Here is a 144,179-nt window from a genome sequence, read left to right on the forward strand (position 1 = left end):
CTAAGTATGGCTCTTATCACATTTCATTCAATAAATGTCTAGTTAATGAATCCATGACCTAATTGGTGTTATCACAAATATTGTGAGAAGGCATAAATCCTTCTTGTTAAACCTCAAATAAGTTTTCAAATCCTTATGTTTAGATATGCATTTAGGACCTGTAGGTTGCATGTTCATCATGTGTTTGACAAAATGTCAGTGCTGGTTGGTAGAAGTCAGGTCAAGTCCTAGTTTAAGTTTAAGTTTGGAAGCCTTGTTTCTATGTGATTCATCATTTCTAGAAGTTCCACTGAGTTTTGGGCAGGGGCTTGAGCCTTAGCCCTGAAAAAGTGGCTCGGAATTCAAGGTCATTAGCATAGAACTAACTAAAAAATTCCACAGCCACTGGGAAGTAATCCTATGGGAGTGACTGGAGGGTTACAATCACTTGAAGGCCTTGGAAAGGGAGCGACTAAGATTCTAGGTCAGTGAAACAAAGAGTTAACTCAGGGGTTGGGTTGCTCCTGTGGCACCTAAGTGAGGTCAGTAAAGTCTTAAGTTTTTTACTTCATTTCCTTAAGGTCATATAGGAGGTTAAGTCTTATCATAGTGACCCTTAGCTCATATTTACCTCGGGAAAACCAATGAAAAGTAGGTAAATGTGAGAGGAGGTGGTTAGAGGGTGGTATCAAAGTGGGTTGTGCTCTATTTGGGTAAAATTTGGTGTTGTCAAGGTTATGGTTGTCATGCATGGGGTCATGGCATGCATTGGTTGTCATGCATGATGTTGGAATATTGATATGATTATGATTATACATGTATCATGCTAATGTGGAATGATTTTGCAGATGAGATAAGCCTCCCTGAACATAAATGAGGTATGGTTTTGATTTCGATATCCATTTGTTTTATCCAACATGGCCTACTTGCAGGAAGAATAGAATCATAGATGATGAGAAAAATGGTAAACTATAATTCCCGTGACTGTTGGACATAATACTGAGTGGGGGGTGAATCAGTATTATCAGATCAATAATTTTATTTCCCAAACAGATTTATATACGCTACTTCAACTAAGTGAACCAGTGTATATGCAGAGAACTTTTGATTTAGACAGTTTATCATGTATTTTTCTTTAACTAGTATATCAGAGATTTATTAGACAGTGTAGTAAAAGCATAATAAAGCATCACACATAAGAAACACACATGAACACCAAGATATAAGGTGGAAACCCAATGTGGGTAAAAACCACCTGCTACTGTCGTCTCTGTCTTCTTTTAATAATAAGAAAATCTGTTTACAATCTTGTACTAGTGCATAATCATACCAGTACGTAGGCACCCACTTGGAGAAGGCTACAACCTTATCTCATTCTCCAACTACTACTGGAAGGGAGCTACAACCCCCTAGCTCTTGTACTAGCCAATATGTTTACTAATACGTAGGTGCCAGCCTACAAAAAACTTCACTCTTCTACCAGGGACCATGTTTCATGAATTTTTAGACTGGATACTCCTGGAACACAACACCACAATATGAAGGCCACGTTTCATCCAATTTTCATAATGGACCCATCAACAACATTAAAACTCAGAAAATAATAACTGCATCAAATAAATCTACTTCAACCAATCACTGAAACTCAATCATCACTTTCTGAATCAACCACATCTACATCAATCAATCACTGACAACCCATCATCACTGAAGAAAATCACAATCAATCAATCTGATCATTCAGAACACTGTTACCAGAATACCGTCATCAGAACAGAACCCATAACTCTGCAACAGTAAACAGAGACTACTGAAACTTTAAACAACATGCTTCATAAGGTATATTCTACTTCCCTTTGTCAAACCAGCGTGTATATGCACTGTTACCGAAGGGAACCAACATACAGATTTGCAAACTCCAATTCATGATGTATACACTACTTTGATATGCTGAACCAGTGTGTATACGCTATTTTACTAAAGCGAACCTGTGTACAGATCTGTAAATGATAACTTAAAACATCACAACTATTCCAAACTTCAGTCATACCTAGGTCATCACATTTACAGAATAAAACATGTGTTAGTATTCAGATCTAGACTGTTGAAGATCAAACCACATAATGAGAATACTTTTAAGCCTTTATGATCCCACGTGGATCGGGATTTTGTGTCACCAATGTTGCTCGAGAATGGCACCAAAATCATGGTAAGCTCAACTTACATTTTTCATAATCTTTTATTCAAATTAATAACAATTAATTATTTTAATGGTGTTAAAGAAGATAAACTTGAATCTATGGCAGTGTTTTATTTCAGGTATGAGATTAAGATCAGATGGAACTATAAAGCATATCATTTTATTAGAGGTGGTCTTAATGAAAATAATAAAGTATGATGATCATAGAGGATATTAAGTTTTTTATATATATTTTGGGATCATGATTATAGAGTAAGTTTTAAAACTAATTGACTAAGAGTTCATCATTTTCTAAAATAATAAATCTCATGACTCAAACGTATTTAGTAAGAGTAAAATTCTACATTCTTTTTCACAAGTGGCAAAATTTATCATAACGCAGTTGTCAAACCATCAGTGAGGACAACCATCTCTAGCTGCTAACCACTAATAAAGGTTGACTCATCACCATTATTCAAGGAAAACCACGCCACCTGGAATAACCCGTTGGTGGTCTATAAGAGGGCAGGCTTTCACTCCTATCAGATGCCTCTAGGTCTTGAGTCGTTAACCTGTTTCCTTAGGTCGAAAGAAGACAAGCTCTTAGCCAAGAAAAGACAATTTTAGGATATACTCCAAGCCCAAAAAATCCACCCTCTTACAAACCGAAAACATATAATTTCAAAATACAATATTTTCCTTCAATAATAATAATTAATTATTATAATTCATAAATCACAACCGAAAATAAAAATTGTGTTCACTACCAATTAATATAATATAAGCTTTCATCATTTTGCTTTAAAAGTAACCTCATCTTCAGGCTATGAAGGATGATATAGCCATTCTGGTTAATTTATAGTTCTGTGAGAATGATATAGGCCTTATGAATGAGCTCTTTTGCTTTGAGTTTTCTTCAATATTACATTAACAAATTACCAAGTTTTTGCAGGGCCAAAATGTGACCCCCTACAAACTATAGAACAAGTTCTATCCATTGGTGTTTGCTGTTGATGCAGTGCTTCCCACTATAAACAAAGCCAATATGTCTGCTAGGTATGTCTCCACCATCCCACCTAGTTGAGAATTACATCAAAATCTCAATGGTAACCTATGTTGTGCTTAAAAATGGATAGATAAATTGCAGATAACATTCATGAATTGACCAATGTATTAGGAATGCCTGTTCATATGCAGGAAATGCCTTCCAGGATCTTTGGACTCAAAGAAATAAAAGGGAAAATAGTATTCTGCCTTGGAGGATATGGTACCAGGTTGGGAAAAGCAAAGAGGTGAAAAGGGCAGGAGGGGCTGCAATAATTCTAGGAAATATTTTAATTAATGCAGCAGAAATATCAGTGGATGCACATGTTTTAGCTGGGAATGCAGTGGTCTCTGATGATGCAACGACCATCCTTGCTTACGTCAATTCTACTACTAAACCCCAAGCATAAATTATTCCAGCTTGTATTGTCCTAGGAACCCGGCCAACACCATTCATGGCTACCTTTTCTTCCAGGGGCCACAGTTTGGTCAATCCCGACATCCTTAAGGTAAAGAGATTCACTCTAGTACAAATTAATAAATTTTTCTTCAAACCTGTCATAATAATTTTTTCTTAAAAATTGTCATTTTTTTGTAGAATACAAGAGCTTCTCTTTAAAATCCCATATGTTACCACAACTATATAGTCAGTTTTCTTTCCAGATCTCACAGGGAACACAACCCTGCTCTTAATTGTATATCAAAATAAGAACTTCAGGTTTCCAGCCTAGCCTGTGTTGGTAGGTTTGAAGACAATTATTACAATATTCTTCATAGAATTTGTCACAAGATTTGTTAGGACACATAATATTCCTTGGACAAATTATCATGGTATTGTTCTCTTAATTTTATGTCACAAGATCTCTAAGGAGACATACAATATTGCCAAGGACAAACAACCATATTTTTCGTAAAATTCTGTGACACAGAATTCCTCAGGATAGATAAAATATTCTCTTCTCTGCAATACTTGCAACCATCTTCTCAGTGCTCTGACACTTTATCTTAAAATTTTAAATTGACTATCAAGCCAAACAAAAACCAACTTTAAAATCTATTTACAATAGGTGCAAGTTTGGAACCACCTTTTAAATTAATACTGTGTTCGCATTAGCCAAGAAGCATAGAGTTACATTTGTGATTTGAGCTTCCCAGCCTCAAAATCCTGTACTCTGTTGGTTTTTTAACAGCATAAACAACCTCAAAATCCTGTTCTATTTTGGATTGTTTAACAGCATAAATATCAATTCACTCTATGTCAAATGCAAATGGAAAAATGTTGTGTTTATTTCAGTGTTCCCTTGCTTAACATATTCTATTGCTTTTTGTAGCCAGATATCATAGCACCTAGTCTGAAACAATGGCAGCCTGGAGTGGAGCAATCTCTCCTACCAAGCTTTTAATGGATGATCGTCTTGTAAAGTACAATATTAACTCGGGGACATCAATGTCGTGCCTGTTATCACTCCAGGAAACTCTCCTAGGTTGCAACTCGGAGATGCCTTGTAACATATAATCTTCAATATTGTTCTCAGAACTATTGTAATGGATGATAGTTTGGATCAAGTCAGATAACCATTTCAGCTCTATTCTCACTCAAGACATGCATGAACACCCTCAACAACACAAGGCTTTAGACCAATAATTCTCAATAGTTTGTAGATTTAATGGATAGAGGGAGAATACTGACAGTACCAGCAAATTGCATACATTAACATATATGAATGGCTAGCTACAAGTAGCAAAGAAGTTGGAAAATCTAATATATCAAAGCAGAGATAAGATGACAGTTATCCGGCCTTTAACACAAAGAAAACTTGAAGTGCAAGCATAGAACAACAAAGAGCATGGACATTGAACATATAATGGCAAAAGAAGCTTATATTGCTAGAATGAAGATGAGAAGCTTGAATGAACAGAGGAGGAATAATATCCAAAAGTTGAACTCGTATTACATCTTACTAACAGCTATTTATAGCCTATTTACAATGCTCCTGAGCAAGGAAAATTTTAAGGATGGAAAATTTTCTTGAAGTTTAAAACATTGCCGAATCTCACTAATCCCTAATATGCAAATTATAAATGTTTATTGATATATTTGTAAAATTAATCAAATTTATAATTATTTTATATATAGTCTCTCTATAATGTTGGCGATTTTTAAGGTAAAATAATTTTATATTCTAAAATTTGGGCGAATCGTCTTTTATAAAATTGGAAATTGGCGAATCGTTTTTGTGGAAAAATCATGGAAAATTAGCCCACTGGGCGAACATTAGCCCCTAAAATTTTCCATGCTCCTGAGCTCTAAGAGGCTCGGAGCCTTAATGTGTCTGATCTGTCCCTTAACTGTTTGATTCCCTCTATGACCAAGCATGGCTTGGAGGTTTTCCTCTTCTAACATAGGAATAACCGCATTCAGATATTTTGGGTAGTTTCTGCGCTGTCTGGGAGTTTTTTGTGCCAGAGATGCTCCATAACGTTTACTGATGTGGCTATTGCGTTGTCTGAGCTCCCTGAACTTTCTGTTTCAGGCTGAAGCGTGTTGTGGCCCTTCTCTTTTCCCTTTCCGGGCTCTGTTTCTCGGCAAAATGTATCTTGGGCGTTGTTATATGGTGAAATAGGTCTTGGGGCCTTTGTGTTTCCCTTTAAACTGCAAACTGTGACGGTTTTGGTTATAAATAGTGAAACGTTGCAACACTACTAATTCTCGCCCATCATTGTGTATTTTGGACTTCAAAAAGTCCTAAAATATGGTTTAGTTATCCATCAAGTCCGCCCTCGTCGCCATCGCAAGTCGCAAGGCTCCAAGGCTCCCTTTGTATTTTCGTTTATCTAACGAAAATGTACCAAATACATTGAAAACGGCTTGGGCGCGGGCTTGAAATTTTATAAGAAATCATTTATAGCGCTGTCGGATCCAGCCCATCAGGTCGCATGCATATATATGTAAAGGCCCTGCCCCTTTGGTTTCCGCCAATAGCGAACTGACAATGTAACGTGGGCAGTCGATCTGTGCGCGCGATCGATGGTCCACATTTAATCGCTGATCGCAAGCGCTCCTTCCCCTTGGTCTGTGCCGATAACGTTGATTCTCCTCCACCAATTGCAACCCGCCAATTCGATCATTGGCGATCACTGATCGGCGGTGTCTAGCACCGGTTGCCACTGCCCAAAGTCCTTTCTACTTGCCAATTTGCGATTTTCCGCTTAGATCTAGGCCGTTAATCGGCCAGATTTAACAGCAATTGTGTGCTCTTGAGTTTTAAGCTGGCACTAAGGGTTTTTCATGGTTTTTGAAGTGTTTCAGCCTCCCAATAGTGCATTTTTTCCCTTACAAAGGCTCTTTGGCATGCGATGATTTCAATCTTTGAAAGACCCTTAAGCACACTTGGAGACTTTGGGGCATATTTGGATCCATTTTTGGGCCATTTGCCTCCAAGGCTAACATTGGCTCATTCTGGGGATGAAAGCCTCCCTGTGAGGTTTCAAGAACCACAGATTAATGCCTTTCATGTATACAACAAGATCAAATCTTCCTCCTAGTGTTGCATTAGGCATGGAGTCTATTAAGCATGAAATAAAAACTTTGAAAACAACCTATTTACAATACCAAGGCTTGAAAGCATTAACTGAAATAAAGTTTGAAGAACAGCCCATCGAATGCAACATCAAAAACATATCCTTCCTTTCATGCATCCCTTTTGAGAAAACAGTCACCAAACTGAAAAGTTACCCTTTTTACCTTTCCATGAAAGGATTCTTTCTCTTGCTCAATGTGTATATCAGTCAATTCATCAAAGACTTGCAAAAGCCTATTGATTTGGTCCTCTACTTCAAAAAATTTGGAACACTTGACATTATCAGGCAGAGATGGTCTATATTTCACCTCCTCTTTGTATGCTTTTAGCCTTGGATGTTTTGATTGGGAGGTTTTGTACACCTGCTGAATAATAAGGTCTGCTTCATACTTTGTTGTGTCATTTGTGACCTGAAAATTTAATATAAAAGGTGAATCAATGCAGTCTTGTGTGGGGGACACAAGGAATTCACTTGTTGTTGCAGCTTCCTTAGAACAAGCCCCATCAAAGAACATGTCCCGAATCTGGGGTTCTTCTTCCTCTGTGATCTGGAAAACTAGTTTTTTAAGCTGCGTAGAGGCCAACTGATAAGGCTTGGTAATGTCAAGGCCCAACTCATCCATGACAGCCTTGGGCATTGAATTATGGCTGACTCCAGTGTCTAGAGGGAAATTGTGAAGGATTTCATCATGAATAGACAGAGAAACATAAAATGATGGGGAGTTGTCTTTAAAATTTACAATCATTGGGCTGAGAATAACAGTTGGTTAGTCATCTTGCAGATTTACATAGTCAATGGAGGCTTGGATGGTTTTAGGCTCAAGAGCCTCTAGGATAGATTTCTTGAAGGACACATTCTTCACTAGTTCAATTAGAGGCATAAGTATTCTTGGCTTCTGGATTTCTGATTGAAAACTGAAAGAAGAAGGGGACTTGTCAAGGCCTCTTACCTCTATGGCTGGAGCTTTGAGTATGATAGGATCAACTACTGGTTGCTTCTGCTTATTAGCTTGTTGTTCTATAGGGACGACAACTTTATGAACAGGAGTTTCTTTGACATTATTCATCATAAACCTCAAATTATATTGGTGCTGATTTTCAGTGTGTAGAAAAGCTTCACCATCCCACTCTTGGATGATCTGGTCATTGAATAATGACTTATCATAGGCATCTTTGGTTAAAAAGGTTTCACTACCTTTGTCTTCCATACCATGGATCTCATCATCTTCCTCAAACTTCTCTTCTTCCATGACTGCATTCTGAAAAGGGACCTTTAGCCTTTGGTCTTCATTGGCCTCTTTGCTTCTTTGCAAAATCTGCAACTGCTCATGAGGTCTTCTAAATAGATTTGGATTTGGAGGAGCAAAGGTATTATTAACCCTTCCCTTCCCAGAATGTTTCTCAACCTTTAATTTGGAAACTTCAGAGGCTAATGAATCGATCATTTTGGTCATTTTATCTATCTTAGGATCAGAGGATGATGAAGACTTGTCCCTCTATCTCCTTCTGTCAACATTACCTTTGAGGTTTTCTGCAGCCATGATGTTCGATTCTACTTCCAAGGCTGCATCCTGCATATCAGCCAAAGTAGCACATCGTCTCTCCCTCAACAGTAAATAGAATTTAGAATCAAAGGCACTAGTATAGATGAATCTAGCAGAGGTAGTGGTGGGTTTTACTTTAGCAGGTATCGTGTTGTACATGCAGTTAAATCTCTTATTAAAATCAGACAGTAGCTCACCATTTTCCCTCTGTAAGTTCCCAAACTCAGTGTGGTAGTAGAGGAGATCCTTCTTATCCCCCCAATGCTTCAGGAATGCATCATCTAAAGCCTCAATATCAGCTATAGATCTTGGGCTCAGTTCTCTAAACCATTTTATAGCCTCTCCATCTAGGCTTTGAACAAAGATTTTCATCTAAACATCATCTTCACTAATGTCCAGGTTATCAGCATAGCTATAGAATGATTCAATATGTTCTTCAGCAGTAACACCTTCAGTCCCAGTGAACTCAGGCATATACTTCTGATATTCTTTAGTAGGCATGGCATTCAAAGGAGTGGGCAGTATTAGAGGTCCATACCTAGCAACTATGATTCTTTCCACTTTGGTGGGTGCTTGTGTTCCTGTCATAACTGTGGTGGCTATATGGGTACTGGAAGTCTGAATGACAGAGGGTTGAGGAGTGATTGATAGGACTAAAGGAGTATGAGTGGATAGGAGGTGAGGTTTTCTTTGGATTTACAAAAAAAGGAGAACCTAAAGAACAAGGAGCTTTATGAATCTCTAAGATATTTTCTTTGTTGCTAGTATTAGAAGCTATACTCTCAACATATATTTGTTCTATTGCAGGATTTTCTTGAAGAGATATAGGAGATTGTTTAGGTTTACCTAAACCTGATGCTCCTTTCTACAATACCTTTCTTTCTTTGATGATCTTTTCAGGGTCAGGCACTGGGTCAACTTGTGACTTCCATGGATTTCTCTGAGTATGCCTCACAAACTGAGCTAGAACTATGAAGTGGAGTCACCAAAAATGTTCGGCCTCCAGTAGAGTCACAAAATAGATGATTACAACCAGAAAAAGTGTCCATACTTTGTTTATCATCAAAGCTGGATCTGTGTCGTCTCCCAGGAAAGCTGAGCTCCAGTTTCCTCCTAGGTTGCAGCTCGGAGATGCTTGGTAACATATAATCTTCAATATTTTTCTCAAAACTATTGGAATGGATGATGGTTTCGATCAAGTCAGATAACCATTTCAGCTCTATTCTCACTTAAGACATGCATGAACAACCTCAACAACACAAGGCTTCAGACCACTAATGCTCAATAGTTTGTAGATTTAATGGATAGATGGAGAATACTGATAGTACCAACAAATTGCATACATGAACATATATGAATAGCTAGCTACAGGCAGCGAATGAGCTTACTGACTATACTGACAGATACACATATAATAACACATATAAATGGATAGCTACAGGCAGCAAAGAAGCTTGCAAATCTAATATATCAAATCAGAGATAAGATGACAGTTATCTGGCTTTTAACACAAAGAAAACCTGACCAAACTGTTCATGTGCAAGCATAGAACAACGAAGAGCATGGACATTGAACATATAATGGCAAAAGAAGCTTATATTGCTAGAATGAAGATGAGAAGCTTGAATGAACAGAGGAGGAATAATCTCCAAAAGTCGAACCCGCATTACATCTTACTAACAACTATTTATAGCCTATTTACAATGCTCCTGAGATCTAAGAGGCTCAGAGTCTTAATCTATTTGATTTGTCCCTTAACTGTTTGATTCCCCCTATGGGCAAGCATGGCTCGGAGGTTTTCCTCTTCTGGCAGAGGAATAATCTCATTCAGATATTTTGGGTAGTTGTTGCGTTGTCTGGGAGTTTTTTTTGTGCCAGAGATGCTCCATAACGTTTGTTGATGTGGCTGTTACGCTGTCTGAGCTCCCTAAACTTTCTGTTTTGTGTTGCAGCGTGCTGTGGCCCTTCTCTTTTCCCTTTCCAAGCTCTGTTTCCCGGCAAACTGTATCCTGAGCACTGTTATATGGCGAAATAGGTCTTGGGGCCTTTGTGTTTCCCTTTAAACTGCAAATCGTGACTATTTTGGTTATAAACATCGAAACGCTGCAACACTGCTAATCCCCGCCCATCACTGTGTATTTTGGACTTCAAAAAGTCCTAAAATATGGTTTAGTTATCCATCAAGTCCGCCCTCGTTGATATCGCAAGTCACAAGGATCCAATGCTCCCTTTGTATTTGCGTTTATCTAACAAAAATATACCAAATACATTGAAAATGGCTTGGGCGCAGACTTGAAACTTTATCAGAAATCATTTATAGCGTCGTCGTGTCCGGCCCATCGGGTCGCATGCATATATATGTAAAGGCCCTAACCCTTTGGTTTCTACCAATAGCGATCTGGTGATGTAACGTGGTTCATCGATCTGCGCGCGTGATCAACGGTCCACGATTAATCGTCGATCGCAATCGCCCCTTCCCCCCTGGTTTATGCCGATAATGTCGATTCGCCTCCGCCGATTGCGACCCGTCGATCCAATCATCAGCGATCGTTGATCGACGGTGTCCAGTGCCGATTGCCACTACTTGAAGTCCTTTCTACTTGTCGATTTGCGATTTGCCGCTTAGATTTTGGTCATTGATCGGCTAGATCTAACGACAGTTGTGTGTTCTTGAGTTTTAAGCCTGCGCTAAGGGTTTTTCATGGTTTGAAGTGTTTCAGCCTCTCAATAGTGCATTTTTTCCCTTCCAAGGGCTCTTTGGCATGCGATGATTTCAATCTTTGAAAGATCTTTAAGCACACTTGGAGACTTTGGGGCATATTTGGAGCCATTTTTGGGCCATTTGCCTCCAAGTCTAACAGTGCCCACATATTGCAGGAATAGCAGCCCTATTAAAGGCAATTCATCCAAATTGGAGCCCTGCCGCTATCAAATATGCCCTCATGACCACAGGTGATTAATCTCATTCATTTAAAAATTTAAAACTAGGGTTTCTGGCAGTGTAATCTAACATATTTTGAGTATTTCATTTTCTTTCCTGCAGCAAATGTTGCAAACAATGAAGGTCATCCAATTTCAGATGCATCTGGAAATCCACCACACCATTTAGTTATGGATCAAGTCAAGTGAACCCCAACCGGGCGTTAGATCCAAGCCTGTTGTGTGATGCCACAATAGAATATTACGTCCTCTTTCTTTGTGGCAGTGGAGCCAATGCTTCTACCATTTTACAAAATAGTAGTTTCAAATGCCCGAAAAATCCACCTAAAGATTATCAACGGAACTATCCATTAATTGCCATTGCAAACTTGAGAAACAAGGAGACTGTCACCAGCACTGTCACCAATGTGGGTGGCAAAAGTGAATACATTGTTTCAATCGTTGAACCACCAGGCGTATCTGTACATATCAATCCTAAGAAGTTGTCTTTCCAATCTACAGGAGAAAAATAGATTTTCACTATAGAATTCACCCTTCAAAAGCCTCTTAATAATAAGTATGTATTTGGGTCCTATACTTGGAGTGAGGGAAATCACCTAGTCAAGAGTCCTATAGCTATCTCATCGATGTAAATAGGCACTTAGCCATTCATGTCATGTATCACTATAATGGAAGAATTTGAGGAATAATAATCTGTATGCTTTAAGAATGTGAATGGCTTAGATTCGAGTCTGATCAGGCTCCATACAAATTGGCTTCAAATGAGCTGGAGTGCTTGTAATTTGTACCCATATGTTCAAGCATATTGCCATCCTCTGCTCAGGTTGCTTTTATGTGCATTTCTAAAAATTGACATAGAAAATCTCTTTCAACTCAAATCTCTGGTGTAGAGGCAAATGCATTCCATACAAAGCAAATTTCTTGCGTAATTTGAATGACCAAGAAAAGATAAAGATACAACGGGTTTAGCCTAGTTCAAGGATTAAGAAGCCAAGGGTCATGTTTTCTAACAGGGCCATATCTCTTTGAGATAGTCAGTAAGTCTAAGAAATTCAAAATAAATGAGGACCATGCAGAGTTTATCCAAAGATAATTGTAATGACCCTTTTTAATTAATTGTGTAGGAAATAGCCTATTGTACTCGTACCCAACAAGTTGATATACAAAGATCCTATGGTTTAGGGTGATGGGGAATTTGCTTCTAGAGCATCCACGACAGCAGGTCAGTGTATTCAATGAGATTTGAACTACGGTCTCCAAGCCTTCACCCAAATAGACTTACCATCAAACCACACATCACTGTACAATAAGAAAAAAAACCATTATCCAATGTTTTGAGGGCAATATTTGGGTTGGCTAGGGCCCAAAAAAATTCCGAACGGTCCTACACATTTAACCCCTCACAAAGAGAGAGTCCCATGATGAATCTATAATTAAAGCAGAGATGGAAGGATTTTCTCATCATCGATTTAGATGGAATGATTTTCTCATCATCGATGTGGATTAGAATATCTCTGTTACTTATAAACTGCAGCTTTGAGGGTGTTAAGACCCTTTCCCTCAATTAGGTTTGGTGGAGATGATCCCACCTTAGTTCCCATTCTCTTCCTTCTGTTACAACTTGAGGTACCTCTGATTTGTTTGACCAGCAAGAAACCTTTCTGTGGCTTATTTGGTCAACGAACTCTGTTCAAGGAGTAGCGAAGGTCATCTCTATAGATAGCAAAGAGTCCTCTATGTTTCTATGGAATTAAGGGGCTACTTAATTATTGGCTGAAGAAGAATACGGGAGTAGAAGGCCCTCCCGAGGCACCAAAGCTTAATCTGAAGACAGCGAGGCACCTGAAACCCCCTCCCCTGTACAAGACAGCGAAACCCTAACTCCGTCAGGAAACTTTTCGCTGGAGATTCAGGAATTCGTTCTGTGGCAATAAACACTAATCTGACTGACCACATCATCTAGCAGAAAACAGTCGTGGAATAGATCCCTGATCCGTATTGCGGAGGGGTAATTTGCCAGCGAGCTCATCCTGAGGCATCCGACCCGAGGCACCCGCTTTCGAGTTTTTCTATAGCCATAGACTACACTTGCGGAGGACTGTGTGGGGTCGCAGCCCACCCTCTGAATCTCGGTTGGGTAACAGTACCATGCTAGAGACAACAAGAGGAACGCAGGGTTCAGCAAGGGTTCAATTGATAACCAGGACTTTATTGCCTTGCACCCTGACGTGTAGGGTACTATTCTCCTCACTACAAAGCAATATTAATTGACATATCACTAGAAATTGTACAACTTGGTAAACGAGGAAACGATGCTTAGAAATGCGATGTGTAAGGTAGCATACGGATTAGGAGAAAACAAACAATTTACAGGCCAGTGTAGTCATATTCAATTGCACTGGCGGTTGTACAATGATGTTTCGATACTATAATGACTGCACCTTCTAATTATGCTTTTTCCTTAACTCTGATCATATTATGAAAAAATCTTTTAGGGATTTTTGTAAATCCAAGTAAAAATTGTTAAAATTCATAATTTTAGGTGCTTTAGAGGTTTTTGATGGTGTTGAATGTATTTCACCATCAAAAACATGATTCAAACACTGTATCTACAAGATTTCAAAAAAAAAAAAATTTGCCCATATTCAAAAAAAAATTATGATCTATTTTTTTAATTTTTTGTTTAAATGCATATGATTTATGAGATTGATTTTTTTGGTAATTTATTTCAAAATCTCAATACATTAGTGGGGTAGTAAGGAGACAATTAAATAACCCTTAACTTTAGCTATGCCAGTGAAATTTTACCTTATAATTTTAGCTATGCCACTAAAATTTTATGAAATTGAATTTATAACAAAGCCAACCTTCAACCAAAAAGAATTAATTATCAATGGTCCTAGGCCTTTCATTTTTCTTACTAACCACATTTGAACATATGGTTATAATATCAACAAGAACAACTCTCAAAGAAGACATATATATTGAGATGGGCTCCCCTACATTTTGGTAATCCTTCACAACTACCAAATTTTTTCCTTTACAGAGGTCTAACATTCCACAACTTGCATATTAGTTTATTACAAGTACGGTAAGACATATTGACTTGCATATTTTTTCTTGTTGACACCCTTCAATCAAAAAGATCTAATTAGATCTAATTATCAATGGCCCTATGCCTTAATCGGTGATTATTTTTCTTTTATTATTAATGTGTCCTGATGATTAACCACACTTGTTAGTTCTAAACGCGTCAGCCAAAAAATTCTCTTATATGATTTCTACGGAAAGACTTTGCTTGATTATTTCCATCTAATTTATCCATATTTAAACTAAGCCACAGGGACTAGCTACTATGTAGCACTTGTTTTCTTAGCATTTTGAAAATAAATATAATGAAAATTGGTGGGAGTATCAAATGTCAACAAAAAGGTAAAATGTTATATTAAACTATCTGGATTTTTTATTGAAATTGCATTTTTTAATTTAAGAATATATGTAATATTATGGGCAGTGCATTATCTAATATTATGCACTGTTTTATATCCAACCATAGGCCCATCTCCTTGCAGTGGCGCAAAAGGAAGGTCAGGAAGGGTGTCCCATTTAAATTTGATAAAGTATGGCTGGAAGATGCAGAATCCAACAACCTAGTCAAAAAATCATGGTCTTCATGCCTCCCTATGGAAAATTCTTCCCCATCCCAAGCCCTTCTAGATAATTTTCGTGCTCTAAAGGTTAAGGTAAAATCATGGCAGGAAAATAAGAAAATATCCAACAGGAAGGCCTTGAAAGAGATTCAAGAGGAATTGGATGTTGTTGCTGAGAAGCTGAAAGAAAGTAATATCTCCCTTCAGATCCGAAGCTGTATAAAGGATTTGGAAAATAAAAGATACATTTGCTAGCTATTGAAGAAGCATTATGGAGGCTGAAGAGTAGAGCTTTATGGCTTAAGGAAGGAGATAGAAATACAAAATTCTATCATAGATTTGCAAATAGTAGGAGGGAAATTAACTCAATTTGGGAAATTAAAAGTGAAGGGGGTAGATTGTTACACTCCCAGGAGGAAATTTCAAAGGAGGCTGAGGCACATTTTGAAAAGTCATATAAAAGGAATGAGAACTGCAGGATGGAGGACATCTTATGGGGAATTGATCTCTTTCCTACTATGTTTGATGAAGAAAAAAACAATGCTCTATTCCAGCCTGTTTCTGAAGAAGAACTTCTGACAGTTATGAAGACTTTCAAAAAATACAAAAGTCCAGGTCCAAATGGGTGGACTATTGAGTTTTTCATACATTTTTTTGATTTGATCAAGAAGGACCTTCTAGCAATGGTGGAGGAATCGAGACAGAAGGGTAGTATTCATCAACATATTTCGTCTACATTCATTGCTCTCATCCCTAAAAAGAAAAAAGCATCTGTTTTCTCAGATTTTAGACCAATTTCTCTCTGTAACGTGATTTACAAAATCATCTCAAAGATTATAGCAAATAGAATCCGAGGGACTTTGTCAAATTTCATATCCGAGGAACAACATGGTTTTCTTCGAAACAAGAATATCAACGAGGCAGTGGCTAACATGCAGGAGAGCTTACACTCATTACACACTAAAAAGTTGGATGCAGCAATCCTCCAATTAGATCTAAAGAAAGCCTATGATAGCCTTGATTGGGGATTTCTCAGATGTATTTTATGCAAAATAGGACTAAACAATGATTGCATAAGTTGGATTATGGCCTGTGTAGAAAATGTCAAATTTGTCGTCCTTATCAATGGTTTTCCATCAAACTTTTTCTTGGCAGCCAGAGGTCTCAGACAGGGATGCTCTCTATCCCCTCTTCTATTCATTCTTGCTATGGACTCATTGAGTTTACACATTAAAAGAGATGTAATGGAAAAACAATGCAGGCCCATGATGATCTGTAGGGGAAATCACATATCCCACAATTTATTCGTGGATGATATCATGATTTTTGGAATGCTCTGCAGGCTTACATGGAAATGCATTCATGACATACTAAAAAATTTCCAAAGAGCCTCTGGAATCCTAATAAACGAAGGAAAATCTTTTTTCTATTTTGATGAAGGAGATATGGATTCAATGGAATATCTGAAAGAATTGTTCAATATAGAAGTAAAGCCCATAAAGGAAGGTATGAAATATCTGGGTTTTCATCTTAAACCAGCAGGCTACACAAAAGTTGATTGGATGTGGATCACTAATCGCTTCTTTAGAAGAATAGCGGGGTGGGAGTTCAAGTGTCTCTTTATGGCACATAGAGTAGTTCTGGCACAGTCTGTGCTAGCACAGATGACAGTTTATTGGGCCCATCTATTTTATGTCCCCACGAGAATCATTTCTATGCTAAACAGATTGATGGCAAATTTTATGTGGGGAGGAGGTAAAGAAAAAAAGAAAATATCATTTGACTAATCTCAGGAACATTTATTTTCCAAAAGAACTAGGAAGCTAGGGAATCATGGACATAAGAAATTTTGAGAAGGCTCTTCTATGTAAGTCCCTCTGGAGAGGTATAAATGGGGACAGTTTATGGAGCACATCCATAAGGAAGAAGTACATGGGAAACAAAGACTTACTATACTGGCACAGGAAAGGGACTATTGGTTCCCCTCAAGGATCTACTATATGGCTGAGTTTCCGGAAAATTGAGTGCTTCTTCTTGCAAAACTTCTCTTGGAATCTTCAAAATGGCAGGAATGTTTATATCGGGTATGATCATATAATGGGTACAGGGGAGAATTTCATTCTACCACCAAATATCATAATGGCTCTTCATCGAATGGGAATTTTCACATATAGTCAAATCATAGCAGGGTGGCAGGGAGGCGCTCCTATTTGGAAGGATCCACAGGAGTTGGGTCTAAGAGGAGATTTATTACAACAATGAATCAATATAATGATGACTATGAGAAACTCAGGTATATGCAGAATGGAAGAAAATGATTCCCTTACCTGGAGGAGAAAAAGGGAGAGGGAAGAAGTTCAAGTAAAAAAAATCTACTGAATTTTAGCTAAGGGAATCCCTCCACCTTTTTTGAATATTTTCCCGATGTCTCTGTGGAAAACTGGGGCTCCTTATAAAATGATTCATTTCTCCTAGCTAGTTTTTCACAATAAAAACCTTACTTGGGAGAATCTTCAAAAAATAAACTAGACAGGTCCTGGTATATGCCTAATGTGCAAAGAGGAAGGAGAAAACAACTGTCACATGTTCCTAAATTGCAGTTTCACTCTTCAGTTATGGAAGGATCTTGCAACCTACTTTGGTTTCAGTTTGGTGTTTCACTCATCCATGCAAGATGCACTGTTCTGGTGGAGCACTCAGAAATCTACAATTAGATCCATTCCTCAACTTCTCCTTTGGTCAGTTTGGAAGTGGAGGAATAAGTTATTGTTCCAAGATGGGAAGGAAGATAAAAAGATTGTGTTTGAGAAGATAATTTCTCTTCATAACTCTCTTCCAACTAAGATGATTCTACAAAAAAACAAGAATACAAAGGTATAGAGGAGGGTCCAGATGAGTTTTCCGAGAGCTTTTTTTTATGGGGCTACACAACAAGGTAAATGTGCTTGCAGATTTCTCATATCAATGAATGAAGAACAACATTTTTCCATTTATTGGAACGGAGGAAATGGTACAAACAACAAGGCTGAAGCTATGGCCCTTGCTGGTCTCCTACATTTTAGCACCTTCCTTAATATACAGAATCTTCAAATCTACAGTGACTCTAAAATCGTGATTGAGCATGTCACAGGGAAATTATCTATAAATAACTCCATGATAACAGGTGGATGAATAGGATAAATGTATTATGGAATAGGAAAAATGATTATTTTATCAACCATGTGGACAAATCCTATAATACTCGTGCTGATGTCCTGTCAAAGAAAGGGCTATCAATCTAGCCTGGTGTTTGGAAAAAGGAGATACAAATGGGATCAAGCACATATCAGATTGAAGACTTTTCCTTGTCATGTACTTAATCCATTTTGTTTTTTGTCTCCCCCAAATTATATTTCTTTGCTCAAGCCTTTACCTCTTCACAAAATGTATGTTTTGTCTATTACTTTTTTTATTCTCTCAATTTGGTAGGGTTGTTTTATCTATATGGACCTGAATGGTCATCCTGTGTCTATGGGCAGATATTTTCTGTTTTGCTACATATTTCTACTTTCATCTCTCCATGTAAGTTCTTTCAATTTCAGTTGTGCTCTGATCAACATGGTCTTTTTATCTTTTGCTTCTAAGCATATCTCTTATTCTCTATGTAAATATGTTTTATATAAATATAAATACTGCTTTTTTTCGTACGACAAAAAAAAAAAAAACAATAATAATAATAATAATAATAAAATAAATAAATAAAAATAAATAATAAATAATAAAAAATGTTATAATGAATTCAGTTTTTCTTATCCACAGTTTAACATTGGGAATTCAAATTTTGTTATTTTGTTATTATTATTTAAATTTTTTATTTGTAAAATGATTGGTTGAGGTCTTATTGTGACTTGTTTATTAACTTCCATTTTTATTAGTTACTAACTACTTTTCTTCATTTTTCATTTTCTTATTATTTCTATTTTCATTAATTATAATTTTTTCATCATATTTATAATATAAGATGATTTTTTATTATATTAAACCTATTTTAATAAATTTAATTATAAACTATTATACATTAAAATAAATATTGTTTATACATATAAAATAATCATATTTTTTAAATTTTTGGTGATAACATTTAACAATATAATATTTTATTAATTGATTTATTTTTTGTGATAAAATTTTTGACTTTCTTATTTTTTATTTAATTGACTTATATCTAAACTAATCAATAAATATTAACTACTATATAATTTCTAATATTATAAAAAAATTCAAATATAAAATTAAAATCCCAAACTATTAAAATACAGCATTTAAAATTATTAAATTGCCGAGACATTGGCCCTTCCATTAAACTTTTGATATTATTATTATTATTATAAAAAAATCCAAATTATAAAATTAAAACCCAACCTATTAAAATGCAACATTTAAAATTATTAAATGGCGGAGACATTCGACTTCCCACTAAATTTCAATTTATGACTACAATAGTATAGTATTCATTTAAAAGTGAGTTAAAGGTGGAAAATTCAACATTTTGAAGTTCAAACATTTTTATTTTCATTTAATTCATTTTTCCCAGTTATAATTTTATTCCATTGATATGAATTTTGACGGTGTTTATGTTTGGTATAGTGGTTTTTGGATCACTTGAAAAGTAGTCAAATGTAGAATTTAGAATTTTTATGTTTTATTAATTTTAATTAATCTTTTAGAAATGTAACTTTATATAATGATATAAATTTTGACTAATTTTTTAATATATTTTAAATTATTTATTTTGACTAATTTTTTAATATATTTTAAATTATTTATGTAATTTACTAGATTTAAAAGTTGGAAAATAAATGTTTTTGTTATATATATATATATATATATATTAATTAGTTATAAAAAAATACAATTAAAAAAAGAAAATTAATATATAAGTTAAATATATATACATTTAAAAAATCTTTCACAAAATTTTTAATTATGGAGATTCAATTACACTTTGTCATGGAGATTTTTAATTTGTAAGTAGGATTTGTTATAATACCATGGCTTATCGATAACACATGCCCAAAAAATCATAACTCATTTCATATGACACTTATTTATATGATATTTGTTTTAATTAATCAATTTAATTAAAAAAACAAAAAGTCATTAGTACTTAGAGATAAATCTCAATCTTTGATTTGTGAACACTATTAAGAATATTTTAGAATATTCCATGAAGGTTGAATCTCTACCATCCAATAAATAATTATTAATAATTAAATTAAAGTTCTCAAAGCCCTATTCCAAAATAGACATGCCTATAGGCATAAAAATATTGATTTTTGCATACGACATTAAAAAAATTCCTATTTGAGACTCCTATTACGTCTACTTTATATGGATGTGAGGTTTGGAGATGAAGTATCTTCAGTGAGTAGTTGAGAAAGATAACATTGATCCAAAAGAAATTTATAAAGTATAATCTGAAAATTAAAAGGAATACACCTTATGTTATCTTCCCCATCCAAGCAAACATTTCCCCCATTGGGTGCATGACTCTGACTAGGTATTTAAGGTACAATAAGAGGTTAAATAACATGGAAGACAAGATGCTTCCTACGCTTGCTTCAACCTCTAAGAAAAACCACCTTGGGCTTAAGTGTAGATGGCATAAGGATACGAGATCTTGGCTAGACCATTAGGAGATCAAAAGAGAGGTCATAGTAAGATTGAGCATTTGTTAATCCCTAAAAGTTCTTAGGATGAAAGAGTCTCTCACCTTTATGACACTAAAAAGATAGAAAAATAAAATGCACTTTCTCTTAAATTGTCCATCAAAATATACTCACTTTAAGTCTAAATTTTATAATCTTTATCACACTATCAATCTCTTTACTCATTTAAAATACCAAAACTATAATAATAATAAAGCATTTCTTTTAATAATTTTCTATCATAAAAATAAACTTTGATACAAATCTAAACAATCTAAAATTTATAATATTTATCACACTAACCATCTCTTTGCTAATTTAAAATACCAAAACCATAATAATAATAAAACATTTCTTTTAATAATTTTCTATCATAAAAATAAACTTTAATACAAATCTAAACAATATGTACCATTCTCAAAATTCAATAAATCACTTTTTTTATAATACTCACCATATATTATTATTTTCATTTTTATTATAAGGATTGCCATTTATTGACGGCCAGATTAATACTTTCTGTGTGTTTGCGTAAAGGAAGTGAAGAAAAGAGAAGAGCTTCAGGGGCATTGTTTTATTTATTCAGAAACATCATGGATCTAGGACTGGGCCTATTATCACAAACTTGGATGAAATATTTCATGGTGGCTTTAACAGTATTGAAGCTTCTCATGGCATTATGCGTAGTTGGCATCTCTGCTAAGCAGGTGGGCATGCATTGAGATAGCTTATCCTTGACATATAATATTGATTTGTAGACGCTGAGATCTTTATCTGATATAATATATGGATTGGATATCTCTGATATACATAAGCAATGAGTATATAAACCATGGAAGGTTCTTAGAGTAGTTTTATGCAGTTGTGGCAATGGCGATTCTATTTCTTATAGCTTTGTATGTATTGTTGGCAGATTTACATTGTATATGCAGGCGACCATGGAGGGCTGCTGCCAGAGGAAGTGGTTGATATTCACCATTCCATGCATGGATACATGCTAAGCTCATTGTCTATCATGCAAGCTATTGTTAAATCTAACGATTGTTAAAGACCTTGGTTTGGTGTTTTGGAATGGAATTTTACACGTAATTATATTGATATTAATTCAGTGACCTTGATTTGGACAGTGCTGATGAAGCCAGGGAGTCTTTGCTTTATAATTACAAACATAGTTTCAATGGCTTTGCTGCCCATCTTTTTTCTGAAGAAGCTTCTGCCATCTCTAGTATATATGTAAAAGCCATGGACATATCTGTCATATTATTGTAGATATGTTGTTATAAGGTGTGAATATATTCAAATATCTTCTGTAAGATTCTGAGATCAGGCAACAGATACAACTTACAAATGTGATGTTAGTTGCTAATTATGCATGCAGTGATTCATGAGTTTTTGTTATGACTTATCTTTGATCAAACTGATTTTGCTCACAAAAATTTGATAGAATGTGCTATATTGGTTGCCAAAGGTATTTGGATTGATTATTGAAATGATGTGAACTGATGCAGAGATGGAAGGGGTGATCTCTGTATTTCCCAGCAAAAACAGAAAGATGCACGCTACAAGATCATGGGATTTTCTTCGCATGGAGGGTAGAAGCACACAAGGAAATGAAATGATTTCACCCTCAACCAAATAATGGAAGGAGGCAAACTATGGACAAGATACAATTATTGGCCTCCTAGACTCAGGTAGTTCCATTTCCATCTACTTCAAGGCTTTTTCCCAGGAAGCAAGTTATTGTTATTGGAATTTGGAATACAATACTAATGATGTGGGTGTCCTGTAGATAGAAACATGTCTATGATGTAAGCAGGGATTTGGCCAGAGGCTGAGAGTTTCAACGACGAAGGAATGCCTCCAGTTCCAAGCTCATGGAAAGGCATCTGTGACGAGGGCGAGGGCTTCAACATCTCACACTGTAACAAGTAAGTGGGCCCAAGCAATTTTCTGTGTATTTCCCATTTGTATAACCGTTGATATTCCCTTGGCAATGTTAGGATGTTTCAGATAAATTTCCCTGGTCAAGTTACCAATAGTTTTAGGGCTTTGAAAGTTTATGACAATCTAGGTTTTATTTGGAATAGTTTATTTAAAAGTGAAAAAGACATAAAATTCCACATTAATACTATGGGCCAAACCATAAATTCTTAAAACCTTGCACCAAATTCATCAGCAATCGACGGGTATTGTTTGGAATTGACTACCACAGTGCAGTGGAGAGTGATTCGGATAGGATTAAAAATGGCATGAAATATATTTTGTCGTGTATGAAAAAGAAACAAGAGACAAATGGCATGAAATGTATTGTTACTTTATGGCTTAAAGTAGCTACTTTTGGATTATTAAAATCTTTACCGTTGAATCGTTTGCCACAGTTTTTCATCCATTCTGCAGCCTGTCTCCACCTAAATGGCATTTTAACGTCAGCCTTATCCTTCATGATGTCGTCACAGAGCCAAGAAATTAGTGGTCACAGTGGGACTTTCTTTTCTTGCTAAAGAATCATTTTATGTAAAGTAAAATGATTTTGATATCTGTCACCTGTGGGTGTCTGTGCCTAAAAACCCTCTTCTACTTACATAAAATGATTTTGATATCTGTCACCTGTGGGTGTCTGTGCCTAAAAACCCTCTTCTACTACCCTATCTCCAACATATTTGGATCAGGGATCATTGCATCAGGGACCACTGATGCAGTAAGATAAGGGTACAGACTTTTTCTCCCTGGTTTCTCCACTGGGCCCTCATACTTCAATTTCTCTTCATTAATCATGTGAAAAGAGTGTGTCCTTGACCTAATGAATAGTGAAAAAAAAAACCATTTAGTTATTTTTTTCCCTTTTATGACTTTAACTTGCTGAATCTATCACACCCAACAATGAAAAGACGAGCTCACAATTGGTTGGGAGGCATAAAAATGTCAAGTTTTTCCAGATGGGTTGGATTTAAAAGTAGTAATTTCCTTTGCTGAGCACTGAGCATTAAAAACGCTCTGCATGTGGAGGTGGCAAAGCATTGAAAATGCTCCGCATATGGGGAGGCGTGTCTTATTAAATTCAAAGTTATTTTGAATCTGCACTTTGATTTACAGATTTAATATATGATATTCGACATCTCTTTTAACGAGATCTTCATTTTGATTCGCCTTTTCTTTTAACAGGATCTTAATCTTGATGACATGGTATATTGAACGTAACGTACCTAATTCGACCTTTTATAGTTGTAAAACAATCTGTCAGAATGTAAGCTCACAATGTCACATTTATAACATGGCTTTGTGAATTTGTTTTGAAATTTGCATTTATAACAAGGCTTAGTGAATTTTTATAACAAGGCTTAGTGAATTTGTTTAAATGTTGTAGAATAATTTGTAAGATAAATATTAAGTATTTTAAATTTATGTCATTTATCATGTTTTTGAAATATAAGTTTTTCTGATTAATCACAAAGATCAATTTAGTATAGATGTTTCTAACAAGTTAAAGTGGTTCATTATTAAGAAGAAGAATGGGTGATGAATTATATTTACTGGTTTCAAATGTCCACCATAAATTGATCTTTGTGATTAATCGGAAAACTTATTTCAAATATCAAGTACCTTGTAATAAAAGAATAATTGGTTCATTATTTTTATATCTTGTTCACTAAATAAAAATAAAATAAAATTTAATAGACAAGATAAAAAAGCAGTAAACAATGGTTAACATACTGCAAGATAATTAATATTCACTATAATTCAACTTTTACACATTGACAATTCTGGAATCTAAACTGTACTATACAAAAGCTGAAGGCAATAGTCTGCTACTCTTTATTATGAATTTGAATATATAATTATTATATGGCCAACACTTTGTGGTTAAAGTTGACTTTTTAACAATCTTCTTAGAGTAGATTGGTACATAATATGCATTTTAAGAGATAAGTAGAAATATTACTTATTTTATAGTATATTTTTTTTTGGCTCTTTGTAGATTCCCTATATATATATATATATATATATAAATGACTAATTAACGTATGAGGGTGATATGTAAGTATATCATGTCTATAATAAAATAATAATAAAAATAAAAATAATTAATATCTACCCCAAATAAAAATTACCTACAATTTTTTTACCACATTAAAATTCCAAATTAGATAATTTTATGAACATCATTTCTCTTTACTAAAGACTACCATTTCTTAAATAATAATAAAAAAAAGGATTAATTCAATACAAAAAATGGAAGATCCTACACAATCTTTTAATATTTGTTATGAGGAGTAAAAAACATCATTAAATCTAACACTCCAAAAAAGCTTTGCACCTCCAGAAATTTAATCTCTTTTAGGCATGATAAATCCGGAATTAAATGAATCTAGACTAGCATAAATTAAATAAAGAAAAAACCCAATACCACATCACACCATTACCTTGAAATTAAACTTCAACGGACCAGTCAAAAGAAATGCATTACTAAGTTTATTGCTCCATCCCATCTTATCATCTTGCATCATTATAATTCTCTTTAACTGTTACCCATAGACTTACTGGATTAGAACACGGATAAGACCACTGCAAATAAATTCCAAACACCAAAACTCCCATTTACAATATTTTTTAACTTAAAAGTTTTGTCATGTATGAATAGCAAGTTGATTGGCGTGGGCTACTACTTGAAGGGTTTTGAGGCCTCACATCGTCCTCTCAATGAAACAGTGAAAGGAGTCATTCACCTCGTGATCGTGAAGGCCATGGCACCCACACTTCCTCCACTGCCGTTGTTCGGGAAGTGGATGCTGCAGAGTTAGGCGGTTTCGCCGCTGGGAACGCCGCAGGCGGGGCTCCGATGGCCAGGTTGGAAATGTACAAGGCGTGTTGGGGTCAGCTTGACGTTGAGGGCACTGTTGTGGAGATGACGTGCTCTGATATTGACATGTTGGCAGCCCTGGATGATGTTATCCATGATGTCATCCACGTGTTGAGTATATCCATTGGGATTGTTGGCCTGCAACGTTTGTATACTGATGTGATCGCTATTGGAAACCTACATGACATCAAGCGAGGTGTCTTCGTGGCTTGCAGTGTTGGCAATGATGGGCCAAACCCTACCACGACAACAAATCTGGCTCTGTGGATCATTACCGTGGCGGCCAACAACGTGGATCAGGATTTTGTGTCACCAATGTTGCTCGAGAATGGCACCAAAATCATGGTAAGCTCAACTTACATTTTTCATAATGTTTTATTCAAATTAATAACAATTAATTATTTTGATGGTGTTAAAGAAGATAAACCTAAATCTATGGAAGTCTTTTATTTCAGGTACGAGATTAAGATCAGATGGAACTATAAAGAATATCATTTTATTAGAGGTAGTCTTAATGAAAATAATAAAGTATGATGATCATAGAGGATATTAAGTTTTTTATATATATTTTGGGATCATGATTATAGAGTAAGTTTTAAAACTAATTGACTAAGAGTTCATCATTTTCTAAAATAATAAATCTCATGACTCAAACGTATTTAGTAACAGTAAAATTCTACCTTCTTTTTCACAGGTGACAAAATTTGTCATAACTCAGTTGTCAAACCAGCAGTGAGGACAACCATCTCTAGCTACTGACCACTAATAAAGGTTGACTCATCACCGTTATTCAAGGAAAACCATGCCACTTGGAATAACCCGTTGGTGGTCTGTAAGAGGGCAGGCTTTCACTCCTATCAGATGCCTCTCGGTCTATTCAAGGAAAACCATGCCACTTGGAATAACCCGTTGGTGGTCTGTAAGAGGGCAGGCTTTCACTCCTATCAGATGCCTAGGCTTTCACTCCTATCAGATGCCTCTCGGTCTTGAGTTGTTAACCTGTTTCTTTAGGTCCAAAGAAGACGAGCTCTTAGCCAAGCAAAAACAATTTTAGGATATACTCCAAACGCCAAAAATCCACCCTCTTACAAACCAATAACATATAATTTCAAAATACAATATTTTCCTCCAATAATAATAATTAATTATTATAATTCATAAATCACAACCAAAAATAAAAATTATGTTCACTACCAATTAATATAATATAAGCTTTCGTCATTTACCAATTAATATAATATAAGCTTTCGTCATTTTGCTTTAAAAGTAGCCTCATATTCAAGCCCTGAAGGATGATATAGCCATTCTGGTTAATTTATAGTTCTGTGAAAATGATGTAGGCCTTATGAATGAGCTCTCGTGCTTTGAGTTTTCTTCGATATTACATTAACAAATTACCAAGTTTTTGCAGGGCCAAAATGTGACCCCCTACAAACTACAGAACAAGTTCTATCCACTGGTGTTTGCTGCTGATGCAGTGCTTCCCACTATAAACAAAGCCAATATGTCTGCTGGGTATGTCTCCACCATCCCACCTAGTTGAGAATTACATCAAAATCTCAATGTAACCTATGTTGTGCTTAAAAATGGATAGATAAATTGCAGATAAGATTCATGAATTGACCAATGTATTAGGAATGCCTGTTCATATGCAGGCAATGCCTTCCAGGATCTTTGGACTCAAAGAAATAAAAGGGAAAATAGTATTCTGCCTTGGAGGATATGGTACCAGGGTTGGGAAAGGCAAAGAGGTGAAAAGGGCAGGAGGGGCTGCAATAATTCTGGGAAATCTTTAAATTAATGCAGCAGAAATATCAGTGGATGCACATGTTTTAGCTGGGACTGCAGTGGTCTCTGATGATGCAGCGACCATCCATGCTTACATCAATTCTACTACTAAACCCCAAGCATAAATTATTCCAGCTTATACTGTCCTGGGAACCCGGCCAGCACCTTTCATGGCTGCCTTTTCTTCCAGGGGCCCCAATTTGGTCAATCCCGACATCCTTAAGGTAAAGAGATTCACTCTGGTACAAATTAATAACTTTTTCTTCAAACCTGTCGTAATAACTTTTTCTTAAAATATGTCATTTTTTAGTAGAATACAAGAGCTTCTGTTTAAAATCCCATATGTTACCGCAACTATATAGTCAGTTTTCTTTCCAGGTCTCACAGGGAACACAACCCTGCTCTTGATTGTATATCAAAATAAGAACTTCAAGTTTCCAGCCTAGCCTGTGTTAGTAGGTTTACTTAATCAAGTCACAGTCCAATAGGGTTCTGTATTAATAAAGAAATCTACATTATTTTGAAAGTTAAAAATAACTTAGTGTTTATTAGGCATTTACATTCGATTTTCATTTTCATTTTTTCATTTAGTGACCCTTTCCATTTTAGGTATTTATTCTAAGAGGATTGCAATGTTAGGTGTAAGTATACAAAGCGTATAAAGAGTCACAAGTGGAATTATCAAATTTTTTTTGTAGTAACCATTGTTACACTAATTTTCAAAAATCTCAAGTTTTGCTTATAACACAGAATATGACATATTATATGGTTGATTTAAAAGAGTAAAATATCATTTTAGCTTGAATTCAGCAAGCAGAAAACACAGAATTATTATATTATTACGACTTAAATTACACTGAATATATTGATTTTTGCAAAAATTTACCGAAAAGTGATTGAGTTATATAATATTTATGATATAATCTAAAACATTCCTTAAATAAAGTACAAAATTCTGGATAAGATTTTGTCATATCGATGTTCCTGAAGACAATTATTACAATATTCTTCATAGAATTTGTCACAAGATTTGTTAGGACACATAATATTCCTTGGACAAATTATCATGGTATTGTTCACTTAATTTTATGTCACAAGATCTCTAAGGAGACATACAATATGTCACAAGATCTCTAAGGAGACATACAATATTGCCAAGGATAAACTACCATATTTTTCGTAAAATTCTGTGACACAAAATTCCTCAGGATAGATAAAATATTCTCTTCTCTGCAATACTTGCAACCATCTTCTCAGTGCTCTAACACTTTATCTTAAAATTTTAAATTGACTATCAAGCCAAACAAAAACCAACTTTAAAATCTATTTACAATAGCTGCAAGTTTGGAACCACCTTTTAAATTAATATTGTGTTCGCATTAGCCAAGAAGCATAGAGTTACATTTGTGATTTGAGCTTCCCAGCCTCAAAATCTTGTACTCTGTTGGTTTTTTAACAGCATAAACAACCTCAAAACCCTGTTCTATTTTGGATTGTTTAACAGCATAAATATCAATTTCAATCTATGTCAAATGCAAATGGAAAAATGTTGTGTTTATTTCAATGTTCCCTTGCTTAACATATTCTATTGCTTTTTGTAGCCAGATATCACAACACCTGGTCTGAACACACTGGCAGCCTGGAGTGGAGCAGTCTCTCCTACCAAGCTTTTAATGGATGATTGTCATGTAAAGTACAATATTATCTCAGGGACGTCAATGTCGTGCCTGTTATCACTCCAGGAAACTCTCCTAGGTTGCAGCTCAGAGATGCCTGGTAACATATAATCTTCAATATTGTTCTCAGAACTATTGGAATGGATGATGGTTTGGATCAAGTCAGATAACCATTTCAGCTCTATTCTCACTCAAAACATGCATGAACACCCTCAACAACACAAGGTTTTAGACCACTAATGCTCAATAGTTTGTAGATTTAATGGATAGAGGGAGAATACTGACAGTACCAGCAGATTGCATACATGAACATATATGAATGGCTAGCTACAGGCAGCAAAGAAGCTTGCAAATCTAATATATCAAAGCAGAGATAAGATGACAGTTATCTGGCCTTTAACACTAAGAAAACTTGAAGTGCAAGCATAGAACAGCAAAGAGCATGGACATTGAACATATAATGGCAAAAGAAGCTTATATTTCTAGAATGAAGATGAGAAGTTTGAATGAACAGAGGAGGAATAATCTCCAAAAATTGAACCCGTATTACATCTTACTAACAGCTATTTATAGCCTATTTACAATGCTCCTGAGCTCTAAGAGGCTCGGAGTTTTAATGTGTCTGATCTGTCCCTTAACTATTTGATTCCCTCTATGAGCAAGCATAGCTCGGAGGTTTTCCTCTTCTAACAGAGGAATAACCGCATTCAGATATTTTGGGTAGTCGTTGCGTTGTCTGGGAGTTTTTTGTGCCAGAGATGCTCCATAACGTTTATTGATGTGGCTATTGCGCTGTCTGAGCTCCCTGAACTTTTTGTTTCAGGCTGCAGTGTGTTGTGGCCCTTCTCTTTTCCCTTTCCGGGCTTTGTTTCTCAGAAAAATGTATCCTAGGCGTTGTTATATGGCGAAATAGGTCTTGGGGCCTTTGTGTTTCCCTTTAAACTGCAAACCGTGACAGTTTTGGTTATAAACAGCGAAACGTTGCAACACTGCTAATTCCCGCCCATCACTGTGTATTTTGGACTTCAAAAAGTCCTAAAATATGGTTTAGTTATCCATCAGGTCCGCCCTCGTTGCCATCGCAAGTCTCAAGGCTCCAAGGCTCCCTTTGTATTTTCGTTTATCTACATTGAAAATGGCTTGGGTGCGGACTTGAAATTTTATAAGAAATCATTTATAGCGTCGTCGGGTTCGGCCCATCGGGTTGCATGCATATATATGTAAAGGCTTCGCCCCTTTGGTTTCCGCCGAAAGCGATCCGACGATGTAACGTGGGCCATCGATCTGCACGCGCAATCGACAGTCCACATTTAATCACCGATCGCAATCGCTCCTTCCCCCTAGTCTATGTCAATAACGTTGATTCTCCTCCGTCGATTGCGACCTGCCAATCCGATCATTGGCAATCGTTGATCGATGGTGTCCCGCGCCGGTTGCCACTGCACAAAGTCCTTTTTGCTTGCCAATTTGTGATTTTCCACTTAGATCTGGACCGTTAATCGGCCAGATCTAATGGCAGTTGTGTGCTCTTGAGTTTTAAGCCGGCACTAAGGGTTTTTCATGGTTTTTGAAGTGTTTCATCCTCCCGATAGTGCATTTTTTCCCTTCCAAAGGCTCTTTGGCATGAGATGATTTCAATATTTGAAAGACCCTTAAGCACACTTGGAGACTTTGGGGCATATTTGGATCCATTTTTGGGCCATTTGCCTCCAAGGCCAACATTGGCTCATTCTAGGGATGAAATCCTCCCTGTGAGGTTTCAAGAACCACAGTGCTGGATCCTTATAATACTAATGATTACCCCATTACTATTGTAGTTGTATCCCTTATTAATATTGTTGTGCCCCTATTGTACCCATATTGTTATTAATGTGTCCCATAGAATCCCTCTATTGTTATTTTTGTGGCTTTATATTATTATTGTTAGGTCGGCTAGGTTATACTGTGACTCCTTAGACTCCTATATATAGAAAGGAGGTTTTGTCATTTGAATCATCCAAGAATTGTTCATTTATGTAATGTAAAGGAGGTTTCCCCCTCGAAGAGGCTGAATTCTAAGGCGTTGATCTATCTTTTCTATCTTTTTCTTGAGCTGGTTTCATAACATTTGGTATCAAAGCTTTGGATTCTAGGGTTTCACTACTCCAAACAGGTCCTCGTGGCATTTTCACTATAACTTTTTTTCTGAAACGTTTCAGAAGCTAAAAAAAAAACAATTTGAGAAGAAATCGCGCTGAATCTTGGGTCCGAATTTCAGATATTTTCGCGTTATATTTGCGGAGATATGATCTGAGGAAGTTGGTCTTTTTGCAGACTCCTGAATTACGTTCCAAACAGGTGACCTGGGGAAAATCGTCATAACTTTCTCTCTGAGCATCGGATTGAAATTTTGTAAGAAGTTACAGAAAGAGGACGGATTGCAGTTTCTTGTATATCTTTTTTAGAGCCAAAGGTCGAAACAAGGACACATGGCACGTCGTACAAGTTTGCTCTAATGAACTAGTCTATAATCAGGTCACTGTGGTAGATTTGACATAACTCTTCCTTGGAGAATCCAATTGAGATCAGACTAGTGGCATTGGAAAGAGGACATAGAGGGCTACTATAGGTCGCAATTTCAGAAGTGGATTATTCAAAATTACAAAGATACATCAGAGGAAATATCGAGCTCCTGCAAAGTGAAAAAAGGTGTGTAGCTTTTTTTAAATTTGCTTAAGCTTGGTTTGAAAATTTATTTTGAAGGAATTCAAAGGGCATAGTAGAGCATTGTTATCGGTAACTGATGCCCCGAGGAAAGAAAATGCAAACACCTAGTAAGCAACCTGAAAGCTCTAGCATGACTCATGAAGAAGAGGAAGAAATGCTACATGATATATCAAAATTACAAGACCAAGTGAAACAAATTTCACTCTCACAAAAGCTAACAGAAGCTAAGATAAATGGCGTGGAATCTAAGATAAAGGGCGTGAAAGCTAAGATTGACGTTTTGAAGACAGATTTGAAGAGAGAATGGCAAATTTGAAGACAGATTTGACAAATTTTCTACAAGAAATACTTACTAATGGTGAAAAAGTAGTAAAGGAAACTCATGATGCGAACAAAAGAAATGTTAATCATGATTTCATATACTATAATGTGGGATTGAAGACCCACCATGTTCCAAAAATCGATATGAGGAAGTTTGATGGCAAGGATCCCGCAACATGGATATTACAGATGGAGCAATTTTTTAATCTCAATAATATGCAAAACGCACAAAGGTACGTATTGCAACTTTATATTTGGAACCAAATCAGTTTGTATGGTATCAATGGCTTTGCTCTCATAAACAAATTATCACTTGTGCAATTTTTATGGAAGAATTGATAGCACATTATGAGGATACAAAAAGCAACACTTTTTTTAGCAAATTGATAAGTCTTAAACAAAAGGGTTCAATAATGGAGCACATTGAGGAGTTCCAAAAATTGAACATAAGGGTGAAAAATATTCCAGAGGAGCATAGGATTGATGTGTTCATAGGGACTTTAAAGGATAATATCCAACATGATGTTCGCCTTTGGGAACCTGATTCATTAGAGAAGGCATTCAGGTTAGCAAGAAAAATGGAAAGCAAAATTATGGCAACCAGGAAGAATACCACTCACAACTATAAAGATGGAAGTGTTGTTGCCCCTAGTATTCCACAACCTATAAGGTTGACACCACAACAATTGGAAGAAAAAAGAGAAAAAGGGCTTTGTTACAGTTGTGATAGCAAATACACTAAAGCTCATAAGTGTGCTGAGAAGAAATTATTCTACATAGATTGTGAAGAGGAAAAAGAAAAGGAGCAAAAAAGGTCAAAAGAAGAGGATATACTCCAGGAACAAAACCTAGATAAATAAAAAATGAATCCGACCATATCTTGTAATGCATTGGCGGGAATTACCACTCCTCAAACCATCAAGATAGAAGGAAAAATCAAGAAGAAAAAGGTAATAGTGTTGATTGATTCAGGAAGTACCCACAATTTTATTCATTGTAAGGTAGCAAAAGAATTGAATTGCTTCTTATATCCAGCACCAGAGTGTCAAGTGATGGTTGTAAATGGAGGAATAATAAATTGCTCGGGAAAGTGCCATAATATCAAGCTATCCATGGGAGAATATGTATTGACTAGCCCAATGCTTTCCATTCCAATGGGAGGTGCTGATGTTGTACTAGGAGTCCAATGGCTACAATCCTTGGGTACAATAGCTTTTAATTTTCAAGAACTTTTCATGAAATTTTCTGTGGAAGGAAAGGAAGTTGAATTAAGGGGTATTGCAGGGAAACCGAGAAAGATAATCAGCTCTAACGGTATGACAAAGCTTCTAAAAAATGAACAAAGAGGTGTAATTGCACAATTATGTTCGCTAGATGTTTCCACATTGCAATCATCTATTTCTCCAGATCTCCAAAAAGTCTTAGACAATCATTCCATGGTATTTGAGACTCCCAAAGGTCTCCCACCTATTCGTGATCATGATCATGCTATTCATCTGATTCTAGGAAGTGTTCCTCCAAACATCAGGCTGTACAGATATCCCTATGCCCAAAAGAGTGAAATTAAACGTATGGTTGCAGAAATGCTAGAGGCTGGTATAATTCAACCGAGTCAAAGTTCTTTCTCTGCTCCAGTAGTATTGGTGCACAAGAAGGATGGATCATGGCACATGTGTCCAGATTATAGGGAGCTCAACAAGCTCACTTTTAAAGATAAGTTTCCCATTCCTGTCATTGATGAATTACTGGATGAATTGCATGGATCAATTTACTTCACCAATTTGGATCTTCATTCAGGATATCATCAAATCAGAATGAAGACTGAAGACATTCCGAAATCAGCATTTAGAACTCATGACGGTCATTATGAATTTTTGGTCATGCCTTTTGGCCTTACCAATGCACCTTCAACATTTCAAGGTTTGATGAATTCCATTTTCAAACCATTCCTTAGAAAATTTGTGTTAGTATTTTTTGATGATATACTAATCTACAGCGAGTCTTGGAAGGACCATGTTGAACATGTTGACAGGGTGCTACAACTAACAATTATATGCAAAAAGATCCAAATGTTTCTTTCGAGTACAAGAGGTGGGATATCTGGGTCATATTGTATCTCATGAAGGAGTTAAGGTAGACCCTAGCAAAATTAAAGCCATTAAGGAATGGAAAATACCCACATACATAAATCATCTATGAGGATTTCTCGGGTTGACAGGGTATTATCCAAGTTTGTTAAGAATTATGGGAGAATAACAGCACCTCTAACAACATTATTGAAGAAAGATGAATTTTCATGGACTCCAGCAGCAACAAAGGCCTTCGAACATCTTAAAGAGGCAATGTGCCAAGCACCAGTCTTAGCTACACCAGACTTCACAAAAACCTTTATTGTGGAATGTGATGCTTCAGGAAATGGAATTGGTGCTATTTTCATGCAAGATGAAAGACCCATTGCTTTTGAAAGTCGTCCAATCAAGGGAAAGTTTTTACACAAATCTATTTATGAGAAGGAAATGTTGGCGATACTTCATGCACTTAAGAAATGGCGACCCTACCTAATGGGAAGACACTTCAAGGTAAAAACGGATCATGATAGCCTTAAATACTTTTTAGAACAAAGATTATCCTCTGAAGAGCAACAAAAGTGGGTCACAAAGATGTTGGGTTATGACTTTAAAATCATCTACAAAAAAGGGAAGCAAAATGTGGTGGCAGATGCACTCTCAAGAATGTGGAAGCATTGTTGTGCGCCATTTCTATTATCCAACCAGATTGGATAAACGAAGCAAGGGAGGAATGGAAGAATGATGAAGAAGTGTGGGCACTTATTTGAAAGTTACAACAAGATTCCAATACGTCTTATACATTTAGCTAGAAAAATGATTCGTTATGGTACAAAGATCGCTTATACCTCTGTAAGAATTCCCAACTAAAACAAAAGATTCTTATGGAATTGCACACTTCTCCCTTAGGAGGGCACTCAGGATTTTTAAAAACTTACCATAGGGTTAAGAAGGAATTTTTTTGGGATGGTCTTAAATCAAATATTCAAAAGTTTGTGGTGGAATGTTTGGTTTGCCAACAAAATAAAGTTGAAACAATTAAGACACCAGGTCTATTACAACCTTTATCCATTCCAAGCCAACGTTGGGAGGAGGTTTCAATGGATTTGAAGTAAAAAAAAACTTCTGATACGCAAAAAATATGTATAAATATTTTATCAAAAGATGACATTACAGATGATGGTATTACAATTGCGGGTGCCTGGCTTATATATCGCCATGGACACCCTTTGGGGAAAGGGCATGATCTTATGATCGTGCCCTTTCATCTAATTTAACTGAAAATTAAATAATAACCTAATTTAACTAATTTTTTACATAACATTGCCTTCCTCTCGAAAGAATGCTTTGTCCTCAAAGCATACGCAACGACGGATGTTGTTGACAAAATGCTTCATCCTCCCAAGAAGCGTCTTCTTCGGTAATTCCTTCCACTTGATTATATATTCCAAGATGATCAAGGTCCCACACTTTAAAAGGTCTTGGATTAATCTCTCAATTTCCGTTTTTTGGTGATGAGAATATCGGTATGGCTTGATGTTGACGGGGTCTGATCTTGCCTTGAATTCTATTGTATGCTCAATTTCCCTATTAAGCGGCGTCTTCATAGGTAGGTCTTGAAATACTTTTTCATGCTTCCGAATCAGATCTTGTATCTCTGGTGACTCTTCTCGACTCAGCTTCATCATCTGAGATGATGATACAGCTTGATTTTCTGGTGCTTGGAATCCGTGTAGCTTGTACTTCTGAACTCCCCATTTGAATTTTATAAATTGTACTTGATGGTTGGCGACATAAGTACCTAAAGTTCGTAACCATTGGATACCTAAGACTACATCTACTCCTCCTAACGGTACTGTGAAGAATGGAGACTCTAGATTAAAGTCTTGAATCTGCAAATTGACCTTATGGCATTTCCCTACCTTTTCAATCTTTTTACCATTAGCTACCATCACTTTCATGTTTGGTAAGGGAAATGAAAAGATATTGAGTCTCTTTGCCATGGTTGCATCTAAAAAATTGTGTGTGCTTCCAGAGTCGATGAGAACCACTACGTTGTTCTTCTTTATGTGTCCTTTTAACTTTAAAGTCTGAGGTTGTGATATACCTGTCATAGCTGATAATGACACTTGTGGAATACTTCCGTCATCTAATTCTGGTGAGAATTTTGGGGTGTCTTCTGTGTCTTCTATGTCATAATCTTCACTGTTTGAATCATTGGTTGCTTCACAATTATATAGGTTCTTTGGTTCTTTTCCTTTAGCACATCTATGTTTGGGGTCCCATTTCTCACCACAACGTTTACATTTACCCTCTTTTATCCTTTGCATTTCCACATTAGATTTTTCATCTTCACGACGATGTGGTGGAACATATCTTGTATTATTTGAGTCCACATACTGGGGTATCCTTCGTCTTGCATAAGCTTTTTCCGCTTTTGACCAAAATATTGGTTCGGATTTCTTTTCGGCTATTTTTGCTTTTCGTCTTGCTACTTCTATAGATGTAATGTCATGCATCTCAAGTTTTGCTTGTAAATGGGTTTTGAGTCCCGAAATGTATGACTGAATTAGACGAGATTCTGATAACCCAAGTACTCGTGTTACTAAGGTCTCCCATTCTTGAGTGTATTCGTCCACACTTCCTTTTTGTCGTAGTTTGATGAGTTTTGAAAAGAACTCTTCTTCCTTTACACCTTGGAATCTTTTGAAGAATGCATCTTTAAATTTCCTCCAGCTAATGATATGTGTTGTCTTTTTCCACCACATATACCAGTTATATGCTTCTCCTTCCATTTTCATGGATGCATGTTTGAGCTTTTCGTCATCGTCAGTGATGTCATATATCTCAAAGTATTCTTCTGCTTTATTTATCCATGCAACATTGTTTTTTTCGTTTCCATCGAATTTAGGCATCTCAACCTTTTCCCTCTTCTGGTATGTGGCTAATGGTTGAGCAAAAAGAGGGTGTTGATTAGTAAGGGTATCCCAAAGTTGCTTGTTTGTAAAGGCCGTGTTACTTGCCTCTTCGTGGGGTGTCGCTGATTTTCTTGGGGATTCAACCTTTTCATGAGAATCTGTTGACTTTGTTGAATCTGATGAGAGGTGTTCTTGATTCTCTTCACTTTCTTTTAATATCTCTTCGGGTGTACAATTCGACCTTTTACACACAAGTATCAGCATTGTTAAGGCATCTCTGATGTTTACTTCTGTTTGGACATGTTGACTTTCCATCTTTATTTCTATTCGATTTGTCGTATCGTGAAGATTTTTGATTTCATCAGCTTGCTCCCCAAGCTTGATCTGGAATTCATTTAATCTTTTATTGACCTCATCGTGGTTGCTATTTATCTTATGCTCTGCATTCAAAAAAAAAAATTGGAAATCCGCCATTGTCATTGTCGACATTGAGCGGGTTTGCGGGGGCGTGTATTTATTTGCCAACGAAAATATTTTTCCTCTTTTTTTTTGTATTAGCTAAAATAAATTTTATACATATAAATTTTAATTAATTAAAATAAATTTAATTAATTAAATTAACTTTTATATGTATAACTTTTTAATTAATTAAATTAACTTTTTATATATATAAAACTTTTAATTAATTAAAATAAATTTAATTAATTAAATTATATATATTATATATAATATATATATATATATATATATATATATATATATATATTATATATAAATAAACGTTATATATATTTAACGTTATAATTATGTATAAAGCGGACAGTTACGTCCAACCGGAAATATCACCGTGACTATTCAAAAACCTTTTTCGAGGTGAGAAGGTCGATTGGATTGCTTGCTGGCCGAATGCCGCTAAGAGGTATTGACGCCCTGTAATAGAGACAGTGAGCTTTTGAGTCTGCGGAAGGTATTGCGGGAGTGCAGTGTGGAAGATAGCCGCCGGGTGCTGTTGCGGATGCGCTGGAATGGCAAAGGAAAAATGGACCTAACCAAAATATTCGTCAAAGCATAACTTCTTCTGTACCCGTTAATTACGACCTTAACAATTCAAATAATACCGACGTTCGAATCCACGATCCACCACCACTGACTATTTTGATTTTAGCTTCATAATAAGCGTACGTTCCAAAGGCTTTTCTCGAATTGAAGTGAAATCCAAAATGGAGGATCCCAACAGAATAGCCTTCAGGAATGCGAAGAGATCCCACAAAGAAATCAATCACAGAATCCCGACGACCAGCTCTAACTCGAGATATAGAAGAAGGCCTGTGGAAGAATGGAACAAAAATCTTCTGTGCAGCGTCTTGCCAGAGAACCGAACAGGCTCTGATACCAGATGAAGTAAAAAAACTTCTGATACGCAGAAAATATGTATAAATATTTTATTAAATATATGAAATTACAGATGATGGTATTACAATTGCGGTTGCCTGGCTTATATATCGCCATGGACACCCTTTGGGGAAAGGGCATGATCTTATGATCGTGCCCTTTCATCTAATTTAACTGAAAATTAAATAATAACCTAATTTAACTAATTTTTTACATAACAGGATTTTATCACAGGTTTACCCAAGTCTGAGGGAAAGAGTGTCATCATGCTGGTAGTTCACAGACTTACCAAGTATGCACACTTTTGTGCATTATCACATCCATTTAAAGCCAGTAAAGTTTCTTCTGCATTTATGGAAATAATTCAAAAGCTACATGGAAACCAAAAGATTATTTTAAATGACAGAGATCCCATTTTCACTGGAAATTTTTGGACAGAATTATTTTCTTGTCTTGGTACTCAGTTAGCTAATAGCTCATCTTATCATCCTCAATCTGATGGGCAAACTGAGATCATAGTAAACAAATGTTTGGAAGGATATCTTCGTTGCTTTGTATCTGATAAACAGACACAATTGATTAGATGGTTGCCTCTGGCTGAATTGTGGTATAACACTTCCTTCCATACAGCAACAAAAATGACCCCATTTATGGCACTTTATGGATATCAGCCACCATCCATCACATCATATTTAAGAGAAAATTCTAAGGTTCAAGCAGTGGAACATCACATCGAACATCAACAACAAGTCCTCCAACTCTTAAAGGATAACCTCATGTTGGCACAGAATAGAATGAAACAACAGGCAGATCAACATCATAGCGAAAGAAGTTTTGATGTAGGTGATTGGGTATTCCTACGGCTACAACCATATAAGAAAATGTCCCTCAGGAAAGCTAAGAAGGATAATAAATTATCACCAAAGTATTATGGTCCGTACAAGGTGTTGCAAAAGATTGGTACTATGGCATACAAATTGGAGCTTAATGCAGCTTCTCAATTGCACCCAGTTTTCCATGTTTCATGTTTAAAGAAGGTTATAGGCAACAAGCTCCCAGTTCAAACAATATTGTCAGAACTTGACGAGGAAGGGAAATATTGGAACCAGAAGTAGTCACAGAAACAAGAACTCGATAGCTACGAAATCAATCAATTTCGGAGTATCTTATCAAGTGGAAGAACTTATCCGCCGAAGATTCCACATGGGAGGATGAGAATTTTGTAAAAAAGCATCCAGAACTACTCAAGCGTTGAGGACAACACTTTTTTGAAGGAGAGGGGCATGTTGGGTCCCTATAATACTAGTGATTACCCCATTACTATTGTAGTTGTATCCCTTATTAATATTGGTGTGCCCCTATTGTCCCCATATTGTTATTATTGTGCCCCATAGAATCCCTCTATTGTTATTTTTGTGGCTTTATATTATTATTGTTAGGTCGGCTGGGTTATATTGTGACTCCTTAGACTCCTATATATAGAAAGGAGGTTTTGTCATTTGAATCATCCAAGAATTGTTCATTTATGTAATGTAAAGGAGGTTGCCCCCTCGAAGAGGCTGAATTATATGGCGTTGATCTATCTTTTCTATCTTTTTCTTGAGCTGGTTTCATAACACACAGATCAATGCCTTTCATGTATACAACAAGATCAAATCTTCCTCCTAGTTTTGCATTGGGCATGGAGTCTATTAAGCATGAAATAAAAACTTTGAAAACAACCTATTTACAATACCAAGGCTTGAAAGCCTTAACTGAAATAAAGTTCGAAGAACAGCCCATCGAATGGACCATCAAAAACATATCCTTCCTTTGATGCATCCCTTTTGAGAAAATAGACAACAAACTGAAAAGTTACCCTTTTTACCTTTCCATGAAAGGTTTCTTTCTCTTGCTCAATGTGTATATCAGTCAATTCATCAAAGACTTGCAAAAGCCTATTGATTTGATCCTCTACTTCAAAAATTTTGGAATACTTGACATTATCAGGCAGAGATGGTCTATATTTCACCTCCTCTCTGTATGCTCTCAGCCTTGGATGTTTTGAGTGGGAGGTTTTGTGTACACCTGCTGAATAATAAGGTCTGCTTCATACTTTGTTGTGTCATTTGTGACCTGAAAAGTTAATATAAAAGGTGAATCAATGCATTCTTGTGTGGGGGACACAAGGACTTCACATGTTGCTACACCTTCCTTAAAACAAGCCCCGTCAAAGAACATGTCCCAAATCTGGGGTTCTTCTTCCTCTGTGATCTGGCAAACTAGTTTTTTAAGTTGCGTAGAGGCTAACTGATAAAGGCTTGGTAATTTCAAGACCCAACTCATCCATGACAGCCTTGGGCATTGAATTATGGCTGACTCCAGTGTCTAGAGGGCAATTGTGAAGGATTTCATCATGAATAGACAGAGAAACATAGAATGATGGGGAGTTGTCTTTACAATTTACAATCATTGGGCTGAGAATAACAGGTGGTTAGTCATCTTGCAGATTTACGTAGTCAGTGGAGGCTTGGATGGTTTTAGGCTCAAGAGCCTCAAGGATATATTTCTTGAAGGACTCATTCTTCACTGGTTCAATTACAGGCATAGGTATTCTTGGCTTCTGGATTTCTGATTGAAAACTGAAAGAAGAAGGGGACTTGTTGTAGAAATTTTGAATAATATGAAACATATTCACAAATATTATCCCGATTATACACTATTGCGGAATACATGCACAATACATAACCTCCTCTACGTTGATCATCAAATTACAGAAGCAGAAACAATAACATGTGCACATAGAAGCATCAATCACACATATCAACACAGTGTTTTCCCGGGGAAAGCATCTCGCTAAAAACCCCAACTATCTGTATATTATATTGATTGAGAACATGTAACATTAAATAGTACAATACTCCTCACAAGTATCCAGCACTATCTCCACTTGTTACACACAAAACTAGCTCAGATTTGATCTCCAAATCTCCCCCGCTGCTTTGCCTGCCTTCACTACACAATCCTACAAGAGAATGAATGAGAATGGCTGAACCAAACTCGTTTTTACCTCAAGAGAATCACCCACACTGGGAATCACGTGAGCACAAGCTATATTTCTTGGTATTGGCCCCAACACTACGCAGTCTTCATTGGCATTACTCAATCCATGCATGTGCAAAATCTCATGCACAACTGATGGCAATCTCAACCTCTAACACCTGTCTCCACTGAACTGTACATGCACTGAGTTAACTGATGTATTCTTCAGTTGCATTATGAGTTAATAATTAGTGAATTAATTAAAACTAATTCACACAACTCATCACTTAGTCTATTGATCAGTTAGACTAAATACAACTAGTTCAACTAAGTCAAACTGAACACAACTCCATTAACTGCTCATCGAACTCCACAGAACTCAACCACATGAGTTCTAACTGATGGTGTTATGCTATTAACCTGCAAAATGATACCCAATACAGAATATGTGAAGAAAAGATACCCAGAACACAGAATAGCAATGATTTTATTATTCAAAGAGTAATGTTCACTTGCCTCTTCGAGGGGGCAACCTCCAATAGAGCAGAGCTCGATTACAAAATAAGACACGATACTCCTCGCAGGGAGTCTCTATCCTTTATATATGACCCATACATGCAATACCACGGGCCAATACCATGGGTTTTATTAATACCATCTATCTAATACTACGGCCCATTTGCAACTAACTGTGGTCCCGTCATTAATTGCAGGTTAACCACTTACAAATATTAATATGGGCTTTATTGACTCTTGACTATGACGTGATCCCATGACATAAATAAGGGGGTTAGGGTGGGACCCTAACATGCCTTCCCCCTTAAGACTAGCCTTGTCCTCAAGGCTGAAGCTGCGGAAACTGCTGAAGAATAGTGGCTGGTTCCCAAGTTGCATCTTCCGGAGAGGTGTCTTTCCATTCGACGAGGACTTCCTTAATCATGCGGCCACGCAGGTGTTTGTCTCTTGTGTCTAGAACCTCTTCGGGTTGAAGCCAGATTGACCCTTCTTCGTCCAATTCAGGTAGACTGGTTTGAACTCGGCAATTGTTCCCGATCACTTTCTTGAGGCACGATACATGGAAAACTGGATGGATTTTTGCAGTAGGTGGCAAAGCCAACTTGTAAGCCACTTCTCCAATGCGCTGAAGTACTTGGTATGGTCCGTAGAATTTTGGAGATAGTTTCTGACAACCCTTATCTTTGAGTGATGTTTGCTTATATGGTTGCAGCCTCAAAAAGACCTGATCCCCTTTTTGAAATTGGCGCTCTGAGCAATGCTGGTCTACCTATTGCTTCATGTGGTTCTGAGCTTGATGAAGATTCTCTCTAAGATGGGCGAGCATGGTTGCGCGGTGTTGTAAGAGTTGATCCACTGCTTGTACTTTGGAGCACCCCTTGAGATAAGAGGTAGGGGAAGGTAGAAGTTGACCATATACTGCTTCATAGGGAGTCATTTTGGTGGTGGCATGATAGTTGGTGTTATACCACCATTCAGCTAGAGGTAACCACTGTACCCAAAGGTGTTGCTTTTCTGAAGTGAAACACCTAAGGTAGGTTTCTAGACATTTGTTGACGGCTTCAGTTTGACCATCTGTTTGCGGATGATAGGAAGTATTGAGTTTTAGTTGAGTGCCTTGTATCCTGAAGAGTTCCTGCCAAAAATTACTGGTGAAGATCGGGTCGCGATCAGACACAATAGAAGTGGGCATGCCATGCAATTTGAAAATCTAATCCATGAAATATTGAGCGACCAAAGTTGGCGTAAATGGGTGGGGTAGGGCGCAGAAATGAGCATACTTCGATAGTCGGTCCACAACTACCATGATGACTGACTTGTTCCCGAATTTTGGAAGACCTGTAATGAAATCCATAGAAACTTCCGTCCAAATTGATGTCGGAATGGGAAATGGTTGTAATGTGCCTGGAGTGCTGACGGTTTCCCCTTTGTGGCGTTGACAGACATCGCATTCTGCTACAAAAGTAAGGATGTCCTTTTTCATGCCTGTCCAAAAAAATGATCTTCTGGTGCGAGCATACGTCTTCTGAAAGCTCGAATGTCCTGCAATGGGCGATGAGTGCAATTCTGCCAAAATGCGACCTTTGAGGGTGGATGTTGGGGATATTACGACTCTGTCCTTGTAGCGAAGAATATCATCCTGCCACGAGTAGCCCTTGGTGGAATTTGGATCTACCTGCAATTGAGAAATGAGCTGGGATAGCCCGGGGTGTGAAAACCATTCCTTGCGAGCCTCTTCAATCCATTTTGGAATGGGGAGGGAAATTGCTAGCAGAGTACTTTCTTCCTCAAATTGGCGAGATAAGGCATCTGCTACACTATTGTCTTTCCCTTTCTTGTAAATGATCTCATAATCATATCCCAGCATTTTGGCGAGCCATTTATTTTGTTGTGGGGAGGATAGGTGTTGCTCCAAAAAATATTTAAGACTGTGATGATCTGTGCGGATTTGGAAACGTCGCCCCAATAAGTAAGGTCGTCAGGTCTCGACTGCATGTAAGATGGCCATCATTTCTTTTTCGTAGGTAGATTGGCCCAGATTCCTCCCACATAGTTGTTGGCTTGTGAAGGCCAAAGGTCGCCCTTCCTACAATAAGACCGCCCCAATACCGGTCCCCGAAGCATCACATTCAATGACAAAGGATTTGGTGAAGTCAGGTAGTGCTAAGACTGGAGTGGAACACATTGCGTTTTTTAGAGCGGTAAATGCCTGTTGTGCTTCCTCATTCCAGAAGAAGGAATTTTTCTTTAGGAGTTGAGTGAGGGGCTTCGCTATGTGGCCATAGTTGCAGACAATTTTACGATAATAGCCTGTGAGACCCAAAAATCCTCTCAAGCTCTTGAAGGTCTTAGGTTGAGGCCATTCTTGCATTGCCTGGATCTTTTTGGGGTCCACCTTGACACCTTCACGCCCCACAATGTGGCCCAAATACTCAACTTCTTCCATGCCAAACGAACACTTGGACATCTTGACAAATAATTTATGCTTGCGGAGCAGGTGTAAAAGTAGATCTACATGCTGAAGATGTTCAGCCAAAGTGCCACTATAGATGAGAATGTCATCGAAGAAGACAAGGACAAATTTCCTGAGATATGGCTTGAGAATGTGATTCATAAGACTCTGAAAAGTAGAGGGGGCATTACAAAGACCAAATGGCATGACCAGGAACTCATAATGGCCTTCATGAGTTCGGAAAGCAGTCTTGGGAATGTCGACTTCCTTCATGCGAATTTGGTGGTAGCCTGAGCGAAGATCCAGCTTAGTGAAGAATTGAGCCCCATTGAGTTCGTCCAGCAAATCGTCAACCACCGGAATGGGAAATTTATCTTTTACTGTCAACTTATTGAGGGCCCTGAAGTCGGGACACATCCGCCACTCCCCATCTTTCTTGAGCACCATGACCACTAGGGATGAATAAGGACTAATGCTGGGACGAATAACACCTGCTTCCAAAAGTTCCTTGATTATTTTTTCTATTTCATTCTTTTGGGTGAACGGATATCTGTATGGCCGCACATTTGGGGGTTGGGCCCCTGGAACCAAGGTGATGCTATGATCATGTTCCCCTCGCGAGGGTGGAAGCTCATGAGGCTTGTCAAAGACCAGTAGATGGTTATTTAAAATCTGTTGCATCTCAAGATGAATTGGCAGAGACTTGGTTTCGACGACCTGGATGGCATTAAATTGAGCTACCACTCCATGATTGCCCTTTTTTAACAACTTTTACATCCGATGCGAGCTGATGATAGAGGGGGCTCCCGCCTGGAGTCCACGGAGGGTATGTGTGTAGTTGTTCTGCTTAAAACTCATATATAACTCCTGAAAATCCATTGTGATTGGCCCAAGAGTGCGAAGCCATTCAGCGCCGAGGACAATGTCGCAACCCCCCATGTGTATGGAAAACATGTGGGTTTTCAACTGATAATCCCCCATTTGAAGTTTGACATTTTCACAGCGGCCTTCACATTTCATTGTTCCCCCATCCGCAATTTGGACTTGGAAGTTAGAAACTGCTCGTACAAAACAATGCACTGCTTCTGCGATTTTTTGATGGATGAAATTATGGGTACTTCCACTATCAATCAAGACTACTACTGGGCGATGTTTAAGAAAACCCCTGATTTTGAGAGTTTGAGGGGAAGAAATCCCTGCCAACGCATGCAGCAAAATAACTGGTTCGTCAGAGACATTCTCCTTTGGGTTGTCTTCTTCTAGCGCCTCATGTTCCTCAAGTGGTGGATCTTCCTCTGTTGAGCTGTAGTCAGTGGCATCTATTTGAAAAAATTTGGGCTCCTTGCATTTATGACCTGGGCAGTATTTTTCATCACAGTAGTAACATAGTCCTTACTTCCTTCTTTCGGCCATTTCCGCAGGTGACACCTTTTGACCTTAAGTGTTTGAGTCGTGTTGTGAGCCTGTGGGGGACGACCTTTAGCGGGGAAATTTGGGCGACTGTGTTGGGCTGCTAATGCACGTTCCACATTACGGGCTACCTTGCAAGCCTCTGTCCAAGTGGGAGGGTGGTGCAGTAAGACTTGAGCTTTGATGGCTTCTTTAAGACCACTGATAAAACATTCCGTGTAGAAAACATTTGAGAGACCCCAAGTGCGGAAGGCTAAGGCTTCAAAAGCTGTAATATATTCATCCACTGTACCTGTCTGTCGAAGCTTAGTAAGACGACCCAAAAAAGAGTCCTCCTGTTCAAATCAGTCTCGAAGAGCTTTGGTGAATTGGGTCCAAGTCTTAAAAGGTCCATTGCAACGTTGATTCCATTCCCACCATTGCCACCATTCATTGTCCAAGTACATGCTCCCCAACATATGCTTAGTCGCATCATCTAAGATATAATTCAGTTTGAAATACTGCTCCATTTGTGCTATCCATGCGGACGGGAGAGAACCGTCAAATTTATGCATATCCAACTTGGGAGGTCGCTGACTGGGTGGTGGGTGGGTGTGCCAGACGTGAGGAGAGTGGCTAGACTCACCCTCATTGTATTCATTGTCATTATACTCCTCCTCTTGGGCTTGCTCCTTGCCCTTCGGGATTAATTGCTGGACCTGGAGACATAGTCCGGTAAGTTGCTTATTGATGGATTGGACGGATTTTTCAAGTTCGTCCATTCTTTCATTGGCCATTGCTTGAGCTCTAGTTTCTACCATACACCAACTTGATGAAAAATTGGGACCGCCTAAACATTTTCACTAATAATTGAATGGTACCACCGTGCTCAGCTCGTCGTCCTGATTCTAATGGGCTAGATCACCAATAAGCGCCCTGGAAGATCTCAGACTTTTTTTTTTTTTGAAAACTCCTAACGGAGTTTTACTCCTTCCTGATCAATACTGCAGTCGCCAAATCCTCAAAATGTCAATGCGGCCAAAAGTCCTGCGAAAATTATACCTCGGTATAGGAACCCTTCACAACAACTCCGATCTGGTGGATCTGAGAGATCTGAATGGTGGATCCGATAGCTCTGGGCGGCGGAACGGACTACTACTGCGGATCGACTGGCTCTAATAGATCGGAATGACTGATCTGCGAACTCGAGACTGTGGGACTGATGTCGGCTGCTACTGCACCCCGTTGCACCAGCGGATCTGGAATAGATGATGTGCGATCCCCCGATAGAAAAGGGAACTATGGTCTTGAGGAGTGTCAGGTGCTACAGATCGCAATATACATAAGGGTCTGGCAGTAGTACTCGGCCCAATGTTTCAGGGCTCTAACTAAGGAGGATCGACCGTACCCTTAGCCGTACAACCCGACTACCCTATCGTACAGGCAAGTAATCTCTCCGAGTGTTGTTCTCGGTGTACTGTAGCCACAAGACGGCCAATGGTTTATCTATGGCGAGGTTTCAAGGGAGCCTAGGGGCTTCCGATATACCCAGAGGGTACGTGGAAGACAGTCCGTGCGCGGTTCTGTCTAATGCGCTACTACTCGAAGGGGTACCCACAGGGGTTACAAGGGAGTCCAACAGACGTGACCACCTCTTGTATTTCCTGCGTGCATGCCTCCCCAAATCCGCAGGTTTATGCGCTCAACGACAGATCCCATGGTTTAAAGACGTTGGAACACGTCTCTAGCCAAAAAACAATTTTGCTAAGAATTGGAGATCCCACCGGCCCTGGAAAGTGCTCTGATACCACTTGTTATGCTCTTAACCTGCAAAATGATACCCAATACAGAATATGCGAAGAAAAGATACCCAGAACACAGAATAGCAATGATTTTATTATTCAAAGAGTAATGTTCACTTGCCTCTTCGAGGGGGCAACCTCCAATAGAGCAGAGCTCGATTACAAAATAAGACACGATACTCCTCGCAGGGAGTCTCTATCCTTTATATATGACTCATACATGCAATACCACGGGCCAATACCGTGGGTTTTATTAATACCATCTATCTAATACTACGGCCCATTTGCAACTAATTGTGGTCCCGTCATTAATTGCGGGTTAACCACTTACAAATATTAATATGGGCTTTATTGACTCTTGACCAGTGTTGCAGGAATCGCCCCCCCCCCCGCCGGATCCAAACCCAGAATCGCGGATCGGAGCGAAGCGTCCCGGAATCCACACTGGAAGCGCGATTCCGTTTTTGAGGTGGCGCGATTCCGGGTTAAAAAAACGATTCCTGCCATTTGAGGTTGCGGCCCCCCGGAATCGCGCAACCTGGACGCAACCTGGACGCAACCTGGACGCAACCTGGACGCAACCTGGACGCAACCTGCACGCAACCTGCACGCAACCTGGACGCAACCTGGACGCAACCTGGACGCAACCCACCAATATGACATCATTCTCATATAGGATTCCTAATACCATATAACTTGAGCATTGTAGCCTGAATATACGGTCTTACTGCTCTGAATACAATGTCAACTCAATGAATATACATTGAAAAAGGGCGGATTGCGTGGCGCAACCGGAAGCGCAGTCATCTACTGAACTGATGGATGCACTTCTATATATTCATATACTGCTGTAATTAGAACATAGCAATACCATACTCAAGCTATTTGAGCAGTGATATCCATACATAATGCTAAGTGCATATAAGAATGAAGAAGTCTCTGCTTATAGGTTTATACCCATCATTGCCAATATTGGGAAGCCATACCAATATTGATCTATATGAGAAACAATAACATATATATGACTGAAGCAAGTGACATGTCCATATTGAATTGATGTCATGAACAAATGTCATAATGCAAAGAATCATACTGAAGCATATGCCAATGATCATATGACACTATTGGTAAATCATACCAGGAGCAAGAGCATAGCCATATAACGAACGTCCAATTATTCCAGAGGTGCAGTATCAAATTATCAATACACTGTGAGAGTAGATCTGAGAGACTTCCTTGTAAAGTCTGCAATTCTTGCTAATGTAGTTTGTTGCCCTTACCTTGCTTCAAATCACTGTGATCTTATGTCCAACTATGCTTCCACCTATGCTGATCTACTAGGTATTCAATGTACTGCTGGTGGGGCTTAAGCCTTAAGGTTCCTCCTCAAGCCTCCTACAATTCACGGTTTTGCTACAGCAAGGTCTAGGTCTTCATATACGCGGGTTAATACTTTTTATAGTTTTATGTTTTATAATATGCTTAAAAATTTGATGTATGTTTGTAATAGCTAGAATATAGATGATTGTTGTACATACTAGTAACTACAATGGAATCATGGATGCCATATCTATCTTGATTTATGCAAAAATATGCATGTTTTCATGTCTTCTACAATTAATTTGGTATTTGGGATGTTTGTTTTGAGTATAAATGCAAAAAAATATATAAAAATATATATATATAGCAGACGCTTCCGCGGACGCTTCGCTCCCTAGATTTTTGGAAAATGACGCTTCCGCGCTCCGCGCTTCCGCTTCGCGCTTCCGCTTCGCTCCCGCTTCGTGCAACATTGCTCTTGACTATGACGTGATCCCATGACATAAATAAGGGGGTTAGGGTGGGACCCTAACATCTGCATGCAATAGCTCAACTAACACATAAGAAAACATATTTCCTTCTGACAGCTGCATGTGCCACATCTGTAGCTCAAACTGAAGTGCTCCAAGAGAATAAGATAAAGTTTATAGTCCAAATATTATTATGAGACAATAATATTTGACTTTTCTATTTTTGACTAGCAGTCTAAAAATAGACTGTGATCACTCCTGTTGTGATCACTCCTGCTGTGATCACTCCCGCTGTGATCACTCCTGCTGTGATCACTCCTACTGTGATCCAAAAATAGACTTTGCGCCATAATTTGCCTGCGGGCCCACTTAGTGAAGGCGACTCCTCTCCACTAAGGTCCATCATCTTGTTGCATTCTCAACAAGAATTTCTTGTTGCACACTTTTCAACACTCCCTCTCAACAAGAAAGGCTTCCTCTCAAACCCGATCCTATAACTCTGGAATGTTCTGCATGCAACACATCTGCCCGGTCCACTTTGCTCCAACAACACTTGGAACAAAAACACTCCCAACTAACCACGCTGTTGGGCTAGGAACATACTCTGATGCTGAAGCTCTACCTGCTGCTGACAAGTGCTCCCTCTCTGACATCTGTACTACTGCAACATCTCCATGCATCTTGCACCATTGCACACCTCTCTGTGCCACCTAGCACTGTGCAAAACACTTGTGCCTCTCGCATTGATGCAGCCTGCATGCTATGCGCTGTCCTGGGATTCCCTGCACTTTCGCTCTCTCTGCCACTCCATCCGCATCTGTCTCTACCCAATTAGTCAGTTCTTCCTACTCCACATCGGGGCTCCCGTAGCAAGGTCTCATCCAAGAGGTTGGGTACCTCAAGGATCCTGCCCCTCCTCCTTGGAACGATCAATCCACATCACCCCACCTCCTACCTGGAGGTATGGCTGCATGCGATCCCTCAGCCCACCTGGCTCGAAGTTTCCCCCTACTGGAGGTCTCTGCATGAGTAGATGTCTCTACTCGATCTCCTCTCAGCTCCCCCTGTTGTGGCTGCTCCACAACCTCCTGAAGCTGCTACACCAATCGTGGCTCCTCCACAATTGTCTGAGACTTCTTCTGGCTCTGCAAGTTGAGAGGTAATATACACTCCCTCTCAACCACCAAGTCTTCATCAGTTGCCTTGCTGCTCAAGGCTTTGCATGCATCTTGAACCTCAAGAGCATACAGGTTCTCAACCCGTGAACCAATCTGCTTCACCTGTCTAGTGATGATGTGTCTAAGGAAAACCTTTCCCTTACTGAAGACTACATCATAGCCTCTGTCTTCCAGCATCACAATTGACACCAAGTTTCTCTCTAGTCCTGGTACATACTTGACATCGGTTAAGATAAGGCGATATCCATGCTCCCTCTAAAAAATAACCGTGCCTACACCTAAGACACTATACTTCTCATCATTACCCATCGCTATGAGTATCTGGAGATCTTTCTCCTCCAAAGTACTGAACAAACTTTTGTCACCAGTCATGTGGAAGGAAGCTCCACTATCAAGAAACCAACCACTTCCCATCATGGATGAAACCATGCATGCGAAGAGTGTGAAATCCAACTCAAACTGTGAAGCAAGTGCCTCACCTTCAAATCCTTCCCCGAATCCCTTCTTGGACTTCTTCTTTGGGCAACTAGTAACATAATGGCCCAACTCATGACAATGAAAGCATCGCACATTCGACTTGTCAACCTTCTTCCCATCATTGGAAGAACTGGATTCGGAAAGAGAAACCTTCCCCTTCCCCTTCTTCACCTTAATCGCTAAGGCATAGTTCTCCTCATCATGCATAGATGAAGAATTGTCTCTGGTGCGTCGTCTAATCTCCTCTTGCACAAGATCCGACCAAATTCTCTCCCATCCTGGCAATTTCTCCCTTCCATTCACCGAGTCCTGGTAGCTATGCCAACTCTTAGGAAGGCCAAGGAGTGCTAGACTCACCATATCCTCATCCTCAACAGTTACCCCCACACTTCCCAGCTCATCCCGGCATTGGGTGAACTTCGTGAGATACTGGGGCATACTGTCTCCATTCTCACACCTGATGTTTCTGAGTTTATCCTTGAGTGCCAACTTCCTCTGGTCAGTCTTGCTTTCGAATAATTCTGTCAACGTTTTCCACATCAAATATGGAGAAGCCTTTCCATGGAGATTGGACACAATGTGATCCCTCACGCCCTCCAAAAGAATCCTTCGACACTTTGTGAGAGATAGCTGAATCTCATTATGATTCTGGTATGGCTCTATGTTACAGGTGTTGTACTTGATGGAAACTCTCTTAAGTGGCAATGCTCTATTCAGGCTCTCAAAATGTTGGAAAATAAGAGGTATGCAGGTACACCATACAAAAGCTGCGGACCCACAGGAATATCATAGATAAAGTGCGTACATTCCCGCAGGTTACCCGTTCATGAGGTGCGGACCCCCAGTTCACTCACTTCAAGGCAGAGAAGCGCGCTAACGTGGGGTTTCTTATTTTTGGCCCATGGTATTTAGCCCGCCATTCTTAATTCTATGGTTTTGGCCCGTGGTATAGGATCTAATTTAGCCCCGGTTTGGATCCCTTGTATTGGTTATTGATGGTTTTGTCCCATTGTGTGAATAAGGGCTTGACTATAAATAAGGAAGGAGATCACTTGGCTAATGTATCTTTTGCAAATTGAATATCTTAAGATCTGAAATATTGGGTTATCGGTTTAAAATCTTGATCTATATAAAAGTGAAGTTGAAAGTGAATCTATGAAGTGTGATCTCTCGGGCGCATGATCAGATCTGGGCATCTGACTATCTGTGGTACACTGGTGGACTGCCAATTTGGCCCTAATCAGAGGTTCGCAGGTAATTAACTGTGCAAGTGCGGGGGTACGCACAGCAGAAGAAGGCGCAGTGCGTGGGTACGCAAAGCAGAAGAAGGCGCAGTGCGTGGGTACGCACAGCAGAAGAAGGCACAGTGCGTGGGTACGCAGCGCGATAGAGGTTCAGGTGCGGAAGAACAGTAAAGGTACGCGGCGTGGCAGAGGTTCAGGTGCGGAGGCACAGTGAAAGTACGCGGCGCTACAGAAGCCGCAGGTGCGTAGATACGCGGCGCGATAGCATCTGAGGGTGCGTGGCCACAGTAGTAGTAAGCGGCGTGATTGAAGAAACAGTGCATGGGTACGTGGTGCAGTGGAAGGCTCTCTGAGGGGATACGCAGAGACGCAGAAGGTGAAGTGCAGAGCCACGCAGCCCAGATAAAGAAAAATTGCGTATCTGTCCTAAAACATTTGTTGATCATCCTCTATTTATTGCTGCAGAGTTCTGGGTTTATATTTCTGGTACTATCTTTCTGTTTACAGCATTCTGAGAAGTTGGGTAATTCTTGGTTGATTGTATAAGGATTTTGGGTAATTTGCATGTACTTGATGTTTATTTGATATTCTTGGATCCAATTTGAAAATTTATGAAAAGTGGTCCTTGAAAGAAAAGAAGTAGGGGGTTGTAGCTCCCTTCCAGGAGAGACTGGAAAACGAGAGAGAGTTGTAGCTCTCTGCAGGTTGCAGCCTGCGTACTAGTAAAGGACTGCACCAGTACAACATCATTGTAAAAGGAGTTTCTAATTGAAAGAAGATAGAAACATATTGCAGCAGGTGGTTTTCACCCACATTGGGTTTCCACCTTATATCTGGTGTTCTTTGGTGTGACTATCTATTTTTCTTATTCATGCTCATTGTTTTATGGTACTGACATACAAGAATAATTCAAAGTATAAATAAGGAAGATTTATTAAAAAGAACTTGATAATACTGATTCACCCCCCCCCCCTCTCACTATTATTTCCAACAATTGGTATCAGAGCCAGTCCTTCAGAGAAGCTTGATCGCTTGAAGGAAGATCATTCATCATGAGCAACTACGAGAGGGAAGCATCAATCAGGCCACCAATTTTTGATGGGACAAACTTCAATTATTGGAAAGTAAGAGTTACTGCCTATCTTCAATCTCTTGGTACAGAAGTTTGGGATATCATAGATACAGGCTACACTTTTCCTTCAGCTACTCCTATAGATCCGGCCGAGAAGAAGAAATATGAAACAAATGCTAAAGCAGTCAATACTCTGCTGGGATGCTTATCTCAAACAGAATTCGTGAAGGTTATGCAATATAAATCCGCAAAGGAAATATGGGACAAGAATGTCTTGAGCTACGAAGGAGATGAACAGGTAAAGCGTGCTAAACTTCAGACCCTCAGGATTCAGTATGAGAATCTCAGAATGTATAATGATGAAAGTGTGGCTAACTATTTCCTTCGGGTAGACGAGATTGTTAATTGCATGAAAAACTTGGGTGAAGAAATAAAAGAGGGTATTGTGGTTGAAAAGGTTTTAAGATCATTGTCCCCCAAGTTTGAATCTAAAGTGTCTGCAATAGAAGAAAAGGAAAATCTACGAACTCTTACTATGTCTCAGCTACACGGAATTCTAACTGCTTATGAAATGAGAAAAGGAGTTCCATCAGACAGGATAGAAGCTGCTTTCAAGGCTTCAGGCAAAGGAGACTACTATGAAACAAGTCACACGCTAGAAGAAGAAGAAGAATCAAATTTTGTCAGAAATCTTCAACGGGTTACTGGAAGGTTCAGAGGTATGTTGAAAAGTGTGCAACAAGAAATGCTTGTTGAGAGTGCAACAAGATGATGGAGCTTAGTGAAAAGAGTCGCCTTCACTAAGTGGGCCCGCAGGCTATTTTTGGCGCAAGTCTATTTTTAGACTATGTCTATTTTTAGACATATGGATCATGTCTATGTTTATGGATGATTGATCAAGTTGGGAAAAATAGATGGACTTCTATTTTTGATGAAAGTGTGAGTGATCACAGTGTGAGTGATCAAAGTCTATTTTTAGACTGGCTGTCAAAAATAGAAAAGTCAAATATTATTATCTCACAATAATATTTGGACTATGAACTTGATCTTATTCTCTTGGAGCACTTCAGTTTGAGCTACAAAGGTGGCACATGCAGCTGTCAGAAGGAAATACGCTTTTCTTATGAGTCAGTTGAGTTGTTGCATGCATGACTTCAGTTAGAACTCAAGTGAGTTGAGTTTAGTGGACTGGAGGTACAGTTGATGGAGTTATGTTCAGTTTGACTTAGTTAAACTAGTTGTAGTTAGTCTAACTGCAGATAGACTAATGATGAGTTGTTAAACTAATTATTAACTCATGATGCAACTAATGAATACATCAGTTAACTCAGTTGCATGTCAGTGCATGTTCAGTTCAACAGGGACAGGTGGTAGAGAATCAAATTGCTATCAGTTGTGACTATAGTTGTGCACCAGATCTTGCACAATCAAGGGATTGAGTATGCCAATGAGTTTGCTCACGTATTTGCCCAGTATTGTAGCTTGTGCTCACGTCCAATATTGTGTAAGTGACTATTTGCAGGTGAAAAACGAGTTTGGGAAGCCATTCTCATCAGTTCTTGAGCAGGTATTGAGCAGCAGAGGCAGGCAAGCAGTGGGATAGATTTGGAGATTCAATCTGAGCTGTATTGGGTGTAACAGAAGGGCATGGTACTAGATTGCTTGTGATAAGCATTGTACTTTGTATTGTTACATGATTCAATCAATATAATATACAGATAGTGTGGGGTTTTTAGCGAGATGCTTTCCCCGGGATACATACTGTGTTTATGAGTTTGATTGATGCTTCTATCTGTGCCTGTGAATGTTTCTGCTTCTGTAAATTGATGATCAACGTAGAGGAGATTATGTATTATACATGTTCCGCTTATAATTGTATGATCAGGATAATCTCTGTGAATATGTGTTAAATTATTCAAAATTTCTACATGGTATCGGAGCTAGATAATTGTAGAAAAAGTTTCTACATGGTATCGGAGCAGCTTGATTTGTAGAAGAGATTTTTACAGGATATCAATTGAGGATTGATCATCAGATCTACTATTCAGGAAGTGTTTACATTCTATTTCTCTAGGCAGAGCCTGTAATCGGGCCAGGTAGCCTCTGGATTCATCCTTCCTTTGGAAGGTGAAATATCCGGTGAAAGCCCATACAGTCAATCTCTGTACGAGAAATATTGTGTTCTCACGAATTCTAGATCGGAAGCAGTTGAGTTTTGTGCTGGTGGAATTCGAATTTAATTCCAAAGCAAGAGATAAAACTCAGAAACATTCAGTTCGAGAATGGAGATAGTATGCCCCAGTATCTCACGAGGTTCACTCAGTGTCGAGATGAGCTGGGAAGTGTGGGGGTTACTGTTGATGATGAGGATGGTGAGTCTAGGACTCCTTGACCTTCCTAAGAGTTGGCATAGCTACCAGGACTCGGTGAATGGAAGGGAGAAACTGCCAAATTGGGAACGACCATGGTCGGATTTGATGCAGGAGGAGATTAGACGGAGCACCAAGACGGTTCTTCATCCATGCAGGATGAGGAGAATTGTGCCTTAGCGAGTAAGGTGAAGAAGGGGAAGGAGAAGGTTTCTCTTTTCGAATCTTGTTATTCCAATGATGGGAAGAAGGTTGACAAGGCGAAGGTGAGATGCTTTCGTTGTCATGAGTTGGGTCATTATGCTACTAATTGCCCAAAGAAGAAGTCCAAGAAGGGATCCGGGGAAGGATCTGAAGGTGAGGCAGCCTCACTTGCTTCACAGTTTGAGTTGGACTTCACACTCTTCGCATGCATGGTTTCATCCATGATGGGAAGTGGTTGGTTTCTTGACAGTGGAGCTTCTTTCCACATGACCGGTGACAAAAGTTTGTTCAGTACTTTGGAGGAGAAAGATCTCCAGATACTCATAGGGATGGGTAATGATGAGAAGTATAGTGTCTCACGTGTAGGCACGGTTATTTTTCAGAGGGAGCATGGAGCTCGCCTTACCTTGACCGATGTCAAGTATGTACCAGGACTGAAGAGAAACTTGGTGTCGATCGCGATGCTGGAAGACAGAGGCTATGATGTAGTCTTCAGTAAGGGAAAGGTTTTCCTTAGACACATCATCACCAGACAGGTGAAGAAGATTGGTTCACGGGTCAAGAACCTGTATGCTCTTGAGGTTCAAGATGCATGCAAAGCCTTGAGCAGCAAGGCAACTGATGGAGAGTTGGTGGTTGAGAGGGAGCGTATATTACCTCTCAACATGCAGAGCCAGAAGAAGTCTCAGACGATTGTGGAGGAGCCACGATTGGTGCAGCAGCTTCAGGAGGTTGTGGAGGAGCCACAACAGGGGAAGCTGAAAGGAGATCGAGTAGAGACATCTACTCATCCAGAGACCTCCAGTAGGGGGAAACTTCAAGCCAGGTGGGCTGAGGGATCGCATGCAGCCATACCTCCAGGTAGGAGGTGGGGTGATGTGGATTGATTGTACCAAGGAGGAGGGGCAGGATCCTTGAGGTACCCAACCTCTTGGATGAGACCTTGCTACGGGAGCCCCGATGTGTAGTACCAGGAACTGACTGATTGGGTAGAGACAGATGCGGATGGAGTGGCAGAGAGAGCGACAGTGCAGGGAATCCCAGCACAACGCATAGCTAGCAGGCTGTAGCAATGCGAGAGGCACAAGTGTTTTGCACAGTGCTAGGTGGCACAGAGAGGTGTGCAATGGTGCGAGATGCATGGAGATGTTGCAGTAGCGCAGATGTCAGAGAGGGAGCACTTGTCAGTAGCAGGTAGAGCTTCAGCATCAGAGGGTGTTTCTATCCCAGCAGGGAGGTCAGTTGGGAGGTGCAGTGCGGATGCAATGATGGGAGATAGAACCAGCAGCAGCACGGATGCAGTCAGAGATCAAAGTGACAGAGGCTAGAGTAGTCAGATACTGAAGAGCACAGAGATGCAGAGTTTCAGTCGACAGAGGCAATAGCAGTCAAAGACTTTGATGACAGAGCAAGTGGACCAGCCAGATGTGTTGCATGGAGAACATTCCAGAGTTACAGGATCGGGTTTGAGAGGAAGCCTTTCTTGTTGAGAGGGAGTGTTGAAAAGTGTGCAACAAGAAATGCTTGTTGAGAGTGCAACAAGATGATGGAACTTAGTGAAAAGAGTCGCCTTCACTAAGTGGGCCCGCAGGCTATTTTTGGCGCAAGTCTATTTTTAGACTATGTCTATCTTTAGACATATGGATCATGTCTATGTTTATGGATGATTGATCAAGTTGGGAAAAATAGATGGACTTCTATTTTTGATGAAAGTGTGAGTGATCACAGTGTGAGTGATCAAAGTCTATTTTTAGACTGGCTGTCAAAAATAGAAAAGTCAAATATTATTATCTCACAATAATATTTGGACTATAAACTTGATCTTATTCTCTTGGAGCACTTCAGTTTGAGCTACAGAGGTGGCACATGCAGCTGTCAGAAGGAAATACGCTTTTCTTATGAGTCAGTTGAGTTGTTGCATGCATGACTTCAGTTAGAACTCAAGTGAGTTGAGTTTAGTGGACTGGAGGTACAGTTGATGGAGTTGTGTTCAGTTTGACTTAGTTAAACTAGTTGTAGTTAGTCTAACTGCAGATAGACTAATGATGAGTTGTTAAACTAATTATTAACTCATGATGCAACTAATGAATACATCAGTTAACTCAGTTGCATGTCAGTGCATGTTCAGTTCAACAGGGACAGGTGGTAGAGAATCAAATTGCTATCAGTTGTGACTATAGTTGTGCACCAGATCTTGCACAATCAAGGGATTGAGTATGCCAATGAGTTTGCTCACGTATTTTCCCAGTATTGTAGCTTGTGCTCATGTCCAACATTGTGTGAGTGACTATTTGCAGGTGAAAAACAAGTTTGGGAAGCCATTCTCATCAGTTCTTGAGCAGATATTGAGCAGCAGAGGCAGGCAAGCAGTGGGATAGATTTGGAGATCAAATCTGAGTTGTATTGTGTGTAACAGAAGGGCATGGTACTGGATTGCTTGTGATAAGCATTGTACTTTGTATTGTTACATGATTCAATCAATATAATATACAGATAGTGTGGGGTTTTTAGTGAGATGCTTTCCCCGGGATACATACTGTGTTTATGAGTTTGATTGATGCTTCTATCTGTGCCTGTGAATGTTTCTGATTCTGTAAATTGATGATCAACGTAGAGGAGATTATGTATTATACATGTTCCGCTTATAATTGTATGATCAGGATAATCTCTGTGAATATGTGTTAAATTATTCAAAATTTCTACAAGGTAAGTTACCTTTTAAATGTTTTGCTTATGGAAGAGTAGGTCATTATGTTGCGAAATGTCCTCATAAGGATAAGATTGACAAAGGAAAGGAACCTGCTAGATGGAACAAGAAACAAAATGCAAATAATAAAAGCTACTACACTCATGAAGATAGTGATGGTCTATCAAATAGTGATGAAGATGAACGAAGTAATGACTATAAACTTTTAATGGCATTTGAAGATGATGAGTACATGGATGCTATAGATGTGGATAGCCTTTATGAAGAAATTTCTAGACTCAAGAGATGTACAGAAGAAAAGAATATGATCATTGATACTCTACAATTTCAAATTGATGAAAAGGAAAAATATCTTGAAAAATTAGAAGGTGAAATTGTTGGTCTTAGAAAAGAGATTGAGAAAACAAAGGCTATTAATCTTAAGTTTGTTAAAGGATCTGAAACTCTGGATGAGATCATCAATGTACAGCGTTCTCCACTAAACAAGATAGGTCTGGGGTATAATGGAGAAACTTCTCAAGCATCCACATCAAAGAGTTATCTTGATGCAACAAGAAGGAATGAGCAAAAGCACAATGGAGATCACCAGGTAAAGCAGGGACGAATTACATCAAGAACAAACAAAGACTATCAGGTAAACCAGGGGCAATCCGTCTTAAGAATGAACAAAAGCTACAACCAGCCACAGGTAAAATCCTCTCAATTTGCTTCAAGAATGGATGACAATAGAAATTACAATCATTTGGCCGGAAGATTTGATAACCGCAGAAGTTTCTTCAATGGACAATGCTTCTCTTGCCATAACTTTGGTCACAAAGCAGCGCAATGTGTTGCATATAAAACAATCATGACTAGAGAAGCTCAAAAACAAAGAAGTATGACCGGGATTACAAAAATGACCTATAACAACTTTTCGGCTCTTGAAAATGAAGTTGAATGTTCTATTTGCAATAACTTTGGTCATGAAGATTCTGAATGCAGGAGCAGGTTTCAGCAGACAAAGGAACAAGCCTCAAGCACCAAAACATGGAGAATAAAGGAACCACAAACAGAAAGATGTGGGATAGCATTTTATGCAGAGGGACAGGAAAATCTATGGTACATTGACAGTGGATGTTTGAAGCATATGACAGGTGACAAAGAAAAACTTGAATCATATTCTGCTTTAGAAAAGGGAAAGAAAGTTTCTTTTGGAAATGATACTCCTGCAGCTATAAAAGGAAAAGGCACTGCTCAGTTAAAAGAAAAGGTCAAAGCTGGAAATGTTTTGTAAGATGATGGATTGAAGCATAATCTTCTGAGTGTCAGCCAGATGTGTGATCATGGAACCGAGGTGATATTTAGATCAAATGGATGTCTTGTTCGTGATCTTGATACAGGTGAAACAGTGATCAAAGGTAAAAGAACTCCAAATAATCTATACATATTTGAAGAAGGACAACAACAATGCTATCTGAGCAAGGATGATGAGCACTGGTTATGGCACCGGAGGTTGGGGCATCTAAGCTTTTCACAAATAAGGAAAGCATGCAAATATCAGGCAGTTTGTGGTCTTCCAGATATCAAAATTCCAGACAACACCATATGCAAATCATGTCAGTTTGGAAAGCAAACCAGAACTAACTTTCCGGAGAAGGAAGGATCAGCTAGCATGCCTCTTGAGCTAGTACATACAGATACATGTGGTCCATTCAGGAAAAGGACACCTCGAGGAGAAGAATACTTGATATTATTCATTGACGATTTCTCCAGGTTTGTCTGGTTAGGACTTATGAAGCACAAAGATGAAGCATTCGAAAAATTCAAATCCTTTAAAGCCTTGGTTGAAAATGAATCAGGATACAAAATTAAGTGCCTCAGGTCCGACAGAGGTGGGGAGTTCACCTCAAATGAATTTTTCAATTTATGTGAAGAACATGGGATAAGAAGAGAATTCTCTATAGCTAGAACTCCTCAGCAAAATGGAGTGGTGGAAAGAATGAACAGAACAGTCCAACAAATGGCTCGTGCTATGCTTGATGAGTCTGGAACTCCCGCAACTTTCTGGGGTGAAGCTGCATATGCTGCGGTTGTTATTCTCAACAAAACAAATGTCCGGGTGAACATCACTCAAACCCCTCATGAGCTCTGGTATGGTGAGACTCCTTCGATAAAGCACTTCAAAATCTTTGGGAGCAAATGCTATATTAAGAATATTGATGATCAACTTGGCAAACTTGAACCTGGAGCAGATGAAGGCATTCTTCTTGGTTATTCTCCACACAGCAAAGCATACAAGTGCTACAATAAAAGACTTGGAAGAATTGTTGACAGCATTGATGTAGTGGTTTATGAGAAGGGATACATTCCTAGGCAAGTAAATCATGAAGATATCGAAGAAGATGAAGACTACCCTCAAAGATAGAATGATGAAGAAGAAGAACCTCAAGAAGAACCAGAGGAGCAGATAAGGATAGAAGAGAAGACCCCATCCAGGTATGTTCAGAAGAATCATCCAGAATCTCAGATTTTGGGGCAGAAAGAAGCAGGTGTACAAACAAGAAGAACAATTGCAGAAGCTTCAAGCTATTTGGCATTACTCTCTTCCACTGAACCACAAAATCTGAAAGAGGCATGCAAAGATGAATGTTGGGTCAAAGCAATGGATGAAGAACTTGAGCAGATTGAAAAGAACAACACTTGGGAGTTGGTTCCTAGACCAAAGGATAAGAATGTTATAGGGACAAAATGGGTCTTCAAAAATAAATTGAATGAAAATGGAGAAGTAATTAGAAACAAGGCCAGACTTGTTTGTAAAGGGTATGCGCAGCAAGAAGGAATAGATTTTGAAGAAACTTTTGCTCCTGTTGCAAGACTTGAGGCCATTCGAATGTTCCTTACTCTCTCAAGCTTTCAAAACTTCAAAGTATTTCAAATGGACGTGAAATCAGCCTTTCTGAATGGAGACTTGGAAGAAGAAGTATACATTGAGCAGCCAGATGGTTTCATTCTTGGAAATGATCCAAATCTTGTATGCAGATTGAAAAATGCTCTCTATGGTCTCAAACAAGCTCCAAGGGCTTGGTACTATCGTTTGGACAAATATCTTCATCAACAAGGTTTTTCAAAAGGATCAGCAGATAGCAATCTTTATATAAAAGTTGAAAACGACAAATTGCTAATACTTGTTGTGTATGTAGATGACATTATCTTTGGCAGCAATGAAGAAGCTATGAGTCAAAGCTTTGCCTTGGTAATGCAAAAAGAATTTGAAATGTCCTTGCTGGGAGAACTGACATATTTTCTTGGTTTGCAAATCCAACAAAAAGGAGGGATCTTTTTGTCTCAAACCAAGTATCTCAAGCAGATTTTGAAGAAATATGGCATGGAAGATGCAAAACCAGTATGTACACCCATGGTCACAGGATGTAGCCTCAGTGCAAATGATGAATCAGCAGCAGTGCATCAACCAACCTACAGATCTATGATTGGAAGTCTACTTTATTTGACAGGTACCCGACCAGACATCATGCATGCAGTGGGAATAGTTGGAAGATTTCAGGCAAATCCAAAGGAAACTCATCTTCAGACAGTAAAGAGAATCTTCAAATATCTTCAAGGAACTCAAAACTATGGCTTATGGTATCCTAGAGATACAGATCTCACACTTCATGCTTATACAGATGCAGATTGGGCCGGAAGCGTGGATGACAGGAAGAGCACAAGTGGTGGTGCATTCTTTATGGGTTCTAGATTAGTATCTTGGTTCAGCAAGAAACAGAGTTCGATTGCCTTGTCTACAGCTGAGGCGGAATATATTGCTGCTGCATTTGCTGCACTCAACTCCTTTGGATGATGCAGACCTTGCAGGATTTTCAAATCACTTGTACACCACCTATCTCCATCTTATGTGATAGCACAAGTGCAATCAGCATTTCAAAGAACCCAGTCATGCATTCAAAGACCAAGCACATACCGATCAAGTATCATTTTCTCCGGGAACAAGTACTTGAACAAAAGGTCAAGTTGGAGTATGTTCCTTCTAAGGAACAAGTTGCTGATATACTCACCAAACCATTGCCCAGGGAGACCTTTGAATATCTCAGGCAAAAGCTGGGGGTTGTTGATGCATCATCTTGTTGTTGAATCTCTTCTGATGGTTGGTTGTACGCAAGGCTCATCTGGGGTATATGCGTACATGTGCTGGGTTGCGGATTGGTCGAAGATCGAATGGCATAGGTTCAGGGGGAGCATATAATGCATTGTTGGCATTATGGAGGAAGTACAGAAGGAGATCATGGACGCTGGTCTGAATATTGCTGCAATATGTCTCTATCTCTTTCATGGTCATTTATGGTGTTTGGTGGATTATGGTTCTTCTTTGCAGATCTGGTTTATAGTCAGGGGGAGCATAACCCTTTGCCCTTGATCTCAAAGGGGGAGAATGACGTTGAAGATCTTGAGGTTGCCATCAAGTCCAAAGGGGGAGATTGTTGGCATTATGATTCTGGTATGGCTCTATGTTACAGGTGTTGTACTTGATGGCAACTCTCTTAAGTGGCAATGCTCTGTTCAGGCTCTCAAAATGTTGGAAAATAAGAGGTACGCAGGTACACCGTACAAAAGCTGCGGACCTGCAGGAATATCATAGATAAAGTGCGTACATACCCGCAGGTTACCCGTTCATGAGGTGCGGACCCCCAGTTCACTCACTTCAAGGCAGAGAAGCGCGCTCACGTGGGGTTTCTTATGTTTGGCCCGTGGTATTTAGCCCGCCATTCTTAATTCTATGGTTTTGGCCCGTGGTATAGGATCTAATTTAGCCCCGGTTTGGATCCCTTGTATTGGTTATTGATGGTTTTGTCCCATGGTGTGAATAAGGGCTTGACTATAAATAGGGAAGGAGATCACTTGGCTAATGTATCTTTTGAAAATTGAATATCTTAAGATCTGAAATATTGGGTTATCGGTTTAAAAGCTTGATCTATATAAAAGTGAAGTTGAAAGTGAATCTATGAAGTGTGATCTCTCGGGCGCATGATCAGATCTGGGCATCTGACTATCTGTGGTACACTGGTGGACTACCAATTTGGCCCTAATCAGAGGTTCGCAGGTAATTAAATGTGCAAGTGTGGGGGTACGCACAACAGAAGAAGGCGCAGTGCGTGGGTACGCAAAGCAGAAGAAGGCGCAGTGCGTGGGTACGCACATCAGAAGAAGGCGCAGTGCGTGGGTACGCAAAGCAGAAGAAGGCGCAGTGCGTGGGTACGCACATCAGAAGAAGGCGCAGTGCGTGGGTACGCAGCGCGATAGAGGTTCAGGTGCAGAAGAACAGTAAAGGTACGCGGCATGGTAGAGGTTCAGGTGCGGAGGCACAGTGAAAGTACGCGGCGCTACAGAAGCCGCAGGTGCGTAGATACGCGGCGCGATAGCATCTGAGGGTGCGTGGCCACAGTAGTAGTACGCGGCGTGATTGAAGAAACAGTGCGTGGGTATGCGGTGCAGTGGAAGGCTCTCTGCGGGGATACGCAGAGATGCAGAAGGTGAAGTGCGGAGCCACACAGCCCAGATAAAGAAAAATTGTGTATCTGTCCTAAAACATTTGTTGATCATCCTCTATTTATTGCTGCAGAGTTCTGGGTTTATATTTCTGGTACTATCTTTCTGTTTACAACATTCTGAGAAGTTGGGTAATTCTTGGTTGATTTTATAAGGAGTTTGGGTAATTTGCATGTACTTGATGTTTATTTGATATTCTTGGATCCAGTTTGAAAATTTATGAAAAGTGGTCCTTGAAAGAAAAGAAGTAGGGGTTGTAGCTCCCTTCCAGGAGAGACTGGAAAACGAGAGAGTTGTAGCTCTCTGCAGGTTGCAGCCTGCGTACTAGTAAAGGACTGCACCAGTACAAAATCATTGTAAAAGGAGTTTCTAATTGAAAGAAGATAGAAACATATTGCAGCAGGTGGTTTTCACCCACATTGGGTTTCCACCTTATATCTGGTGTTCTTTGGTGTGACTGTATGTTTTTCTTGTTCATGCTCATTGTTTTATGGTACTGACATACAAGAATAATTCAAAGTATAAATAAGGAAGATTTATTAAAAAAAACTTGATAATACTGATTCACCCCCCCCTCTCAGTATTATTTCCAATATTCAAATCCTTCCCCGAATCGCTTCTTGGACTTCTTCTTTGGGCAACTAGTAGCATAATGGCCCAACTCATGACAATGAAAGCATCGCACCTTCGACTTGTCAACCTTCTTCCCATCATTGGAAGAAATGGATTCGGAAAGAGAAACCTTCCCCTTTCCCTTCTTCACCTTAATCGCTAAGGCATAGTTCTCCTCATCATGCATAGATGAAGAATTGTCTCTGGTGCGCCGTCTAATCTCCTCTTGCACAAGATCCGACCAAAGTCTCTCCCATCCTGGCAATTTCTCCCTTCCATTCACCGAGTCCTGGTAGCTATGCCAACTCTTAGGAAGGCCAAGGAGTGCTAGACTCACCATATCCTCATCCTCAACAGTTACCCCCACACTTCCCAGCTCATCCCGGCATTGGGTGAACTTCATGAGATACTGGGGCATACTGTCTCCATTCTCACACCTGATGTTTCTGAGTTTATCCTTGAGTGCCAACTTCCTCTGGTCGGTCTTGCTTTGGAATAATTTTGTCAACGTTTTCCACATCAAATATGGAGAAGCCTTTCCATGGAGGTTGGACACAATGTGATCCCTCACGCCCTCCAAAAGAATCCTTCGACACTTTGCTGTCTTCTTTTGCCAATCCCCGACTTGAGCAGCATCAGTAGGTTTTGGGACATCCGCATCTATGAACTCCTTCAACCCATTATCATCTAACACCGCCTCCATCCTGTCCTTCCATGCAATATAGTTCGAGCTGCCCTCAAGGGCATACTCCAATCGCAATCCGTTGAAAGACATTTCAACTTTGACACCAAGAAAACACTGCTGCAAATTCGAATTCCACCAGCTCAACAACTCAACTGCCTCTGATCTAGAATTCGTGAGAACAAAGTATTTCTTGTACAGAGATCAACTGTATGGGCATTCACCGGATATCTCACCTTCCAAAAGAAGGATGAATCCAGAGGCTACCTAGCCCGATTACAGACTCTGCCTAAAGAAATAAATTGTAAACACTTTCTGAATAGTAGATCTGATGATCAACAGCTCTGATACCATGTAGAAATTTTGAATAATATGACACATATTCACAGAGATTATCCTGATTATACACTATTGTAGAATACATGCATAATACATAACCTCCTCTACGTTGATCATCAATTTATAGAAGCAGAAACAATAACATGCGCACATAGAAGCATCAATCACACATATCAACACAGTATTTTCCCGAGGAAAGAATCTCGCTAAAAACCCCAACTATCTGTATATTATATTGATTGAGAACATGTAAGATTACATAGTACAATACTCCTCACAAGTATCCAACACTATCTCCACACACACAAAACTAGCTCAGATTTGATCTCCAAATCTCCCCCGCTGCTTTGCCTACCTCCACTATACAATCCTGCAAGAGAATGAATGAGAATGGCTTAAACAAACTCGTTTTTACCTCAAGAGAATCACCCACACTGGGAATCACGTGAGCACAAGCTATATTTCTTGGTATTGGCCCCAACACTAAGCAATCTTCATTGGAATTACTCAATCCATGCATGTGCAAAATCTCATGCACAACTGATAGCAATCTCAACCTCTAACACCTGTCTCCACTGAACTATACATGCACTGCGTTAACTGATGTATTTTTCAGTTGCATTATGAGTTAATAATTAGTGAATTAATTAATAACTAATTCACACAACTCATCACTTAGTCTATTGATCAGTTAGACTAAATACTACTAGTTCAACTAAGTCAAACTGAACACAACTCCATTAACTGCTCATCCAACTCCACAAAACTCAACCACATGAGTTCTAGCTGATGTCCTGCATGCAATAGCTCAACTAACACATAAGAAAACATATTTCCTTCTGACAACTGCATGTGCCACATCTGTAGCTCAAACTGAAGTGCTCCAAGAGAATAAGTTGGTAGGATTCTCAGGAGACATAGTATCCCTGTCACCTTTAGGCCGTTGAGCACTATTCGTATGTCCCTCAGATCAGTAAAGGATCCCATCGACCCTAAGGATATGAAGGGCGTTTATATGATCCCTTGTTCCTGTGGGACCCCCTATATTGGGGAGACTGGTCGCTCCATTAATCAAAGGATTAGCGAGCACGCAGCGGATCTGAAGCACAGGAGATCTAAGTCTTCCGCTTTGGCTGAGCATGCTGAGAAAACCAATCATCATGTTTGTATTGAAGAAGCCAGTGTTATTGCTAAGGTTTCGCAGTTCCATCATCGTAAATTCAGGGAAGCGCTTGAGATTGAAAAGAGACCAAGAAATCTCAATAGAGAGGATGGTTGGAAAGTCAGTAGGTGTTGGGTCCCAGCCCTCTCCTCCTAGTCTTCAGTGGTTTTTTTTTTTTTTTTTTTTTTTTTTTTTTTTTTTTTTTTTTAAATAGCTCATAATTATTTTTCTAAATAGCTCATAATTATTAAATAATATCTTTTAAACGGACTATTAATACTAATAATAATTACTTCGCCTAATATAACTTATTTTGACCATGGTCCTTATATTAGCATATTATATTAAACGTATAGTATTTATTTATAATTTATTTTATTTAAAATATATATATATATATATATATAATTTAAATAAATTAAAGAATTACTAACCGTTTATTTGTTTATTTGTACCTAATTCCATTAAATAAAATAGTAAATAATAATAATAATTAATATAATGAATAATTTAATTAACATTTAAATTTAACTTTTTATACTATCCTGATATTTATTTTATTAATCCTAACCTTTACATTTGATTATTATTATTTTAAGTATAATATATATATATATATATATATATATATATAAGTAATAATTTAAAGAAATAAATGAATAAAAAGCTAACCAATAATTTATATTTTTATATGAATATAATTTAGTCTTATAATATCAGGGGAGGTCCTACCTTCCTTTTGATTTCTAAGTAGCTCATAATTATTAAATATTATCTTTTAACTAACTATTAATACTAATTATAATTACTTTCATCCATTATAACTTATTTTGACCATGGTCCTTATATTAGCCATTGGTCAATTTATACATATTATTTTAATTAAATAATTTTATTTTATTAAATATATATACATAATTTAAATAAATATAGGAATTACTAACCATTAATTTGTTTATTTGTACCTAATTCACCTTAGTTCTATGAAATTAAAATAGTAAATATTAATGATAATTAATATATATTAATTTAATATATAACAATTAAATTAACTTTTATACCAACCTAGTATTTAATTTATTAATCCTAACCTTTTCTTATCATTCGATTATTATTATTTTAATTACTAACCGTTAATTCATTTTTACTTGGTTATAAATAATAGTAATAATATTAAAATAATAATTAAACCTAGGTTCTAGAGTCAGAAATTAGCCGTTAATCTTTTGTAGCCGTTGGAGTCTCTGCTTGGACTATTTATCTTGCTAGACTGGATCTGTTCTTCAACTTGTCCTGACGATGAACCACACTAGTTGGTTCGAAACGTGTCGACAAATGAGATTCCATGTGATTTTCGCCGAAGAATCTTCTCTAAAACTGATATGGATCACAGAAGCCTTAACTCTATTAAGATAAAGTTTATAGTCCAAATATTATTATGAGACAATAATATTTGACTTTTCTATTTTTGACTAGCAGTCTAAAAATAGACTCTGATCACTCCTGCTGTGATCACTCCCGCTGTGATCAATCCTGCTGTGATCCAAAAATAGACTTTGCGCCATAATTTGTCTGCGAGCCCACTTAGTGAAGGCAACTCCTCTAAAAATAGACTCTGATCACTCCTGCTATAATCACTCCTGCTGTGATCACTCCCGCTGTGATCACTCCTGCTGTGATCCAAAAATAGACTTTGCGCCATAATTTGCCTGCGGGCCCACTTAGTGAAGGCAACTCCTCTCCACTAAGCTCCATCATCTTGTTGTGTTCTCAACAAGCATTTCTTGTTGCACACTTTTCAACACTTGTCAAGGCCTCTTACCTCTATGGCTGGAGCTTTGAGGATGATAGGATCAACTGTTGGTTGCTTCTGCTTATTAGCTTGTTGTTCTGCAGGGGCAGCAGCTTTATGAACAGGAGTTTCTTTGAAATTATTCATCATAAACCTCAGATTATATTGGTGCTGATTTTCAGTTTGTAGAATAGCTTCACCATCCCACTCTTGGCTGATCTGGTCATTGAATAATGACTTCTCATAGGCAGCTTTGGTTAAAAAGGTGGCACTGCCTTTGTCTTCCATACCATGGATCTCATCATCTTCCTCAAACTGCTCTTCTTCCATGACTGCATTCTGAAAAGGGACCTTCAGCCTTTGGTCTTCATTAGCCTCTTTGCTTCTTTGCAAAATTTGCAACTGCTCATCAGGTCTTCTATATAGATTTGGATTTGGAGGAGAAAAGGTATTATTAACCCTTCCTTTCCCAGAATGTTGCTCAACCTTTAATTTGGAAACTTCAGAGGCTAATGACTCGATCATTTTGGTCATTTTATCTATCTTAGGATCAGAGGATGATGAAGACTTGTTCCTCTGTCTCCTTCTATCAACATTACCTTTGAGGTTTTCTGTAGCCATGATGTTCGATTCTACTTCCAAGGCTACATCCTACATATCAACCAAAGTAGCACATCGTATCTCCCTCAACAGTAAATAGAATTTAGAATCAAAGGCACTAGTATAGATGAGTCTAGCAGAGGTAGTGGTGGGTTTTACTTCAGCAAGTATCTTGTTGTACATGCGGTTAAATCTCTTATTAAAATCAGACAACAGCTCACCATTTTCCCTTTGTAAGTTCCCAAACTCAGTGTGGTAGTAGAGGATATCCTTCTTATCCCCCCAATGCTTCAGGAATGCATCATCTAAAGCCTCAATATCAGCTATAGATCTTGGTCTCAGTTCTCTAAACCATTTTATGGCCTCTCCATCTAGGCTTTGAACAAAGATTCTCATCCAAACATCATCTTCACTAATGTCTAGGTTATTAGCATAGCTATAGAATGATTCAAGATGTTCTTCAGCGGTAACACCTTCAGTCCCAGTGAACTTAGGCATATACTTCTGATATTCTTCAATAGGCATGGCATTCAAAGGAGTAGGCAGTATTAGAGGTCCATACCTAGAAGCTATGATTCTTTCCACTTTGGTGGGTGCTTGTGGTCCTATCATAGCTGTGGTGGCTATAAGGGTACTGGAAGTCTGAATGAGAGAGGGTTGAGGAGTGATTGATAGGACTAAAGGAGTATGATGGATAGGAGGTGAGGTTTTCCTTGGATTTACAACAAAAGGAGAACCTAAAGAATAAGGAGCTTTATGAATCTATAAGATATTTTCTTCGCTGCTAGTATTAGAAGCTATACTCTCAACATGTATTTGTTCTATTGCAGGATTTTCTTGAAGAGATATAGGAGATTGTTTAGGTTTACCTGAACCTGGTGCTCCTTTCTGCAATACCTTTCTTTCTTTGATGATCTTTTTAGGGTCAGACACTGGGTCAGCTTGTGACTTTCGTGGATTTCCCTGAGTATGCCTCACAAACTAAGCTAGAAATATGAAGTGGAGTCGCTAAAAATGTTCGGCCTCCAGTAGAGTCACCAAATAGATGATTACAACTAGAAAAAGTGTCCAGACTTTGTCTATCATCAAAGCTGGATCTCTGTCGTCTCCCGGGAAAGTTGAGCTCCAGTTTCCTCTCCCCGACAACGGCGCCAATGATGTTATCACTCCAGGGAACTCTCCTAGGTTGCAGCTCGGAGATGCCTGGTAAAATATAATCTTCAATATTGTTCTCAGAACTATTGGAATGGATGATGGTTTCGATCAAGTCAGATAACCATTTCAGCTCTATTCTCACTGAAGACATGCATGAACAACCTCAACAACACAAGGCTTTAGACCACTAATGCTCAATAGTTTGTAGATTTAATGGATAGATGGAGAATACTAACAATACCAACAGATTGCATACATAAACATATATGAATAGCTAGCTACAAGCAGCAAATGAGCTTACTGACTATACTGGCAGATACACATATAATAACACATATAAATGGCTAACTACAGGCAACAAAGAAGCTTGCAAATCTAATATATCAAAGCAAAGATAAGATGACAGTTACCTGGCCTTTAACACAAAGAAAACTTGAACAAATTGTTCATGTGCAAGCATAGAACAACGAAGAGCATGAACATTGAACATATAATGGCAAAAGAAGCTTATATTGCTAGAATGAAGATGAGAAGCTTGAATGAACAGAGGAGGAATAATCTCCAAAAGTCGAACCCGTATTACATCTTACTAACAGCTATTTATAGCCTATTTACAATGCTCCTGAGCTCTAAGAGGCTCGGAGTCTTAATCTATTTGATCTGTCCCTTAACTGTTTGATTCCCTCTATGGGAAAGCATGGCTCGGAGGTTTTCCTCTTCTGACAGAGGAATAATCGCATTCAAATATTTTGGGTAGTTGTTGCGCTGTCTGGGAGTTTTTCTGTGCCAGAGATGCTCCTAACGTTTGTTGATGTGGCTGTTGCGTTGTCTAAGCTCCATGAACTTTCTGTTTCAGGCTGCAACGCGCTGTGGCCCTTCTCTTTTCCCTTTCCAAGCTCTGTTTCCCGACAAACTATATCCTGGGCACTGTTATATGGCGAAATAGGTCTTGGGGCCTTTGTGTTTCCCTTTAAACTGCAAACCGTGACTGTTTTGGTTATAAATAGCGAAACGCTACAACACTGCTAATCCCCGCCCATCACTGTGTATTTTGGACTTCAAAAAGTCCTAAAATATGGTTTAGTTATCCATCAAGTCTGCCCTCGTTGCTATCACAAGTCGCAAGGCTCCAAGGCTCCTTTTGTATTTTCGTTTATCTAACAAAAATATACCAAATACATTGAAAACGGCTTGGGCGCGGACTTGAAATTTTATCAGAAATCATTTATAGCATCGTCGGGTTCGGCCCATCGGGTCGCATGATATATATGTAAAGGCCCCGACCCTTTGGTTTCTGTCGATAGCGATCCGGTGATGTAATGTGGGTCATCGATCAGTGCGCGTGATCAACGGTCCACGTTTAATCGTCGATCACAATCTCTCCTTCCCCCTGGTCTGTGCCGATAATGTCGATTCGTCTTCGTCGATTGCAACCCACGGATCCAATCATCAGCAATCGTTGATCGGCGGTGTCCAATGTCAATTGCCACTACCCGAAGTCCTTTCTACTTGTCGATTTACGATTTTCCGCTTAGATTTGGGCCGTTGATCGGCCAGATCTAACGACAATTGTGTGTTCTTTAGTTTTAAGACTGCATTAAGGGTTTTTCATGGTTTTTGAAGTGTTTCAGCCTCTCGATAGTGGATTTTTGCCCTTCCAAGGGCTCTTTGGCATGCAATGGTTTTAATCTTTGAAAGATCCTTAAGCACACTTGGAGACTTTGGGGAATATTTGGATCCATTTTTGGGCCATTTGCCTCCAAGTCTAACAGTGCCCACATATTACAGGAATAGCAGCCCTATTAAAGGCAATTCATCCAAATTGGAGCCCTGCCGCTATCAAATATGCCCTCATGACCACAGGTGATTAATCTCATTCATTGAAAAATTTAAAACTAGGGTTTCTGGCAGTGTAATCTAACATATTTTGAGTATTTCATTTTCTTTCCTGTAGAAAATGTTGCAAACAATCAAGGTCATCCAATTTCAGATGCATCTGGAAATCCAGCCACACCATTTAGTTATGGATCAGGTTAAGTGAACCCCAACCGGGCATTAGATCCAAGCCTATTGTGTGATGCCACAATAGAAGATTACGTCCTCTTTCTTTGTAGCAGTGGAGCCAATGCTTCTACCATTTTAAGAAACAGTAGTTTCAAATGCCCGAAAAGTCCACCTAAAGATTATCAACTGAACTATCCATAAGTTGCCATTGCAAACATGAGAAACAAGGAGACCGTCACCAGGACTGTCACCAATGTAGGTGGCAAACGCGAATACACTGTTTCAATCGTTGAACCACCAGGTGTATCTGTACATATAAATCCTAAGAAGCTTTCTTTCCAATCTACAGGAGAAAAATAGATTTTCACTATAGAATTCACCCTTCAAAAGCCTCTTAATAATAAGTATGTATTTTGGTCCTATACTTGGAGTGAGGGAAATCACCTAGTCAGGAGTCCTATAGCCGTCTCATCGATGTAAATAGGCACTTAGCCATTCATGTCATGGATCACTATAATGGAAGAACTTGAGGAATAATAATTTGTATGCTTTAAGAATGTGAATGGCTTAGATTCGAGTCTGATCAGGCTCCATACAAATTGGCTTCAAATGAGCTGGAGTGCTTGTAACTTGTACCCATATGTTCAAGCATATTTCCATCCTCTGCTCAGGTTGCATTTAGGTGCATTTCTAAAAATTGACACAGAAAATCTCTTTCAACTCAAATCTTTGGTGTAGAGGCAAATGCATTCCATACAAAGCAAATTTCCTGCGTAATTTGAATGACCCAGAAAAGATAAAGATACAACGGGTTTAGCCTAGTTCAAGGATTAAGAAGCCAAGGACCCTGTTTTCTAACAGGGCCATCTCTCTTTGAGATAGTCAGTAAGTCTAAGAAATTCAAAATAAATGAGGACTATACAGACTTTATCCAGAGTTAATTCAAATCAAATAAGGACCATGCAGAGTTTATCCAAAGATAATTGTAATGACCCTTTTTAATTAATTGTGTAGGAAATAGCCTATCATACTCGTACCCGACAAGTCGATATACAAAGATCCTATGGTTTAGGGTGATGGGGAATCTGCTTCTCGAGCATCCACCACAGCAGGTCAGTTTATTCAATGAGATTTGAACTACGGTCTGCAAGGCTTCGCCCAAATAGACTTACCGTCAAACCACACACCACTGTACAATAAGAAAAAAACCATTATCCAATGTTTTGAGGGCAATATTTGGGTTCGGTGGGGCCCAAAAAAAATTCGAACGGCCCTACACATTTAACCCCTCACAAAGAGAGAGTCCCATGATGAATCTATAAATAAAGCAGAGATGGAAGGATTTTCTCATCATCAATTTGGATGGAATGATAAGAGAGTCCCAAAGAGAGAGTCCCATGATGAATCTATAAATAAAGCAGAGATGGAAGGATTTTCTCATCATCGATTTGGATGGAATGATTTTCTCATCATCGATGTGGATTAGAATATCTTTGTTACTTATAACTGCAACTCTGAGGGTGTTAAGACCCTTTCCCTTGATTAGGTTTGGTGGAGATGATCCCACTTTAGTTCCCATTCTCTTCCTTCTGTTACAAGTTGAGGTACCTCTGATTTGTTTGACCAGCAAGAAACCTTTATGTGGCTTATTTGGTCAATGAACTCTGTTCAAGGAGCAGCGAAGGTCATCTCTATAGACAGCAAAGAGCCCTCTGTGTTTCTATGGAATTAAGGGGCTACCGAATTATTGGCTGAAGAAGAATACATGAGTAGAAGGCTCTCCCGAGTCACCAAAGCTTAATCTGAAGACAGCGAGGCACCTGAACCCCCTCCCCTGTACAAGACAGCGAAACATTGGAGATTCAGGAATTCATTATGTGGCAATAAACACTTATCTGACTGACCACATCATCTAGCAGAAAATAGTCGTGGAATAGATCCCTGATCCATATTACGGAGGGGTAATTTGCCAGCGAGCTCATCCTGAGGCATCCAACCCGAGGCACCCGCTTTCAAGTTTTCTATAGCCGTAGACTACACTTGCGAAGGAATCTGAGGGGTCGCAGCCCACCCTCTGAATCTCGGTTGGGTAACAATACCATGCTAGAGACAGCAAGAGGAACGCAGGGTTCAGCGAGGGTTCAATTAATAACCATGACTTTATTGCCTTGCAACCTGACATGTAGGGTACTATGCTCCTCACTACAAAGCAATATTAATTGACATATCACTAGAAATTGTACAACTTGGTAAATGAGGAAACGATGCTTAGAATTGCGATGTGTAAGGTAGCATACGGATTAGGAGAAAACAAACAATTTACAGTTGTACTGGTGGTTGTACAATGATGGTCCAATACAATAATGACTCCACCTTCTAATTATGATTTTTCCTTAACTCTGACCATATTATGAAAAAATACGTTAGGGATTTTTGTAAATCCAAGTAAAACTGTTAAAATTCATAATTTTAGGTGCTTTAGAGGTTTTTGATGGTGCTGAATGTATTTCGCCATCAAAAACATGATTCAAACATTGTATCTACAAGATTTAAAAATAAAAATAAAATAAAAATTGCCCAGATTCCACTACTTTTTAATATTTAAATCAATACCAATTAATATGAATATGAATTTAATTTATTAATTTAAATTAGCTTGATTATTTATGGTTGTATAAATAACATAACATATAAAAATAATTTATGTCAGTTATTGATATTATGGTTTGAAATTATGATCTATTTTTTAATTTTTTGTTTAAATGCCTATCATTTATGAGATTGATTTTTTTGGTAATTTATTTCAAAATATCAATACATTAGTGGGGTAGTAAGGAGACAATTAAATAACCCTTAACTTTAGCTATGCTAGTGAAATTTTACCTTATAATTTTAGCTATGCCACTAAAATTTTATGAAATTGAATTTATAACAAAGCCAACCTTCAACCAAAAAGAATTAATTATCAATGGTCCTAGGTCTTTCATTTTTCTTACTAACCACATTTCAACATATGGTTATAATATCAACAAGAACAACTCTCAAAGAAGACATATACATTAAGATGGACTCCCCTACATTTTAGTAATCCTTCACAACTACCAAATTTTTTCTTTTACAGAGGTCTAACATTCCACAACTTGCATATTAGTTTATTAGAAGTATGGTAAGACATATTGACTTGCATATTTTTTCTTGTTGACACCCTTCAATCAAAAAGATTTAATTAGATTTAATTATCAATGGCCCTATGCCTTAACTGGTGATTATTTTTCTTTTATTATTAATGTGTCCAGATGATCAACCACACTTGTTAGTTCTAAACGCGTCAGTGAAAAAATTCTCTTATATGATTTCTATGGAAAGACTTTGCTTAATTATTTCCATCTAATTTGGCCATATTTAAACTAAGCCACAGGGACTGGCTACTATGTAGCACTTGTTTTTTTAGCGTTTTGAAAATAAATATAATGAAAATTAGTGGGAGTATCAAATGTCAACAAAAAGGTAAAATGTTATATTAAACTATCTGAATTTTTTATTGAAATTGCATTTTTTAATTTAAGAATATATGTAATATTATGGGCATGCCATTATCTAATATTATGCATTGTTTTATATCTGACCATAGGCCCATCTCCTTGCAGTGGGGAAAAAGGAAGGTCAGGAAGGGTGTCCCATTTAAATTTAATAGAGTATGGCTGGAAGATGCAGAATTCAATGACCTAGTCAAAAAATCATGGTCTTCATGCCTCCCTATGGAAAATTCTTCCCCATCCCAAGCCCTTCTAGATAATCTTCGTGCTCTAAAGGTTAAGGTAAAATCATGGCAGGAAAATAAGAAAAAATCCAACAGGAAGGCCTTGAAAGAGATTCAAGAGGAATTGGATGTTGTTGCTGAGAAGCTGAAAGAAAGTAATATCTCTCTTCAGATCCGAAGCCGTATAAAGGATTTGGAAAAGAAAAGATACAAATTGCTAGCTATTGAAGAAGCATCATGGAGGCTGAAGAGCAGAGCTTTATGGCTTAAGGAAGGAGATAGAAATACAAAATTCTATCATAGATTTGCAAATAGTAGGAGGGAAATTAACTCAATTTGGGAAATTAAAAGTGAAGGGGATAGATTGTTACACTCCTAGGAGAAAATTTCAAAGGAGGCTGAAGCACTGAAAAGTCATATAAAAGGAATGAGAACTGCAGCATGGAGGACATCTTATGAGGTATTGATCTCTTTCCTACTATGTTTGATGAAGAAAAAACAATGTTCTATTCCAGTCTGTTTCTGAAGAAGAACTTCCGACAGTTGTGAAGACTTTCAAAAAAGACAAAAGTCCAGGTCCAAATGGGTGGACTATTGAGTTTTTCATACACTTTTTTGATTTGATCAAGAAGGAACTTCTAGCAATGGTGGAGGAATCGAGACAGAACGGTAGTATTCATCAACATATTTCGTCTACATTCATTGCTCTCATCCCTAAAAATAAAAAAGCATCTGTTTTCTTGGATTTTAGACCAATTTCTCTCTGTAACGTGATTTACAAAATCATCTCAAAGATTATAGCAAGTAGAATCCGAGGGACTTTCTCAAAATTCATATCCCAGGAACAACATGGTTTTCTTCAGAACAAGAATATCATCGAGGCAGTGGCTAACACGCAGGAGAGCTTACACTCATTACACACTAAAAAGTTGGATGCAGCAATCCTCCAATTAGATCTAAAGAAAGCCTATGATAGCTTTGATTGGGGATTTCTCATATGTATTTTATGCAAAATAGGACTAAACAATGAGTGCATAAGTTGGATTATGGCCTGTGTAGAAAATGTCAAATTTGTCGTCCTTATCAATGGTTCTCGATCAAACTTTTTCTTGGCAGCCAGAGGTCTCAGACAAGGAAGCTCTCTATCCGCTCTTCTGTTCATTCTTGCTATAGACTCATTGAGTTTACACATTAAAAGAGTTGTTATGGAAAAACAATGCAGGCCCATGATGATCTGTAGGGGAAATGACATATCCCACAATTTATTCGTGGATGATATCATGATTTTTGGAATCCTCTGCAGGCTTACATGGAAATGCATTCATGACATACTAAAAAATTTCCAAAGAGCCTCTGGAATCCTAATAAACAAAGGAAAATCTTTGTAGAACCTCTATTCTACACCTATTTGTCTACCATTTTCCTCCACTTTTCCTTATCTTTTCTTCACTTTTGCCTCATTCTCACCATAAAACCTCTCAGATCATTACATTCAGTGTCAATAAGCATGATCAAGCAAGTTTTGCTAATGGATGACTATTTGTTTAGTTTTTGACTTACTTGCAGGAATCCCGCAGCTATCTGATGATCCCGCAGCTATCTGAAGATCCTGCAGCCTTTTTGTTAAACACTATGATCCACGTGTCGGTTTGCTAGACGGGCCACATGGGCACTCAGGTATCAGTGTGCTCGAGGTTCCTGTCCCATTGTTCCAGCCATCCACGTCACTTTCACCCATGGTCAAAGCTAGTTTAGCCACGGTCAACTCAAGGTGGTTTAAACGGTGTTTGAGAGCTGTTTGGTCACGTCACCTTAAATGGTGATCTGTCTATGTTCTACAGATGGCAGAGGACGCAATCCAACAGGGGATTTATTATCCATGTCGACAAGAACCACTAAACTCGTCCACGCAGCCGTGATGTGTCCAAGGACCATTAATACGCATACTGTTTTATTGTTTTTCTGTTAACTAGCTGTACGCGTAGGCTATCTTAGAAGCTCCTATAAATTGATGCGTCTGCGTACGCTCAAAGAACTTTTGATTAGTTGTAATTTGCTGCACTTGTGTTGAATTTAGAAGCGTTTGTGAACTCTGTTTTCTAGTGCTATTCCAGCACTCTGTTTTGTAAACTTTTTGCAAATGGAGGAATCAATATAGCACTGTTTTGAAGTTTCCAGATCTTTGAGTTCTCTTGTGGCTGAATGAACAGAGGGCCCCTGCTCATCTCAGCCTTTGTAAAGTATTTCATGTGCAGCATTTCATTATTTTCTTATTTGTTTCCTTAAGCATGTATAGTTTCATTTACTTGTTTTCCTTTATTTTCAGCTGATCAGTGTTCTTTCTTTGCAGGTTTCTTTTAGCCCGGGATTTATTTTTATATGTGTTGTGTTTGCTTTACAGCTAATGGTATTTGAAGTTGACAATTCAAGTGCTGCCTTTTGTCTTTATAGTTAGTTTTTAATCTTATTTCTCAAAGAGCTGTTAATATACCTGAATGATCTTCATCATAAACTGTTATCTTTTAAGATCAAAATATCACTAACTTGCAGCTTGTTTGGGTGCTTTTTGGACTGTTCTTAAGCTACTTTCTTTCCGTACTTTACACAGTACATGTGCTTTGAAGTATCGAGTTAGAAAGAGTAAATCATTACCACTAGTCTTTAAAGTAGAAGTTTTGATTTTAAAGTGCTTCCTAGACTATTTCCTCACTACTTTCTAATCATGCTTTCCATAGTACATATGGCTGAAGTAGAGAATTAGAAATAGCAAATTATTATCATTAGTCTTTCAAGCATATTTTTCTCACTTTTATAATTCCACTTAAGCTACTTTCTTTCCGTGCTTTACACAGTACATGTGCTTTGAGGCATCGAGTTAGCGAGAGATAATCTTTATTCTTGGGTTTTAAAAGTGATTCTCTTTTCTTTCATTAGCAGCAACTTGAACGGTGTCTAGTGCCATTGGTAGTGGTCATTTGCTTTCAAGTTTATTTCAAGTCATTTCAATTTCATTTATTTTTTTCAAGCATTTCCTTTCAAGCAATTAGTTAGAGATCACTCCACACACACTTCCACTCATTTAGAATTCACTCTACACACACACTATCACTCACTTGTTTATAAATTCTCATTACATCTAGGAACATAATTAACCACAACAACACCCCAACGATAAGAAAAACTCTAAGAGGTTACTTAAGTACATATAGTACACCCTCACTTCATCAGCTTACGAGCCCCGGGTTGACAATAAATACTAGCAATTTAGATAACACTAAATTGACTAAACAATCTTTTTTCTATTTTGATGAAGGAGATATGGATTCAATAAAATATCTGAAAGTACTGTTCAATATAGAAGTAAAGCCCATAAAGGAAGGTATGAAATATCTAGGTTTTCATCTTAAACCAGTGGGCTACACAAAAGCTGATTGGATGTGGATCACTAATCGCTTTTTTAGAAGAATAGCAGGGTGGGAGTTCAAGTGTCTCTTTATGGCACGCAGAGCAGTTCTAGCACAATCTGTGCTGGCACAGATGATAGTTTATTGGGCCCATCTATTTTATGTCCCCATAGGAATCATTTCTATGCTAAACAGATTGATGGAAAATTTTATATGGGGAGGTAGTAAAGAAAAAAGAAAATATCATTTGACTAATCTCAGGAACATTACTTTTCCAAAAGAACTGGTGATCCGGATTTAAACAGGAACGCAACAAATTACAGAGATAACCATAAATACAGAGATGCAATAACCATAAACACATAGATGCAGCGGAAATAATGCTTCATTTCATTAATGGAAAATACTGAAATATGCTTACAACCAGAAATGGAAATAAACCAGCTAGGGCGATGGTAGCTTATCTCTGAGAAGAGATGTGCGGCTACATGCCTCTGAACTGTTCCGGACTGTATTACAATGAGGTTCGAAGGCCTATTTATTGTTGAGAAACAATGGAAAACCCTTCACATCCCGAAACCTAACCCTAGAAGATGAAACGCCAAATTGTGGGCCCCGTTTGGGTAAATTGGTACATCAATTTCCCGGGGTCGTAACTTTGGCATACGATCTTCGTTTGACGTGTACGATAGCTCGTTAGAAAGATCTATCCGAGTACTACCACTTTGGGAGGCAACATGGGTCCATGGACCCATGTTGCCCCAGATTCCCAAAAAAACGTCGTTTAGGGCCTCAAAACGGCTCCGGAAGTTCAGGACCCGAAAAACTGCTAAAAATAGTAAGTTGTGTTACAATTAAGGAAACTGAAAATGCTGAGAAAGACAATGGTGGGGGTCCAAATGGGTTGGTGGGTGGCCACCAACATCCACCTGGATCATTCCTCCCCCCTTAGGAAGCAATGGTCCCCATTGCGTTGAGTTCCTCCATCTGCTGAACTTCTCCTGCAATCTCTGATGTGTCCAGTGCTGGTGGGAAGCATGGTCGCCAATCGTCCACATTGAACATTTGGTGCAGGCGAAAGAATGGAGGAATGATGTGCTCCAAAGCATTGTTCCCCATAGCCTTGGTACTGCTGTAAGGACCATGTCGGAGTGGTCTGAGCTTCTGATGGGTTCTGGTAAGACGTTCTTTCTGTCGATGCAACCAGACTTTGTTGCCCACCTGAAACTTGTGTGATACCCATGTGCATGAGGAGAAGTTGTTCCTGTGTTTTGTCATGACCGTATCCCTTTGCTGTTGCTGCTGTGTAGAGGAACCCTTTGCAGGGGTCATGGATGTAGCAACGATCTTCCCCTTACTTTGGGAGTGAACCAGACATACGAATTTCCTGGTCTGTGATATGAGCTTGCTGCCTTTCTTGGTAGTGATCAAGGATGTGGCAGTAGGTAGGGCTACCTCTGGTATCCTGTATAATGAATTATTCAAAGAAATAATGACAGCACGAGGCCTGGACTCATACACAACATGTCGCCTCCACAAGTATGGTTGGCCTAATAATACATCACAAACATCCAGAGGTGTAACATCACACAATACCTCGTCTGTGAAGGGCTTGATGCTGTAGGGAAGGCGGCACTGCTGGCGAACTTTGAGATCTCGTCCTTCATGAAGCCACCTGATACTGTACGGCTGTGGGTGTGGTGTAGTCGGTAGGCCCAACCGCTTCACGACCTCTGCTGAAATAAGGTTCTTTTGGCTGCCACTGTCGACAATGAATTGTAGCGGCGAACCCTTCACCCACATCTGTGAGTGGAAAAGACACTCCCCTTCCTCTGGATTTTCGGGCTCATCTTTTTGGATCTTGGCGGTGGCAACAGTGGCGCTGGGATCCGCATCAATGATCTGCTTCCCTTTTCCATTCCCCTTGTCGGGTTCCGGCTCAGGGTCGGAACATGCATCTGATTCAGAAGCCTTCAACTCGGCCACCAGCGACTGCTTGGTCTGACACTCACTTATGTTATGAGTGGGACTCTTGTGGAACTCACACCACTTTCCTGTGTCCTTCTTCGACTTCGCAGTGTTGTTCTTTTCTTGCGGCTTCGACGGGTTGTCTTGGGTCACCCCGCCTTGGCTTTGTCCTTTGGGCTTCAGATTTGCAGATCCAAAGTCTCGCTTCTTCTGTTTGAACTTTTTCTCGATTTTGACAGCGTATCGGTATGCTGTGCCGAGTGAGGAGATGTTCAAGAACACCATCTCTTCCTGGATGTATCTGTGTAGGCAGCCGCGGTATTTGAGTACCAGATGCAGCTCAGAATCTTTGATACCCAACTGTGTGCGAAGGGTATGAAAAATGTTTGTGAACTCCGGCACATCTTGGTCTCGTCCCTGCCGCAATGTGGTCCATTTGATGTATTTGTCCTCATAGCTTCCGACAGGGTAGTATTGCTCCTTGATGGCATCCCGGAAGTCATTCCAAGTGGGTGCGGCTGAAAATAGTGAACCTGTACTTTCATCCTTCTGCTCGCAGTAGGTTTCCCACCAGTCCTTGACGTGGGGGGCTGCTTTGAGAAGAGCGAAAACAATCTTTTCCCGACTTGAAAATTCATGAACAGAAAAATACCCATCTAGCAGATTTAACCATTTATCTACGGCATCTGCGTCTATTTGACCCTCGAAGATGGGGATTTCAAAATTAACTTGTACCTTGAAGGGTGTGGCATTTCCAGAGTTGCTTCTGGAAGCTGATGCGTCGCCTCTGGGTAGCCGCTGAAGGATCTACGCAAAGCAATCCATCATCGCGTTCCTTTGCCGCTCGAGTGCTTCTTCGAGCAAGATTTTGATAGGATCTCCTGCCCCCTCGTCTTTCTTCTCATCCGCCATGGGAGGCCGTCGGGATTTGCGAGGCTGGTCTTGCAAAGGTTCGACCAGTTCAAGCCCTAACTCCTTATATCCCGACCTCGTTGGGGACATGCAAAGAAAAACAGAGAAAAAGCAGACCGCTCTGATACCACTGATCCGGATTTAAACAGGAACGCAACAAATTACAGAGATAACCATAAATACAGAGATGCAATAACCATAAACACATAGATGCAGCGGAAATAATGCTTCATTTCATTAATGGAAAATACTGAAATATGCCTACAACCAGAAATGGAAATAAACCAGCTAGGGCGATGGTAGCTTATCTCTGAGAAGAGATGTGCGGCTACATGCCTCTGAACTGTTCCGGACTGCATTACAATGAGGCTCAAAGGCCTATTTATTGTTGAGAAACAATGGAAAACCTAACCCTAGAAGATGAAACGCCAAATTGTGGGCCCCGTTTGGGTAAATTGGTACATTAATTTCCCGGGATCGTAACTTTGGCATACAATCTCTGTTTGACGTGTACGATAGCTCGTTAGAAAGATCTATCCGAGTACTACCACTTTGGGAGGCAACATGGGTCGCCCCAGATTCCCAAAAAAACGTCGTTTAGGGCCTCAAAACGGCTCCGGAAGTTCAGGACCCGAAAAACTGCTAAAAATAGTAAGTTGTGTTACAATTAAGGAAACTGAAAAGACTGAAAGAGACAGTTGTGGGGGTCCAAATGGGTTGGTGGGTGGCCACCAACATCCACCTGGATCAACTGGGAGGCTGGGGAATCATGGACATAAGAAATTTTGAGAAGGCTCTTCTATGTAAGTCCCTATGGAGAGGTAAAAATGGGGATAGTTTATGGAGCACATCCATAAGGAAGAAGTACATGGGAAACAAAGACTTACTATACTGGCACAGGAAAGGGACTATTGGTTCCCCTCAAGGATCTACTATATGGTTGAGTTTCTAGAAAATTGAGCGCTTCCTGCAAAACTTCTCTTGGAATCTTCAAAATGGCAGGAATTTTTATATCAGGTATGATCATATAATGGGTACAGGGGAGAATTTCATTATAACACAAAATATCATAATGGCTCTTCATCGAATGGAACTTTTCACATGGAGTCAAATCATAACAGGGTGGCAGGGAGTCGCTCCTATTTGGAAGGATCCGCTGGAGTTGGGTCTAAGAGGAGATTTATTACAACAATGGATCAATATAATGATGACTATGAGAAACTCAGGTATATGCAGAATGGAAGAAAATGATTCCCTTACCTGGAGGGGAAAAAGGGAGAGGGAAGAAGTTCAAGTAAAGGAAATCTACTCAATTTTAGCTAAAGGAATCCCTCCACCTTTTTTGAATATTTTCCTGATGTCTCTGTGGAAAACTGGGGCTCCCTATTAAATGATTCATTTCTCCTGGCTAGTTTTTCATAATAAAAACCTTACTTGGGAGAATCTTAAAAAAAGAAACCGAACAGGTCCTGGTATATGCCTATTGTGCAAAGAGGAATGAGAAATCAGCTGTCACATGTTCCTAAATTGCAGTTTCACTCTTCAGTTATGGAAGGATATTGCAACCTACTTTGGTTTTAGTTTGGTATTTCACTCATCCATGCAAGATGCACTGTTCTAGTGGAGCACTTAGAAATCTACAAGTAGATCCATTCCTCAACTTCTCCTTTGGTCAGTTTGTAAGTGGAGGAATAAGTTATTGTTCCAAGATGGGAAGGAAGATAAAAAGGCTGTGTTTGAGAAGATAATTTCTCTTCATAACTCTCTTCCAACTAAGATGACTCTACAAAAAAACAAGAATACAAAGGTACAGAGGAGGGTCTAGATGAGTTTTCCGAGAGCTTTTTTGATGGGGATGTACAACAAGGTAAATGTGCTTGCAGCTTTCTCATATCAATGAATGAAGAATAACATTTTTCCATTTATTGGAACGGAGGAAATGGTACAAACAACAAGGCTGAAGCTATGGCCCTTGCTGGTCTCCTACATTTTAGCACCTTCCTTAATATACAGAATCTTCATATCTACGGTGACTCTAAAATCATGATTGAGCATGTCATAGGGAAATTATCTATAAAGAACTCCATGTTAACAGGGTGGATGAATAGGATAAATGTATTATGGAACAGAAAAAATGATTATTCTATCAACCATGTGGACAGATCCTATAATACTCGTGTTGATGACCTGTTAAAGAAAGGGCTATCAATCCAGCCTGGCGTTTGGAAAATGGAGATACAAATGGGATCAAGCACATATCAGATTGAAGACTTTCCCTTGCCAGGTACTTAATCCATTTTGTTTTTTGTCTCCCCCAAATTATATTTCTTTGCTCAAGCCTTTACCTCTTCACAAAATGTATGTTTTGTCTATTACCTTTTTTATTTTCTCAATTTGGTGGGGTTGTTTTATTTGTATGGACCTGAATGGTCATCCTATGTCTATGGGCGGATATTGTCTGTTTTGCTACATATTTCTACTTTCATCTCTCCATATAAGTTCTTTCAGTTTCAGTTGTGCTCTGATCAACATGGTCTTTTTATCTTTTGCTTCTAAGCATATCTTTGATTCTCTATGTAAATATGTTTTATATAAATATAAACACTGCTTTTTTTCGTACTGAAAAACACAAAAAATAAAAAATGTTATAATGAATTCAGTTTTGCTTATCCACAGTTTAACATTGGGAATTCAAATTTTGTTATTTTTTTGTTATTATTTAAATTTTTTATTTGTAAAATGATTGGTTGAAGTCTTATTATGGCTTGTTTATTAACTTCCATTTTTATTAGTTACTAACTTCTTCTTCTTCTTCTTTCTTCATCTTCTTATTATTTATATTTTCATAAATTATAATTTTTTCATCATATTTACAATATAAGATGATTTTTTATTATATTAAACCTATTTTAATAAATTTAATTATAAACTATTATATATTAAAATAAATATTGTTTATGTATATAAAGTAATCATATTTTCTAAATTTTTGGTGATGATGTTTAACAATATAATATTTTATTAATTGTTCTATTTTTTGTGATAAAATTTTTGTCTTTCTTATTTTTTATTTAATTAAATTATATTTAAACTAAACCATAAATATTAATTACTATATAACTTTTAATATTATAAAAAAATGTTAAACTCACATGGACAGCAAGACACATATGAAAGATAAATCAGTGAGTTCATTTTTTATTAACATAAGATACACATTTATAGTACAATAGGTGACTCTTGGGTTTCAGATCCCAAGGTCTCTTGGACTGCTTAGTCTTTTCAGCTTCCACACTAACCCTTTAGGATTAGGTGTCCAACATTCCCCCCCCTTAATCCGAAGGGTTATGTATGAGTCCAAGAAGAGAGCTGTAATACAAAATGTGCAAAAAATGCATGGCAGCACTAGGCTGAATGTGCTCTATGAAATGTTGGTAAAAAAAGGGCGGTGGTTTAAGGATGACCACCAACACTGGAACGCTTAGTGCAGTTCCCGAAACTCTTCCAAAACTGGCAAGAAACTGAAGTTTTCTGCTAGAGGAAGTGATCCTATTGTTTTAAAGAGGGAAACCTTCAACCATAAAAGGGAGGTCTCACCCCGCATAAAAGGTAAAACTTCAACCTGAAAAGGGAAGTCTCAACCTGTGATGGTTTAAGGATAACCAACAACTCTGGAATGCTTAATGCAATTCCTGGAACTCTTCCAAAGCTGGCAAGAAGCTGGAGTCTTCTGCTAGAGGAAGTGTTCTCAATCTGTGTTCACGGGCATCTTTGTCTCTGGCTGCAACTCTGAAACTGGTGTGGCAGGTTGTGGCTCAGGCTCGCTTGTTGTGACTTTGAAGCTTGTAGATGACCATCATTTCCCCCCCTGTCAGATACAAGGTGAGAAGATGGAGAAAACTCAACTGCAAGACTGTTCAATACTCTGGAACAAGTTCTGATATGTGTTTGGAATATCTTCTTGGCTGTTGATGCCCATTTCCAAGAAGCGATCCATCCAAGATGAATCTTTGTTCTTGCAGGACGTTTGTTTCTGAAGCATCTGTTTGAAGAATGATTGGTTTTATGACAGTGCTCACATGGATGAAGATCAAAACAGTGATCTTTCAGATGGCCAACTCGATCACAGTGTTGGCATTTCACGATCTGTTGTTGTTGTTGTTGTTGTTGCTGTGGAAGAGGGGCACAATCTGGAACGGCTGGAGGTGAACTGTTATGAGGAGCAAGTGAACTGTCATCAATGAATCCAGCACTCTGAAACTGAATGGGCTTTGAGTAGTCTGGAATATGAAAGGACAAGTCCTTGTCATATCCAAGACCAGTTCTGTGCTTGTTGTGGACAAGTTGTTCCCAAGGTCTGATGATGGGCTTGGGAAGTGTAGACTGAACCTCTGCATCTGCATGTAACTTTGCTGCTTTATCTGAATGAACTGTAACATTATTGACTTGCTGTTTATGGGAGTCTGCTTCATTGTTCTGAACAGAAACAGGTTCAGAATGATGACTCCACTGGTGTAATTCTTCTTGCTGTAGTTTTGTTTCAAGTTGCAAAAACTCAATATTCTCATGTGCAGTTTGCAGAGAGGTTTGGATTTCAAAGAGAGTTTCTTTGTTAACTTTGACCATCTCATCAACAGTGGAATGAATTAGGATATTCAATAACTTTAATGCATCTTCAAGTCTGGCCATTTTTCTTCAATGTCACTTAAAAAAACACAACTGAGGCAACAGCAAAAGAAAAATAATATTGTACTCTTACTACAAGATATTGTAAGGGCTTATCAAGTGGCAACAATGTCGCGAAAATGGTTGATGGAGCATGACCTGAGTAAGCTGGATGTTACCAAGTTAAACTACAATAAACATTTCTCGTCAAGCTACAATAAACATTGGTACAATTGGGCACATGGTAAATCAACAGTCCACAGTTCGTTTCAAAAATGAACTGGAGCATAACATCACCAATGCAAGAAAAATATATAAATGTGAAGATGAGCGCTATCCTCAACTTCAAACTTCAGAGCATCTAGCTGCGATGGAAATCATGCAAAATCTCTACAAGAAACTGCTCCAAAATCTCTACAAGAAACTGCAAAAAAATGACTTCCAAAAATGTCTTCAAAAATGCTTCAAATTCACTTCACAATGTTGATCACTTCTCCACGAATCACTTCACTCAGAGGTTGTTTCAAATTGTTCCATGGACAACACCAAATCTGCTTCGAGGTGGCTTCAATACTGCTCTTAAAATCTGCTTCTTGTTAATCTAAGAGGAAACCTCCAGATAATTGTACAGGAAGGTTGCAAAAATAGAATTCCATGCATGCACATATAAACGGAATACCAACGGATTCACTTGGCCTGATTTGATCGTCTATGACTGTCAGAATGGCATCAATTCAATCACGATGCCAAGCATTTTGCAGCTCCACTCGTAGGCATATAAAATCCTCGCACTTTTACAAACAGAAAGCACCACAACACAAGACTTTGATGGCCAACAATGAAGCTAACTGTATCTCAAAATTTTCAGACCTGCAGAACAAAGAATGACGATCCCAAGTGCATGCATCAAGAGTAGTGTTGCTAAAGCTACCAAAGACGGTACTCTGCTCTCATATATGTTATGAAATGATACCCAGGTGCTTTTCTTGACATCAAAACATGGCCCAAAAAACTAAAGTAGTTGCTACATAATCAAGTTTGTTAAAAAAGAAACGTGTTGAGGATAGCCCCTAAGAGTCATCAAAGTTATCCGCAGGAATTATGAGCGCAAGTCATATGAAGGGCTCTATTTCTTTTTGGGTTCATATTTGAGTTCCAGTGAGCACCCCGATATTCACTTTAAATACATTGAAGCAGCAGCAAAAACTGGTCAAATCAAAGAGGTGGAGCGTGTAACCAGAGAGTCAAAACTTCTATGACGCAGAGAAGACCAAGAATTTTCTGATGGAAGCGGACGAGCTTCAATGGTTGCATGCAGTGTTCCTCGGTCATATCCTCTCCTTCCTCAGCGATGGAAGCGACCAGAATCTTGAAAATGCATATTCAAAATTCAGAAATAAAGCCTCCGCACTGTAACACAAAAAATGTAACATGACAGCAGCATTCTCGAGCACCAAACAACACGTCCTTTCGTAGAGACGTTGACAGTCCGCCGTAGGAGGAACTCCTGGAATGGCTACACCAACACAGCGTTCAACGGGCTGCAGCAATTTATTGTAATGAGCACGCAATACAAATTTGAGCTCTAAATGGGCCAGCCATTCGGCCTGTCAGCCAGCGCATGCAACTTTAAAGTGGATTTCAGGTTGAATGAGCGTAGAAACCGTGCCCTTCTTCTTCCAACACCATAACCTTCCTCGGTTTAGCAGTGACGGGTGCAGGAGCCCAGAATTGCTGGGGCTCTTACCATAGCCTCCACGCTCTTACCGCAATGCTTCAACGACTCACAATAATCAAGGCTGGAGAGCATCGATCTACCACTGGACAATCTCAGCAGAAAGTTTCCGAAGAGAACAAATAGGACGGCCTGCAAAGCAGGGAGAAGATATCGGAGGGTCCGCGATGCCTAGGGTCTACGCTCTCAGATCCACAGCTTGCAGAGTATTTAACGTACAATCGTGCACCATCTTTCAATTCAGGCAGCGTTCACAACGGTTCTCAACAAAGTTTCAAGACTGTTTAATGCACCAGAGTCTTCAAACCACCGCACCAAATGAACCCTCTCCCCATGACAAACTTGATGCAGATGCGTTATTCAATGTGGCAGATGTATTTGGAATGAGCGTTATGCAGAGAACTATGCAGATGCGTATGACAGATACGTAGATGACAGATGCGTTATTCAACGTAGCGTTATTGAAATGATGCGTTATTCAACTAAATAGATGCGTTATTCACCTGCAAATCTGCGAGGATTAAGATTTCACAGAGGCTGAGCGTATATGGACAGTGAACGCAGAGCGTATATGGACAGTGGCAGCATGTCAGGAGCGCTGGAAAAGAAGCGTGCGTTTCACTCAGCAGTGTTTCAGGCAGCGTTACTGTTTCAGCTCTGACATCATTTTGTATGCAGCTTCAGAAGAGCAGGGCGCAGGTACAGCGCAGGGATGGCAGAATTAATGGAGCGTTACAGAAGACTAGGCCAGCTCTAGTCAGCACTATTCAAGGCAACTCAGACCAGTTGCTCAGGGAAAACAGGCCACTCATCATGGCTCCGATACCATGTTAAACTCACATGGACAGCAAGACACATATGAAAGATAAATTAGTGAGTTCATTTTTTATTAACATAAAATACACATTTATAGTACAATAGGTGACTCTTGGGTTTCAGATCCCAAGGTCTCTTGGACTGCTTAGTCTTTTCAGCTTCCACACTAACCCTTTAGGATTAGGTGTCCAACAAAAAAATCCAAATTATAAAATTAAACCCCAAACTATTAAAATGCAGCATTTAAAATTATTAAATCGCAGAGACATTAGCCTTTCCATTAAACTTCTGATATTATTATTATTATAAAAAAAATCCGAATTATAAAATTAAAAGCCCAACCTATTAAAATGCAACATTTAAAATTATTAAATGGCGGAGACATTCGACTTCCCACTAAATTTCAATTTACGACTACAATAGTATAGTATTCATTTAAAAGTGAGTTAAATGTGGAAAATTCAACATTTTGAAGTTCAAACATTTTTATTTTCATTTTATTCAATTTTCCCAGTTATAATTTTATTCCATTGATACGAATTTTGACGGTGTTTATCTTTGGTATAGTAGTTTTTGGATCACTTGAAAAGTAGTCAAAATGTAGAATTTAGAATTTTTATGTTTTATTAATTTTAATTAATCTTTTAGAAATGTATAAAGAAATGTAACTTTATATAATGATATAAATTTTGACCAATTTTTTTAATATATTTTAAATTATTTATGTAATTTACTAGATTTAAAAGTTGGATAATAAATGTTTTGTTAATTATATATATATATATATATATATATATATATATATTATAGTTATAAAAAATATAATTAAGAAAAATAATTAATATACAAGTTAAACATATATACATTTAAAAAATCTCTCACAAAATTCTTAATTATGGAGATTTAATTACACTTTGTCATGGAGATCTTTAATTTGTAAATAGGATTTGTTACAATACCATGGCCATATATCATGGCTTATCAATAACACATGCCCAAAAAATCATAACTCATTTCATATGACACTTATTTATATGATATTTGTTTTAATTAATCAATTTAATTAAAAAAACAAAAAGTCATTAGTACTTAGAGATAAATCTCAATTTTTGATTTGTGAACACTACTAAGAATATTTTAGAATATTCCATGAAAGTTGAATCTCTACCATCGAATAAATAATTATTAATAATTAAATTAGAGTTCTCAAAGCCCTATTCCAAAATAGACATGCCTATAGGCATAAAAATATTGATTTTTGCATATGACATTAAAAAATAATTCATATTTGAGACTCCTATTACGTCTACTTTATATGGATGTGAGGTTTGGATATGAAGTGTCTTCAGTGAGTAGTTGAGAAAGATAACATTGATCCAAAAGCAATTTATAAAGTATAATCTGAAAATTAAAAGGAATACACCTTATGTTATCTTCCCCATCGAAGCAAACATTTACCCCATTGGGTGCATGACTATGACTAGGTATTTAAGGTACAATAAGAGGTTAAATAACATGGAAGACAAGATGCTTCCTACCCTTACTTCAAGCTCTAAGAAAAACCACCTTCGGCTTAAGTGTAGATGGCATAAGGATACGAGATCTTGGCTAGACCATTAAGAGATCAAAAAAGAGGTCATAGTAAAATTGAGCATTTGTTAATCCCTAAAAATTCTTAGGATGAAAGAGTCTCTCACCTTTATGACACTAAAAAGATAGAAAAATAAAATGCACTTTCTCTTAAATTGTCTATCAAAATATACTCTCTTTAAATCTAAATTTTATAATCTTTATCACACTATCAATCTCTTTGCTTATTTAAAATACCAAAACTATAATAATAATAAAACATTTATTTTAATAATTTTCTATCATAAAAATAAACTTTGATACAAATCTAAACAATCTAAATTTTATAATATTTATCACACTATCAATCTCTTTGCTGATTTAAAATACCAAAACTATAATAATAATAAAACATTTCTTTTATTAATTTTCTATCATAAAAATAAACTTTAATACAAATCTAAACAATATCTTCTATTCTCAAAATTCAATAAATCATTTTTTTATAATACTCACCATATATTATTATTTTCATATTTATTATAAGGATTGCCATTTATTGATGGCCAGACTAATACTGTCTGTGTGTTTGCGTAAAGGAAGTGAAGAAAAGAGAAGAGCTTCAGCGGCATTGTTTTATTTATTCAGAAACATCATGGATCTAGGACTGGGCCTATTATCACAAACTTGGATGAAATATTTCATGGTGGCTTTAACAGTATTGAAGCTTCTCATGGCATTATTCGTAGTTGGCATCTCTGCTAAGGAGGTGGGCATGCATTGAGATAGCTTATCCTTGACATATAATATTGATCTGTAGACGCTGAGATCTTTATCTGATATAATATATGGATTGGATATCTCTGATACACATACGCAATGAGTATATAAACCATGGAAGGTTCTTAGAGTAGTTTTATGCAGTTGTGGCAACGGCGATTCTATTTCTTATAGCTTTGTATGTGATGGCGGGGCTGCAGGCTTTAGAGACAGTCCCTCTAGTCGTTCAGATAATTCTAGTATGGCTTGGTCAATTTCCGTCTCTATTATCCCGGGCGCATCAGTCATTAACAAGTACTAAATTCTCTACCAACTTCTCCAGCAATAATCAACGCCTAGAATCAATATTTTTGGACAAATAAGCGTATAGCTGAATTGCAATTATTTAAATTTAACAGTTGGGAATATTTTTATACCTTCGGCCTTTATTATCACAACTGCGATACCATTATGATATTCCGTTGTTAATACAAACAGCAAAACCGCATTACATCAACACAAGACAACTAGCCTCCAATACGAATTACAACTATAACCACGTTTATATGTAACAACGGCCAGCAATATCAACACCATAACATATATGTTAATTGATAAGGGACCACGCCAAGCAATCGGAACCAGCTCCAATGGGAACGCATGACACGTTAATTAGATAAGGGACAGCTCCACGCAGAATAGAGAAGGGAGTGCACTATACCTCGGCATGTATATTTAGACTGATCGCGCCATGGGAAAACACCAACCAATGATTCATATACAGCAGTCCATTGCCCAATGGGAACAGCAACCACGGATTAATATACAGCTTCAACCTTCAAATTTAATGCCGGTTCTAACCTTCGTAAACGCCATCCAAATAAACATGATATCAACTCTTACAGACAGTTCCACAATCCCGCGCCGGTATAGGTTCAACCCATGACAGTAACAGAGGAAGACAGAACCGTATGCGTAAAGGCGAGTTAAGCCGGCCTATACATTAAGAGAAAATCGATTCACCATTATTACACAACCAAATCGCATGAGGAAACCAGTTCAACCATTAACGCACCATGATGGCGCACGACAGACAAAACTGAATCATTTCAACACACATAATTTTATTTCATAGTTTTTGAGTATATACATGACAGAAGACTGAATTGAATGACTCAGAGCGCATAGGTTTTTCCTTTAAAAATAGGCTGAAGGCGTTCTTTCCTAAATTTTCTGCCTTTTGTTTTAGGATCAAAATAGGCATTTTATCCTTATCTTTTACAAAAGCAAGCTTTTCTTTTTTTCCCATAATGATTTAAAGCATGAAGCTTTATTTTCCCTCTTATCCTAATTTTAACTGAAAAACATAAAATTCTATCCTATTTCCCTCATATCCTTTTATTTAGGAAAAGAATATTTACATAATCTGCTTTATTAAAATAACAAAATACTAAAAATTATCACCCCCCTTTTCATGGTCTTGATGCTCCCGCATCAGACACCCAACCTTAAAATTAATCATGATCTCCTGATCATGTGTTTGGATCTGTGGATGCCTGGATCCCATATCTTGTGTTGCAAGTCATCATGTGCTATTGCTTGCTGTCTTTCTCTAGGTTTCCATTTTTGCTGGTGTTGGCTTCTTCCAGGATACTGTCATCATCAGCTTTCTGATGCTTTCAATCTCTTGGTCCAATAAATCTCCCAGTTGTTGATTCCTTACTCCTATGTTGGTCTCTGTTCTGACTGCCACCCGATCATCCACCCCCTCTTGTCTTCTGGAACAGAGAACTTCTTTTCTTTTCATTTGACTGTTCAACTGGTTCAATTGTTTCTCAGTATTGATGCCAATACCTGCATTCACAAAACACATGTTAAAATTAAAAACATAAGGCTCCTGGGCCTTATCTCCTTTTGGCAATGATTCAAGTGGTTGTTCTGTTTGGTCCTTCTCTTCTGCCAGCATATCAGCATGCTGATCCGGACTCTTAGCAAAATTCATGCCGCTATCCATGATGCCTTCTTGCTCTTGTCCCTTGTACTGAACCTTTTCACTTGCAATCTCTCTTCATATCCTGGATTTTCCAACCAGTGCTCTATCAATGCAATTTCTCTATAGCATTGTTGCAGCATTTCATCATCATTTATAGTCCCTGCATTCACACACACACTGTCAGTTTGAAAATCACCGAGTTCAACAGTCTCAACTGTTGGTTCACTTATCCATGCTACAGATTGGTCCACCTCTTTTGCGTCCATAAGGACTTCTTCTTGTGCTGTAGCAGCTTCATGAGATTGCATGTCTTCCTCAGCCCCTGTAACCACATCAAAAGTATCAGCTATATCCAGCTGATCTGGCTCTACCCAATAACACAAAAACTCATCAATGATCTCTTCTTCATGACTCAACGGTGTACTTATTGTGTGCTCCAGGTATTCCTTTTTTCCAAATAACAGAGTTCTTGAATTAGTCTTCTGTCCCGACTCATCTTCTTCTTGCAGAGGCAACAATGTATGATTGATGCCATCATTCCCAAACTTGTAAGTGTTTCTCTTCCCATCATGCATGGCTCCTCTGTCATATTGCCAAGGCCTTCCAAGCAATATGTGACACACGTCCATAGGCATCACATCACAAACAATTTTGTCTTTGTACTTGCCCACTTGAAATTCTACCTCACACTGTTCACTTACCAACAGTTGATGTCCCTTTTGTAACCATGACACCTTATACGGTGTTGGATGCTTTGTTGTCTTCAGCTTCAATTTCTCCACTACATCTGTAGAGACCAAATTATCAGTACTGCCACTATCAATAACCATCTGGCAACATTTCCCTTGGACTTTGCACACTGTCCTGAATAAAGCTTTCCTTTGTGCCGGTTCAGCAGCCACCTCCTTCATTGGCTTAAGTAAGATTTTATGAATCACCAGAGATTCTCCTCTTTCTGGTGCATCTTCTTCTTCTGTTACCACTGCTGCTGGTGCTTCTTCTTCAGCTGGAGCAACAATTGCATTCCTCTGCTTTATGTCTGCATTCTTTGGGCACTCAAAAGCTCTGTGTCCCGACTTGTTACATCTGTAACATCTTATCTCTCTGCCTCCTCCTATGCCTCCTCTTCCTCCTCTACCTCTTGCATCACCTTCTCTGGGTGCATGCTGGGTTGAGCTACTGCTAGCTCCTTCTTTAGGTGCTGTAGATCCTCCTCTACCACCTTGACTTCCTTTTCCTCTGAAAGTCTCTTTCCCTCTGGCAGACTGCTTCCTTATGAGTTTTTCTTCAGCTTTCAGCGCCAGCTGATAAGCTTCCTCTACTGTTTTAGGAGACAACAAACTGATCTCATCCTGAATGTTCATTCTGAGGCCATTCATGTATCTAGCCACCTTCTCATCTGTGTCTTGGGCTTCACCAGCTCTTATGCTTATTTTATAAAACTCTTATGTATACTCTTTCACTGTTAAAGCTCTCTGTCTAATATTTTGTATTTGTCTAAACAATGTTTGCTGATAATTACTGGGCAAGAACTTACCTCTTAACTTTGCTACCATTCCGCTCCAGTTCTTGATTGGCTGCTTACCAAGTCTCTTCCTTTCTGCCTGCACACCATCCCACCAAAGTGCTGCATGGCCTTTTAATTTGGTGACAGCAAACTTCACTTTCTTCTCATCCTCTGTTTCTTCGTAATCAAAGAATTTCTCCATGCTGTTATTCCAGTCGATCAGCTCTCCTGGATTCAATCCTCCTTGGTATATCGGTACTAACTGGTTCCATGGTCTGGCTGTGGACCTTAACACTGACTGAAAGAATCTCATCTCAGGACTAACCTGTACAACTTCCTCCTCTTCAGCAGCTTCAACTTCAGGCTCACTGACATCTCCATCATCTATATTTCGACATGTAGTTAAAGCATCCACTCTAGCTCGTAGCTCCTCCATTGATTCAAATAATTCAGCATTGGCAGCAGGTCGTCCTCTTCCACCACGTCCTCGTCCTCGTCCTCTTCCAACTCTAAAAGCCATCCTTCTTCTTCTCCTGAGATTCAGTTCAACGCCAGTTGATGGCTCTGATACCACTAATGATGGCGGGGCTGCAGGCTTTAGAGACAGTCCCTCTAGTCGTTCAGATAATTCTAGTATGGCTTGGTCAATTTCCGTCTCTATTATCCGGGGCGCATCAGTCATTAACAAGTACTAAATTCTCTACCAACTTCTCCAGCAATAATCAACGCCTAGAATCAATATTTCTGGACAAATAAGCGTATAGCTGAATTGCAATTATTTAAATTTAACAGTTGGGAATATTTTTATACCTTCGGCCTTTATTATCACAACTGCGATACCATTATGATATTCCGTTGTTAATACAAACAACAAAACCGCATTACATCAACACAAGACAACCAGCCTCCAATACAAATTACAACTATAACCGCGCTTATATGTAACAACGGCCAGCAATATCAACACCATAACATATATGTTAATTGATAAGGGACCACGCCAAGCAATCGGAACCAGCTCCAATGGGAACGCATGACACGTTAATTAGATAAGGGACAGCTCCACGCAGAATAGAGAAGGGAGTGCACGATACCTCGGCATGTATATTTAGACTGATCGCGCCATGGGAAAACACCAACCAAGGATTCATATACAGCAGTCGATTGCGCAATGGGAACAGCAACCACGGATTAATATACAGCTTCAACCTTCAAATTTAATGCCGGTTCTAACCTTCGTAAACGCCATCCAAATAAACATGATATCAACTCTTACAGACAGTTCCACAATCTCGTGCCGGTATAGGTTCAACCCATGACAGTAACAGAGGAAGACAGAACCGTATGCGTAAAGGCGAGTTAAGCCGGCCTATACATTAAGAGAAAATCGATTCACCATTATTACACAACCAAATCGCATGAGGAAACCAGTTCAACCATTAACGCACCATGATGGCGCACGACAGACAAAACTGAATCATTTCAACACACATAATTTTATTCCATAGTTTTTGAGTATATACATGACAAAAGACTGAATTGAATGACTCAGAGCGCATAGGTTTCTCCTTTAAAAATAGGCTCAAGGCGCTCTTTCCTAAATTTTCTGCCTTTTGTTTTAGAATCAAAATAGGCATTTTATCCTTATCTTTTACAAAAGCCAGCTTTTCCCTTTTTCCCATAATGATTTAAAGCATGAAGCTTTATTTTCCCTCTTATCCTAATTTTAACTGAAAAACATAAAATTCTATCCTATTTCCCTCATATCCTTTTATTTAGGAAAAGAATATTTACATAATCTACTTTATTAAAATAACAAAATACTAAAAATTATCACCCCCTTTCATGGTCTTGATGCTCCCGCATCAGTATATATTGTTGGCAGATTTACATTGTATATGCAGGTGACCATGGAGGGTTGTTGCCAGAGGAAGTGGTTGATATTCACCATTCCATAACTCAATGAATGCATGGATACATGCTAAGCTCATTGTCTATCATGCAAGCTATTGATAAATCTAATGATTGTCAAAGACCTTGGTTTGGTGTTTTGGAATGGAATTTTACGGTTAATTATATTGATATTAATTCAGTGACCATGATTTGGACAGTGCTGATGAAGCCAGGGAGTCTTTGCTTTATAATTACAAACATAGTTTCAATGGCTTTGCTACCCATCTTTCTCCTGAAGAAGCTTCTGCCATCTCAAGTATATATGTTAAAGCCATGGACATATATGTCATATTATTGTGGATATGTTGTTATAAGGTGTGAATATATTCAAATATCTTCTGTAAGATTCTGAGATCAGGCACCGGTACAACTTACAAATGTGCTGTTAGTTGCTAATTATGAGTTTTTCTTATGATTTATCTTTGATCAAACTGATTTTGCTAAAAAAAAAAAAAAAAAATTGACAAAATGTGCTATATGGGTTGCCAAAGGTATTTGGATTGATTATTGAAATGATGTGAACTGATGCAGAGATGGGAGGGGTGGTCTCTGTATTTCCCAGCAAAACAGAAAGATGCACAGTACAAGAACATGGGATTTCCTTAGCACGGAGGGTAGAAGCACACAAGGAAATAGAATGATTTCACCCTCAACCATGGGATTTCCTTCGCATGGAGGGTAGACTGTAGAAGCACACAAGGAAATGGAATGATTTCACCCTCAACCAAATTATGGAAGGAGGCAAACTATGGACAAGATACAATTATTGGCCTCCTAGACTCAGGTAGTTCCATTTCCATCCTACTTCAAGGCTTTCTCCCAGGAAGCAAGTTATTGTTATTGGAATTTTGAATACGATACTAATGATGTGGGTGTCCTGTAGATAGAAACATGTCCACACATGAAAAAATTTATGAATATTCTTTTCCTGTAAGCAGGGATTTGGCCAGAGACTGAGAGTTTCAATGACGAAGGAATGCCTCCAGTTCCAAGCACATGGAAAGGCATCTGTGATGAGGGTGAGGGCTTCAACATCTCACACTATAACAAGTAAGTGGACCCAAGCAACTTTGTGTGTATTTCCCATTTGTACAACCATTGATATTCCCTTGGCAATGTTAGGATGTTCCCATTTGTATAGCCGCTGATATTCCCTTGGCAATGTTAGGATGTTTCAGGGAAATTTCACTGGGTCAAGTTACCAGTAGTTTTAGGGCTCTTAAAGATCTATTTAGAATAGTTTATTTAAAGGTGAAAAAGACACCATTGCTATATTCCAGGCTCTGAAAGTTTATAACAATTTAGGTTTTTGATCTTGAATTTATTTAGAATAGTTTATTTAAAGGTGAAAAAGACACCATTGCTATATTCCACATTAATAATAGGCAAGACCATAAATTCTTAAAACTCTGGAGTCCAAAAATGATGGGTCTATCAAATTTACCCAAATCACCCTAACAAGGAAGACGCTGATTCTGAAGTGGACCTAACCAAATTCATTAGCAATTGACGGGTATTGTTTGGAATTGACTACCACGAGTGCAGTGGAGAGTGATTCGGATAGGATGTATTGTATTGTTACTTTATGGCTTAAAGTAGCAAACAAGAGACAAATGGCATGAAATGTATTGTTACTTTATGGCTTAAAGTAGCTATAGGACTAAATTGCAGCTTTTGGATTATTAAAATCTTTCCCGTTGAATCGCTTGCACTCTGTCTCCACCTAAATGGCATTTCAACGTCAGCCTTATCCTTCATGATGTCGTCACAGAGCCAAGAAATTAGTGGTCACAGTGGGGACTTTCTTTTCTTGCTAAAGAATCATTTTATGTAAAGTAAAATGATTTTGATATCTGTCACCTGTGGGTGTCTGTGCCTAAAAACCCTCTTCTGCTACCCTAACTCCAACATATTTGGATCAGGGATCATTGCATCAGGGACCACTGATGCAGTAAGATAAGGGTACAGACTTTTTCTCACTGGTTTCTCCACTGGGCCCTCATACTTCAAAGAGTGTGTCCTTTGACCTAATGAAAAGACGGGCTCACAATTGGTTTGGAGGCTTAAAAAAGTTTTTGCAGATGGGTTGGATTTAAAAGTAGTAATTTCCTTTGCTGAGCACTGAGCATTAAAAACGCTTTGCATGTGGAGGTGGCAAAGCATTGAAAATGCTCTGCATATGGGGAGGCGTGTCTTATTAAATTCAAAGTTATTTTGAATCTGCACTTTGATTTACAGATTTAATATATGATATCTTTTTTTTTAACAAGATCTTAATCTTGATGACATGGTATATTAAGCGTAACATACCTAATTCGACCTTTATAGTTGTAAAACAGTCTGTCAGAATGTAAGCTCACAGTGTCACATTTATAACATGGCTTTGTGAATTTGTTTTGAATTTTGCACTTATAATAGTGAATTTGTTTGAATTTTGTATAATAATTTGTTTGATAAATATTAAGTATTTTAAATTTCTATAATTTATTATGTTTTTGAAATATAAATCTTTCTGATTAAGCAAAAATATTAATTTAGTAATATGTATTTTAAGATATAAGTAGAAATATTACTTATTTTATAGTATATTTTTTGGACTCTTGCCAGTTTATATATATATATATATTAAATGCTTAATTAACAAATGTAATCATTGTCCCCATGTAGTTTATAACTGAGTATGAGGGTGATATGTAAGTATCTCACGTTTATAATAAACTAATAGTAAAAATAATAATAGTTAATGTTAGGCCCCAAACAAAATTTACTTACAAATTTTTTTTACCACATTGAAATTCCAAATTAGATAATTTTATAAACATCTTTACTCTTTACTAAAGACTACCATTTCTTAAATAAATAAAAGAAGAAGGGTTAATTCAACACAAAAAATGGAAGATGCAAAATCTTTTAATATTTGTTATGATGAGCACCTCCAGAAATTTAATCTCTTTTAGGCATGATAAATCCAGAATTAAACGAATCTTGACTCTTTTAAATTAAATAAAGAAAAAAAACCAATATCACATCACACCATTACCCAATATCACATCACACCATTACCTTGAAATTAAACTTCAACCAACCGGTCAAAAGAAAAGCTCTACTAAATTTATTGCTCCATCCCATCTTATCATCTTGCATCATTATAGTTCTCTTTAACTGTTACCCATACACTTACTGTATTAGAACACAGATAAGACTACTGCAAATAAATTCCAAACACCAAAACTCCCATTTACAATATTTTTCAACTTAAAAGTTTTGTCATGTATGAATGGCAAGTTGATTGGCACGCACTATTACTTGAAGGGTTTTGAGGCCTCACACTATCCTCTCAATGGAATAGTTACAGGAGAGTATCGTTCACCTCATGACCGCGAAGGCCATGGCACCCACACTTCCTCCAGCGCTGCGGGTCGGGAAATGGATGTTGCAGCGTTAGGCGGTTTCGTCGTTGGGAAAGCCGCAGGCGGGGCTCCGATGGCCAGGTTGGCAATGTACAAGGCGTGTTGGGGCCAGCCTGTCATTGAGGGCACTGTGGTGGAGATGACGTGCTCTGATATTGACACGCTAGCAACCCTGGATGATGCTATCCATGATGTCATCCACGCATTAAGTATATCCATTGGGATTGCTGGCCTGCAACCTTTGTATATTGATGCAATCGCTATTGGAACCCTACATGTCATCAAGCGAGGTGTCTTCGTGGCTTGCAGTGTTGGCAATGATGGGCCAAAACCTGCCACGACAACAAATCTGGCTCCATGGATCACTACCGTGGCAGCCCAGGGATTTTGTGTCACCAATGTTGCTCAGGAATGGCACCAAAATCATGGCAAGCTCAACTTACATTTTTCATAATGTTTTATTCAAATTAATAACAAATAATTATTTTGATGGTGTTAAAGAAGATAAATCTGAATCTATGGCAATATTTTATTTCAGGTATGAAATTAGATCAGATGGAACTATAAAGCATATCATTTTATTAGAGGTAGTCTTGATGAAAATAATAAAGTATGATGATCATAGAGGATATTAAGTTTTTTATATATATTTTCGGATCATGATTATAGAGTAAGTTTTAAAACTAATTGACTAAGAGTTTATCATTTTCTAAAATAATAAATCTCATGACTCAAAAGTATTTAGTAAGAGTAAAAGTCTACCTTCTTTTTAACAGGTGACAAAATTTATCATAACTCAGTTGTCAAACCATCTCTAACTGCCAATCACTAATAAAGGTTGACTCATCACGGTTATTCAAGGAAAACCAAGCCACCTAGAATAACCCGCTGGTGGTCTGTAAGAGGGCAGGCTTTCACTCCTGCCAGATGCCTTTGGGTCTTGAGCCGTTAACCTGTTTCCTTAGATCCAAAGAAGATGAGCTCTTAGCCATGCAGAGACAATTTTAGAATATACTCCAAACCCAAAAAATCCACCCTCTTACAAACCAATAACATATAATTTCAAATTACAATATTTTCTTTTAATAATAATAATTAATTATTATAATTCATAAATCACAACGATAAATAATAATTGTGTTCACTACCAATTAATATAATATAAGCTTTCATCAATTTACTTTAAAAGTAACCTCGTCTTCAAGCCCCTGAAGGATGATATAGCTATTCTGGTTACTTTATAGTTCTTTGAAAATGATATATAGGCCTTGTGAATGAGCTCTCGTGCTTTGAGTTTTCTTCGATATTACAATAACAAATTACTAAGTTCTTTTGATTTTTGCAGGGGCCAAAATGTGACCCCTTACAAACAAGTTCTATCCATTGGTGTTTGCTTCTGATGCAGTGCTTCCCACTGTAAACAAAGCCATCCATTGGTGTTTGCTTCTGATGCAGTGCTTCCCACTGTAAACAAAGCCAATATGTCTGCTGGGTATGTCTCCACCATCCCACCTAGTTGAGAATTACATCAAAATCTCAATGGTAACCTATGTTGTGCTTAAAAATGGATAGATAAATTGCAGATAAGATTCATGAATTGACCAATGTATTACGAATGCCTGTTCATATGCAGGCAATGCCTTCCAGGATCTTTGGACTCAAAGAAAGTAAAAGGGAAAACAGTATTCTGCCTTAGAGGATATGGTACCAGGGTTGGGAAAGGCATAGAAGTGAAAAGGGCAGGAGGGGCTGCAATAATTCTGGCAAATCTTCCAATTAATGCAGCAGAAATATCAGTGGATGCACATGTTTTAGCTGGGACTGCAGTGGTCTCTGATGATGCAGCAACCATCCTTGCTTACTTCAATTCTACTACTAAACCCCATGCACAAATTATACCAGCTTATACTGTCCTGGGAACCAGGCCGGCACCATTCATGGCTGTCTTTTTTTCCAGGGCCCCAATTTGGTCATCCGGACATCCTTAAGGTAAAGAGATTCATTCTGGTACAGATTAATAACATTTTCTTCAAACTTGTCATAATAACTTTTCTTAAAATTTGTCATTTTTGGTAGAATACAAGAGCTTCTGTTTAGAATCCCATATGTTACCGCATCTATATAGTCCGTTTTCTTGCCAGGTCTCACAGGGAACACAACCCTGCTCTTAATTGTATATCAAAATAAGAACTTCAGGTTTCCAGCCTAGCCTGTGTTGGTAGGTTTACTTAATCAGGTCACAGTCCAATAGGGTTCTGTATTAATAAAGAAATCTACATTATTCTGAAAGTTAAAAATAACTTAGTGTTTATTAGGCATTTACATTCGATTTTCATTTTCATTTTTTCATCATTTTTTCATTTAGTGACCCTTTCCATTTTAGGTGTTTATTCTAAGAGGATTGCAATGTTAGGTGTCAGTATACAAAGCGTATAAAGAGCCAAAAGTGGAATTATCAATATTTTTTGGTAGTAACAATTGTTAGACTATTTTTTAAAAATTTCAAGTTTTCCTTATAACACAGGATATGACATATTATATGGTTGATTTAAAAGGGTAAAATATCATTTTAGCTTGAATTCAGGAAGCAGAAAACACAGAATTATTATATTATTACGACTTAAATTATACTGAATATCGTGATTTTTGCAAAAATTTACAGAAAAGTGATTGAGTTATATAATATTTATCATATAATCTAAAACATTCCTAAAATAAAGTACAAAATTCTGGATAAGATTTTGTCATATCGATATTCCTGATGACAATTATTACAATATTCTTCACACAATTTGTCACAAGATTTGTTAGGACACATAATATTCCTGGGACAAATTATCATCACTTAATTTTATGTCACAATATCTCTAAGGAGACATACAATATTGCCAGGGACAAACTACCATACTTTTCGTAAGATTCTGTGACACAGAATTCCTCAGGAGAGATTAAATATTCTCTTCTCTGCAAGACTTGCAACCATCTTCTCAGTGCTCTGACACCTTATCTTAAAATTTTAAATTGACTATCAAGCCAAACAAAAACCAACTTTAAAATTTATTTACAATAGCTGCAAGTTTGGGACCACCTTTTAAATTACTACTGTATTCGCGTTAGCCAAAAAGCATAGAGTTACATTTGTAATTTGAGCAACCATCTTCTCAGTGCTCCGACACCTTATCTTAAAATTTTAAATTGACTATCAAGCCAAACAAAAACCAACTTTAAAATCTAATTACAATAGCTGCAAATTTGGAACCACCTTTTAAATTAATACTGTGTTCGCATTAGCCAATAAGCATAGAGTTACATTTGTGATTTGAGCTTCCCAGCCTCAAAATCCTGTACTTTGTTGGTTTTTTAACAGCATAAACAACCTCAAAATCCTGTTCTATTTTGGATTGTTTAACAGCATAAACATCAATTTCAATCTATGTCAAATGGAGTTACATTTGTGATTTGAGCTTCCCAGCCTCAAAATCCTGTACTTTGTTGGTTTTTTAACAGCATAAACAACCTCAAAATCCTGTTCTATTTTGGATTGTTTAACAGCATAAACATCAATTTCAATCTATGTCAAATGCAAATGGAAAAATGTTGTGTTTATTTCAGTGTTCCCTTGCTTAACATATTATATTGCTTTTTGCAGCCAGATATCACAGCACCTGGTCTGAACATACTGGCAGCCTGAAGTGGAGCAGTCTCTCCTACCAAGCTTTTAATGGATGATCGTCGTGTAAAGTACAATATTATCTCGGGGACATCAATGTCGTGCCCACATCTTGCAGGAATAGCAGCCCTATTAAAGGCAGTTCATCCAAATTGGAGCCCTGCCGCTATCAAATCTACCCTCATGACCACAGGTGATTAATCTCATTCATTGAAAAATTTAAAACTAGGGTTTCTTGCGGTGTAATCTAACATTTTTTGAGTATTTCATTTTCTTTCCTGCAGCAAATGTTACAAACAATGAAGGTCATTCAATTTCAGATGCATCTGGAAATCCAGCCACACCATTCAGTTATGGATCAGGTCAAGTGAACCCCAACCGGGCATCAGATCCAGGCCTGTTGTATGATGCCACAATAGAAGATTATGTCCTCTTTCTTTGTGGCAGTGGAGCCAATGCTTCTACCATTTTACGAAACAGTAGTTTCAAATGCCCGAAAATCCCACCTAAAGATTATCAACAGAACTATCCATCAGTTGCCATTGCAAACTTGAGAAACAAGGAGACAGTCACCTGGACTGTCACCTTTGTGGGTGGCAAAAGCGAATACACTGTTTCAGTCGATGAACCACCAGGTGGTGTATCTGTACATATCAATCCTAAGAAGTTGTCTTTCCAATCTACAGGAGAAAAACAGATTTTCACTATACAATTCACCCTTCAAAATCCTCTTAATAACAAGTATGTATTCGGGTCCTATACTTGGAGTGATGCAAATCACCTAGTCAGGAGTCCTATAGCTGTCTCATCGATGTAAATAGGCACTTAGCCATTCATGTCATGGATCACTATAATGGAAGAACTTGAGGAATAAGAATCTGTATGCTTTAAGAATGCGAGTGGCTTAGATTCAAAGTCTGATCAGGCTCCATACAAATTGGCTTCAAATGAGCTGGAGTGATTGTAACTTGTACCCATATGTTCAAGCATATTTTCATCCTCTGCTCAGGTCGCGTTTATGTGCATTTCTAAAAATTGACACAGAAAATCTATTTCAACTCAAATCTCTGGTGTAGAAGCAAATGCATTCCATACCAAGCAAATTTCCTGCGTAATTTGAATGACCCAGAAAAGATAAAGATACAACGGGTTTAGCGTAGTTCAAGGATTAAGAAGCCAAGGACCCTGTTTTCTAACAGGGCCATCTCTCTTTGAGATAGTCAGTAAGTCTAAAAAATTCAAAATAAATGAGGACTATACAGACTTTGTCCAAGGTTTATTCAAAATAAATGAGGACCATGCAGACTTTATCCAGAGTTAATTGTAATGACCCTTTTTAATTAATTGGGTAGGAAATAGCCTATGTACTCGTACCCCGCAAGTGGATATACAAAGATCCTATGGTTTGGGGTGATGGGGAATCTGCTTCTCCAGCGTTCACCACAGCAGGCGAGTGTATTCAATGAGATTTGAACTATGGTTTCCCAGACTTCCCCAAATAAACTTATTGTCAAACCACACATCACTGTACAATAAGAAAAAACCATTATCCAATGTTTTGGGGGCAATATTTGGGTTGGCTGGGGCCCAAAAAAAAAAACCAAAATGGCCCTACACATTTAACCCCTCACAAAGAGAGAGTCCCGTGATAAATCTATAAACAAAGCAGAGATGGAAGGATTTTCTCATCATCGATTTGGATGGAATGATTTTCTCATCATCGATGTGGAATAGAATATCTCTGTTACTTATAAATTGCAGCTCTGAGGGTGTTAAGACCCTTTCCCTTGATTAGGTTTGGTGGAGATGATCCCACCTTAGTTCCCATCCTCTTCCTTCTATTACAACTTGAGGTACCTCTAATTTGTTTGACCAACAAGAAACCTTTCTGTGGTTTATTTGGTCAACGAACTCTGTTCAAGGAGTAGCGAAGGTCATCTCTATAGACAACAAAGAGCCCTCTGTGTTTCTATGGAATTAAGGGGCTACCGAATTATTGGCTGAAGAAGAATACGGGAGTAGAAGGCCCTCCCGAGGCACCAAAGCTTAATCTGAAGACAACGAGGCACCTGAAACCCCCTCCCCTGTCCAAGACAGCAAAACCCTAACTCCGTCAGGAAACTTTTCGCTGGAGATTCAGGAATTCGTTCTGTAGCAATAAATACTTATCTGACTTACCACATCATCTAGCAGAAAACAGTCGTGGAATAGATCCCTGATCCATATTGCAGAGGGGTAATTTGCCAGCGAGCTCATCCTGAGGCATCCGACCCGAGGCACTCGCTTTTGGGTTTTTCTGTAACCATAGACTACACTTGTGGAGGACTCTGAGGGGTCGCAACCCACCCTCTGAACTAGAAGCTTTTGCTTTGAGCTGATCCATAAAAGCTTCTGTCAGGTGATTTTTCATCTCTCCATCCTCCATGGCTCGGATTTGTGACAGAATCTTCAATTCTTCTTCTTCTGTTGCAGCCATAAGGACTTTTTCTTTCTAGGGCTTAGGCTTTTCTTCTTCTTCTTCACTTGATTCGCTGAAATATTCAAAATCAGAAATATATTGAGCTTGACAGGCACATTCTTCAGAGTCAGAACATAAACATTATGAAGAACTAGAATCTGAATATTGCTCTATGTGAGCATGGAGTTCTTCTGCTAACGAAGAACTAAATGAATCATAAGAAGACTCATCTATTTGGTGTTGCTGAGCTATTTCTCTGATTGTGACATTGGGGAAGCGTTCTGTACTATGAGCACGAGAGCCGCATTTCATGCACACTATTGGTCTTGTTCCTTCTTGCTTTACTTGCTTGTTTCTTTGGGCAAAGGCTTGGGATTTCTTGCCTTTGTTTAGCTTTGACTCTTCGCCTTCTGGACATCTGGAGGAAGTGTGTCCAGTTTTTCTACATAACCAGCAAGTAATTTTATTCTATTTCTCCCGCTTAGTGCTGTGCAGGTGAATATCTGAGGGATTATAATAGTGTGTTCTGGGAACATACTTATAATACCCTTTATTTGTTCTGGAGGCTTGGCCTTGCCTCGGTTTTGAATATCTTCTTTTGTTCTTTGGATAGTTTCTTCGGTTTTTGTAGAAAGTTTCTTTAAACTCTCTTTTGGCTCTTTTCTTAGCCTTCCTTCGTTTTACCAAAGGATCATCCAATGTTAATCCATATTTGCTACATATGGATTTTTTGTCAGGCAATCTAGAAAGTTTTTCCAGAGATTTATTTACCTTCGAGCTAGTACAAAGACTGACCAATGTCTTTGTGATGAGGGCATATATCTCTCCCCATGTATATGACTCAAAAGGTAATTGGAAGACTTCTTGTAATCTAATGTAATCAACAAATCTAGACAGCAGGGCTGCAAGATATACCTGTTTCCATAACAGGTTCTTTGAGTCTTTAATTTCGTAAATCCTCTGCATCCAGTCTCTGTGGAAGTCTTCATATTGGGACATTTTATGGCACTTTAGATTCATTAAAATAACCTCATTTTTATCAGCAATTTCTGTTTCACTTCCACAAAGTGGCCATTGCTGAAAAAGACAAATTCAAAACTGCCTTCAGCATCCCAGCAGGATATTATGAATGGAATGTCATGCCTTTTGGGTTAAAGAATGCTCCATCAAAGTTCCAAAAGGTAATGGACAGTATTTTCAAACCATATTTTGATTGGCTAATTGTATATATAGATGATGTATTAATTTTCTCCAAAACCATTCATGAACATTTTAAACATGTGAATATATTCAAGAATTTGGTCAAGCACAATGGGTTGGTGCTCAACAAAAAGAAGATAGAGATATTTCAAACCACTAACAAATTTTTGGGTCATACAATTTGCAATGGGAAAATTTCTCTGCAGAAACATGCTTTAGAGTTTGCAGATAAGTTTCCAGATGTCATAACAGACAAGAACCAACTGCAAAGGTTCTTAAGTTGCCTTAATTATGTCAACAATTTCTATCAAGATTGTGCCAATGACAGAAGGATATTGAACAAAAGACTGAAGAAGAATCCTCCAGAATGGACAGAAGTCCATACAAAACCAGTCCAAAACATTAAGGCCAAGGTAAAATCTTTGCCTATTTTGTACGTAGCTGATGATCTTGCGTATAAAATTGTTGAATCAGATGCAAGTAATATTGGATGGGGTGGAGTTTTAAAACAAAAGGTTGGAAAAGAAGAACAAGTTGTTCAGTTTGCTTCTGGAGTATGGAATCCAGCCGAATTAAACTACTCCACAATCGAAAAAGAGGTCAAGGCAGCATGGAACTGCATCAGTAAGTTTGAATTTTATCTCATTAATAAATATTTTTTTCTTAGAACTGATGCATCTGCTTTACAGAAGGTTTTAACAAAAGACATCAAGAAGGCTGGAGAAGCCAAGTTTTCCAGATGGCAAGCTCTTTTTGCAAACTTTGATTTTCAGGTAGAATATATCAAAGGAAAAGACAACAATCTCCCCGGTTTTCTTAGCAGAGAATACATTGAATCAAGAGATCATGTCATGATGATCATCACTGAGTGGGACTAGCACCAGAAATAAGAAATCTTAAGGACTATCCCGGATGACCAAGACTGGGAGACTTATAAGAAAAACTGGAGACCCACTTGGCAGCTGAGAAACATGAAGGTCCTGGATGCCAACTTGCAGCCTCATACAGATATTCAACACTTTGTCCCAGAAAGAAAAGTGTACCCTAAAGGAGGCAAGTGGGTTCATGATATGATATATGACAAAGCAAGACGAGATGCTGACATTGCAAAGCGAGCATTGGAGCAAAATTTTCATGACATTGCCACTATTTGGTACCATGGTGGACCCAACACAAGAATACATGAAAGGTATGTCTGCATATACAGAACAAGAGATCTTTGGAACGAGCCAGGACATGTCAGAACACAACCTGCTGCCAGATGGCCAAGAAATGATCCCAAGATCATTTTCCCAGATACAATGTACAATTTTGCAAACTATAAGCAGCTCTGGTGGGACTTCTTGAACATTGATGATAAGGTAGGAACCCACTACACCAAATTAAAATTTAGCACCATTGGCCATTATCAAGGGTATCAACAATGTAAGTGGTTTAGAGACTAGTGGACTGATTATGGTGTAAGTAGGACCGCAATGGACCCAATATGGCATGAAAGATACTGTAAGACTCATTGTAATATATGTAATCAGCAAAATACAGAATGTATTCATCCCATTTATAACACTGTCAAAGAAATGGCAGAAGGAGAATGGACGACCTACCGGTCATCTCCCTATAATAATTCCCTGGAAGAATATATGAGAGGACACATGGAGTGGCTTGTATTAACCAAAGTCCAGTATCAGATTGTACTAGGGAAATCGATGATAGTCCGCAGGATCTACACAAAATCCTGGGACGAAATGTTATATAAAAGAGGTGGATTCCTTGAATTGATAGTATTTTGATGATTCTCATGGGCTTTCCGTAAAAAGCATCCATATTGTAGACAATAAAGTACCAATCACAAGGGCTTAAGCAGGGGCTCCTGTCACGAGCTTGCTTCTTGCTGTGTCTCTTCGTTTGACTCTGATAGCCAACTCCTGATTAACCAGTGGTGAACCTACTCAGAACTTTCACGCTCTAACGGCCTCAACAACGGCTTCCTCGCCTAACAATGGCCTCAACAACGGCTTCCTTGCCTAACAACGGCCTTGGCGTCCCTTCGTTCCTTTGGCGAACTTCGGATGAAAGCACAAAGACAAGTACTACCGCAACAAACAGTATTAAAGCGCAAACAAAGTATTCAGTTGCAGAATGGTGTACTCATTTTATTTCAGAATGGATGAACTGATTACAAAGAGATTCTTTACAAAGATTGATTATCTTCGCATTTATCGGGCTTTATGTTATTCACAAGGAACAAGCAATACCGAAGGCTACCTGGCGATAGATAAGCTCTGCCTCAGAATATGACACAACACAACATTTATAGACTGGACGACTCTCTAAATGATTCGGCCACTTTAGGTGGCTCTTTCTTTCTGAGAATTAGAAGAAAGAGATTCTAAGGCTAAAGAAAACCCTTTACGGGATATCTTTGTTACTAGCTCCAGTAGAGTTTTAAATTCTGCCGAACTTGCATATGAAGAACCCCAGCCTTCGGCCCGATGGGAACTACCAGCTATAGCTCCCTCAGAAGTATATAGTGACCTTTCAGCTTTCCATTTGATAGCCGCTACTAGAATAAGCATTAAAGAGTCTGTAAGCCAAATTCAGGAGAATTCAAATAATATACAGACTATATCTCTGTTGAAACCCAAAGAATTACAAGCAGAGGCAAAGAAACTGAAAACAAATTATTTGCACTTAGGATGTATTCGAGTAGGAATCAATGCCCTAACTCATAAAGGCCTAAATACTTTTGTGCTAGCAACTGTCAGAGATATGACGCACAACAAGTATACAGATTCCTTAATAGGCGGGATTGTTGCTCCTCTCTCTGATGGCCCAGTCTATTTTGATTGTTACCCAAATTTCTCTATTTATACTTTTGATGAAACCATAGACCAGATTTTGCAACTCCAAATTCAGACTACTGGTTTCGATATGAAAAAGAAGAGAAATAATATTTCCATCCAAACCAAAGGCTGCTTTCGTCACACTAATACCCTTTGGCCAGCCATCCGCCATACCCCCAGCAGAGACTCAAAGTCAAGTATAGTCGTCCTCACTGATGCGAAAAATCAAAAAATTGAGCATCAGACCATCCGATGGGAAGACTTGACGTTTCCAGAACACTGGGTTGTAAATAATCCTAAGCCTCTCATTCCTAAAAATATTACCTCTGCTGATATCACAGAAAATCTGTCTTCTGCAGTTATATCTTTTCCTAGAAGATCCACCATTGACTGAAGAGGTATAGAGATTGCCTGTAAACAGTCCAAATATTACAGAGATCCTTCCACAGTAGATACTACTTGTTCTACTTCATCTTTTTGTAAACATAATTCTTTGTATGAGTTAGCCCAGCTTGTAAATTATTGTTCTTTAGAAGTCAAATGTCCAGATTGTCAAGAACATGTAAATCTGCTCACTCTAGTCGAATCTGAAATCCATAACAACCATAATCCCAGGACTGGTATTGCTCCTCCTTCCACATCTGTAAATTCATGCCCAAATCCCAAGTGCTCAGATATACCTTTCCCACATGAGCAAGATCCAGATCATGTACTCATGATGCATGAAATTGTAACATTAGAAGGAGAAGACCCAAGGTTGACTGAGATGATATGTCAAATGAGACCAGCCAAGCCCAGATATGGTTTGGGATATCTTGAGCAGGCCAATGGCCTGATACCAGAGTGCAGATTTCGCCTTGTTCCTTCTGACTGCAAAAAGCCTGCAGTAATGGAAATGCATAAATTTTTCTCTCTTATGGATGGATGCTTGAAATCTGAGATTAGTGCCCAATGGATGAAAGCTATGTTAAATTGGGATCTATACACTAATCCTTAAGCTGATGAATTTGATCAAAATTACACTCCTGTAGAGAAGAAACAATTTGCTGAAGATTGGAAACACTATATGGAGATGAATAACACTTGGATATCTTTCTATTCATGGAAAGATAATATTGCTCCATTGAATGTCTTTACTAGTTCTACTAGTGCTTCAGCAAGCAAACATGCTTGGACTGCATTAGATGGATCCAAGGTTGAAACCCCTACAACCTTTCCTCCTTACAAAGGAATTGTTATAGGAGAAAATCAAAATGCAGCCAAAGCCATCCCACTGGTACAGAAAGATGACAATGCCCTAGGCATTGATGGCAGAATACAGAAAGCCAGTGAACAGCTGAACTGGACAAATACTGCAGTAAAAGGCTTAGAAATGAATGTTGCAAAATCAGCAGAAGTCAAGGAACAAATTGATACTGTCCAAGTATCAATACATGATGTAAATAGATGTTTAAATAATGTACAGTTTGAATCCAGTATGATTCGCTCTTATGCTAGAGATTCTTTATCAAAGATAGAAGGAGTCGAAGAAAAATTAGTTGATCATTTAGATGCAACTAAACATATCATAACTGGTCTAACAGATAAAGTTGAGAAGTTGAATCTCTCCAAAATTGAGAAACCAGTTCCAAACTCCTTTCTTGTGAAAAGAAGCATAAAAATTCAAAATCCTGTGAAATCTGTGGACAGATTTCCAGCATTATTTCCTAAAGAGGTAGCCACATCATCAGAATCTGAGGCTACACCAAAGATCACTATTGCATCTTTATTTAAGGATGAAGAAACAGACACAGAGAAAGAACACAAAAATCAGGATACTCAGATCCTTCCTATATATGAACCTCTTGAACATAGGTTCACCAGATATCCAGCACCTGACATAGAAGGAAAAGGAAAACTTCCTGAAGCACATACATTTTTCCCAGATTCCCACAGAGAGTGGAATATAGATAACATGAGTGTCGGCCAAATAAGACAAATGATTGACATGATGTACACAGAATATAAACTCATGTGTCTTAGAGGGAAAACTGAAATTGATGCTTGCAGGACTATTATTCAGTGTTTTACAGGGACACTCCTCAGGTGGTGGGAGACAGAATCATCTCCAAAGCTCATAGAAACAATGGAAGCAGAAGTGCTTAAGGATGAAAAAGGAGATGTGATACATAATTCTGATGGCATAGTTATCAGCAACATGATCGGGGCATTAACATCAATGATTCTGGAACATTGGTGTGGAAGTGAAACAGAAATTGCTGATAAAAATGAGGTTATTTTAATGAATCTAAAGTGCCATAAAATGTCCCAATATGAAGACTTCCACAGAGACTGGATGCAGAGGATTTACGAAGTTAAAGACTCAAAGAACCTGTTATGGAAACAGGTATATCTTGCAGCCCTGCCGTCTAGATTTGTTGATTACATTAGATTACAAGAAGTATTCCAATTACCTTTTGAGTCATATACATGGGGAGAGATATATGCTCTCATCACAAAGACATTGGTCAGTCTTTGTACTAGCTCGAAGGTAAATAAATCTCTGGAAAAACTTTCCAGATTGCCTGACAAAAAATCCATATGTAGCAAATATGGATTAACATTGGATGATCCTTTGGTAAAACGAAGGAAGGCTAAGAAAAGAGCCAAAAGAGAGTTTAAAGAAACTTTCTACAAAAATTGAAGAAATTATCCAAAGAACAAAAGAAGATATTCAAAGCCGAGGCAAGGCCAAGCCTCCAGAACAAAGAAAGGGTATTATAAGTATGTTCCCAGAACACACTATTATAATCCCTCAGATATTCACCTGCACACCACTAAGCAGGAGAAATGGAATAAAATTACTTGCTGGTTATGTGGAAAAACTGGACACACTTCCTCCAGATGTCCAGAAGGTGAAGAGTCAAAGCTAAACAAAGGCAAGAAATCCCAAGCCTTTGCCCAAAGAAACAAGCAAGTAAAGCAAGAAGGAAGAAGACCAATAGTGTGCATGAAATGCGGCTCTCATGCTCACAGTACAGAACGCTGCCCCAATGTCACAATCAGAGAAATAGCTCAGCAGCACCAAATAGATGAGTCTTCTTATGATTCTTTTAGTTCTTAGTCAGCAGAAGAACTCCATGCTCACATAGAGAAATATTCAGATTCTAGTTGTTCGGAATGTTTATGTTCTGACTCTGAAGAATGTGTCTGTCAAGCTCAATATATTTCTGATTCTGAATATTTCAGCGAATCAAGTGAAGAAGAAGGAGAAAAGGCTAAGCCCCAGAAAGAAAAAGTCCTTATGGCTGCAACAGAAGAAGAAGAATTGAAGATTTTGTCACAAATCCGAGCCATGGAGGATGGAGAGATGAAAAATCGCCTGACAGAAGCTTTTATGGATCAGCTCAAAGCAAAAGCTTCAAATAGTTCAGGTAAGAAATCTTTGTTTGTTGATGCTTCATTTGAATGTAACACAAAATCATTTCAAAGGCATCAGCAAAAACCTGATAGAGTAAGATCACTTACTCTAGGAGAAGTCAGTCGAGAGATTCATAATCTCAAGACAGAAATTTCTACAATAAAAACTCAAATTGCAGAAATGAGAAGAGAAAAACATGTGGCAAAAGAAGAAGAAAATGATCAGCCATGGAATACTGCTTCATACAACAGTAATCAAGAAGTTCAAGTTGCTGAAGGTATAAAGGATCCAAATTTTGGATTCAGGGATATGAGATTGTTAACTATCTCCTATCAGCAACACCATGTACTGGTTAATATCTGCATACAAGGGAAAATGTTTGAAATGATTGCTCTTTTAGACTCAAGAGCAAATGTTAATATTTTAAATATGAAAAATGTTCTAGCAAAATATTGGGTAGCTGCAAAAAGGAAAGTAGTAGGTTTGGGTAACAAGAAGCTCCTATATGAAGTGCCCAAAGCCTCCCTTTGTTTTGATACTCATTGTGTTTATCTAAAATTTGCAGTAGCTGACATTCCAGTAGACTGCATCCTCGGTAATGTCTTTCTTGCAGCAGTTGAACCCCATGGGTCAATCAGACTCAAAGGTGGAAGAGCTGGATATTTCATATCCATCCCGACATCCAAAGGAAAAAGAAAAAGAATTGAACTTCCATATATCTCCAATCCGAGAATTTCTACAATGGTACAAATTGTACAAGATCTGGAAAAAGCTGAAGCCAGACTATCAGATCTAAAGGATCTGAAAAATACTCTGAGGATTGAAGAACATCTTAATTTTCCCCAGATTAAAAGCAAAATTGGAGATTTGAAGAAACAAATAGAAGAAGAATGCTGCTTGGAGGAACCTAATGCTTTTTGGCATAGGAAGCAGCACACAGTGGAGCTCCCTTACAAGGAAGGATATGTTGGAAAGCCTTGTAAAAGCAGAGCTATTCCAATGAGCAAAGATTACAGAGATCTTTGTGAAGAAGAAATTTAGCAGCTCCTTAGCAGAAGATTAATTAGAGAATCCGACGGTCCTTGGAACTGTTATGGGTTCTATGTGAACAAGGGAGCTGAACAAATCAGAGGCATCCCAAGGTTTGTCATCAATTACAAGCCTCTAAATTCAGTATTAGCTGATGATACCTATCCAATACCCCATAAAGGAGATTTAATCAGAAGGATAGCTGGAGCTAAGATTTTCTCTAAGTTTGACCTGAAAGCAGGCTTCTGGCAAGTGGCCATTGCTGAAAAAGACAAATTCAAGACTGCCTTCAGCATCCCAGCAGGACATTATGAATGGAATGTCATGCCTTTTGGGTTAAAGAATGCTCCATCAAAGTTCCAAAAGTTAATGGACAGTGTTTTCAAGCCATATTTTGATTGGCTAATTGTATATATAGATGATGTATTAATTTTCTCCAAAACCATTCATGAACATTTTAAACATGTGAATATATTCAAGAATTTGGTCAAGCACAATGGGTTGGTGCTCAGAAAAAAGAAGATAGAGGTATTTCAAACCACTATCAAATTTTTGGGTCATACAATTTGCAATGGGCAAATTTCTCTGTAGAAACATGCTTTAGAGTTTGCAGATAAGTTTCCAGATGTCATAACAGACAAGAACCAACTGCAAAGGTTCTTAGGTTGCCTTAACTATGTCAGCAATTTCTATCAAGATTGTGCCAGTGACAGAAGGATATTGAACAAAAGACTGAAGAAGAATCCTCCAGAATGGACAGAGGTGCATACAAAAGCAGTCCATAACATTAAGGCCAAGGTAAAATCTTTGTCTATTTTGTACGTAGCTGATGATCTTGCGTATAAAATTGTTGAATCAGATGCAAGTAATATTGGATGGGATGTAGTTTTAAAACAAAAGGTTGGAAAAGAAGAACAAGTTGTTCAGTTTGCTTCTGGAAATTATCCTGATCATGTACTATTGCGGAATACATACACAATACATAAGCTCCTCTACGTTGATCATCAATTTAGCAGCATCAATAACAATAAAACATCAATAGCATGCACACATTAACACAGTATGTAACCCGGGGAAAGCTTACAGCTGAAAACCCCACACTATCTGTATATTAATGATTGAGAACATGTAACATTACATAGTCAATACTCCTCACAAGTATCCAACACTATCTCCACCTGTTAAACACAAACCAGCTCAAACTCAAACAAGTCACAAGTTCAAATCTACTCCACTGCTTTGCCTACCTCTATTGCATAAACCTGTTGAGAATCACTCACACTGGAAATCACCGTGAGCACAGGCTATTCTACTGGGCAAAATCAATTCAATACTCATTGGCATACTCAATACATTGCTTGTGCAAATCCTCATGCACAACTATAGTCACAACTGATAGCAATCTCATCCTCTAACACCTGTCCCTATTGAATTGTACATGCACTGACATGCAACTGAGTTAACTGATGTATTCTTTAGTTGTTTTATGAGTTAATAATTAGTTTAACAACTCATCATTAGTCTATTTGCAGTTAGACTAATTACAACTAGTTTAACCAAGTCAAACTGAACACAACTCCATCAACTCCACAATCAACTCCACCAAACTCAACTGCTTGAGTTCTAACTGAAGTCATGCATGCAACAACTCAACTGACCCATAAACAAAGCGTATTTCCTTCTGACAGCTGCATGTGCCACATCTGTAGCTCAAATTGAAGTGCTCCAAGAGAATAAGATAAAGTTTATAGTCTAAATATTATTATGAGACAATAATATTTGACTTTTCTATTTTTGACTAGCAGTATAAAAATAGACTCTGATCACTCCTGCTGTGATCTAAAAATAGACTTTGCGCCATAATTGGCCTGCGGACCCACTTAGTGAAGGCGACTCCTTTCCACTAAGCTACATCATCTTGTTGCATTCTCAACACTCCCTCTCAACAAGATATGGATTATCAGCAACCCCTATCCTGCCTCGGTGGTATTCGAATTTGCTCCTGGTGAGCGCCTTCGTCAAGATATCAGCATCCTGATCCTCTGTTGGAATGTATGAAAGTAACATGATTCTCCGCTGCAACAATCTCTGATATGATGGTACCTGATGTCAATATGCTTAGATCTATCATGAAATGCAGGATTAGCCGAGAGTTTAATGCAACTCTAGTTATCATAGTAAATCACAGTAGGATCCAAGTGAGAACTGAACAAACCAACCAGAATCTTCCTCATCCATATAGCCTCGCATGCAGCCAAACTTGCTGCCATATACTTGGCCTCTGCTGAACTGAGTGCCACGGATCTTTGCTTCCTGCTGTACCAAGAAACTGATGTTGACCCAATACTGAAGACCCCTCCTGATGTGCTCTTTCTGTTCGTTGGGCTCCCTACCCAATCTGCATCCGTGAAGCCACATAGCTTCACTTCATCCTCTTGTCTGTACCACAATCCATATCCCGATGTGCCTCTCAAATAACGCAATACATGCTTGCCCGCCTTCCAAAAGAGCTTGGTAGGCTTAACCATAGCTTGTGAAAGTTGGTTAACTACATAGCATATATCGGGTCGTGTATTGACCAGATACATAAGCGACCCCACCAACTGGCGATAAACAGTGGCATCCACTTCTTCTGCCGAAGTGGCATCCTCCTTCCTCCAACCTCTAGGAAGAGGAGTATCAACAGGCTTGCAGCCTTGCATGTTGAACTTCTCCAGTATCTCCCAAGCATACTTACCCTGAGAAACAAACAGTCCACCACTGCGCTGCCAAATTTCCAATCCCAGGAAATAGTGAAGGAGGCCCAAGTCCTTCATCTCAAACTCCTTAGCAAGATCATCCTTGCATGAAAGTATCAACAGCTCATCACCTGTTAGAATCAAATCATCTACATAAAGTACAATGATAAGCAACTTACCCTCCACCACAATCTAGTATAGGTTAGGATCTGCCTCTCTCTTGGAGAATCCAAGTCCAGTGAAATAGTTGTCTATCCGTGTGTACCAAGCACGTGGTGCTTGTTTCAACCCATACAGCGCTCTCTTGAGCCTGCACACATGCGACTCGCTGCTGAAGATCTCAAAACCTTCGGGCTGCTCAATGTACACCTCCTCAATGACTCCATTGAGGAACACAATCTTCACATCCATCTGATGAATGTGCCACCCCATCTGCGTTGAGAGAGCAAGAATCGTCCGTATGGAAGAATACCTTGCGACAGGTGCAAAGGTCTCCTCATAATCGATCCCCTCTATCTGTGAAAAGCCTCAGGCAACAAATCTTGCCTTGTACTTCTCCACACTCCCGTCAGCTGCCTGCTTAACTTTGTAGATCCATCTCAAACCCACCACTGATTTCCCTTCCAGTCTAGGAACAATCTCCCATGCACTGTTTCTGACAATAGAATCATACTCTTCCACCATGGCATCTACCCATGCGGGATCCTCCACAACTTCCTCGAAAGAGGATGGCTCAGTCACAACACACTTGCTCATAAGAGCCATGTATCCAGTGTACCGATCATGTGGCTGTCTCTGCCTGCGTTGGGCTGTAGGTGGTCCTACAACTTTCTCTGCATCTTGAGCCACTCGCTCAGCTTCTGTCAAGTGCTTTCACCCTCTAATGGTTGGCGCTGCATGAGTGGTCTCTTCCACTCCATGAACCTCGTCCTATGGCTGATCCACGTCCTGAAGCTCATCCTTAGGAACTAATAGCTCCTCATCTGCATGCAAGTGTAGCTCCCTCTCAAGCGAACACTTCATGGCTTTCTCCTCCTGAAATTTTATATCCTGTCGCACAACAGTTTTACCACTGTCAGGAAAATACACACGATAGTTGTGGGGCGTATCAGTGTACCCCACAAATATCCCAACCTCTGCGGTCGGCTCCAACTTCTTCCTGGCATCCTTCGTCACATGCATGTAAACGTTAGCACCAAAAATCCTCAAAGGAGAAAGATCAGGCTTCTTACAAGAATAAGCCTCCTCGGGTGTACTCATTCCAAGTATCCTGTGAGGACAACGGTTCTGCACATAAACTGTTGTATTGCATGCTTCCACCCACAAGTGAAGGGGTAGGCCCTGATCATGAAACATCGCCCGTGTAGCACCCACGATCGTTCTATTCTTCCGCTCAGCAACCCCGTTCTGCTATGGGTTATGGGGAGCTATGAGCTCTCTTCGAATCCCTTCTGCCTTGCAGAAATCCTTGAACTCGTCAGAGATGTATTCACCAACATTATCGCTCCTAAGAGCCTTCACCTTCTTCCCCGACTCCTTCTCGACCAGTGCTTTGAATTCACAGAACTTTGAATATGTCTCGCTCTTCTTCTGCATGAAGAAGATCCAACACTTACGAGAGAAATCATCAACAAAAATCACATAATACCTGTGTTTTGCTGTCGAAGCAACTGAGAAAAATCCACACAAGTCTGTGTGAATTCTCTCAAGGATCGTTGTGGCGCGACTATCCTTCTCGTGAAAGGTGGCTTTCACAAACTTCCCCAAAGTACACCCCTTGCACTGATCTGACTACGCAAGAGTGCCTTTAGGAAGCCCTGTAGTGATCTGCTGCAGTATCTTCGAGGCTCCATGGTGAAGGTGACCCAATCTCCTGTGCCACAACTCGCCATCATCCCGGCTCACCAATCCTTCTGCCTTGCATGCCATTGTTGCGCATCCATCTACATGCAACTGATAAAGGTTCCTCACTCGAACCCCTAACTTCCGGGTTTCACCAGTTGTCTTGCTGCGCAGGAAAGCCTTTCCCTCGCTGAAAACAACATCATACCCTTTGTCTTCTAACATTTCCACAAAGATAAGATTCTTCTTCAATCCTGGAACATGCATGAATTCCTTCAATACGAAGGGTTTACCAGACTCCCTCTCAAAGGAAATGATACCGATACCGGTCGCACTGTATCTACCATCATCGGCCATCTCGATGTGCACTCCAAGATCTTTGTCCTCCAGATCAGAAAACAAATCTCGATCTCCCGTCATGTGAAAAGACGCACCACTGTCCAAGAACCACACCGATCCCATCACACTTGAAACCAAGCATGCGATCAATGAAAAATCAAGCTCAAACTGCGAGGCTAGAGCCTCTCTTGCTGCAGATCCAGCAGCTTGCTTGTTCTTCTTCTTCTGCGGACAATTAGTGGCATAGTGTCCGTGCTGGTGACAGTGAAAACACTTCACCTTGGACATGTCCTGCTTCTTGCCTTTCGCACCAGACTAAGAAGCTTTCTTGCTCTTCCCCTTCTTTGCTTTGGCAGCCAAAGCGCAATTTTCTTCATCAGCTCCCTTTGATGAAGATCTGTCCCTGGTACTCCGCCTGATCTCCTCTTGCACAAGATTTGACCACAGTCTTTCCCATCCTGGCAATTTCTCCCGACCATTGACAGAGTCCTGATAGGAATGCCAACTCTTCGGAAGACCAAGGAGAGCCAAGCTCACCAAGTCCTCATCATCGACAGTAACCCCCACACTTCCCAGCTCATCTCGACATTGAGTGAACTTCATGAGATACTTGGGCATACTGTCACCCTTCTCGCATTTGATGTTTTTGAGTTTATCTTTGAGCGCCAGCTTCCTCTAATCGCTCTTACTTTGGAATAGATCTGTTAAAGCATTCCACATCAAGTATGGAGAAGTCTTTCCATGCAGGTTGGACACAATGTGATCCTTCACGCCCTCCAACAGAATCCTTCGACACTTCGTTGTATTTTTTTGCCAAGCATCAGCTTGAGTAGCATCAGTGGGCTTTGGGACATCAGTCTCTATGAACTCCTTCAGCCCATTATCATCCAATATTGCCTCCATCCTGTCCTTCCATGCAATATAGTTTGAGCTGCCCTTAAGAGCATACTCCAATCGCAATCCGTTGAAAGACATTGCTTCTTTGACACCAAGAAAACACTGCTGCAAAGTCGAATTCCACCAGCTCCAAAACTCAACCACCTCGGATCTAAGATTCGTGAGAACAAAGTATTTCTCATACAGAGATTGACTGTATGGGCATTCACCGGATATCTCACCTTCCAAAGGAAGGATGAATCCAGAGGCTACCTGGCCCGATTACAGACTCTGCCTGAAGAAATAAGATGTAAACACTTCCTGAATAGTAGATCTGATGATCAACAGCTCTAATACCATGTAGAAATTTTGAATAATAAACACATATTCAATGGAGATTATCCTGATCATGTACTATTACGGAATACATACACAATACATAAGCTCCTCTATGTTGATCATCAATTTAGCAGCATCAATAACAATAAAACATCAATAGCATGCACACATTAACACAGTATGTAACCCGGGGAAAGATTACAGTTGAAAACCCCACACTATCTGTATATTAATGATTGAGAACATGTAACATTACATAGTCAATACTCCTCACAAGTATCCAGCACTATCTCCACCTGTTAAACACAAACCAGCTCAAACTCAAACAAGTCACAAGTTCAAATCTACTTCACTGCTTTGCCTGCTTCTATTTCATAAACCTGCTGAGAATCACTCACACTGGAAATCACGTGAGCACAGGCTATTCTATTGGGAAAAATCAATGCAATACTCATTGGCATACTCAATACATTGCTTGTGCAGATCCTCATGCACAACTATAGTCACAACTGATAGCAATCTCGTCCTCTAACACCTGTCCTTGTTGAACTGTACATGCACTGACATCCAACTGAGTTAACTGATGTATTCTTTAGTTGCTTTATGAGTTAATAATTAGTTTAACAACTCATCATTAGTCTACTTGCAGTTAGACTAATTACAACTAGTTTAACCAAGTCAAACTGAACACAACTCCATCAACTCCACAATCGACTCCACCAAACTCAACTGCTTGAGTTCTAACTGAAGTCATGCATGCAACAACTCAACTGACCCACAAAGAAAGCGTATTTCCTTCTGACAGCTGCATGTGCCACATTTGTAGCTCAAAATGAAGTGCTCCAAGAGATTAAGATAAAGTTTATAGTCTAAATATTATTATGAGACAATAATATTTGACTTTTCTATTTTTGACTAGCAGTCTAAAAATAGACTCTGATCACTCCTGCTGTGATCCAAAAATAGACTTTGTGCCATAATTGTCCTGCGGGCCCACTTAGTGAAGGCGACTCCTTTCCACTAAGCTCCATCATCTTGTTGCATTCTCAACAGAATCCAGTCGAATTAAACTACTCCACAATCGAAAAAGAGGTCAAGGCAGCATGGAACTGCATCAGTAAGTTTGAAGTTTATCTCATTAATAAATCTTTTTTGCTTAGAACTGATGCATCTGCTTTACAGAAGGTTTTAACAAAAGACATCAAGAAGGCCAGAGAAGCCAAGTTTTCCAGATGGCAAGCTATTTTTGCAAACTTTGATTTTCAGGTAGAACATATCAAAGGAAAAGACAACAATCTCCCTGATTTTCTTAGCAGAGAATACATTGAATCAAGAGATCATGTCATGATGATCATCACTGAGTGGGACCAGCACCAGAAACAAGAAGTCTTAAGGACTATCCCGGATGACCAAGACTGGGAGACTTATAAGAAAAACTGGAGACCCACTTGGCAGCTGAGAAACACAAAGGTCCTGGACGCCAACTTGCAGCCTCATACAGATATTCAACACTTTGTCCCAGAAAGAAAAGTGTACCCTAAAGGAGGCAAGTGGATTCATGATATGATATATGACAAAGCAAGACGAGATGCTGACATTGCACAGCGAGCATTGGAGCAAAATTTTCATGACATTGCCACTATTTGGTACCATGGTGGACCCAGCACAGGAATACATGAAAGGTATGTCTGCATATACAAAACAAGAGATCTTTGGAATGAGCCGGGACATGTCAGAACACAACCTGCTGCCAGATGGCCAAGAAATGATCCCAAGATCATTTTTCCAGATACAGTGTACAATTTTGCAGACTACAAGCAGCTCTGGTGGGACTTCTTGAACGTTGATGATAAGGTAGGAACCCACTACACCAAATTAAAATTTAGCACCATTGGCCATTATCAAGGGTATCAACAATGTAAGTGGTTTAGAGACTGGTGGACTGATTATGGTGTAAGTAGGACCGCAATGGACCCAATATGGCATGAAAGATACTGTAAGACTCATTGTAATATATGTAATCAGCAAAATACAGAATGTATTCATCCCATTTATAACACTGTCAAAGAAATGACAGAAGGAGAATGGACGACCTACAGGTCATCTCCCTATAATAATTCCCTGGAAGAATATATGAGAGAACACATGGAGTGGCTTGTATTAACCAAAGTCCAGTATCAGATTGTACTAGGGAAACCGATGATAGTCCGCAGGATCTACACAAAAGCCTGGGACGAAATGTTATATAAAAGAGGTAGATTCCCTGAATTGATAGTATTTTGACGGTTCTCATGGGCTTTCTGTAAAAAGCATCCATATTGTAGACAATAAAGTACCAGTCACAAGGGCTTAATTGTGGCCAGATTTCTCGTGGACTTTGCTGTACTAAAGTCTCCACTGTGTAAATAGTCTTTCCCATGGGCTTTCAGAAAAGCATCCACTTTGTTTTGTCGATCTTCTCATGTGCTTTGTACTGAGAAGAATATTTTCCGTAAGATTTACTTTTAGGACAAGGATCTGTTGAACGGATTGACGCCCTGGCATTACCCGAAAGCAATAATTCCATCCACCTGGATCGGAATCTTTGTGCGGACGTTGCCCTGGCAGCACCGAAAGGCAATGATTCCGTCTTTTGGTCAGGTCACAGATGATCCACAGTAATGTTTGTCCCCCCTCTCTTCCTATATAAGGAGGGTAAGGCTCATTGCCAAGGCATCCGCATTTTGAGTCAGTTAGAGTCTTTGTGTGTTCGAGTCGAGTCGAGTGCCTCTCCTGCTCTGCATCTGCGGACGTTCAGTCTGATCTGCTTGCAACACGAGAAGAACTCAAGTCCTTAGGTGATTTGGGATCCTGCCCATCAGTGTGCTCGACACTGGTGAGAACCTAAAGTGGCCGAATCATTTAGAGAGTCGTCTAGTCTGTAAATGTTGTGTTGTGTCATATTCTGAGGCAGAGCCTATCTATCGCCAGGTAGCCTTCGGTATTGCTTGTTCCTTGTGAACGGCATAAAGCCCGATAAATGCAAAGATAGTCAATCTCTGTAAAGAATCTCTTTGTAATCAGTTCATCCATTCTGAAATAAAATGAGTACACCATTCTGCAACTGAATACTTTGTCTGTGCTTTAATACTATTTGCTGCGGTAGTAGTTGTCTTTGTGCTTTCTTCTGAAGTTCGCAGGAAGTTCGCAAGAAGTTCGCCAAAGGAACGAAGGGATGCCAAGGCCGTTGTTAGGCGAGGAAGTCGTTGTTGAGGCTATGAGAGCATGAAAGTTCTGAGTAGGTTCACCACTGGTTCATCAGGAGTTGGCTATCAGAGTCAAACGAAGAGACGCAGCAAGAAGCAAGCTCGCGACAGGAGCCCACATATCACTAGAAATTGTACAACTTGGTAAACGAGGAAACGATGCTTGGAAATGTGATGTGTAAGGTAGCATACGGATTAGAAGAAAACAAACAATTTACAGGCCAGTGTAGTCTGATATTCAATTGTACTGGTGGTTGTACAATGATTGTCCGATCCAATAATGACTGCACCCTCTAATTATGCTTTTTCCTTAACTCCGATCATATTATGAAAAAATCTGTTAGGGATTTTTGTAAATCCAAGTGCTTTGGAGGTTTTTGATGGTGCTGAATGTATTTCACCATCAAAAAAGTGATTCAAACATTGCATCTACAAGATTTAAAAAAAATAAAAATAAATAAATAAAAAAAATTGCCCAAATTCCAGTACTTTTTAATATCTAAATCAATATCAATTAATATGAATATGAATTTAATTTATTAATTTAAATTAGCTTGATTATTTATGGTTGTATAAATAACATAACATATGAAAATAATTTATGTCAACTATTGATATTATGGTTTGAAATTATGATCTATTTTTTAATTTTTTGTTTAAATGCCTATGATCTATGAGATTGATTTTTTGGTAATTTATTTCAAAATCTCAATACATTAGTGGAGTAGTAAGGAGACAATTAAATAACCCTTAACTTTAGCTATGCCACCAAAATTTTACCTTATAATTTTAGCTATGCCACTAAAATTTTATGAAATTGAATTTATAACAAAGCCAACCTTCAACCAAAAAGAATTAATTATCAATGGTCCTAGGCCTTTCATTTTTCTTACTAACCACATTTCAACATATGGTTATAATATCAACAAGGACAACTCTCAAAGAAGACATATATATTGACATGGGCTCCCCTACATTTTATTAATCCTTCACAACTACCAATTTTTTTCTTTTACAGTCGTCTAACATTCCACAACTTGCATATTAGTTTATTAGACGTACGGTAAGACATATTGACTTGCATATTTTTTCTTGTTGACATCCTTCAACAAAAAAGATTTAATTATCAATGGCCCTATGCCTTAACCAGTGATTATTTTTCTTTTATTATTAATGTGCCCTGATGATCAACCACCCAAAAAATTCTCTTATATGCTACGGAAATATAATGAAAATTGGTGGGAGTATCAAATGTCAACGAAAAGGTAAAATGTTATATTAAACTATCTGGATTTTTTTTTATCGAAATTGCATTTTTTAATTTAAGAATATATGTAACCTAAAAAAAAAAAAAATGAAGAAAGAAGAAGAAGAAGATTGATGCTATGTGATTCGTTCTCCACATTTCACTAGTTTCAATCCCACTTCTTCACCCCTGTGAGCATCACCCGATGCAATGAGTGCTAAGTGAACTATTCAAAAATCATGAGAGATTAGTCAGTTACGACTACCTCTCATGGAAATGGGTCATACGTGAATGACTTACTTAACGCAGTTGAATCCCAAAATGATATCTAATATAATGCACTGCGTAAATCCCCCATACTTAAATTCAAAAAGAGTCAAGGGATCTCTACTTGAATGGCTCATGAGGCACAATACTTGCTAAGGTTTTGCAAATGGGGTAGCAAGCTAAGTGGGCTTGATTGTGGAAAAAACTCCACAGTTAAGCGCGCTTGAGCCAGAGGAGTTCTGGGATGGGTGACCTCCTGGGAAGTCCTGGTTACCGGGTGCAAGCCCCAGAAGTGATGATTGATGCTATGTGATTCGTTCTCCACATTTCACTAGTTTCAATCCCACTTCTTCACCCCTGTGAGCATCACCCGATGCAATGAGTGCTAAGTGAACTATTCAAAAATCATGAGAGATTAGTCAGTTACGACTACCTCTCATGGAAATGGGTCATACGTGAATGACTTACTTAACGCAGTTGAATCCCAAAATGATATCTAAAAAAATTCTGTAATTTTAATATTTATATATTATTATCATATCTACAACAGGCATGTTATAATGAATTCAGTTTTGCTTATCCACAGTTTAACATTGGGAATTCAAATTTTGTTATTTATTATTATTATTTAAATTTTTTATTTGCAAAATGATTGGTTGAGGTCTTATTGTGGCTTGTTTATTAACTTCCATTTTTATTAGTTACTAACTTCTTCTTCTTCTTCTTTCTTCATTTTCTTATTATTTCTCTTTTCATAAATTATAAGTTTTTTATCATATTTGCAATTTAAGATGATTTTTTATTATATTAAACCTATTTTAATACATTTAATTATAAGCTATTATATATTAAAATAAATATTGTTTATATATAAATTAATCATATTTTTTCATTTTTTGATGATGACATTTAACAATATAATATTTTATTAACTGTTTATTTTTTGTGATAAATTTTTTGTCTCTCTTATTTTTATTTAATTAAATTATATTTAAACTAAGCAATAAATATTATTATTATTATTATTATTATAAAAAAAATCGAAATTATAAAATTAAAACCCCAAACTATTAAAATGCAGCATTTAAAATTATTAAATCGCAGAGACATTGGCCCTTCCATTAAACTTATGATATTATTATTATTATAAAAAAATCCAAATTATAAAATTAAAAGCGCAACCTATTAAAATGCAACATTTAAAATTATTAAATGGCGGAGACATTCGACCTTCCACAAAATCTCAATTTATGACTACAATAGTATAGTATTCATTTAAAAGTGAGTTAAATGTGGAAAATTCAACAATTTGAAGTTCAACCATTTTTATTTTCATTTAATTCATTTTTCCGACTTATAATTTTATTCCATTGATACGAATTTTGACGGTGTTTATCTTTGGTAGAGTAGTTTTTGGATCACTTCAAAAGTAGTCAAATATAGAATTTAGAATTTTTATGTTTTATTAATTTTAGTTAATTTTTTAGAAATGTAATTTTATATAATGATATAAATTTTGACAAATTTTTTAAATATATTTTAAATTATTTATGTAATTTACTAGATTTAAAAGTTGGATGAATAAATGTTTTGTTAGTTTTATATATATAGAAATATTACAGTTATAAAAAATCTAAATCTAATTAGGCAATTAGTTGGTTTTGCAAGTAAGAAAAAATTAATATACACAAACCAAAAACCAATTATATATATATGGATTAAATTTTATCTTATGTTTTAAATTAAATTATATATATATATGGATTAAATTTTATCTTATGTTTTAAATTAAATTTTATTTTCATATTAAAAATATCAAATTAGTTCACCCAAAATAATAATATTTTTGTCCATACACAAAAACCAAAACATTATATTTCACTATGCAAAATCCCCAAAAATCAAATTACGAGGATGTTTCTTCTCATTAATAATTACAAGCTAGAAAAACCATTATATATTCCAATAAATGAAGAAATAAACATAATAAAATGGAAGACTTGAATTCCCACAGGGCTAGATAGGCATGATTGCCTTGTCTAATTGGATTTTGAGAACCAACAACAATTTCACCAAACAACCTAACCATCTAGTAAGAGTGAAATCCTACCATCTCTAGAATTTGTGCACCACATCGAATCTTATCGATTTTTTTTTAATGTCTTAAAAATTTTATTTTCACATATAAGCCCATGTCATTCTTGCACAATAAACAAAAACCACATAGTGACAATGTGTAAAAAAGCAAGAGTAGTGACATTGCCACCACATGGCTCTTGTTGTATGTATACATCATCTTTGATTGTGAAATTGGTAGATTTTTTTTTTTGTAAATTTATAACCCTAAGGGAAAAATCCCTAGGACATTAGATTAATAAGGACTATTTGGACTTTAACTCCCCTTGGGACATTAATGAGGACTATCGAGACTTTAACCTCTGGATGGGTCCAATGCAAATGATAAAATTTTAGTTAAATCTAATTATAATGTTTTACTATATTTTTATAATTTTTATAACTTAATAAAAGAAAGAGTTTTTCTTTAATGTCCAAAGGTTATTATAATTTAATTGCCAACTAGTAGGATGGCCATTATTAGTTGCTATTAGCAAACGACTTATCATAGTAGGAGCTCGAGAACAAGTGAAGGTTGCAGCCTTCTGCAGGTGGGTTCTTGCGTACTGGTATGAGTCTGCGCCATTACAATATTGTAAAATCTTTTCTTTGTATTAAAAAGAAGACAAAGACGACAACAACAGGTGGTTTTTTCCCGCATTGGGTTTCCACCTTAAATCCTGGTGTTCATGTGTGTTGCTTATGTGTGATGCTTTATTTTGTTCTTACTACACATGGTTACTGTCTATTTAATGTTTAATGAAGTACTGATGCACTGGATCAAAATAAAAAAAAGATGAATTAACTACAAAGTAAGTTTATTGGATATACGCTAGTTGTCTTAAGAACAGTCGTGTACAAATGCAGGTTCTGTAGAAAAACCTGCAGATTCACAAACTCATGTAATCTACTAAAGCAAGAGACAAGAATCTACTTCTACTCTTTACAACAGAATCCCATAAACATTGAGAAAACAATAATCAATGGAGGAAGAGAATCAAAGGCACATAACACAATAAATATTCGGGGAAAACCACAGCTCAAAGCCCCACTATCTGTTTTGTATTAATCCAAAAAACCAAGATGAAATTACAATGCTTGTTCTCTTTAGAACAATCCTAGAACTCAGCACTCAAGGCCAAAGCTTAGCCAATTCACAAGCTCTCCAAGTCTCTATTCCAATGTATAATTCCTATGAAGGATAACTTGTATTTAAAGGGAAATAAAGCCTATAAAAATAGCGTAATCCCTCAAGGATCAGTTCCTGATTGCATGCATTGTCAGTGCAACTCAAAAAAATCTAAAAAAAATAGTACATTGTCCCTGCACTCTACTCTCAACTGGGTTTTTCTCAAAATCAACATGCATGAGTTTCTGATGGTGGAATCTTGAGTTAGCTAGAGTAGCCCTAATTAGGTCACTAGTGTCCCAACTGACTGTTTACTCACTATTAGTTCCTGAAACTAATTGGAACTAATTTAAATCGACTTAACTCAATAAACTAAGTTAACTAATTACAACTCATTCATAACTCATCCTTAACTGCTATAAGTTAAGGAGAACATCTACATGTCTTCTAAAAGACTTCCAATTTGAATTTCCTAAATTAATTAAGTTAAACTTAATTAATTATTTTCAAATTGCTATGAGAAAAGAATTCTATTTTAATTCACAGTTTAATTCAAAGACAAATTAAACTGGAATTTCTTGTTGCCATTTCTCAACAGGTTCCCTTTAGTAAAGTCGCATATAGAAATCAAGAAATGAAATTGAAAGCTTTATTGATTTGAAAATACTAATTCACCCCCTCCCTCTCAATATTTTTCCCAACAATTGGAATCAGAGCATGTCCTTTGGCAGAAGCTTGATCGCTTGGATGAGATCTGTCAAGACAATGGGAAAGAAGCAAAAGAAGAAAGAAACTCAAAGGAAGAAGATAGTAAATGGAAACAGAGATTCAGAAGCATTATCAGGTATGGACTTTTGTTCAAAATGTGATCCATTTCCTTGTCTATGCAAAAATGATAGTGATGAAGAAGATGAGTTTGATTAAGACTATCAATTACTTATGGCATTTGAAGATGAGCCTGATGATATTTTCATGGATGCCCTAGAAGAAAAGGATATTTTTATTGAAGAAATATCTCATCTTAAGATTTGTTTAGAAGAAGATAAATTAGTAGAAGAAACTTTGAAGAAACACATCATAGAGAAAGAAGAGCATAATGAGAAGCTAGAATGCGAAATAGTCAATTTAAGGAAACAACTTGAGAAAGAAAAAAGTATTAATCTTAGATTTGGTAAAGGATCTGAAACCTTGGAGGAAATCATCAAGGTTCAATGCTCACCTCTTATAAAGACAGGTCTTGGATATTGTGAAGAAACATCAAAGACTATAAAGTCTTCTACAAACACATGAAGTTATCTCAATTTAGTAAAAGGAAGCAATAAACATCACTCTATCCTACAACAAAAGAATAAAGGACCAAATACAAAAATGGGAAGTTATCTCAATGTAGTAAAAGGAAGCAGTCAACATCTCTCCGTATACCTGACATCCTGCTGACCTGCTTGGAAGATCCTATCTTGTAAGTCTGTCCCATAGGAGCTCATAGCTACTAAGTGATTTACCTGTACCCGCCTACAAAGAGCATATGCTACCATGTTCTCCCTTCATTCAATGTATCTGATATTGAAGTCAAATTCACTAATCGTGGCCAACCAACTAGCTTTTCGGGTGTTCAGATTCGGTAGGTCAAACAAATACCTCAATCTAATGTGATCACTCATCAACACAAACCTCCTGCCAAGAACATAATGCCTCCACATCTTCAATGCATATATGATCACTGCTAACTCAAGATCATGTGTCGGGTAGTTTTGCTCGTGCCACTTTAGTTTTCGTGACTCATAGCATACCATCTGTCCATCCTGCATAAGGACTCCCCCAAGTCCTCTTTTGCAAGCATCTGTACATACTACAAACTCTTTGTCCAGATCTGCAATATTTAGCACTGGTGCATGTGTCAACAACTGCTTAAGATGCTCAAAACTGACCTCACACTCCTCTGTCCATTCAAACTTCTTACCTTTCCTTTGTAATGATGTCATAGGATAAGAAATATGTGAGAAGTTCCTGATGAACCTCCTGTAATACCCTGCCAACCGATGAAAAATCTCACCTCATCCACATTCCTGGGAGCTACCCACTCCATGATAGCCCTTATCTTTTCTGGATCCACTATTATGCCCCCCTTGGAAACAATATGTCCCAAGTAATGTACCTTAGTTTGAAATAAACTACACTTGTTGAGCTTAGCATACAACTGATTCTCTCTCAACAACCTCAACACTGCTTCTAAATTCTCAACATTCTCTTCCTCATTTTTAGAATATACCAATATGTCATCAATGAACACAATAACAAACTTATCCAAATACGGATGCAACACACTATTCATCAAGCATATAAATGTAGTTGGAGCATTATTCAAACCAAATGGAACTACAAAAAAATCATAATGCCCATACTTGATTAGAAAGTTGTCTTGTAAATGTCCTCCTCTTTGATGTGTACCTAGTGGTATCCTGATCTCAAATCAATCTTCAAGAACACTGCTGCTCCCTTCAACTGATCGAACAAGTCATCAATCCTCGACAAAAAATAACTATTCTTGATAGTCACTTTGTTCCACTGCCTATAGTCAATGCATAATATGAGAGTACCATCCTTCTTCTTCACAAACAATACCGGTGCGCCCCAAGGTGATACACCTAGCCTAATGTATCCCTTGTCCAACATTTCCTTCAACTCCAACTTAAACTCTACCAATTCAGGTGTGCTCATCTTGTAAGGTGCTTTTGATGTTGAAGTTTCCCTTGGAACTAACTCAATAGAAACGTATACCTCCTTGTGAGGTGGAAACTCTGAAATGTCCTCAAGAAATACATCCTGAAAATGTTGTAGAACTGGGTACCTTCTCAAAACATCTGCATCCTCAACTTCCTTACCTTTGTCACTAGAAATGTGCACTACGAATAACATACAACCTTTTCTGTGACTACTTTTTGGCTGCATAGCTATCACCATCCTATCTAATGTGGATTTCTCCTTTCCCTGCAAGACTCTTGGTTCCCCATTATCATCCACATACCCAGTGACTTTGTCATAACAATTCACCTTGGTTCTATGAAGGTACAACCAATCGATGCCCAACAACATATTATATGATCCCAATGATAATACATTCAAATGTGATGTGGTAAGCATACCATTCAAATAAAATGCACAAGATCTTGCGTAATGATTAACTCACTTCTTTGTACCTGTAGCCAATTGCACAAACCAAGATTCTGCATGCAATTCCTTACTCAAACTACACTTATCCACCAAGTCAGGACTAACATAGCTATAATTAGATCCAGGGTCAATCAAAATAGAAATAAATTGATCACAAGGCTTACTGTCCATCTCAATGGTAAAAGCCTGATGGTCTGCTTGTTTGTTATCTAATTTTGCATAAATATGAGGAACGCTCTGACAAACATCCCCAACAGTCTGTGCCTCCTGTCCATTGTATATTTGAGGCCTAACACCCTGATTTTGTGGACAATATCTCTTAAGTTTCTCCTTACCGCATGTCCAACACTCCCACCGACCAGTGCCATCACCTCTATGCTGTTGCTGTGACCCATGTCCCTGTCTAGTAGCATTCAACCTTTTTTTCGGTGCCACATTTTCTTTCTCGTCTGCATTCTAAGGCCTTATTCTTTTCGGTTTTCATTTACCTTTACCTTTGTATTTCCCTTTCCATCCTTGTTGAGATTCATTCTTACATTTTGACTGTTCATAGCAATGCTTCAATTTCCCAATGGCTTCCTCAAGTGAACGAGGTTTATCTCACTCAATCCAATCTCTAAATGATAATGGAAATCCACTGACAAATCATTGAACTTTAGCCTTCTCATCTTTACGATACGGTACATACCTCAATAGCTCTAGGAACTTAGTCATGTACTCTTCATTTGTCATTGATCCCATCTTTAGCTCATAGAATTCTTTGGCCTTACTATTGTAGTACCTTTCTGACAAATTCTTCTTCCTAAAAATCCTCTTGAACTCATGCCAACTCAAGTCCTTTGTCCTAATGTCTCTAACCTTCTTCACATCTTCCCACCAAATATTTTCTTTACCTTTCAACCTGAAGATAACAATTGTGGCCTTCATGTTTTCTGTGTACTCATGCAACTCAAAGAACTTGTTCATCCCAAGTCTCCAAGCCTCTTCATCTTCTGGATTCTTCACGTCTCCATCAAAATTAGGTGGGTTTTCTTTCTTAAACTCATCTAGCAAGTATCCCCTATCACTCCTCCTGTAAGGATGATAACGATGATGATCATGATGCCTGTCAGAACTAGAATTAGAATAATACCTTTATCCATCACCTCTCTTATTTGGAGTATCCAACAACCTGTCATCTCTAACAATGCCATATCTATCTAAAATGTGACCACCATGAGACCTACTACCATATGCCCCATTAGTTCTGTCCTCTTGTCCATGGCTTATCCGAAGTGGCCCTTGTCACTGCAATTCTGACAAACTTTGAAGGAGTATAGCATTAACCTTTGCTTTTTTCTCTTGTGCCTGCATGATTTTTTCATTGTCTGCCTTACAACTCCTTATTTCTTCCTTCAAACTTATCAACGTGTCTGGAAAATCAGAAGTGTGCCCAACACCATGTTGCTCATCTGATTCATAGGGAGAGTCTTTGTAGTCTACCATCTTTCTAGTCATTTGATCTCTTTCCTGCAAGGCATACTATGTTAGCTAAACCAAATCACAAAAAATGAACGTACCTTAGCAAAATTCGAGGAGGATATCTTATCTGCAAGATCAAACAATCAGCTTACTACATGTATAATTTAATAATGACATCATATATACATATAATACATAAGCACATAACCATGTAACCATTAGTCTAGCTAGAGTCTAGTCATCAATGCATGACCATATCAACTACACATACCATGACCTCATGTGTGAGAACAATAACCATACCAATGTATACTGACAATATGTAAGCATAAACAACATGTGACCAATAATACACTCATGACAACACATTTTACAACAACAACATTCTCTTTCACATGGTGACATCACTACAACCATGACTGCCACCATGCATATGCAGCAAGCACATAGATCACAATAATGATTAACACACGTGAAAATGAAATGAATGCATGACCAACACACCTCCCATCCAGTCCGAGGGGTGAACCATGCTATGATACCACTCTGTAATACCCTCTTCCCACATCTACCCAAGTAGTCGACCAACCAGGTAAACATGTGACAAGATACTACTATGATTGTATTCAACCTCCTATGTGACCTTAAGGAAGTGGAATCGATGAAAACACAACATATAGACTTTCCACATCAGCTACAAAACTCCTAGGAACCTTCCCAACCACTTAGGTAGTTAAACCCTAGGTCCCACTAAGGTTTTAGACCACTTGACCTCTGGACGCTCCCATGTTATGGGCCTGACAACATCCAGGAGGCTCTGGACGCTTTCATGACAAGGCTTGCCAGTGTCTAGGGACTATTTTGTTAAGTGTTGTGCCAGCATCCCTGAGATTTGAGCCACTTTTTCAGGCCTAGAGCCTAGGTAACTGCCCAGAATTGAATGATATCTTCAGAACAAAAAGATAACAAGGAAACAATGATGCAAATGCAAATACTTGAACAAGCCCTTAAGCGGACCCCTACTAGTCATGACAAGCATTTCATCAAACATATCACAAATATGTAATCTACAGGTGTAAACAATAGATTTAAGCACAGGGATATCATACTTATATGAGAATCACTAAGAAGCATTGTTCCCTTATATCATTTGCTGCATTATCATCTATTAGGTCATAGATACATTTTTCATTCATTTAGAAGTGAAAACATAATGAGAGCCATACATAACCACTGTCATAAAACATATACATAACCAATAATAGCAACAAAAATACCAAAGAACTCACAGCCGTATGATCCACATATAAACCAATATAATACTCATAGAATTACAAGGAGAAATAACCTCGTATTGATGATGCAAAATCCAAACCCAGGTTGGGGACTACCATGTTCCACCTAACCATAGAATGGCTGATCCAAATCTCTCTTCAGCTATTCACTCTCGTGCATATTCCAAGCATGAATGTGGGACTCAAACCAAATGAGCCAACCAGGGCATCTCGAGGCTAAACCACCTGACCCTCATCAATAGAAACCAGGCTTCACCATAATCCATCCCGAAACACTAGGCCAACACAATAAACATGTAATAACAGGCTTTACCATGATCTCCACTTGATCACTAGGTCAAACAAGCATGGATTCCACTGGATTTCTCCACCTCCACTGTGAGGAATTTTCATGTCTCCTAGTCTCTCAGGCTTTACTGCAATCCACAGTCTGATCCAGGGATCACTAGGCCCTAAACCGAGACACCAACCTCTAGGATTTACCTTATATCCCGTCACTCACCGACAATGATTCCTAGGCCTAATCAAGGAAAAACACCTCTTGGTTTTATCGTATATCCCGCCATTCACCAACAAGGATTCCTAGGCCCACCGAGGCAACATAAAATCTGGATTTACCACAACCTACAGTTCGGTTCAGGGGTTGCTAGGCCATGTGTTCTATCATTCGGAGATCCACCTTACTCAGCTTCAAGTCCATTTGACAATCTAGCTCAACCAAAACATGAGAACCCCATCACACCATGGCTATCGGAAATGGCAAGGCTAAGCTAAAAGCATTGTCACACCTGGAAAAACCCATGCCATAACAGCAAAAGAACCACATGCATGCCAAATCTAGCAAGGAAAACACACATGCAAATCGATACCTGCAAAGAATACTATTGTAGCTGCTTTATCCTGCTCTTCCTTTCTTGCTCCTTCCTTCCTCTTGCCTTATTTGCTTTTCTTGATCCAATGCCAAAATGATCCAAGAAAAATCTAAGTGTCCAAGAGTGTGTGTTAGAGAGAGAGAATAATGAGAGAGCTCCAAAACTGAACTGACAAAAGGTACCAACTGATCCTCATAAGCCTTTTTATCAATTAGTTCTCTAATTTCTTCATTTTCCATTATTTTCCTTTATTTTCCTCCTCACATGCAACCTGTGACATTTCACCTTCCTTTTTTTCCTAATTTCCATCATTTTCATAAATTAATATGCCAAAAAGGAAATTCTGAAAAATGTTGACGATGGCCTCTCTGACGGCGGCTCTGGCGATTCTGCTCAAGCTCTTCTGACCTGAACCTATCCGTGCGCCTGTGCCTGGCAGCTCTGCTGCTAGGTCTGCGGCCTTCCTTTGCTGACCCCCTCCCTTTATCTGGGGCCTCCTGCCCTCCCTTTCCGCCTTTGGGTCTCGGCCCTCCTTCCTCTCCGGGGCCCTCCTCGGTTCCCCTGTTGAAACCTCGTCCATGCCTGAAATGGATTCATCGACCCAGGACCCGGATGACTTGGAAAAATCTTTCGCCTCTCTCATCCCTGAAAATGCAGCAAACAAAATCTGCCCTACAGCTTCGAAGTTTATCAAGAAGTTAGACGAAATCCCGGAAGTCACGCTCCCTCCTTCCCTTCCAAGGAGAGCAGCAGTTGCTTTAGCAGAAAGAGGTCTGGTAGGCCAGTTCACGGGTTTGTGGCCTTCTCCTCGATCAGTTCAAAAATGGGTCGAGAGAAACTGGAACTCGATAGTGCAAGGGAAAATAGCAATCAGGTTCTGTGGGAGGGGGTTTTACACCTTCCTCTTTGAAACAACGGAGGATCGCAACCTCATCTTCAGAAACGATCCCTATTTCATGGACTCTCGGGGCCTTTATCTTAACAGATGGACCCCTGATTTCGATCCAGAGATGGACGTCCCCAGTGTTGTCCCCGTTTGGGTACGCTTGCCCCATTTGCCGCTTCATTGCTGGGGGGACGAATCAGTGAAAGCCATAGGGAATGCCGTCGGAAAATATATTGACAGATCCGAACCAAAGGAGAACATGCATGCCTGCGCGCGGATATGTGTAGAAGTAGACCTCGGGAAGGGACTGTCGGAAGCAATCAAGCTCAAAGTCGACCAGTGGACGCACATACAGCAAGTGGACTACGAGCAGCTGCCATTCAAGTGCAAGGTATGTCACGAATATGGGCATTTCGCCAATAGATGTAGCAAAGATAAATCAAATGTATCTGAATGCAATGTAGAAGCTCCTGAAGAAACTTGGGAAACCGTCAAAAAGAAAAAATCAAACCCCTCTCTTGGCCCATCCTCTCAGCCCCACCGTGAAAATAACTTGCCCCCCTCCCAGCCCTCCGGATCTGGTCCCTCCTTCCCCTCCTCCTCCAACCCTTTTGAATCCTTGTCTGCAGAAGAACCCCCATCCCCTCCTCCATCCCCGCGAGGCCCCATGGTAACACCCTCCCAGGTCTCTCCCCCCCAGCTCTACCCCCCAGCCCTCCCCCCCGACAGTGGAAAGAATCTTAACCAGGAATAAATCAAAGGAAAACAACCCCTCTACGGATCCTCCCAGAAAGGTTGGAAGGAAGTCAAACAAAGAGATAAGGGATGAAAACACTGCAAAAGAAATGGCCACCGGGACCCAACAACCAATGGACACATTCCTAGATAAAACGAAAGGAAGCGGGGAAAAAATGAAAGAGAAAAGCGGGGCTCACCATAAACAAGGTAAATGATGAAATTGGTCTCCTGGAATTGTAGGGGGATGGGCTCCTCCCTAAAAGCAAATGCAGTCCGAGATCTTCTCAAAGCTGAACAACCAGACATTCTCCTTCTTCAGGAGACCAAAATCATGGACCAAGAATTTCAAAACAACATCAAAAAGATCAGAGGTTATGAAGGAATAGCACTGAATGCAGCAGGTGCCTCAGGGGGCATAGGCACAATCTGGGACAAAAAAAAATGGAGTCTCAAAGGCCAAATGCAGAGCAGATGGTGGATAAGATCAGACATGCAAAACACAGCCTCGAAAGAAGAGTATACAATATATAACATATACGCTCCCATCCATTACAGAGACAAAGCTTCATGTTGGGACTCAATCATTTCAGATCTTCTGATTGTGCAGGGAAGGAACATTTTCCTGGGTGGAGATCTAAATCTCATAAGGAATGCGGATGAGAAGCTAGGAGGAAACTTCTTTGCTGATCCTTCAAGGGACTCTTTAGAAGAAATCATCCAAGCCCATAACTTAGTGGATATTCCTCCGCAAAATGGGCGTTTCACTTGGTCAAATAAAAGAACAGGCAGCAATAACATAAAGGAGAGGTTAGATCGAATACTTGTCCAGGAGAGAATAGTGGCAAGCCACCCAAATATCCAAAGTAAGATAATCCAAGGTTACATTTCAGACCATAAGCCAGTGGCTATGACTCTGGACAAAGGAAAGAATATGGGACCGCTTCCATTCAGATATAATAAAGCCTGGGACAGCAGCGATGAATTCAGGAAACTGATTAAGGAACAATGGGCAAACGAAGTCGTGGGCTCTCCTCATTACGTCTGGGAAGCTAAAATCAAGTCCCTCAGGATAGCCATTAAACACTGGGCAAAAAATTACGCAACAGAGGAAGGGAAAAAAAGAATTGAACTCCAGGCAAAATTGGAACAGTGGAACCAAGACAAAGAAAGCAGTCAGGACACAGCAGAAGACCAATCCAAAGAAAACGAAATATATAAAGAGCTGTATAAACAGAACAGAAAGGAGGAAGAAGAGCAAAGGCAAAAATCTAGATGTCTATGGCTCAAATCGGGAGATAAAAATACTTCTTTTTTTCACAATTGCCTTAAACTCAGGCGAGCAGGGAATCAAATTGAGAGTATTACGACGGAAGGAAAGGAACTAAGAGAACAAGAAGAGATAAAGGATGCAACCTCCCGGCATTTCCGAGATCTCCTAACAGCAGACCCTCATTATATTGACAACTCAGATTTCCTGAACACAATTGAAAATAAAATCTCAGAAAACCAAAATGCTGAGCCGGAGAAAGAAATCACGACAGAAGAGATAGAGGGGTCAATCTTCAGCATGGCTCTGGACAAGACTCCGGGCCCGGATGGGCTCACTGTGGCCTTTTATAGAAATCACTGGGAAATTATCAAAAAGGATTACATCAGAATGGCTAAGAACTTCTTTACGAAATGTAAAATGGGCAGCAGCATCAAATCCTCCCATTTAGCCCTCATTCCCAAAGACCCTAACCCCCAAACCTTTGATAGATTCCGTCCAATATCCCTGTGCAACGTTTCCTATAAAATCATCACCAAAATCCTAGCCAACAGGTTAAAAAAGATTCTTCCTTCCCTTATCTCGGAGAATCAGGGAGGTTTCGTTCCTGGAAGACAAATAACAGATAATGTCATTATTATCCAGGAGGCAATACATAGCAGCATAAATAGGAAGGAAAGAGGCATGATCATTAAACTAGATATGGCTAACGCCTTTGACAGAGTTAATCATCAATTTCTACAGGCGGCCCTTAAGAAATTCAGCATCTCCGAGTTCTTCATCAGCAGGGTCATGGAATGCATTTCATCCACCTGGACATCCCCCCTCATTAATGGCAGACCATGCAACTCCTTCAAAAGCTCAAGGGGATTGAGGCAAGGATGCCCGCTCTCTCCCTTCCTCTATATCATCATGGCAGAAACTCTGAGTGTACATCTGGAGAATTTGCGAAGGCTAAAAGAAATAACAGGGGTCAGCATAGTTCGGGGATCCAAGGGAATAAACCACTCCCTTTTCGCAAATGACACTCTTCTAATTGGAGGCGCTTCCAGTCTCATGGCTAGGAGATTCAAGAACACGCTGGACCTATTTCTTCAAGCATCCGGAGGCAAACTAAACAATAACAAGTGCATGATCTATACATGGAATGTTCCAAGGCATATCATTCAACGAATCTCCACAATCTTGGAAATCCCGGCTCAAAGGAATTGGACATACTTCACTTACTTGGGGTTACCGTTAGCCAAGGAAAAGGTCAAAACCGAAATCTGGGTTAAGCTAATTGAGAAGTTGAGAGGGAAGCTTCAGAGCTGGGGGGTGTCCTGGCTTAATCTGGCAGGTAGAACAATTCTCATCAAAGCTATCCTTTCAGCCCTCCCAATCTATCAGTTTGCAACCACCCTTGCCCCGGCCAGCATTCATAAACACATGGAACTTATCATCAGAAGCTTCTTGTGGCAAGGAGGAAGGCAGGAATAAAAAAAGTTCAGCCTAGTAAAATGGGAACAGGTCATCTTACCCTTCGAGAAAGGAGGGCTAGGAATAAGAATCCCCAGATTAGCCAACATGGCCATGGGCTTCAAATTAATTTGGAGAATTCTCAAGGAAAACGAAGCTTGTTGGACAGAGGTCATCAGAAAGAAATACCTGAATGGGGCCAACTCAAACATCCTCTCAGAATCCATCATGGATAGGCAGTGCACCCCAGTGTGGAAGCTTATTAAAAAATCTCTCCCTCATTTCAAAGCCAGCATCTCTAGAGTCCCGGGCAATGGTAGAAGCATTAACATATGGGCGGACAGAATAATGGGCTCAGAATCAAGGGGAGCCCACACAAAATTCCAACCCCTGCAACAGTGGATGTCTGCGGGAAACCTCAAGACCCTATATGATATATCCTCCTGGGATCAAAACAGTTGGATAGGTTGGAAGGATATTTCCCCCCCTAATGACCTTAGGAACCTCTGGCATGAGCTCAAGATTTCTCTCATCGGATCTGCTCCCCTTAATATAATGTCAGAATATAGCTATGTCTGGGATTCCAATGGTGGAAGCTACACAGTCAAAGAGGGCTATAAAGTCCTTCAAAGCACCTCAACAATAAACAACTGGCCTCTTCACAAAGTAGCATGGAAAACTGAAAGCCTTCCAAAGGTAAAATTCTTCAATTGGACCCTCCTCAAAAGCAAAATTCTCACAGCGGAGAACCTAAGGAAAAAGGGTATCCAGGGTCCCTCAATTTGCTGTATGTGTAGGGCAGCGGAAGAAAGTTGTAATCATCTATTTCTAGAGTGCTCCTTTGCGCGGACCTGTTGGAAGCTCATCACTAGCCCGTTGATCACAGGTGATCTCCCCAATCAGCTGGCTCTCCTGCAGAAAAACTGGGGAAATAGCTACCCCCTTCCCAAAAAAGGCAAGACCCTGGCGAAGAGGTTGTGGAACAGCATTCCCTCAAACCTGTGCTGGCAGATTTGGAATGCTAGAAATAAAAGCATTTTCAATAACAAGGTTCCCAGCATCTCCAACACAATAGCAAAAACATTCGCGCTCATCTCAGAGACAATTGAGGCGAATGGGATAACACAGGATGATTTGAAACCAGGAGACCAAACAGAAACATAGTGGATGAGAAAATTCAGCTATGAAGCTAGAATCCAAAAAAGAGTAAGCCCAGGCAAAGGAAACACTGAATGGAAGCTGAGGGGGACCAAAGAAGAAATCAGAGACTGGATCCAAAAGCAAAGGAGGCCCTCCTTGCAATTTGACGGGGCCTCAAAAAATAACCCAGGCCAAGCTGGAGCAGGAGGAATCATTAAAGATATCCATGGTAAAATAATAGTAACCTACGAGTGGGGTTTGGAATCAATGTCTAATAACAAGGCAGAGGCCTATAGCCTCCTCTTGGGGACCTCTATAGCTAGAAAACTTGGTCTTCAGAATCTGTTAATTATGGGAGATTCTGCTATCATTATAGCGGCCATGGTTTCTGGAAGGGACTTCAATCAAATGGCTTTGAACAACATTAAATACAGAGTTATGGACAACATCAAGGAAATCAGAGGAGCCGTCTTCAAACACATCCTAAGGGGAAACAATACTGAGGCCGATGAACAGGCCAATAAAGCAACCAGTAGACAGATTGGCCAGGTCAGAGAAAACAATGATGTATATGACAAAGCCATCCCATAAGCTCCGTCATCCGAGCCACCTCAGGCTCCATACTCCTCGAAATTGGGTTCTCATCGAATCTCCTTTGCCCCTGCAAAATCCCCTCGACTGCATAAATCAGTACCTCATATATCAGATCCGCTCCCTTGCTTCGTTTCACTCCACATCAATCAGTCACTCCCACGAAACTCAGATTCCCCCAGCCGCCATTCCCTGCCTCAACACTCTGGATCACCTTCGCGGTTCCCTCTCCGTTTGCAGTAAGATCTTTTCTGAGGATCTCAATCATTTCAGGAGCCGACCTCTCCAGGAAAGGTTCAAGCACCTGAGGATCCCCCATCATCCTATTTATAACAGCCAGGGCCTCAGTGATTTCTCATTCTTCAGCGCTGCTTGGACTCCTCAGTGCGGTCCAAACAAGAGTTTCCTCCCTCCTGAAGAGGCTTGCATTCATCGGGAGCCTGATCCTCGTTCCCTGAAGGCGGTAATCTCAGGTTCACTCTCTGTTGTTTTAAAATTTGCTAACTGGTGGTTTTTTGGTTGTAGCAGATCACTTCGTGTCCCTCTCCTCCCATATCATTTCATCCCTCCCTGTGCTGCTCCGTTCCCCTCTTCTTTGGCTTATTCCCTCTCACATACCTTCAGCGCCCCCCTCCCTGGTCCCTTCCTCCTTCCAGGAATCAGCCCGCTTCCACATACCGTTGAAACTCTTCTCCGGATCACCAAGATGGCGGATCAGCAGGAACAGACAGCTACCCAGGAGCAGGTCAACAGTCCGTTAGACAGGATCTTCAACAACAGCGAATGCACTATGTGCAAAACGCACACATTCCTGATAAATCGTTTTATCAAACATTTTAATGAGTTGAAGGATGACTACCAGGCTGATAGTCGTTCGAAGCGAAAGAAGCTGGAGAAGCGAAAGGCAGAGATAGAGGTGCTGAAGGAGAGATGCAGTCATCTTGAAGAAGCCATCGAGCACATTCGCTCTCTCACTCAGAGTTTTCAAGCGGAGGCTTCAACTAAAGCTAGCGCCAAGAAAAATCCTCTTCCAGATGATTCGGTCACTCAGAAACTTCCCTAGAAGCTATGGACTGTAAATTTTGTTGGATTGGCGGTTCTTTTGTACGGCAATATAGCCGTTACTACTTTGCTTTCAGTTATCATAGAAGTAGCAATGAGGAAACTGGGTATGCGAGCCCGTTTTTGATCCTCATCTCTCAAACCTACCATACTTATGTACACGAACTCTGTTCCCGCTGGTTTTTATAATACAAAAGTAACCGATTCTGTTAAAAAAAAAAAAATGCCAAAAATGCCATTTGTCTTTCCAAATCCTTAGTCATTGCCTTTGCCAGTTTCCTTAGCCATAATAAATCAAATGAACAACCACACTAGGATGTTTTGCCCAACATTTAGCTTGGAATAGATGTCCCATCAACCGTGGTTATTATTTTTCCTTTATTTTTTTACTTTATTACATGGAATTTTCACCTGAGTTGTTATAGTGCACCTCAGTGAGTGTGGAGGGAGTGGGCTAGCCTTGGGAGATACCCGAAGTCATCGAGTACTATGACTAGATGTTTGCTTTGGAGCAGATGAGGTCTAAGCCTTGGGGCTAGCCATAGGCTAGGGTATAAACCGATGAGGCTTATATATGGTTCCAAAGGTAGGAAAAGGACAAAGATTCATTGTGATTT

The 144,179-nt window shown here is 38.7% G+C and overlaps 1 pseudogene; it reads left to right on the forward strand.

The window, feature by feature from the left end:
• The first annotated feature begins 15,396 nt into the window (after positions 1-15,396).
• On the forward strand, positions 15,397-105,372 carry LOC149209584 (subtilisin-like protease SBT5.6; annotated as a pseudogene).
• Positions 105,373-144,179: the final 38,807 nt, after the last annotated feature.

This window comes from Pinus tabuliformis, chromosome 1_2 (assembly GCF_031772625.1).
Source record: "Pinus tabuliformis cultivar Carrire ecotype Pingquan chromosome 1_2, CPIR1, whole genome shotgun sequence".
Lineage (NCBI taxonomy): Eukaryota > Viridiplantae > Streptophyta > Pinopsida > Pinales > Pinaceae > Pinus > Pinus tabuliformis.